The following is a 144,179-nucleotide window of genomic DNA, read 5'->3' as shown; positions in this document are numbered from 1 at the left end:
TGTCAAACATTCTGAAGTATGTTCGTAAAAATAGTAAACAGGTGGAGAAACCACCTTCAATTCTGTCCATTTGAAAGCCAATGTATAAGAGAGACCGCTTGCTGCCGTAGGGAAATTGAATGCTTATAGGCGGACTTAAGTCGTTTGACTCGTGCATGCAAAACCTCTCTAAACCCAAACAATTAAACATCGCCAATCGAATATAAATTTGAAGAATTTTGTTTGAGTGTAAGCCTGCTCATTCATATAGAAAAAGATATTTAGGAAGCTCCTATAAGACTACCCTACGGCATCACTGGAATTTCACTGGAATTTAGTATAACAATTATGGAGTGTAATCAAGCTTAGAGGTTTTTAAAATATAGAACTTTTGCGTTTCATTACACATTTCCGCAGCTCAATAAGACAGCCTGCAACTCCAGCAGATATGTCACGAGGATGTAAGCAACAATTATAGGTTGCAGTCCAAGTTTACAAATCTTGTATGTTTTATTGCAAATGGATGTAGGTGTTAGCTTGAAGATGATTATTTGAGCCATTTTCTACTGCAGAGTCATACGCATTTCAAGTAAAGGAACGACCAGTAAAAGAAACCTCTTCAAATATCAATTACACCATTATTGATATCAACACCTTAGACGTCTGAGTTTCTACCTGTTGTCGAAGAACAACTTGCTGCAACATAATCCTGCACAAAAGACAATTTTCTGATTCTATAGAAATATATCCTTGCACGAAACTTGTGCGAATTCAATCTTCGAAAAAAGCAACGAGAACGACAATCAAATTCTACTGTTCTTAAAAGCAAAGACTCAATTTGAAACGGAAAAGGATTGATCCGTGTTGTTTGTATTTTTTACTAGAACTTCATCTCTTATCTCATTACTGGTACCTTATATACCATTTTTTTTTAAACTTCGTCAGGAAATATCATTTTAAAGGTATTTGATGTAAAGAATTCATGGCATTAGAATATCAATTTAGATTGGTCAATAAATGTTTTCACACTCTTTTTATTAGCTACTTATTTAGTATAACATATTAAAAATTATTTACCTAATATCTAATAAAACGAAATTTTCAAGCAAATGCAATTGGGTGTATTGGGTGTTAGGTTAAATTTGTAGCCAAATACTAGTAACAACTTGACTTATCTTAGAAGTAGTGGGAATGGTAACAATACTTCCCATTTCAATTCTAGTTTCTAATGTTTTCAATTTAGTGGAAAATTAGTGAAGCTTTTGCTAACAAGAGTTGTGTTACACTTGGAGTCCCATTTAATGCTAAAACAAGAAGTAAGATTGAGATGAGCATAACCCCAAGAGTTTTCAAATTCAAGTTACAAAGATTATTTAGGATTTTGTAACTATGAAATACTAGTTCTAAAGAGTAAACACTCGATATTCAGATAAACTAGTTTCTTCCTCTATTTTATATTTGTAAATGGGGTCAAGAGTTCCTCTCAAATAACCACAAATGATGTAACTATGAATAGTTACAATTAACAAGGAAACATGCAACTAATATTGATAATATTTTTGACCAGATGATCAAAACATGGTTAATGATGATCCAGAGGAGGCTAGTAGAAGTAGAAATGGGAAAATATCAAAATCTGATTTTTTGGTACTTTCTATGTTCCAATAATTGGCATTTTTTGCAGGTCTTTGGGGCATTTATAAGCCTTGAAAGCTTCCAGGAGTCTAAAAATTTCTATCCTAGCTATACAACCTAATTAGACATCGTGCTTGGATTAGGAGAAGGACAAAGCAACGAAGCTCATTAATAGAACTCAACATTTGCAACAACAGTTTCATGAGATTTTGGAGCAGACCACTAAGAAGTATAAACAAAGGCATAATGAGCATCGGACTCCTCATAATTTTCAAGTTGCGGATAAGGTATGGTTGCATTTTCAAAAAGAGTGATTGCAAGGTCCTTACAAAAAGCTTCATCCCCTTCATTATGGTCCATACAAGATCGTCAAACAAGTTGGTGAAAATGCATTTGAACATAATTTACCACCATTCATGGGTATTCACCCTGTCTTCAATGTCAAATTGTTGAAGCCTTATTTCCCTCCATTATTAGACATTGTAGATGCTACTGAGGAGATCAAGCATACAAAATTAAATCCAGAAGTGGCTAATCCACTACAAACTGATCAAGTTGGGGAGAAGTGTGTGAAGAACTTGAAGAACCAGACTATTTACCTATATTGTGTGGTGCAAGTTGGGTAGTTTTCTCATCAAGGGGAAGTGGCTTACAAGTGAACAAATTCATATTCATTTTTTGCACCTAATGTAGAGTCTGGATGCAATAGGGCCCTTTGACTCTCAAGGGGGGAGGAATAATCAAAACATCATTCATGATGATCCTGAGAAGGCTAGCAAAAGTGGAAATGGGAAAATATCAAAATCTAATTGATTGGTATTTTCTATGTTCTGGCAATTGGCATTTTTAGAGGTCTTTGGGGCATTTTTAGGCCTTGAAAGACTTCATGAGTTGTGGCTCCTAAATATGGAGACAGATAATTTGATTATCCTTTCAAAGGTGTAAGTGACATGCTTTTTTTAGCAATGAGTAGAAAGTTATTTTATTTTGCAATAAACATCATGTAGATTGTTCATTTCTTTTCAAAGGGATATTGGTGACCCTTTAGATTCATCATAATTTTTATAAACTTGATTTTTTAATGAAATGGATTACTTTTGGCTTGCGTAATCTATTTTTCATAAATTGTTCTATTTGCATTAGAATTAACAATACCCCAAGTATCAAACTAGGCGTTGTAATCTAGAATCATAATTCGAATCACTAGATATGCAAAATATTATTCAAGAATCTATGTTGCCAAATACGTGAAATTTGTTTGAGGAATCTATGTTGTCTTGGTCAATGGAGAACCAAATTAAAGGAATTTTGGAGTATGTAGTCAAAAAGTCTCAAAGCAAAGGGTTTGATGTTATTGAAACTCTAAATATCTCTAAGCATAGATACCTATTAAATTTTAACTTCCAAGGATGAAAATCAAGGGTAATATGACTAGTAGATTAGAGCATGTAAGATTTCTTTTTAATAATAGGTGGTTGTAGTATTCAGGTGTCGTTGGTATAAATTAATGGTTTTTCTATGTATGAAATTGGTGACGTGAATAAAGGAATGAAATTTCATTTCAAAAATTAGAAATTTTGATTGCACTATATATGACACCATGTAGAATATAATCTTCACGTAAATTCCATAAAATTCTTAGGCAATGGTTTGGATCAAAATTAGTAAAACATAAATAACGCCAACGTAAAGATAAAATAGCAATCAAAAAAATGAAAAGAACAATATTGATTGCAACCACTGAATGTAAATCATGCTTCATGATTGTTAAAACCTTGGCCTTGAATGAATAATACTTGTAGCACTAATAATCTTGTGCATGAAAATAATTCATATCAAAAGTCTCATTCACAAGTGATGAAGTTGTATACTAGTATGTTGTGAGCAAGAGCTCGATAATTTGCCCCATCTAGACTGAACCAAGACAAAGAAGTTAGCAATTAGCAGGCCTAATCACCCTAGGGATTTGTATCATCGATGCAACAAATAAAAATTCTAAGATCTTAACCTAAAATAAATATTTCCTATACCAACTTGAACAGGGACAAATTAATGTGATCAAACCTTGCTATGGGAAGGTATTAGATCTCATAGTTGAGAGCCTAAATTAGAAGAAAATCAACTCCTCATATACTTTAACTAGAGTTTTGTGCTACCCACACACAAATGCCACCATTATTTTAAACTTATCTAGACTTAGTTGATGACAAAATTGACACCCAAATTGGGGGATTTGATGAGCTTGGAGTCGCTTCACCTCAACAACAATTCTCTATCTAGAACATCATTTTGGAGTTGGGCAACTGCAACAGATTATCAAGGTGTAGTATGTGCTTGCAAAAATTTCATTTATGATCATTTAGGTGGTTGCAATTAATTAGCACAAAAGTGAATTGAAAATCAGGCAAAATCATCACTAAATTTTGCTTCCATCAATCTAATGGATGTATTTGCAAACAATTAGATTGGACCCCAATAAAACACGTACAAAAAAATGTGATAGAGAGATGTGCACTATGACATGTGATGTAAACAAACAATGAAAGATGTTAATAGAAGACAACTCTAAGATGAATTTGAAGAAAAGTTGGTTATATTCTTCCAATTCCATTAGACGCATAAAAGAAAAGAATATGGGTTTCTCCAATTTTAGTTGGGCTTCAAAATTGTCTAAAATGTCATGAAAATAGAGAGAAAACATTGGAGTACAAACACGAAGCACACCTGAAATTCGATGGTTGTATTGGTCCTTTTTTCACATTTGAAACTATTGAAACTTATCGATTGATAGGTCAAGCATTTATAAAATTGTAAATATAACACTTAGTTTTATTAACAAACCATCAAACATTGTTATATGAAATATATTAATTTTATAAATATGTGTAAATTTTAAAAAATTATATTTTGATTTTTATTATTATATATTCATATTAATTTAGAATCTTTTTAAAAGAAAAATATATAAATTTGAGAAAAATTATTTTGCTATTTTTCAATATTACTAATTTATAATATTATTTTACTGAAACAAAAAAGCTTATATGAACCCTCTTAACATGTTCGTAATTGTCTTTCCAACACTTTTTCACAAAATCTAGTTATATTCCCTTCATAAAATTATAAGTAATTATTTCTTGCTCATTAAAAATATGAGGTTCTTGTGGTCACTTTTTTTATTCAACTTTTTAAAATTTGTTGTTCAAACTTCAATATTTTTTAAATTATGTATTTAATATTATGAGATAATAATATAACCAAGCCAAATTCTAACCTCATGACTACTCTTAACACCTATATTGAAAGAGTAAGCATTTATGGAATTGTGATAACGATATACTAACCTTCCAAAAACAAAATTGAGGAATTAATACGTATGAATAAAATATGCATGTCTTATGTTAAGGAAAAATATTGATTTTGGATAACAACAATAGATAAAATGTAATGAAGGAAAAATAAGGGATAAATAATATAGAACAATTAAAGTGTAAACTCAACTAATCGATATAGAGGTTCAACTCTTTCCATAATGTATTTAAAAAATCTATACACTAAAAAATTGTAATAATTTTCCTTGGGGCAAAATGACACCAAGATCAAGAAGCTCAAGAACAAAGCACAATATGGACCAAATGATGTATGATCATAATAACAATATGAGAATGAAAATTCATTTACATGTACACTAGAAGTGCTTGTATATAAAGGCCTTTAAAATGACTAGGAATTAGCAAAGTGATAAGCCTCACAACTAAGCACATGTCCACCAAAAGTGGATTATTCTCCATTGAGCACATAAGTTTGTGCAATGATGAGAGGATAATCTTACATAGGTGTATCACATAAAAGATGTTGTAGACACCATGTGCTTGATTAGAGTGTGAACAACGATGTTGTCTACATGACAACTCAATTGAATATGAAAACTCTTGTGTTGTAGACAACATGTGCTAAAATAAGTTGCTAACTCCTATGTTGTCACAAGACAACTCATATGAGTACACATACTCCTAAGTGTCTACATGACAACTAATTAAATAATGCATTCAACCTAAGTAAACTTAAGTAAAGTGTAAATAATAATTAATTATTTACGCTAACAACACCTCCCCCTTAAGTGCAACTTAGGGGAATGCACTTAAGCTCACAAAAGCTATGATGAAAATGCATAATGAGCCTCGGCTACTAGGCCATGTTAGGTACCCATGTACAGATGTAATGCTCTACATATAATGCGATGCAAGGCAATGCAATCTCTCTAAAAACAAAGAAAGAGGGAAAACCTCATGGGAAAAACCCTCCCCCAAAAAGAGAGATAAATACAATAAAGAAGAGAAGAGTCATGTGACCCCCCGTAGTGAAAAATCCTTCACCCCCAAGAGATCTCACAATTGAAGATACTTGACCTTAGTGAAGGGCTTTGTGAAGATGTCTACAATTTGTTGCTCTATAGGACAATACTACAATGCAATGACCTGCTCATGAATTAGCTCTCTGATATAGTGCATATGAACCTCAATGTGTTGTGTGCATTGATGTTGCAGTAGATGTTTTGAGATTTCAATGGAACTCTAATTATCATAATGTATGACTGTGGGTCTAGGTAGATCAAACCAAACTCTTTCAGAATTTGTTGTAGCCAAATAGCTTATGTAGCCGCATTGATAACTCCTCAATACTCAGCCTTAGTTGATGAAAGAGCAATAGTGTTTTTCTTTTTACTCTACCAACAAATGGGGCCAGAACCAAGATGAAACTTTTATCCTAAAGTGCATTTGCAAGAATCAATATCTCCTGCATAGTCTAAGTCTGTATAACCCAATAGTTGTAGTGCAGTACCAGCTATATAGCACATCCCATATGTATGTGTACCCTAGATATAGTGTAAGATGCATTTGGCTGCCTTCCAATGAAGTTCATGTGGCTCTTGCATGAAGCAAGAAACTATGCCATCTACAAAGGATATGTCAAGGCATATATGTGTCAAGTATCGATGAGACTTCCAACCAACTGTCTATACAAAGTAGCATCAACAAGTGGAGTGGAACACTTTGCTTCTAACTTAACACTTGAAATAAATGGAGTAGATGCAGCCTTACAGTCACTCATGTGAAACCAAGCAAGTAGATCAAGAGCATACTTGGGTTGTGATAATGCGATCCCTAATGAAGACTGATGTATCTCAATACCAAGGAAATAATGAAGTAGACCCAAATCTGTCCTACAAAGCAGCCTTGACACTATCAATGATGGATGATGTACTCTCTATAATGATCAAGTCATCAACATAAAGCACAAGTAGCAAGTGAGAATCATCCCATTAAAGAATGTAGACATTAAGATCAGAATGACATCTTGTGAACCCTACAGAGAGAAGGAAAGAATCCATCTTGGCATACCAAGCTCTTGGAGTTTGTTTTAGTACATAGATGGACTTTTTCAATTTGCAAACCAAGGTAGAATCCTAAATGAATCCATGTGGCTGCTCCATATAAATTTCCTCATGAAGATCACCATTCAAGAATGTGCTCTTCACATCCATCTAATAAACAACCCATCTCAAAGCTACTGCTATAGCTAGTGTCAAACGAATGGAGTTCATTTTTGCAACTGGTGCAAAGGTCTCAGTGTATTCAATGCTAGGTACCCAAGAGAAATCTTTTGCAACAAGTCTAGCCTTATGCTTATCCACACTTCCATCCGTTGCAAACTTGGTCTAATAGATCCACTTACACTGAACCAATTCCCATTCTAGAATACCTGAAGCTTTTTTGAATGATTGGGGATTGGAAATGACTACTATATAAGCATGAGGGAGTGAGTTGTGTTGTGATCTTGTCCTCCTAGTATCTAAAGGATTCCCTACCAATGATCATGCTGCATCCAAAGTGTACTGAGCCCATCTAGGCCTAGTGGAAGAAGATGTAGAAGGGATATCCTCAACCTCATCTAGTTGATGTCTCTATTTGGGTCATGGACAAACATCTTCCAAGTCACTATCATCACTGTCACTCTCTTCAATGAAGGAGGAAGAAGGAGGAGTTGAAGAAGTAAAGTTGGGTCAACTTTCTTCAAAGTGTACACTCCTCTCATAGAAAATGTCACGTGTCTCTAGATCCATCAATTTGTAGGCTTTATGAGAGTCTGCATAACCAACAAAGAGGTAAGGTTTACTTTGAGGTTCCAATGTCTTGCATTTCTATGGAGGTATTTGTGCCCATGCTAGACAACCAAAGACTCTAAAGTGCTTTACAGAAGGTTCCTTGCTAGTCCAAGCTTCAAAAGGAGTTACACCATCCAAAGCTTTATGAGGACTCCTATTCTAGATGTAGTTAGCACAATTCATTGCTTCAACCAAAAAGACTTGATCAAGAGACTTATGTAGTAGCATGCAAGTGGTCATCTCCTTGAGGGTTCTATTCTTCCTTTTGGCAACACCATTTTGTTGTGGCATATATGGTACTGAATGCTAAAGGTCAATCCCCTCTTGAGTACAAAAGTCTATAAGTCTTGAGTTCACATACTCCCCTCCATTATCTATCTGAAAGATTTTGATGGCTTTCTCTAACTACTTTTCCACTTGAGCCTTGAAGTTGAGAAATCATTCAAACACTTCACTCTTATGAGCCATGAAAAATACCCAAGTATAGCGAGGGTAGTCATTAATGAAGGTGAGTGCATAGTGAGACTTTCCAAATGATGGCACTGGAAATGGGCCCGCTACATCACTATGAACTAGTTCAAGAACACATTGTGCTCTCCAAGACTTTCCCTTGTCAAACATTTTTTTTGGATGCTTCCCAAGTGTGCAACGTAAACAAACACCATCTAAAAATTGAACTTGAGGTAGACCATGAACCATGTTCTTGTTTCTAAGCTATTGAAGATACCCATAGTTGAGATGTCCAAACCTCTCATGCCATAGTTTTCTTTCTGTATTTGAATACATTAATAAGGCTTGTGCATTAGTTTTAGGCACAAAGGAAGAGAAAGTGTAAAGCCTTGAATCATGATTGGCTTCACCTATTGCAACCATAGAATCATCTTTGATACTTTTCACTACCACTGAATTTGGAAGAAATTCAACCTTATTTCTACCTCCATAATGAGTGATTTGGTAGACTAAAAGAAGGTTAGAGGTAAGATTAGGAACATAGAGAACACCCTTGAACACTCCACTTTCCATCTCAGCTTCACATTTTCCTTCACCTTTCACTTTAGTATCATCTCCTACAAAGATGTGTGGTACCTCTGAAGGTGTCATTGAAGAAAAGTCTCTCTTTGAAGCACCCATGTGATGTGTGGCACCTGAGTCAATAATCCATTCTCCCTGACTAATAATGTTTGTTAGTAAAGCTTGCCCTTTGCTCTTAGAATCTGAAGATGAAGACTCCTTTTCCTTATAAGCATTAGACAATGGAACATTGTGTTTTTTCATGATTTTTTTCAATTCATCAATCTTTTTGTGATAACACTAATTTTCATCATGACCAGTTCTTTTGCAATAGGCACACTTCTTCTTTTCTTGATTATTGTCCCCCTTTTTGTTGGTATTAGGAGAAGACTTTTCTATATCCCCTTGTTTGTTATCTTTCCACTTTCTTTTTTTTCCCCTTTCTTTTGTTTGAACTTTCACTAGCTAAATTTTTAGAACTCTCATTGTTAGCCACCAATGCCTTAGACTTCGAAGACTTGAGAATCCCCATTGTTATCAACTTAGCTTCTTCATCCTCTAACAACTAAGCATAGTCATCAAAAGTGAGTTTCTTATAAGAATCCCCTAAGATAGCCTTTGAGGTGTTCAAAGAAGAGACAAATGTGGAGTAGTTTGATGGCAGCTTATTCTGAATTAGATAAATCAACGTGTCATCCTTAATAGGACTATCGCAATCATTAAGTTTTGTTCTCAACTCATTCACCTTAATGATAAAATTCTAAATGGAATCAAAGTTCTTAGGATCTAGGGAGAGAAGCTCATCTTCAATCTTGTAGACATCCTCTTTAGTCACTTTTCCATATAGGTTTTTAAGAGCATCCCAAGTTTCCTTGGATTTATTATATTTTATGATCTGACAGAGAATCTTGTCATCAACCCCTAACCTAATGATTCCTAGGGCTTTCCTATTTGTTGTTTCCCAAGAATTGATATCACTTTGAGATACTTGATCACCTATTGGTTTAGGAAAAGATCCATCTGCATATTGAGAAACTTCTTTATTCATCAATTCACACCATTTTTAACTGACCTTGTGGCATAGTTATGTGGTGTTAATTTTGGAATTTTAAGATTTCCCATAATGCAAGGAAAGAAAGATAACAACAAGAAGAGAGGAACACAACACCAAGAGATACCCCGTCCTATTTTCACTCAATCAAAAAACTCCCCCAAATGAATGATTTTGGCACTTTATACTTAGTGTATTTACAATAGCCACTTGCCAATTTAGGCCTAAGTGGACTTCTAATTTGTTGCTTACAACCTCCTATTGGAGTTCAAATATGGTACTTAGCAATGTAGCTCAGATATACAATAATTTTAAAGTTTTATCAAAGCAATACAATGCAAAAAAAGACCTATTTCTGAAAGTGGTATTTCTATCCACACAAGCCTATAGTCAGATCTAGAAAGTAGACCAAAAATTATGCATGTTCAAAAAAAAATGGAACTTGAAAATGTGTCTAGATGAGCTCGTACAAAGTATTTGAAGTTGCAAAATGTAGGATTAGACAAGTATAGTCACCAAAAAACTAAATTTGCTAACAAATCCATGCACCAAAACTAAAAAATAATGTCACCACTGGAAACTTTAGGAAATTCTAGCCAAAATATTAAAAATTGCACTTGATTTGGTGTCTAGATGACTGAGATATGGTCTCTTGAAGTTGGACTATCAAATCAAAACTACATATGGTGAGAGATCTACTTAGGAAAACACTAGGTTAAATTTGACATCCAAATGGTTACCATGGCAGTGTAATTTGGCCTACTTGTGACAATTAGATGGCCGCCAATTTAGGACTGTAAAATCATGATGTCAATGAAAAAGGCTAGCCAACTGACATGATAGCACATCTATACTGAATGACTTGGCTGATGATGTTAGCAGCATATGGATTGATGATTGGGTAGGTATGAGTAGCTGACATGTCACTAATTAGGCATGGAATGTGTCACTGACATGGCAGTTGAGTTGGTGTTGATGTGGCGCTTGTTGCGCCTGCTGTCGTGGCAGGGTGTGACGTGGTGTTGATTGTGTGGCACCACATGGAAGCATCATGTGGAGCCACATGGAAAAGGAGGCAGAGTTATTGGATAGCATGTGGAGGGAGCTAGGAACACCATGTGGAGGCATGTGGTAGAGGAGGTAGAGTCATTGGATGATGCGTGGAGGAAGCTGGGAACAACACGTGGAGGAGTGACAACAGCACCGGGAAACGGTCGTCGGCAGAGTTATTAGCATTGGCAGGGGAAAAAATGTTAGGTGACCTATGGGATTAATCCCACATGCACCATGCTTGGGTAGTAAGGGTTGTTTAAAAACAAGATGTCACAGAAACGAGATCGGCTTGGAAGCTATAGTATGTGTTCCATCATGTGTTGTTGGATCTGCCAAAGTGTTGAATGTTGTCAGTTATTGAGATGTATGTCGGTTTATGTGAAGTTCATCGATTATAAAAAAATTTAGATCTAAAAATTAATTGCAGAGATCTAATGAGATCATACCAATTTCACAAATCAAGCCTTCAGGTTCTGGTTTGCAAAAAAAAATTGCCTCAAATTTGACTATGGCCTAGGGTAGGCAAATTTGTAGTCAAAATGCACTGAATCAACACTCTACATGCAATGGTGAGGTCTACTTTGCCTCTACATGCTCCCAATAACTATAGATACTTCAAATCTAAATTGACGTCATCTAAGAGGTGAAGCAAAAATGGTCCCCAATGACTATGAAATGACGCTCCTATGGCTTTGATACCATATAAGAATTTTCCTAGGGCAAAATGACACCAAGATCAAGAAGCTCAAGAACAAAGTACAATATGGACCAAATGATGTATGATCATAATAACAATATGAGAATAAAAATTCATGTACATGTACACTAGAAGTGCTTGTATATAAAGGCCTCTAGAATGAGTAGGAGTTAGCACAGTGATAAGCCTCACAACTAAGCACATGTCTACTAAAAGTGTATTATCCTCCACTGAGCAAAGAAGTTTTTGCGATGATGAGAGGATAAGCTTACATAAGTGTATCACATAAAAAGATGTTATAGACACCATGTGCTTAATTCGAGTGTGAACAACTGTGTTGTCTACATGACAACTTAGTTGAATATGCAAACTCCAATGTTGTAGACACCATGTGCTAAAATGAGTTGCTAACTCTTGTGTTGTCAACAACACAACTCATATGAGTACGCATACTCCTAGGTGTCTAAATGAAAACTAATAAAATAATGTATTTAACCTAATTAAACTTAAGTAAAGTGTAAATAATAATTAATTATTTACACTAACAAAAATAGACAAAACAATGATGAATAGTGACTAATAATAATAATTCATTAAAATAATAAAGCACATATTATCATTGCAAGAACACTTGAAGTTGTGATATGCAATAGAGCACACATTATAGACTCGATCACTTCTCCACTTCTTCATATTTATGATGCCATATATTGCCTTCTCTCATTCAGCATCTCATGTCAATGGTGTATTAAATAAATAGTGTCATTATTTAAAATTTAAAACTTCACTCAAGTTGGTTATTATAGAATGGTTTGAATAGAAGAACAAATAGAACTCTTGATAAATTAATTAGTTTTATCATCTTGCTCATGGATGAAATCACTAAGTCTAATCTATATTTTATTCATGAAATCTACTACATTGCCTTAAAAATCTTATTAAATATGTTTTATTGAAAAAAAAGGTATTAAAAGTTGATACCCAAGTTAATTTTCCAAATGTTAGGACCTCTTGATTGGTTGCAACATCTATTGCATAAAGAAAAGTATCACCATCTACATACTCTAATTTTTGTATTGATATGAGTGCTACATTATGGGGTATGAAAGAGAAGGTGAGGTTGATGTGATTTGTAATGCCTACCCCTAGTTAACTTTTCTGTTGTATTGTCAGATTCTTTTAGGCCAGTTGTCTGATTATGTTTTATGATTAACAGTACTTGGTTACCGAATTTGATTAGATGTTATTTCATACTTAGTTAATTTATGTGTTGAGTTAATTAGTTATTTCATGTGTTCAAGATTATTTCTATGATGATACATGTGTGTTCATATAGTGATTTTAGTTATCTCATGATGTTAGATATGCAGTTCTATGGTTACTTACCCCATACTTGCATGTGTATGGTGTACTTGTTTGTTTTACTTTATGATTGGCATTCATAATGTGGTTGAGAGAGGGAGTTACAGTCACCTACTAGTCTGGATCTACATGATGCACCACTCCCCATCATTGCCTGTTTAGTTTAGAATATATGAGTATGTACACGCATGGATTTATGCAGATTGTAGGTAGTAGGTATTGATTTCCCTGCATTGCCAAGATGAGTATACCCTATCGCAGTATCTCAATGGTATAAGTGGGGAGATAATTCTTGAGTCCAAACCCTAACCCAAATCAATTATCCTAGAAAGTAGGACAACTATCTGAGTTGTTTACCTGTCTAAATTCATAAAGTGACGTGAATTTGTGATTTTGACCCTAGAGTTTGATTATATTTTTTGTCTTCAGTTGAGATGTCGTATTTAATCTTGTGGGTCTATTGTGATTTTTAGTTCTAATTAAATCAAATTAAAAGATAATTTAATGATTTAATTTAGTAGAAATTTTATAAAGAAAATTCAATATTTAATTATATTTAATTAATTGAGAAATTAATTAAATAAAGAATTAATTAAAGTTTGAAATTTGGCATATTTATATTTATTTAATTTGATAATAATTTATTTAGGAGTTTCATTTTAATAATAAACTCTAAATAATATTAATAGTTGAAATAATATATATTTTATTAAAAAAGTCTCATGATTTAATAAGAGTGAAAGAAATTGATTTAATAAAGATGTTTTAAATAAATTGCAAAAAGCTTGCACATGAAAATTAAAATATAATAAAGTAATTAAGAAAAAAGGGTTTGTGTGTGACTGCACAATCGAAGCCCTAATTTGGGGAAATCTCTTTATTAAGGAATCAGAGCTCATTTCTCCACACATGGGTTTGGAGGAGTCAATTTTCGAGAAGAGGGTTTTTGAAAGAAAAGGAAAATTCTTGCGAGTTTCATGCATTCGCTATTTCGCATCAAATCAAGATAGGATCTCATGAGTTTTGCACAATAGTTCTTGCATTGAAAATATATTTCTTCTCTGTGTTTCTGGATCTGTATTCAAATTTTCATTAAGGTGGATTTGTCTTCTTCCATACTTCATCTGATAAACTTGCAAACCCACAAAAAATTTGATTTCTCCAAACATAAACATTTCAAATTCTTGTTTCATCTGATTTGCAAGATCCTCACACAAAGCATCTTGACCTCCAAATATGATATCATCAACAAATATTTCAGATAGTAAAATGCCTTTGCCTTTCTCTGTCTTTATGTATAAATTGTTGTTATCATCAGTCCTTTCAAATCCAATCTTCACAAGATAAGTATAAAGTCTCTCATACCATGCTCTTGGTGCTTGTTTCAAGCCATATAGAGCTTTATGCAATCTACATGCCATGTTCCTATTGTTACCATCAACAAAACCTTCTAGCCATTCTATGTAAACTTCTTCTTCTAGCATGTCATTCAAAAATGCAAATTTAACATCCATCTAATAAACTTTGAAACTTTTGTATGCAACATAAGCAAGTAAAGTTCTTACTCCTTTTATTCTAGCAATAGGAGTGAATGTCTCCCCATAGTTAATTCCTTCTTCTTATGCATATCCCTTGCAAACTAATCTTGCTTTGTTTCTTGTGACTTCACCATTCTCATCTAGCTTGATTCTAAATACCCACTTGGTGCCAATCACATTCTTGTCTTCTGGTCTAGAAACTAGACTCCATGTTTTATTCTTCTCTATCTATTCAATATCTTCTTCCATGGCTTTATACCAATCCACATCTTCTAATGCATCTTTCACTATTCTAGGCTCCTTCATGCTTAGCAAACATGATTCACTTCTCAATCTATTTCTTCTCATTGGCCTAGCATTTTTATCTCCAATGATTTGATTCGTAGGATGGTATCTTTTGACATATTTAGGCAATCTTAGCTCAGCTCTTGTTTCTTCATTTTACCTTCCAGCTTCATAATCATTGTGTACATCTCTGTTAGGTATCTCAACATCTCTTTTATGTGCACTAATCTCAGAATCAAAATATGCATCCACTTCATTCTATAACTTAGCATCTGAACGCAGCTCGATTCCTAAATGCAACTCGACATTCGTAGTATGTGACTTGATAGTCACTAAAACTTGTTGTTGATTTGTAACTTGATTTGCAACATCTTCTACAGTAGGCATTCCTTTATAAAAGTATACAAATGATTTATATTCTTCTGGTTCTTTCATAGGTTCAGCCTCATGTACCTCTGTAAATTCATCAAAATTCACATTTGCACTTTCCACAATTTTGTTAGTGTTAGTATTTAAACACTTATAAGCTTTACTTCTTGTGGGGCATCCAAGGAAAATACCTTCTTCACTATTTGCATCAAGCTTTCCATTCCTAGCATCTTTAAGAATATAGAACTTTTAAATACCTTAAAGTATTTTACATTGGGTGGATATCCATACCATAGTTTAAAAGGTGTTGACTGAGTACCTTTCTTGATTTGCACACAGTTCAGGGTATATACAACAATACTTACATCTCTCTAGTATTTTAGAGTGACATTCTTCTCCATGATAAGTGTTCTGGCATAGTCCATTATAGACATGTTTCTCCTTTTAGCGATTCCATTTTATGGAGGGGTCCTAGGAGCAGATGGCTGGCTTTTGATTCCTCTGTCATTATAGAACATCTCAAACTCATTTGATGTGAATTATCCTCCTCTATTTGATCTCAAGCATTTTCATATTTTTACCTATTTCTTTCTCAACTCTTGTCTAGTACCATTTAAACATTTGAAAAGCATCAAATTTCTATTTCAAAAACATAACTGTCATCATCCTAGAATAATCATCAACAAATAGCATTATGTACTTATCTCCTCTGTAACTTTGTATTTCAATTGGTCCACACAAATTAGTATGAACAATCTCTAGTATTTCTTAACAAGTATAAGCTTTACTCTTAAAGCTTGACTTTGTCATTTTTCCTAGCTAACATTGTTTGCAAACTATATTATTAGTTTTCTTTAACTTAGGAAAACCTCTAACTTTCTTCATTGTAGTGATACTAACCAAGTTATCAAAATTAACATGACATAATCTCTTGTGCCAAAGCCATACATCATCAAATTTTACAACAAAATAAGTAGCATCCTCTATATCCAGATAGAATAGATTAGTTCTAGTTTGATCATTTTTTCCAATCAATTTCTCGTTTGTGTCATATATTTTAGTAGTCTTGTTTCTAAATTCAATCTTGCATCCCAAATTATTGAATTGTGACACACTCAACAAGTTATAGTTTAGTCCTTCAACATAGTAAGCATTGTCACATGAAATCTTGTCTATGGGTTTGATAAAACCTTTTCCTTTTATCAAGCATAGTGCATCAATACCAAATCTTACACTATTTCCATCATAACAATTCAAGGTAATGAACTTACTTATGTCTCTAGTCATGTGATATGAGAATCCACTATCAATGATCCATTTATCATTTTTAATCACACAAGTCGCAAGTGTAGTTGCCTCATCTTCATCATATTCGTCCTTCATTGCAACATACACCACTTCATCATCATGTTCATTAGAATCATCCTTGTTTGCTTCTTCAGAAAAGTAGCATGACTTCTTGTCTTTGTCTTTGTAATCTTTGTTGTCATCTTCTCTTCTATTTTTATACTTGTTGCCATCGCTGTAGTTCTTTTTCTATATACATCTTGCAACAATATGACCAACCTCATTATAGTTAAAACAAATGATGGGTAACTTACCTTTGAGCTTGCCTTTACCTCTATGAAATCTTCTTGCCAGTAGTGCCTACAATTGTTCAACATCTTCCTCATCTGTATCTTGTTCAACAACTTATTTTATTCTAGCAACATATTGATCAATATTCTCATCTTCTTTCATTCTCATATCATCAAATTTATCTCTAAGACTCTTAGATTTGGCTCTTTGAATACCTTTGTCTCCTCCATAGATGGTGTATAGGGCATACCACATTTTCTTTGCAATATCATAGCCTTTGATATCATCAAATTCAGCATAGTTTAGGGTAGAGGTAATCTCCAACATCGCCTGACTGTGTTCTTTCTTCTTCTTCATATCTTCAGTTGTTAAGACTCCAACTAGATCAACATGTTCCACTATAATGGTAGATTGTGCATGATCTCCAAGTCCTCCAAGGTGTAGCTTCATTAAACTTTTCCATGTAGGAAAGTTATCTCTGTTGATCTTGGGTACTTCTTTTTTAGACATCTCAATCTTTGTGCTTCTAGTACCTTGAGAAATGTAAAGCATGAAACATAACAAATTCATTAGCACACTTGACACAATGATTTACACAGAAACCCAATTTGAGAAAAACCACCAGTAACATGCTACTCCTTTTCACTCTTCTAAAGTGATACCCTATGGAAGGCCAACCCTATTAAAGGTTACAATACACACTGTTAAATGTGAACTAGTTAAGGGATTTCAATCACCCTATTAGAAGTGAGCTTTGTTAGAGGACTTTAGACCATTCACTTGGAATGCCACTCAGTTAAAGGATTTACAAATGACTGTTAGGTCAACTTTAATTTGAAGGATTTATCCTAGACTAATATAATTGTTAGACAGAAATAGTAGAGCTTTGATCTAATACAACTTACAACTTCTCTTGCAAATTATAGATCTCTATTTAGCCTCAATTCTACTTGGCCTTCATACTTTGTAGCTCTAACAGCTTGTTCACCCTTCAAGCATTCATCTCCTTAAGCCTTCTTTCTTGATATGCCATTGTAGACTCTTCTCTTCTTGGGTCACTTGATGAATCAAAACCCTTAACTCCATATTCTTCTTAGGTTCTTGCACATGACAACTTTTCTTCATGACCATACATTCCTATAAATAGGAAATTAGGATATTTCCCTGCTCATTTTCCATTGTCCAAATTAGGGTTTTGGATGGATTAGATAGGATACAATGTATTTACCTCGTATCTTGTCTTTTCTAGAAACTTCTAAAATCCATTTGAATTCACCTAAAAGCAATTTACATCAAATTCTTTGCCACCAACTCATCAACCTTATCTTTCTCCTAGTTTGACTACTTTCAAGAAAATAAAATTGTTGGCTTAGAGTTGGATAAACTTTGATCTTTAACATAATGCAACAGCTTGACATTATCAACCTTCTGATGCTAGACACATACTGCATTGCTCGACATCATCTATAAAATCACTCGGCATCAACTAAAGTTTACTAATGCTTGACATCAACTAAACTTTACTCAGCATCAACTATCTTGCTCGACATCCACTAGAATTTGCTTTCACTTGGCTCCAACTAACTTTTTACTTGGCTTGCACTGACTTTTCTCAGCATCTACACTATCTACTTTGTCAAGCTTAGTAGACAAATTTTTTATAGCTTGTTCTTCTTAACTTTCTAAGTGTAGCCAACATTTTGTAAACTTAAGTAGATTATCAATACATAATGTCATCACTATCTTAACTAATCCTTGTACTTCATTACATAATCATAACTCAACCTTTTCTCTAAGTGCTATTGTTACCTCTTATTGATCAAATCCTCTTCATCAATCAACTAAGTGATGGTACTTGAATCTTATAAGTAGTTGTCTTACTAGTAAATAATAGGTTTGACGTCAGTGACAAAACAACGATTGAAACATGTAGTCTTCTTCAGAAATCTCCCTCTTTCAATAATCTCACTTAACAACGATCTTTTCAATTAGATTTCAACAATATCCCTCTTTGGCATTGATGACAAACCAAACTAATCAACCAAGTCAATCAAATGATGAACATCTTGTTCAACCACTTAGATTGGGTTAAAACATTAACACAATACCAAAAAAAAAAAAGTGTATTAAAATTTCTCCCTCTACCAAGAACTTCCATCTTCTGATTAGGTTAAAATAATCTTTCTTATAACCCCCTCTGAGTTCCTTCTTATATCTCCCTCTAGAAAAGGATTTCTCCCTCTGTGATTACACTTTCTTACTTTGATATAATTTCTCTCTTTCTGATCAACAAATTGGTTTAATGTACTTTCTCCCTCTTTGTTTTGGTGGTTCTTGATTAGTAAATCTCTCCCTCTTTGACAACAATATCAAAAACATATACGAAAAATTTGTCATCTTAAAATATGCAAATATAAGCTTTTGTAGTTTTTTTAGTTTCTCCCTTTGTCACCTTGCTTGTGACTAATTTGAAGTTTCAGCTCTATGATTACTTTAGGTAGCTCCTAAAGTAAGATCCACTACATCAATTTGTATTATATGAACATCAACTCATTTGATGTCGGGCACTCCTTCTGTTACTTAGATAGCCTCTGATAGGGATATCACCCCTACTTTACCTCTTAGATACTCATAAGCATCCTTAGGTAATGGTTTTGTGAAGATATCAACAATTTGCTCCTTTGAGTTAACATATTCCATCTTCACTTCTTTGTCTTGAACTAACTCTCTCAAGTAATTATACTTGATTGCAATGTGCTTTGTCTTTGTGTACATCACTAGATTTTTTGATATATTATAGAACTTGTATTAGCACAATAAAGTATCATTGGTTCTATGATTTCTTCCTTCATTCCTTTGAGTAACTGTTTGCTCCATACAATATTTGTGCAATTGACAATAGTAACAACATATTCAACTTCAGTAGTAGATTGTGAAGTACAACTATGTTTCTTGCTTATCCATGTAACTAGTCTCTTGCCTAAGAAAAATGCTCCTCCACTGGTGCTCTTTTTTTCATCAATATTTTCAGCCCAATCAACATCAGTGTAGGCTCTCAATTCAAACTTTTCATTCTTCTTGTAGTATAGACCAAACTCTTCTATTCCTTTCAGATATCTCATTGTTCTCTTTACAACCATTAAATGATTCTCTATGGAATTTGCAGAGAATCTTGCAACTATCCCTATTAGATAATGCAATATCAAGTCTACTATGTACTACATATTTCAATTTTCCAATCATAGACCTATATAATGTTTGATTCACCTTAGCTAAATCATCATTCTTTGCCAACTTGTGTCCTGTCACCATAGGTGTACTCATAGGTTTGGAATCCTCTAATCCAAAAGTTTTCAAAATTTCTTTGACATACTTTGATTGAGTAATGTATGTTCCATAATTCATCTAATAAACTTGCAAACCCACAAAAAATTTGATTTCTCCTAACATAGACATTTCAAATTCTTACTTCATCTAATTTGCAAAATCCTAACACAAAGCATCTTGACCTCCAAATATGATATCATCAACAAATATTTTAGATAGTAAAATACCTTTTCCTTTCTCTATCTTTATGTATAAATTGTTGTTATCATCAATCCTTTCAAATCCAATCTTCACAAGATAAGTATGAAGTCTCTCATACCAAGCTCTTAGTGCTTTTTTTAAGCCATATAGAGCTTTGTGTAGTCTACATACCACGTTCCTATTGTTATCATCAACAAAACATTCTAGCTATTCTATATAAACTTCTTCTTCTAGTATGCCATTAAGAAATGAAAATTTAACATCCATCTAATAAACTTTGAAACCTTTGGATGTAGTATAATAAAGTAGAGTTCTTACTCCTTCCATTCTAGCAATAGGAGTGAATGTCTCCCCATAGTCAATTCATTCTTCTTGTGCATATCCCTTGTAAACTAATCTTTCTTGTTTTCTTGTGACTAAACCATTCTCATCTAGCTTGTTTTTGAATACACACTTGGTACCAATCACATTCTTGTCTTCTAGTCTAGAGACCAAACTCCATGTTTTATTCTTCCTTATCTGTTCAATCCCTTCTTCCATGGCTTTGTACCAGTCCACATCTTCTAATGCATCTTTTACTATTCTAGGCTCCTTCATGCCTCGCAAACATGATTCACTTCTCAATTTGTTTCTTGTCCTTGGCGAGGCATTTTTATCTCCAATGATTTGATCAATAGGATGGTGTCTTTTAACATATTTAGACAATCTTGGCTCAGCTTTTGTTTCTTCATTTTTTCTTCCAACTTCAAAATCACTGTGTACATCTTTGTTAGGTATCTCAACATCCTTTTTATGTGTACTAATCATAGAATTAGAATGTGCATCTACTTCATTCTATAACTTGACATCTGAATGTAGCTCAATTCCTGAATGTAACTCGACATTCATAGGATGTGAGTTGATAGTCACTAAAACTTGTTGTTGACTTGTATCTTGATTTGTAGCATCTTCTTTAGTAGACATTCATTTATAAAAGTATATATAAATGATTTGTATTCTTTTGGTTCTTTCATAGTTTTAGCCTCATGTACGTCTGTAAATTTATCAAAATTCACATTTGTACTTTCCACAAATTTGTTAGTGTTAGTATTTAAAAACTTATAAGCTTTACTTCTTGTGGATTATCTAAAGAATATACCTTCTTAACTTTTTGCATCAAGCTTTTCGTTCCTAACATCTTTAAGAATGTAACACTTACTTCCAATCAATATATTTGACAAAATCAAGGAGAAGTGGAAGAAATATCTAGAATGACTGAAACATAGTTTTCCAGAGTATTTTTCCAGGATTACAAGTTGATCAATGTAAGGCCACACAATTTTTGTGTACAATTTTGACACATTTTCCATTGATGTCAAAGGGGGAGGAGTATATGTAAGGAAAATTTTATATGTATATGTAAGGGGGAGTACACCTATATACTATTGTAAGGAGTAATAAGGAATGTAATGACCATCAAAACATGAATAAAATTTTTATTTTTTTGAAGGCAATTTTTGTGTAGTTACTTTTATATTCATTTTTTTATGACATCATTTTGGGACTTAGCCATTTTTCCCAAATGTTGCCATCAATGCCAAAGGGGGAAATTCTTGGAAATGTGGTTAGTTAGTTGTCTAGAGTGTTGTCATTTATGGCAACATATATTCAGTATTTTATTTATGTATTTAGAGTTAGAAATTTGTCTAAGTGTTAGACAGTTTGTAGCAGTACAGAGACATATGTGATGTGTATGGATGACACACTTTGAATTAGCTCATGCACACTTGAGGATCAATAGATGATAATTTAGTGATGATGTATGTCAGTGCATTGACCTGTATTGACTATACAATGCAAGTTATAATCGATTTACAAGTTTTTGTATTTAACAGAACAAAACAGAGCATATCAAAGAATTGGATTGTAGTACTTAAGGAATTATTTTGGTGACAAAATAATTACTAATTCATAATGGACTAACATCCTAGATGTTTACCCTAAGTCATTTTTATATTAAGTCAAGCGTTTGAAGACATGAAGGCCAACCAAGCAATTTTTAATCAATTTTTGAGATATAAGTAAAGATCTTATCTTGCATCGATAACAAATGTAGTGAACAAGTGATGCAAACTATTATTAAGAAATCTTATATGATATGTGAGCCTTATGTGATGCCAAATTTAATGTATGATCAAAACAAGTGTGAGATACAATAGTAAGACATTATTGTATACATATACCTACTCTTGTGAAGAACTTAATTGTATAATTTTATGTTAGGGTAGTAGGATCTCCTTGCATACATTGTACTTGGTCTACCAACTCCTAACAAGCTTAAAGAAACCCCTAACAGAGTTGAGGCTTTTGAAAGGGCCTAGTCCTCTAACAAGGACTTGAGACACTATATATATTTCATATACTCCTAAAAGGGTCAATATCCTTAACAAGATTCTTTTTTTTAGTTGATCATCTTGTGGGTATCATCCCCACGAGGTTTTTGGTTGGTCAAGGTTTCCCTAGTTAACAAATAATGGTGTTATGAGTTCTCTTTGTGCATGGTTATATTTACTATTCAGAGAGAGTGGGTAGATCAGAGGGAGAAAAAAAACCACCAAATAGGACCTAGGCACCTCCTCCTTGGTCACATCCAACCCAAGAGGGAGGGAATCAAACATAGATCTAGGTGTAGGACTTTGTGCCATTGTGGCATTTTGATGTATCATTTTGAGATATTGATCTTGATATTGTACTCATGTTGGATGTATACTTGATATTTCACCGTGTGTGTGTGTGTGCGTGCGTGTTTTTGTGTGTAAGATTGTAGATTTTGAGCTTTGCATTGTGTACCTATCTCTTTCATGATTATGTGATGGATGTATCTTTATGATTTAGGACTTGTGTTTATGCTTCCATATGATGTCGATATGTATGATATTTTGATATCTAATCTCTCTCATATTTCTAGCTCTATATTATGATATGGACTCATGATGTTAAATTTTAACACTTGGATAGATTAGATATGATTATAGGATTAACCCCTTGTGATGACAAGAAAATAAGAGAAGCAGTGAGATGAAAAGATCAAAAGGAGCTAAAGACATGGTTGAGAAGAACCAAGGATGTGAACATAGTTAACTGATACATCTATGAAAGATAAAGGAGACTCTCTCAACATTTCAAATGTAGGCTAACCTATAGTGAACCCTAAAAATGCAAACTAGCATACAAAGGTACAATTTTCAAGGGTTATATAAGTAGGTTCTAGTTTTTATCATCAAGCCTTATTAGGGACATTGGAAAATCATACAATCAATACTAGTATAACTATGATTATATGGATATGATCTATGTCATATATGTATGTATGAACCCAACCTATGCACAGAGGCATAAAGGCCAAGATGAAAGTATAACTAGATTTCCTACGTTTAGTGTATCAAGATTATGCTCACATCATGAGACAAAATATCAAGATGACCATAAGTAAAATCTTTCCAAAATAGATAAGGACATAACGTTGTAGATCCTAAGTGTCAAATGGGTCAAGAAAAATCCTTAAGATTCCTAAGATCTACAAAGAACACCCATAAACAAAAACCAAAGGCAAACATATCTCATACCCCTAGTCTCCTAGTCTATGTTGTCCTTGAGAGAATATTAGGTATGGAACACCCAGTAAAAAAATCATCATAGACAACATAGAAAGAAAAATAAGTCAACAAGTATCATCCACTTTATAGTGTAAGTATGTTTATGAAATTTGCATGAGCATCTTCCTAGGACTTAAGCCTATAGGTGAGAAATATTACAACATCCTCGACTGTAGCCAAAGTATCCAATAAGTGTTGAGAAAGACTCAATGTCAAGGAGAAAAAGTGTTGAAAAAGATTTTTTTAGAGCTACCAAAGAAAATCTAATGCAATCATGAGAACCTAATAAGATTAAATGGTTTGTGCCCCCTAGACCTAGAAAAGTATTAGTTCTAAGATAGGCAAGGAAAAATAATGTGAGATGAGTGGTTTAGAGCACAAAGTGGGATGCTAATAGACATAAGTGCAAGGGCCTCAAGTAGCACCCATTTATAGGTTTTCACCACTTGTTAGAATTTTTTTCCAAGAGTTTTAATATATATTTTTGGTATTTTTGAGATATTTGATTTTTTTTTTTGGGTGATACATCTAAGAGCATATTGCTAGGTTTTCACTAAAATGATCATTTTTAGGACATTTTCTACTTTTAAGGATTTGTTTCACCTCATATATGATTATTTTGGATTTTTTCAAGATCATAAACTATGTACAATCTCTAAGAAATGAGAGCACTAAGCATAGACTTCCTCGAATGTAGTATATTGATAGGCTTAGGGAATTGTTCCCCTTCAAGTGTTGAGAGCTTATAAGCACTGTATCTAAAAGCAGTAGTAACAATATAAGAACCCAACTAGTTAGGTTTGAACTTACCTTTTTGTTCTCTATTTTGTTGATTCTTTGGATTCTCTCTAAGGACAAGGTCACCAACTTGAAACTTAGGGATGAAATTTATTGTTATAGCTAGTAGACATATATTTTGATATGCTCTTATGTGATTAAAAGTAGCCTTGTGGTATTCATCTAGGATTTCAAGCTCTTGTTTTCTCATGGCTCTATAATCCTCATCTGTAATCAGCCCTTTTAGCAAGACTCACAAGAAAGGAATGTCAACCTCTAATAGTAGAAAAACCTTAGAACCATAGACTAGAGAAAAATGTGTAGCCCCAATAGGCATGTGTATGCTAGTCTTATAAGCCCATACCATAGTATTAATCTATAGGTGCTAATCTCTTCCAGACTTATGTATAGTTCTATGCAAGATTTTGAGCAATGGCTTATTTGAAACTTCAAATTGACCATTCCCTTGGGGATAGTAAATAAAGGACCTATGTTGTTTGATCTTGAATTTCTTACAAAGTTGCATAAGATCCTTATTCTTAAATTTTCCTCCATTATCAGTGACTATAGAGGAGGGAATGACATAGTGACAAATAATGTGATTTAGGATGAAGAGAGCAACATGCTTCCCTTTATTAGCAAAGAGGGGGACGACTTCAACTCATTTAGTGAAATAATCAGTAGCACTAATGATAAATGTGTGTCTACTAGAAGAGATAAGGTGTATCTTTCCAACCAAGTCAAATTCCCACTACTGAAAAGGCTAATGTGTGATAGAGGGAATCAACATACATCTAGGAGCATGAATTAGGTTACCACGGAGTTGAAATTTCTTACAAGAATTAGCATACTATGTGACATCGACTTGCATAGAAGGCCAATAATAACCAACCCTAAGTAGAAATCAAGAAAGTGTAAGGCCATTAGAGTGGGACCCACAAATGTAGTCAAGCATTTCAGCTGATGCTCATTCAGACTCATCCCTCTCTAGGTATCTATGTAGCATTTTGTCAACACCATTCCTATACAAGTCACTGGATATGAGGGTATAGTGAGAGGCATTGTGAATGTGTTAGAATTTTTCATTATGTGTTAGATTGTCAAGAACAATTTGGTTACACAAGTGAGAATAGATAGTGGTGTAGCAAGAGATGTCATGTCCAAAAATAGTACAAATGAATCAATTATGAGGGGAATCCTAGGCAAGGTAACATAGCTCTTCCACCAAGAATTCAAACCAAGACTCATGTTTTTCAATTGTAGAATAGATGTGAAGGTATCCATAGCATCAAAACTCATATTTTTAGCCCAAAGAATTTGTTGTGAAGTAACATATGTGAAATAGTTCCTCAAAGAATCAATCAAATTCTTGTAGAGAATCAACTTGTCATACTTGGTTTGATAATTGTTGCTGATTTGGTTGATAACAAGTCATGATTCTCCATAGATGTGTAGCTCGATGATGCTCCATTCAATAGCCAACTTGATCCTATTTGTGAGAGCCTCATAATCCTTTATGTTATTTGTGCAAGGGAACAATAACTTGTAGGGATTGGAAATAGTGTATCCATGAGCTGTAATGAACAAAATGCCATCACTAATACCATTCTAATTATGAGATCCATCAAATAACATATTCCAAATCCTTTTAGTAACATACATTATTGATAAATCTAGAAATTCTATTTACATAGGAGTGTTATCTTGAAGCAAGAAATCAACAAGTTGGTTTGAAATAGCTTGTCCTTTTATGGCTTTATGTTCAATGTACTGAATGCCAAATTCAAAAAGAATCATCATCCAATTAGAAACTCGACTAGTGAGAACAACCTTACTTAGGAGGATCAATTTTTGCAACCAAGTGTGTAGTATGAGCTAGCATATAGTGTTGAATATTTTGGGATGCAAACACTACAGTGAGACAAGATTTCACAATGTTATTGTAATTTACCTCATAATCAACTAGAATTTTTATTTTATAATAAATAACTCACTTCTTTCCATTTTCATCATGTTGTACTATTAATGTCCCTAGGGAAGTAGCTTGAATAGAGATTTACAAAATTAAACGCTTTCCTAGAATAGGAGGCTTGGCCAAATATTCCTTGATCTTATTAAGGCTCTTATCACATTCTTCAATCCAAACACATTTAGACCCCTTATGCAAGTTTTTTTTGAAGGTTGTGGTCTATCAGCCTAATGAGAAATAAACCTCCTTATATATTGAAGATATCATTGAAGACATCTTAATTGACTATTATTGCAAGAAGGTGACATTTCCATAATTTCTCATACCTTTTCAGGATCAAATTAAATGCTCTTACAAGATATAATATAGCCTAGTAGTTTACCATAAGTGACACCAAAATTATATTTCTTAGGATTGAGCCTAAGTTGAAATTTTTCCATATGACCCAATATCAACTTAATATCCTTGACTTTGCTGATGACATCTTTCTAAAGATGCCCAAGGAGAGGATGAAACTTGTCAAGAAAAAAGGTATTACATACTTTCAGCCCAATTGCTTAAGGAAATTTTGGAGGCTCATTTCGAGGGAAAATGATTTATGTGTCATCCTAGATGGGAGATTTATTAAGGTTTACTCATACTATTTTTTGTCTTTCTTAATCATTTTAGATACAATGTGAAAATCTCCATTCCTTTCTATCTTTACTTCTCTCTACATAATAGAATCAATGGAGTGAGAGACCATAGTATCACCAACCCCCACTTCACGATGGCCTTATGCTCCTAATTTATGAGGATATCAAAGCTAATTCATTGGGGAAGTTCATAGAGATTAAGAATGTTGAGGGTGAATGGGATGAGTCTAAAGAAGAAGAGGATTCTTTAGAAAGAGGGAGGACAATGATGGTCTTCATTCTGATGAGAATTTGGAGCCCATCAAGAGCAAAAGGAAAAATGCCAATGGGAAAGTTCATAGAGCCCAGATACAAAAAGAGGTTTCCAAAGCTTCACCAAGTAAACATAGATCAAAGATCCTTTGTGGGTTCAAGGAAAAGTTCAAAGAAAGTGATGAGGACATGGACATAGATATTAAGGAGGTGGAGGTTGTAGGGAATAAGGGCTCTATTCAAAATAAGAGGAAATTGACAAATCCAAGCAGCCCTTGAAGAAAAGGAGGGTGTCTTCCTCTTAGGATGCAAATGAGGAAGGAGAGGAAATGGACATGGATTTGGAGGCTAAAGTTGCTGACAAGAGGAAGGGTCCTAAACATAAGGATAAGAGGCTTTGTTAGGAAGAGGAAGCTAGAAATGTGGGGGGTAGGGAGAAAAGCCCAACCAAAGAGATGGGTCTAGAGGATTAGTAGGGGAATGATAGCCTTATTAATCCCATGGCTGACCCGATGAAAGACTAGATAGGTACTTTCATGACCTCTTCTAAAGGAAGGCTTACTACCTAGAAAAATATGAATATGGAGAGTATTTGGCTGGGGATAGCTAGAGAAAAAATTAATCTACAAATTTATGAAGACATACATGGGAAAATTGATCATCAAAAGCTCTTTGGTCCAACAATAATCATTATGAGTGATTTTAGTAAAGAAGATAACATGAATATCCTCAATAATGCAAAGAATAGTATGATGGACAACTTTAGATCCATAAAATGGATGTACCATTAGATTAATGGGTTGAATGAAAGAATCTAACAAATAGAAGGAAATATAAGAAGGTTATAAGGGATGGGGAGATTGATGATTCCAACTAGTTTCTAGATTTGGTTGCCTTATACAGGTTGGAAGTAAAGGTGTCAGACCTTAACAAAAAAGTGGAATGCATTCTCTCTACTCTAAGGGACATATCTAAACAAAGCTATCAATTTTTTAAGGTACCCAAAAAGAACCTCAATACTCTTATAAATAGGCTAGAGGGCCCTAGAGGGGAAAAGGTGTTGGTTATTGTAGAGGAATGTGGTGTTGGTGTAGAGAACACTAGAGGACCTAGAAAAAGGACTAGATCTAGCAAGAAGAAGAAAGCCTTGGAGGGTAACAACAAAACTACTAAGATCAAAGAGGCTACTAAGAAAATGGACTTATTGGAAAAGGAGGCTACCAACCTCCTTCTTAAAATGGGTTCCTGTTTTCTTTCTATTGTTTTACTTAGTGTTTTGTCTCTATGGTTGTCCCTTTGTTGATGGCCTTTTTTTTTGAACTTTTTGTTCACTATCCCTTTGTTGGTTTAGGCTTTTAACACTTATGTTTCTTTCTTATGTAAATGGTTTTAGGGGCCCTTCAAAACCTATTTTCCATATCAAAATCTCAAGTCATCTAAGTGAGTGTTTCTTTTATTAGACTTAGCCAAAGTGTCATCTACATAGTCCTACATTTTTTTGTACATCATGTCATGGAAAATTATTGTCATAGCCATTTGATATGTAGCACTAACATTTTTACTTCCAAATGCCATGACATTATAGAAAAAGGTACCCCATGAACAAGTGAAAACAATCTTTTCCTAGTATTCAACAACTATTTTTATTTGGTTATATCCCTAGAAACCATCCATTAAGGAGTACATCTCATAGTTCACAATCATGTCCACTATCATATCAATATTGAGTGGAAAATCATCCTTAGGGAAAGCTTTATTTGAGTCTTGGAAGTTGGCGTACACTCAAATGGAATTATCATGCTTTGAAACATGTACACTATTAGACATTCATTCTATGTAGTCTATAACTATTATGAATTTGGAACTTAATAGCTTTTCTAATTCAACTTTCACCAAAAGGGCAACATGAGAATGCATTTTTCTCAATTTTTTTTTGACAAGCTTGACACTTAGAGCTATAGAAAGATGATGCATGATAAGGTCAGTGTAGATAACTTGAATGTCTATAAATTTCCAACCAAAGTTTATCTTCTTCTCATGGAAGAATTGCATGAATTTTTCCTTTTCTTTAGCTAACAAAGATTGAGCAAGCTATCAAGATTGATAGGCTACATTGACTTAATCAAAACTCATAATATGTATTGAAGTTATGTAGGAAGACTACCAATTACCTCATCCTCATGTGCCTCAAAGATATTTTTACCCTTGGACACATCTTTATTTTTCCTATTTTAAGGCCCTTACACCACCACAAAGTGGTTTTCACCATTAGAGTCCCTATTTATCATTTATTTATTTATTTTGTGACAAATTTACTTGATATTTTTTTATGTCATTTTGATAGTCATCTCATTGTTGGAAGAGGCTAGAGGATCAATGACATCAAACTAGCAAGCGATCTCATAGTCATTTTGGAAGGATAGTAGCTCAGGTGGTTGACTTTGTATAGACCAATCAATAAGATTGAGGTGCATGAGTGATAGCAAGGTAGAGGATTCTAGGTTGTTAATGTGGAGGGAATGATCTCCAATGACAATAGAGTTAGAGTCTATAATGAATTCATCAAAGTTATCTAAATCAAGGTAAGCCCTAGGAGAATCAACATGGTCCACTAAAGGAAGGTTAAATTTGAACTCATCAAACCTTTTGAATGACTCATCAACTACATTGGTTTGGTTAGCATAGGCATGTATAAAATTTATCCCCAACTTATGAGATGCAACTAAAAGATAATTCCACTCATATTCATTAAGGTCAGTGCTTTACTCATGTGTTATAAGGAGAGAAATATTCCCTCTAATTCTATCTATATTTAGATCTTCCACATTGAACTCATCAAACTCTAGTTGTCTATAAGTGGAAGCCTCAGTGCTATGATCATTGTTTGGTTCATCTTTGCCCCAAAGAATTGAGGTAGAAGGTACAAAATCCTTATCTTCAAGATTAGTGGTAGCAATAGGTTGAATTCCATCTTATGAGTCCCTAGTTGTGAGAGGTTCTTGATCATAGATAGGTGGACTATCATCAAGATCATAACCCAAACTAGTAGTGTCTTTTGTTTTGTGTCCCTTGGTGTGACTCATGTGTTTAGCAAGAGCATATTTACAATCAATTAAAGGTACATAACTGAATAACCCATCTTTCTAAAGTACTCATAGCCTTTTCCACATCTCTTAGAAGAAATAGAATTTATGAGTGTGTTACCCATGTATGGTTCACCTATATGTATTCGTAATCATGCTAATTTTAAGCTTGTTTCTTAGGAAAGAGACTCTGATTGAAATCTTCAGTTTAAGCACTAGCTAGTACACTACTTTTGATTTTATGTTTTCAGTCTAACAAACTCTAGAACATGAACATTGAATAACTTGTTCAAGGTTCAAGGTTCATAAGTTTGAGAGTCTTTTTCTGTTAGGTCAGTTCAAGTTGGAGAGTCTTTTGTTCTCATGGATATTTTGATCATTGTCAAAGTTGAAAAATAAACTTTCTTTTTCAAAGTTCATAGGTTCACTCGTATTTATAATTTTTTTCCAACATTTCTTGACTTTTGAACTTAAATCTTGAATTTTTCTTGTAGTTCAAAGTTCCATGTTCGCTTGGTCAAAAAAGATTATATCAATAGTGGCATATGTCCAAGAAAGTGGTGGTACAAAGAATATCTTTTCTTTATCAAGATATATGAGAAAGATACATATTAATTGGGTGTTAATGGTAATAATGGTAAGACATGTTTTGGTACTTGTAAAGTCTGAGTGATTCTTTAATGATGAAAAGTACTAGTCCCTTCACTGTTCTTATCAGTCATTCACATGCTTTTGATCTAGGTCTTATGTTTTAAAAGAAGTTACCTTACTCTCACTCCTTTTTCCATTGTTGTTTTAAGTAAATATTTGTCTTGTCTTGTCTAGAGATACATGAAGATAGCTTAAGCATTTCTTTCAGCAAAGCTTGCACGCACCCAAGACAGTGAGTTTCTAACCTTTCTTTGGTAGGTGTTTTTTCTTTTCTTGCATTTTTTTAAGGGTTGTGAATTCTTTTGTTCTTTCTTTGTTCTAGTTAACCCTTCCATCTATGCCTATGTTTAATCCTAAATTACCTAATAAGGTTAAGGAATCTACCAGAAGTAGTGTCTTGCCTAATATTGAAGACACCTTCCTTGCAAAGAAAGACATGGATAAGTTATTAGCTAGATTTTCAAACCCAAAGCCTAGGTAGTTATCCTAGAAGGTTTCTAAGAGTGGGTCATTACAAGAACCTACCTATCATGAAGTCTTTCCTTACCCAGAATTAGTCCTAGCATGTAGAGATAGGTATGATGTAGTTGAAAAATGTATATGTGCCTTTGATAGTGAGGTCTTGGTATATGTCAATTTAGTTGTTATAATGGGTGTGTTGAGGATCCCTTTGCATGAGGTCTATGAAGGTTGGACTATCAACTCTTCCTACACATAGTTCTCTATGAATGTCACAAAGTTTAATAATATAATTACTAAAGGTTGGATTTTCAAATCTGAGAGAGGAGGTTCCCACCTTTTGCAACCATTAACCAAAGAGCATATGATTCTTGAGATTAAAGATGTCATAACACTGTTGAACAGAGTGAAAGGAACCATCAAAATTTTCACTAGGAGAATTGAATGTACTTTTTCATTCAAACTATTTTGAGGGGGAAGATAAGTTTATTGATTGGGTAGATATTATAGCAACTAGGCTTCAAGAGAAACTTTCACAAGTTTTTGGAACTTCTGGCTTTTATATGTCCTCCTATTTGTTTTATATCTTGGCTTGTGGCAAAGAATGGAAGGGTTTACCTCACTTGAACTAGAATCAAATCATTTCAATTTATGAATACTATCCCATTTTACAAAATAGCAAGAACCTAGAAGGCTTCAAAATAATTCAGGATACCTTCTTGGCTAAACTGGTGTTTAAGCTTCAGGGAGAAGAGCACACAAGAATAACAGAGAAAGTCACTCAATTGATTGACATATATGGTAGTTTCTTTACTCAATTCCCAAAGTTCACTAACCTAAGAACTAGAGGATACAAAGGAAAACCCCTAAGATTTCGTCAACACTGCTTGGATCATTTTGTATTGATTAAAATATGTAGACAATTGGATGAAGTAGAAAAGGGTTGTAAAACTCAAAAAGACTCTAGCTACACATTCCTTGTTTAGCTCAGGCATCATAGGTGCAAGACAATTCATGATGCCCTGAAGCTTAAGGTAGAAATTAAATCCATGAATCTATTGACCTATTTTTCCAAACCTAACTTTGATAACCAGGAATTACCCTAAAATATTCCAAGTTAGGTTCATATGCTCTTCATGTCCCTCATCTAGAAGACTTTTGGGCTGACTGTCGAGATGATTTTGAGATTAGGAGAAGGTTGTGGTCTAGATTTTCACTAGCCTAGATCAAAGATTTTAATCTTTTTCTAGATATTTCTAGAGTAGTTGAAGTAGAAAATGAAGAAACTATTGGCTCAACTTAAATTGAACAAGTGGAGGCTTACTCTTTATCAGAATTTGACTAGACCATACCAGAAGAAGATGATATCGGTGCCCAAATTAACATATTAGGTTTACTCTAGAATGATAATCTAATTATGGAGATTCCTAATATCAATTTTCCAATTTACAAGTTCCACTCTAACTGAATGTGAACCTCTACAATAATGGCTCTATAGAGCCAAGGTTGGTAGGCCTATACCTCACATCCTAGAGGCTTTTTAGAGTAAATAATTTGGGGAATTGGGTGCCTAGAAAATTGATTATGAAGTGGATAAATACTTTGTAAGGGGTAATATATAAATGTATAATGAATTTTATGACCTTTGTCACTTGGATGTATGTCCTTTATGCAATCAACATGAATACACAAAACAACAATCAATAGACCAATGCCTTAACCAATGGATTCTTTATCATTATTCTATCAATCATTCATAATATTTAAATAAACCTTTAGAGAAAAACAATAAATCCCTTTGAGGTAAAGTTATTATCACTTTAATGATGTATGAATTGTTGACTGCTTAAGTAAATTTCAGTTCTAAGTCTTACTAAATTTAACTCCCCTGAAGAGCCCAATAAGATAGCAATGGTTGTGATTTATCAATACAATATTATTATTTTCCAAACACTAAAATTACTTATTACATCCAATCAACTAAACAATAAATTAAAGAAAATTTGAAACTTGATATGAGCAAACACAGTGTATGAGACAAAAATGATATCACCAAATGATCAATCGAGCACATGAATCCTTGTATCGAATTTAAATTGCTTTCACCACAAATCCATGTGTTTCTAGTGCATATAGATAACACAATCCGAAATAGAATAAAAGGATCAACCTACTATAAAATGTATATGAAAATATATGGTAATGATTATGATCTCTATTTCCAAATTCAGTCCTTATAATTATAGACATCGAATTGGTTACAAAATGAAAGGGTATGACCCTTTATTTACAAAAATTAAACCAATCCACTAACTAATAACAACTGTCAATTAAGTAAAACAAGTTTATAAAGGGAAAAAATCATTGTGTCAAATCTAATGATGATTCCTTAGTAAATTCATTTCATTTTTTCATATGTTCTTGGTATTTCTCATCATCAAGCAGGTCAACATCGACAATCACCTCACAAACTTTAATCCCCAATTCAATCATCTTCTCAATCTATTTGCTTGTTCTTATCATCTCCAAGTCATCATTCTTTGTCACTTCCAAGGCTTCATCCTACATCACATGACACATCCCCATCCAAGTCCCCTAATCAATTATCTCTCCATCTGCATCATGCCAAGATAAGACTCCATGCTTTCTTACCAATTCTTCAAACAACTAAAAAGTGGTCTTAAATTCTTAAGTGTATATGTTGTGATTGTCGATCAATTTATCTTCTTCTTAGATGTCTTCATCCTCTATGATTTCATTTTTTTTCTTGACCAATTTTCTATACACCTCATTAAGCTAGAGGGCCAATGGCTTGTATGCATTATAAAAATCCCAAACCTGTCCTAACCTAGTTAATAACATCTTGAAATGATTCCTCAATATGGAGCCATATATCTCCCTTTGTTTCAAAGAAACATCCTTCAACCTTGCATTTTCTTCATGTAGCTTCTTCAATTCTCTTCTCAAGGAATCATTTAATGATTGAATCATGGGTTGCATCTATGGCTTTCCTTCTTTAAGAAAGCTTTGATAGATTTCTCTCCAATTGTCTCTTTCAAATATTACTTGTGTCATTTGAGCTTGGTTAAATAGGGCCATGACAACTTGCATTATTTTTGACTTATTAGGGTCTATCACCCCTACTTTTAATTGCATCAAATGTCCAAAATCTTGATCAAAATCAATGATCTATGGCATTTTGTGTGGAGGGCATAGAGCCCATAATAGCATAGATTTTTCATCTTCAACAAACCAAGAAACAATGATTACATCTTTCACACCCTGTATATCTAACTTCATATCCTTCTTCCCATATTTTATTAGGCTATCAAAGATATAAGATGCACTTAAATCTCATTTTGGTAGAACAATGATTCTTGCCTCATTGAGTAATTGTCTCCCTCTTGTTGGAGTCATGTTTTCTACTTCCTTTTAATATCTTCCTTTAAATTGGCCATCTACTCATGTTTATTCTTTGGAGTGATGTTTTGGATACTCTACCTCAACACCTTGCCTTTGAAATTATACAATATAGAAATAAATTCCATGGATTTGAAAAAGTCATCATCATTTACAAACCTACTAGATTCAAGATCTCTTTCATTCTTTTTAGCATTTACTCTGTCTAGTATCTGAACATCATGTTCCAATACTTGACGTACTAGCCTATCCAAGGTCATAGTCACTAGAACAAGGGAGTCTAGTATATTTTGAATGTCATCTTTAAATTATTCTAGTACTTCTTGCTTTTCTCTTCTAGTTCTCTATTTTGATCCTACAACTTTTTTTGAACCTCCTATCATTCCATATTTTTGAAACTTTCTTCATATTCGATGCCTTTATGTATATAGTCACCCAGTTCTTGTGATTTTCTATAGAAATGAATGTATCCTTTAGGATCATAATGGGTCTATGGATCCATAGTATACATGTAATACTCATTTTGCAACTTCTCCCCAATCTTATCATAAGACTTAGTGGCATATATTGTAAAATCTCCAAAAGATAGAGTGGTAGAGAGAAATGTTTGTTTTCTTTGCTTCCCTCCAAAATGTTGTTTTTGGACTCTGACATCTACCTTAAGATCTCCAAGTAAGAAATTTTATCAAGTACTAAGGCTAGTAGTCTGTATGGTTTACCCTCAAATCTGAGAACTCTAAAACAAGTGAAATATTCATAAGAATATTGTTACCCACCTTTTTTTTCTAACTGGTTAGCAAAAGCGAGTTCTTGTGTATAGGTGAAAGAGCATAGTTTTAGTCTCGTTTGAGTCTAGGTCTAAGTCCCTTTAATTTAGACAAGTCTCTATTAGATTTCCCATTTTCTCCCTCTCCTTATTCATATCCAGGTGGGTTTCCATTTTGCCAAGTGATCTTATGGGTAGGCTAGTTCCTAGTCCAATAGAGATTCATTTTACTCATTCAAAGATCAACTATATTCTATATATGTTTATGTAGACACCTAAATCCTTTAGAAAATAAAGTATTTTTATTTTCTGAAAAAATTTTATTAATTAATTAATTATTTAATTAATTTATTTATTTTTATGCCATTAAATCCCTTTATCTTAATTAAAAATATTTAATTAAGGAATCCCTCCCAAAAATGTTTAAATCTTATTTAAACATGATTTCCTTATTTATTAATTATTTAATTAATAAATTGACCAAAAAACTCAAAATAAATAAATAAATTTATTTTTTGCCCAAAACTTGGCCAATTTCCTTAAGACCACTAACCTCTTTCAAAATCTTCTAATCCCATCATTTCTTACCCCTAATCCCAACTCAAAATATTTAATTAAGATTAAATATTAATCCTCATGTTTATTAAAAAAGTTTTAATAAATATCTCCTCCACCCAAACCCTTGAAATAAATAAAACTTTATTTATTTCCTAAAATCTAATTTATCCTCATCCTAAGAAGTTGTAGACTCTTCTAGAAAGTCTTCATCCTCATCCTAGGAAGTTCTAGACTATTCTAGAATGTCTTTATCCTCATCCAAAGTCTAGACTCTTCTAGAAGATGTCTTTAAACCTAATCCTAATCACCTCCTAACCTTGTCACATTCCCTAAACATGGGTTAAGACTTACTAACCCAAGCCAAAGTTAACAAATATCTCCTCCTTCACCCACCCTCATTAAATGCCATCCACTTGCCTATCCCTAAGCTAATCGTAAACCATCCTAATCCATCCTTTAATCATTTGCACAATACTAAGCAAGCTTAAAACCTTCCTAATCAAGCCCAAGTCGAAATTCCTCTCATCTCCCTCAAAATATTCCAACCATAAAACTTTATGAAGCCCACTAGGCCATAAATGACTTTTCCAAGCCCTTTCATTGCTCTTACAAGCCATTATGAGGGTCTTTATGAAAATTTTATCCCTTGAGCCTCCTTTGTTGACTCATCCTTCCCCTTTCCTCCATCCTCTCACCCTGTGACATGTGTCACTCCCTGATTTGCTGTAAGGAAGCACAATCCATGTGCTCTCCTCTCATGCAATATGAGCCTTCCATAAGCTTTTTCCCATCCTTGCATCCTAGCCCTTGATCCCTCAAGCCCTTTTTCTATTTAAAGAATCCTCTCCCAAGCCATTTTAACACAATCCATGAAGTAAATTCATAATGCCATTTTAAGAAGCCATTTTACATCAAAACCATACACTCACACCCATATTCCAACTCCATTTGAAGCCCTTTTTGAAGCAGAAGCTTGAGCATACATCCTATCTATTTAGACAAAGCCACTCAACAAGAGAGCTTCTTATTGAGAGAGCCCATTAAGGCTCATATTCTCAATTGAGAGCTCATCTTAGTCTATCTTGAAGTTTATAAATTTGGTTTAGTTTGTAGAAGCTTTATTTAAATTTGGTTTCTATTAGCATACTAACATTGCTCATATACATTTTGGCACGCCCGGTGGGACTCTGCATGGGTCATCTTCATTAGCTTTTTTAGTCAATTTTTGTATGTCATTTGCTAATTTTGGCTAATTTTTCTTGTTTTTGTGATTGTTAGGATTGTATAAATTGGTTTTGTAGGTCCACATGAGCATGAAGAAGACAAAGGAACTCATAGTCTATCTCATAGTGTTTGCAGATTTTTCAAGCTTATAGGTGGACAAAGCACTTGGAATTCTTCTTCCTCTTCTTGTCTATATTCTTCTTATTCCATCTAATTCTTCTTCTTCTTCTTGTGGGAGATCTTGGCCATTTTTTTCAAGGAAGAAAAATCATACACACTTTTTTTAATGCTTAAAATGAACCCCCAAATCATACTTAGATCCATTAAAAACTAAAAAATTGCAAAAAAAAAAAAAAAACTTTTAACAAGTGAAACTAAACCAATCCAACCATTTGCATCCTTGCAACATCAAGTTTTTAGATGCATTCATGCAAAGTTAAGAACATTTCATTTTTGGGAATTTAAAAAGAACTTCAAGTTTCCATTTCAAAAGGTTCAAAATCAACACTAAGTGCACACTAAAATCTAAATCAAACTCAAAGCATCAATCAAGGATAAAATGAACCTCATTTGCAAATATTTTAAAGTTCTTTTAAAAATCTCATGAAAACTAAGAGTCCTAAATGGTTGCCAAAATTGTCCTAAAAGCTTTGTTATTTGTTCCAAACAAATGTCTTGTTGCAAAATCTTGAATGTTTCTTAAGTTTTTCATGCATCAAAACAATCTAGGAATATCATTTTTGGGCTTAAAACATGCAAACTAGAACACAAAATCTTAAATGAAAACCAAAGTCCAAAGAAGTCATTTTCACTTTTGAGTCCAAAACAATCTTGAATGATCTAAGGTTAAAACAAAGCACTTCAAAGTTCTTAAAACAACACACAAAATCTCAATCTTGAATGCTCAAAGGAAAAAACTTGAATGTTTAACCACTTGTCTTTGAATACATGTTGCTAAAATCACTCTCGAGTGCCATGGATTAAAATAAAGTTTGGTTTTTTTATGAATGCATGATTAAAACAAAAAATCCAATCTTGAATGCAAAAGGTCAATTAATCATTACAATATCTCACACTTCATCTTTTGGGGCATAAAAAGAATCTACATTTTAGAAACTTTCTAAGTTATAAAAACAAATAAAGACACTTTGAGTAAATTTGTTGTTGGACTCACCCTCTTTAATCACCCATCATTCTAACCATTGGTTGCAATATCAGCACCATATATGGGGATGGGTCTACCTAAGAAGGTGTTAAGTGCTCCACAAAAATCAAATTCCACTCACATGAGTTTTTATTGGTTTTTCTAAGATTGAAATTTTTTTTAATGCACATTAGTCTCACTAACACTTCATTTGGGCATAAAAATTGAACAAATCTTGACATGGAGGGCCTTCGGGCACGCGCTTGAAATTGAATTTCACACATCTTTGTTTTAGGCTTAAAACAAACTCACACTCAATCTTGAATGCCTTAAAGAAAAATCAATCGATACTTGATGTGGAGGGCCTCCGGATGCGCGAGTTTACTTTTGTTGACCCTAAATCTTCTTGGTCTATTCATTCTTTGATCAATTTTACTTTTGTTAATGCTTCAAGTTGGAATTGAACATTTGCATCCGAAACATGTGTGTTTGCAAGGTCTAGATTAGAAAACATAAATGTCAATTGGAAAAAAATTCTGTCTTTTAGCCCAAGATCATCCAAGTCTTCTCTCCCCTTGTAGTCTTTCGAGGCCATCTTGGATGCACAAGATTAGGATCCAAAATCTTGTTTGAGTTTAAGGAGGCCTGCTTGGAGATTTCATCACCCCTTGGGACAACCTCAACTCCAACATTTTGGAGGAGTATAAAGATCGAGAGGTGAATCCAAAGACACCTCTCTTGGAATCAAGATTTTGTCACTCAAGCTAAGCCTCAAGGAACTTTATACCCTTGAGAAGTGAAAGAGGAGAAGTGGGTTACCGCTCCTCTCGAATGTGTGACATTGTTTTGTTTTCGTCTATGGATTCGAGCCTCACGTACCTTGGGTATATCGAGGACTCCCTAGCTAAACCAACTGTCAGCCTTGTAGACAACCATTTAAGATGTTAATGTGTTTGAAGTGACTGATCAAAACATTTGTAGAACATACACACTCCATGGCACAAGTATCACATTCTGAGAATCACAAACTTCTATCTAGTTGTTCCTATCTATTGCTTGATTTTTTACTTGTTGAATGAATGTTTTCCAAACTTGGTCAATCCTAGCTTAGGGCACACTTAGCGTAGTCACTGCCTGTTCCAAAAGTTGAACGAGTTGAAGAAAAACAACAAAAATCTCTCTAAGCCAAGCACATTTAGGAATTTATGTTAGAACAACCCAAACCCAAACCCAAACAGAAGTTCCACAAAGTCAAACTCAAGCCATCTCAGGCATACCAAGAACTTTCAACCAAGAGAAAGGAAATAACACCAAGCCCTCAAATTACCAAACTCCACAAATCAGAGGACAAAGCTGCCAATGAAGCCCTTCAAGATGCCTAGTTAGATCGCACTATCCAACTTAACCAACTTCCAGGAGTTAACCCTGTTTATGCATTACCAACTAGGCATGATTTCTATGATTAGACCCCCTTGTTTCTCCACATCTTCTTGCATAAGCTTTACTTTAGAATCATCCTTGTAGGTAAGCCAGCCATCTTTAGTCCTCCCCTTAAGAATTTTAGCTCATCCATCTCATTTAGAACCAAACCATCTAGCCAGCAATCCAAAAACTTCACATCCAAGCCTTCAAAATTGTTGTCACCTTGCCAAAAGTTTTCCATTCCTAACATCTTCCAAATCCACCAATCTCACCTAGGTTATCCCTTTGATAGAGATTTTTCTAGGGTAATCTAGCTTTGTCACTTGTTATCCCTCATCACCTTGAGCTAAAAGTTGGGATGCACAAGTGGTCAATCTCATGTTCTTCCTAAAGCATCATCAGTCTATCCTTAAGTTGACACAATCACCACCAAGGTTGCACATAGGAAAGCAAACCTTTCATAAATTGGCAACATATCTTTGAAGTTAGAATCCCCAACCCAATCCTCCTTAGGTTTTTTCATATAGCTTTGCCTCAACCTAGGAAATCATTTGCATAGAAAAGCCTTCCTCTTTTGCATCCATCAGCATTGTTGCATCTCATCCCTAGGAAACATTTTGCATTTTCATGCCACCTGTCACTCGCTTAGGCAAGAAGAAGAAGGAAACAATGGAGCCCTATCATTTGGATCAAACAACTTCAATCCCCTTGAGCACTCAACCATCCTTTAGCCCAGAGAACACTATACCATCACCTACTGACATTGAAGCTTTCATGAATCAACCAAGAAATGTAGTATTGGTGAATGCCATTATAGACAAGAATAAAGAAACAATCATGGCTAACTTTCGAAGGGACAACATAGGAGCCTTTGACTTTGGAAGACCTCCTCCCTTATCAAATCCATCTCACCCATTGTTTGGACATCTCCCACCACCCATAGGCTCTTATGATTCAAATTATCCTCAATATGTGCCTAAAGAAGAGCCTCAACCCACCCCATATGATCCAACAGACCCAAACATACCAGCCTCCACTCAAGTTGAAATCTCCCTTCCACAAGCCAATTTAGCCACCACCACTCCACCATTGGTCCATACCACTCCATCCCAAACCCCCTTTGCCCAAAATACCTCATCATTCACTCTCTTCACTATTGCTATTGCTGCTCTCCAACCCAGCCTTCCAAATCCACCCATCTCCCAAATCAGTGCTAGCATCTTTGGCCAACCTCAACAATATACAACCGGGATGCCACCCATGGGGTCAAGTAATCAACATTTTATCACCCCCAACTTGTTTACCTCAGCTCGGAGCACAATTCCATCATTTCCACTAGGTCCTTGGAGCTCAGTGCCATCATCCACAAATCCACAAGCTACTACCCTCACTCCACAAACCTATCAAACCCCACAAGCTACTACCAATGTTTTTCCAAGCTCTTAAGTGACCCAAGCTCTTGGCACCCCTCTACCAAGCTTTCAAATCCATCCACCAAGCTATCAAACCCCATCAATTCCATTTCCAAGCTTTCAATTCCCACCACCTCCACCACCAACTAATCCATTACCTCCTATTACCAACTATTTTTCTATGCCACATCTAGGAGGAAATCCACCACCACCAACTACCAATTACTTGGCCTCTTTTGCCACGCAGATACCTTCCCAAATGGGCGCACAACCCACATATATTGGTCAAACTCCTCAAATCCAAAGTCAAGTTCCACAAGCTCCCTAATCCTTTCCCCAAGCTTCACAACCATCTTATACCTTACCTCCACAAAGCAATCTATTTATCCCATAGCTATCTTATGTTCCTCAATCCCAACCTCAAATTCAATATCAACAACAAGCCTCACAACACATGCAGCAATATGTGCCACCTCCACCACAGCAACCCATCATCCACCATTCAGTTGACCAAGCCATGGACAATCCCTACCAGCCCATACCTCAAAGCCATCCATATTCCATTGCCCCATCTAGCACATACCTACCTCAAGGCACTCCTACATTAGGGGCACCCCAGCCATCACCCATTAATTCAGAATGGGAAGCCATGAAGATAGCTTTGAAGAACATCCAAGAGGGAAATGATCCAAAAACCTTCAAATTTGAGAATGTGTGTCCTTACCCATTTGATAGAGCCATTACTATGACTCCATTCCCCAAGCATTTTGAGACACCCAAGTTTGACAAATTCAAAGGAAAAGGAGACCCTGTCACACATATCAAAGAATTTTACATGCACTGCCAAGAAGTGGCATACGATGACATCTTCCTCTTGCATCTCTTTCCCAAAAGCTTGGCTGGACCAGCTCTTGAATGGTTTTATAGAATACCATATGGCACAATTAAAAACTTTGCTGAATTATTTGAGGCATTTGTAGCCCAATATGCCCATCTTGTTGAAACGGAGCTATCAGTAGTGGATGTTGCCCACACTAAACAAAAAGGTGGAGAAAGCCTTCTCGAATATTTGCAAAGATGGCAAACCCTTACCACCCACATATCTTGCACCTTGCCAGAGCGCCATTTGGTGAAAATGTTTATTGATAATGCCCATCCTAGCTTGGCTCACCACATGACCACGAACTATTTGCAGACCTACAAAGATATCAAAGAGAAAGGAATGATCCTTGAGCAAGGACTCATTAAAGATGGTGTGGTCAAGATTTACAAAGAAGCCAACCAAAATCAAACACATTCAAATGACAAGTCTAGGTATTGGAACAAAAAAAGCACGTTGCAATAGATGGCGTCACTGACACCAGACATGTGAATATTGTTGGTCCTTCTCAAAACCACTCCAACCCACCATATCAACCAAACAATCAACAAGCTATCAACTACCAACAGCAAAATAACCAAAGCTATCAAAACCATAATCCAAGACCCAACTTCCAAGAGGTCTAGCAATCAAGCTGATGCCATCAACGTAGCTACAGGGCAAAAGCCCAGATTCCAACCTAAACCAAGAAATTATACACCCCTTGGTGAGCCATTGGATGTCATTTTTGAGAAATTGACTAAGGAAAACCTCATCAAATTTCCTCCTACCCAGCAAATTGACCTAGGCCAATCCAAAGCTACATGGTACAAAGATAATGAGTACTGCAAATTTCATAGGGTAAAAGGTCACACTACCCTCAGATGCATGAAACTAAAAGATTGTGGGCAGGACCTCATTGATCAGAAAGAAATCACCATTGGTGCCCAAACCTCTCCCAATGCAAGCTTACAGATCTATCAAAATGCTTTTCCTCCTCACAACAACCAAAATCCTAGAAAAGCACCTATCCAAACCAACAACAACAACACCAACAACCACCAACCAAACCAACAGCATGGGAAGAACAATGACCACACTTCATCCTACATAGACTATGGTAGCCTCATCGGTTGTATATCTGAAATAGAGCCTTCTATCAATGTTATCAATATCCAAGGCCCAAATAATGAGTGTGTAGTCACCACTAGAAGAGCGTGATTTAACATCACAGGTCCACCAGTGTCACTAGCACCATCAGCTCCATCAAAAAGTGAGTACAATATCTTGGAACACTTTGGAAACATGCCAGCCCAAATCTCCATTTTAGACCTTCTCCGCACTAGTCTTGTGTACAAAAGCATCCTTGACAATGCTCTCATAGAATCCCATGTCCCTTCAGATATCAACGCTACTAATTTTTGTAATCTTGTTGGACACCTTTCATCCGAATGTGCCCTATCATTCAAACCCACTGACATACCCGTGGTCGAGCCAGATCACACCCTTCCACTTCGCATAGCCATCATGGTATCGAATTTTTCCATTAAAAGAGTAATGATAGATAATGGATCAGCCTTGAATATTTTCTCCCTAAAATTCATAAAACAAGCTGGGTATACTGAGGCAAATATCATCAGTGAAGTTATCACCATCAAAGCTTATGACAACTTGGAAAGAACCACAGAAGGAACTATTTTGCTACCAATCAAGGTTGGGCCAATCATCCAAGAAACACTCTGCCATGTTATTGATCTAAACCTACCATTCAACATCCTCCTTGGTCGCCCATGGATTCATGCCATAAAATCCGTTCCATCCACTTACCATCAGTGCGTCAAATTTCCACATCAGGGCATTGAGGTAACCATCCATGACGATCCAGAACCCTTTGCTTACTGCAATGTGGTTGAAGCCTCATATACAAACCGTTTCCCTAGAATTGATATCAGCACAGCCATCGCCAGCTCATCCCACACTTGTAATGACCCAGAAACCATCCTCCCCTCCACCCTATCTACCGTGAAGATCAATAAAAAAGGCTATGGAGAGTATAGTCTGTCAGATGCATTTGCTGTGGGGGCACTCCCACTTGATCCACACGCTCATGGATGACTAACATATCACAAAACTAAGGAGATTCCACCTCCTTGATACAAACAGTTTGTCCCAACAACCTTTGTATCCTCAAAAATACCTCTTCATGAGGAGCTCACTCTAGATATCAACAATTGGTTACATAAGGATGCACCTCCAAGAAATCAAGCACACCTTGATCACTTCAGCTAGAAGTATAGATGCACACAAGTGGGAATCGAAGTCAGGTCTTGGCTTTGGCATACCCACAACTAGGGGCACCAATACGAATGGTCACACTTTTTCAAACATTCACCGTGACCTTGTCAAAATTGAAGACATTCCTGAGGAAGTTGAAAAGAGAGCCTACGATGATATCCCAGACCAAATCTTCCTCAAAGACTCTGTTCTCCAAGACCTATCCATCCATTTCATTGACCTACCACTTGCCCATCCACAACTCATAGATTGGGACCAACCAAGTGTCATACACATTGATGAGTTCACATCAGAGGAAGCACTTCTGAGATTCATGGGAGCTGAAACTCCTCACAAGAAAACAAAGCCAGATTTTGCCTATACCTATAAGCTAGATCCCGAGGGGTATTTTGGAGAAAATCCCCAACCTAGTTTTGATACACCCAAAACTGGAACTAAGGTGAATCTGAGACTAGCTAAGGTAGTGAAGAAAACCCCTTAGTAAGAAAATCCAAAGCCACAAGTAGAACATGAGTATTTAGCATTGCCTCCTCAAGATAATCAACCAAAGGTGTCTTCTATTCTAATTGAGGATACTAGAGAAGTCAACATCGGTTCTTTAGAGATCTCCAAACTTGTTCACATTGCTACATACCTATCACAAGACTAAGCTGACCTCCTATTTGAGGTCTTAAGAGAGAACATTCGCCAATTTGCATGGTCATATCAAGACATGCCAGGACTTGATCCAAAGCTTGTAGTTCATCATCCTGCAGTCGATCCAAAGATCAAGCCCGTCAGACAAAAGCTTAGAAAAATGCACCCCAAGGTGGCATTACTGGTCAAAGCTAAATTAGAAAGAATGTTAGCTGCTAAGGTTATTCGGCCTGTCGACTACTCAGAGTGGATCTCCAACATGGTCCCCATCACTAAACCTTCCGGTGACATCAAAATCTGCACTGATTTCAAAGATCTTAACAAAGCTTGTCCAAAAGATGATTTTCCCTTGCCCAACATAGATATGATTGTAGATCTTACAGTTGGACATGAAATTTTGTCCCTCATGGATGGATTTTTTGGGTATAATCAAATCAAGATTGTAGAAGAGGATCAACATAAGACAACATTCACTACCCCTTGGGGAACCTTTTGCTACAATATGATGTCTTTTGGCCTAAAGAATGTAAGGGCTACCTATCAAAGAGCTATGACAGCCATTTTCCATGATCTTATCCATAGAATTTTGGAGGATTATGTGGATGATATCTTGGTTAAATCTCACACCTTCATGGATCATCTTGCTGACCTGGAGAAAGTCTTTGATAGGTTAGCCAAATATCATCTCATGCTGAATACCAAGAAATGTGTCTTTGGGGTCACATCTGGCAAGCTTCTAGGCTTTATAGTTTCTAAATGAGGTATAGAGATTGACCCCAAGAAGGTCAAAGCTATCTTTGACATGCCTCCTCCCTAGACACTGCAAAAACTTCACACTCTTCAGGGAAAGCTTCAATCCATTTGGTGCTTCATCTCTCAGCTTGTAGATAACTGTACGCCATTTGCAAATTTACTAAAGAAAGATGAAAACTTCAAGTGGGATCCTTTATGTCAACGTAGCTTTGATCATCTCAAGTAGTATCTCATCAATCCCCTTATCTTGGTTCCACCAGTTCCTAGTCATCCCTTGATCTTGTACATATTAGCAATGCCTACTGCTCTAGGGGCACTTCTAGCATAGCTCGATGACTACGATAGAGAAAGAGCCATCTACTACATCAGGAGAACCCTAGTTTGTTATGAACTCAATTATACTCCTATGGAAAAAGCTTGTTTGGCAGTTGTTTTCTCAACTCAAAAGCTTTGCCACTACATGCTAAGTCATACCATCCAACTAGTCTCCAAGATCAACCCTCTCAAGTATATGCTCTCCAGAATAGTACTTACAAGTCGTTTGGCCAAATGGGTTATGCTCCTTAGTGAATTTGACATCCATTATGTGGACAGAAAGGCAATCAAAGGGCAAACTATAGTAGATCACCTAGCTGATGTGCCTCTAGTAGATACATATCCTTTGATCATAGAATTTCCAGATGAACATGTCTATCTAATTGAAGAACAGCCCCCATGGAAACTTTATTTTGATGGCTCACACACATCTCATGGATCAAGGGCAGGAATATTGTTGGTCACACCTCAAGGAGATTACATTCCAAAAGCCTTCAAGCTGCAATTCCCTAGCACCAACAATATAGGTGAATATGAGGCTCTCATAGCAGGATTAAAGGTAGCTGTAGAATGGAACATCATTGAGTTACAAATCTTTGGTGATTCTCAGCTCATCATCAAGCAAGCCCTAAATAAATGTCAAACCAAAGATGAAAAGCTATTACCCTACAAAGAGCCAGTTGATCAGCTAACCCAACATTTTACAAGGCTTCAGTTTACACAAGTGCCTCGAATATAGAACAAAGTAGCAGATGCTATGGCTACTATAGGCTCGCTCTTGGAAATTCCCCAAGCAGCTACACAGTATGAGTTTTTAGTCGAGCAGCTCCTCACACCCGCCTATGCGAATGAGGATTCAAATCGTGTTTGTATCTTGGTTGGTCCCCAATTGCCTTGGTACCATGAGATTCATGCTTACGTTAATGATGGTATCATATCCCCTCACCTCACACGTACCCAATGCTAGAACCTCATCCAAAAATCATCCTGCTATGCTATCATAGCCAATACCCTATATCGTCGGGGTTATCATGATACTCTCTCTCAATGTTTAGATGAAAATGAGGCCATGATGGTGTTAAAAGAAGTACATTCTAGACTTTGTGGTACCCACACAAGTGGTATTGTCCTCACTCAACAAATACTTAGAGTAGGCTACTATTGGCCTACCATTGAAGAAGACTCCTGTGACTTTTTCAAAAAGTGTCTCTGATGTCAGCAGCACACAAATCTCGTGCACGCTCCAGCACAGGATCTACAGCCTATTGCACCACCTTGGCCTTTTGCTTGTTGGGGCCTTGATCTAGTTGGAACTATCACACCTCTCTCATCTAATGGACATAAATGGATAATAACAGCTATAGACTATTTCACTAAGTGGGTGGAAGTAGTCCCCCTAGTCTTAGCTACAGGAGTTCAGGTCTCCAAGTTCATTTTGTACCACATTGTTTTCCGCTTCGACATCCAATCCACCATCTTCATCGACCACAGAGGTAACTTTGAAAATCTCAACATGGAAGAATTATGTACTTCCCTTTGCATCCATAACCACTTTTCTAGCCCATATTTCCCACAGGATAATGGCCAGGCAGAGGCAACTAACAAAACCCTCCACAAAATCTTAAAGAAAGTTGTCAATGATTTCGGCTGTGATTGGCACCTACAAATAAATCCAGCCCTATGGGCCTATCGAACCTCCTTCTGTACATCCACAGGAACAACTCCATACTCCCTAATCTATGGTGTCGAAGTGGTACTACCCATAGAGGTTAAACTTCCCTCCTTGCACATATCTTTGCAAGGGAAAATATCAGATGAAGAATACAGAGTAGCTCAGCTCACCCAGCTAGATCTCTTAGATGAGAAGTGACAACAAGCTTATGATCATCTCACAGTCTATCAAACTCATCTCAAAAGGAATTTCAACAAGAAGGTGCTCCCACGACACTTTCAGCCAGGTGACATGGTCCTCAAAGAAAATATGAAAGTCCAAGCTGATCGAGAAAAGAAAGGCAAGTTTGAACCTACATGGCTTGGTCCTTATGTTGTCACTACATTCTTTGGCTCCAAAGCCTATCAGCTATCTACACCAGAAGGAGAACTCTTGAATGATCCTACTAACATCATTCATCTCAAGAAGTTCTATGCTTGAAGATCATTGGTATACCCAGCTTTTGAAAAATACAAAAAAATACTAAAGAGAAATAAGCATCCAATGGTGAAAACTTGACAATTCAAGCGCCTTGGATAGGTACCTTGGTGAAAACCTGGTAATTCAAGTGCCTTGTGTACTAAGACTAATCCATTATCTATCGCTATCCTATCCCTCATCCATTCACCCACCATCCCATAACACACCTACTTATTCCATTGGTGTTCCAACCAAATATCCAAAATCTAATGAAGCTTGTAAATACCTCCTGTACAGCTTGTAAATCTTGTACCTCAACTTGTAAATCTTGTAACCCAGTGTGTAAATTTTCTATCATCCCTTGTATCATAGCTTGTATATCCACATCTTGTCCAAAGCTTGTACCATATTCCAGCTTGTAAATAATCTTGTGTCCTAGCTTGTATCCTATCACATGCACACAAAGAACCCCATTTTCACTTTAGCTTTTCGCAAACCATCTACCTATCTGCCAATCAACTATTACAGACATCCCACCCTTCACCAACATTTCCATCTCACAAAACCAAAACATGAACAACCTTGTACATTTGTAACATATCTTGGTCTGTCATCTTGTACATCCTCTTTAGCTTAGTACCATTGTATCTATCCAGCTTTCGTGTCAGTTTCTCCTCGATCAGCATCTTACACACATTGCACAACCCTTGGTTAGCTATTCCAATGCATCCTTTGGCTAGATCTCCTATCACCAAAGTGTTATCCTTCTTAGTTTAGCTTGCCAGATGCATCACTCATCCAAAATCCATCAGCTTAGGTACTCTTTGATAGATCCTTGCAGGATATAGCTTTCCTCATGTCTGATCTTGGTCTGTTAGTACCTTGTCCTACCCATCTCATTGGCAAACAGTTCTCTTTTGGATTTTTGCTTTCTTTTGATTTGGAATCTTCCCTTTGGGTCTTGAGTTATCTTTTCCAAGAAATCTTTTTGTTCCCTCCTCAAGGTTTCCACGATCTTCCATATTATGGTATACTGTGAAATGGGCAATCTAAGCGTAAGGTTTTGATCAAGTCTTTTGTTTGTTTTTCTTTTCTGCTTGTGGGTTACCTAGTGTTGGTTCCACGCTGCTTCCTTCGAGAATCATGTGTGATGTTGGGGCAATCTTTGCGTGTTTGTTTTGAGTCAGTCCATCAGTCCTCTGGACAATTGGTGAAAAGGCCTTGATGTTCTTGGTAACCTTGGCAATTAACCAACAATCCTATAGCAAATCTAGTGCTCAACTACATGGTGGTACTTCTCTTTGAAGTACCCCACTGCTCAAAAAGCTTCAATGGATTCCCTTCATCTCCATTATCCCCCATCCATATCTAGCATCTGTCTGTCCTACCCCAGCTTGTGCAACCGTATCTCTTTGAATCAATCTTCACTTTTAGCTTTAGGGATCCACAATCCTAGTCTTAGGGATCCACCAATCCAATCAATCCATCAAGTCTCCTCTTTCGAGCTCCACAATCCTAGTCCTAGGGATCTCCGAAGACCATCTTCTGCCAATTTGACTATTTGAAATCCTATTGCATCAGCTTTATCATCCTATCATCCATCTCCCTATCCTGGATTCCTTTTTATAGCACTCTGCTCCTTCATCCTCTGCAATCCCTGAGATCTTAAGCTTGCTTCCTCTTGTGCCTCTGATTCTCCCTTTATCATTCTCCCGTAGTGAGATTTTGAGCTAACTAAACCTCTTCTCTTAAGCCAATTTGAGTCTCCTTGCTCATCTCAGATTCTTGTACTTTTCAAGAAGCCGTCGAGCCTCGCTTTCTCTCCCTGCTGCATTCTTGAGGGGGCATTTTTCAGTCCATTCTCTCCTCTTCTGGTCTAGCCTTGGGCATCTTATTTTCTTATCTTTGATGCCACGCCACTTGCGGCATCACATCAAAGAGGGACAAAATGTAGACACCTAAATCCTTTAGAAAATAAAGTATTTTTATTTTCTGAAAAATTTCCTGATTACATCATCACTTATTAATTAATTATTTATTTAATTTATTTATTTATTTGTATGCCATTAAATCCTTTTATCTTAATTAAAAATATTTAATTAAGGAATCCCTCCCAAAAATGTTTAAATCTTATTTAAACATTATTTCCTTATTTATTAATTATTTAATTAATAAATTGACCAAAAAACCCAAAATAAATATTGAAAAAAAAAATTTCCCAAAACTTGGCCAATTTCCTTAAGACCACTAACCTCTTCCAAAATCTTCTAATCCTTCTTTAATTTTGATTAAAGGCTAATCCCATCATTTCTTACCCCTAATCCCAACTCAAAATATTTAATTAAGATTAAATATTAATCCTCATGTTTATTAAAAAAGATTTAATAAATATCTCCTCAACCCAAACCCTTGAAATAAATAAAACTTTATTTATTTCTTAAAATCTAATTTATCCTCATCCTAAGAAGTTGTAGACTCTTCTAGAAAGTCTTCATCCTCATCCTAGGAAGTTCTAGACTATTCTAGAAAGTCTTTATCCTCATCCAAAGTCTAGACTCTTCTAGAAGATGTCTTTAAACCTAATCCTAATCCCCTCCTAACCTTGTCACATTCCCTAAACATGGGTTAAGACTTTCTAACCCAAGCCAAAGTTAACAAATATCTCCTCCATCACCCACCCTCATTAAATGCCATCCACTTGCCTATCCCTAAGCTAATCCTAAACCATCCTAATCCATCCTCTAATCATTTGCACAATCCTAAGCAAGCTTAAAACCTTCCTAATCAAGCCCAAGTCGAAATTCCTCTCATCTCCCTCAAAATATCCCAACCATAAAACTTTATAAAGCCCACTAGGCCATAAATGACTCTTCCAAGCCCTTTCATTGCTCTTACAAGCCATTATGAGGGTCTTTATGAAGATTTTATCCCTTGAGCCTCCTTTGTTGACTCATCCTTCCCTTTTCCTCCATCCTCTCACCCTATGACATGTGTCACTCTCTGATTGGCTGTAAGGAAGCACAATCCATGTGCTCTCCTCTCATGCAATCTGAGCCTTCCATAAGCTTTTTTCCATCCTTGCATCCTAGCCCTTGATCTCTCAAGCCCTTTGCCTATTTAAGGAATCCTCTCCCAAGCCATTTTAACACAATCCATGAAGTAAAGTCATAATGCCATTTTAAGAAGCCATTTTACATCAAAACCATACACTCACACCCAAATTCCAACTCCATTTGAAGCCCTTTTTGAAGCATAAGCTTAGCATACATCCTACCTATTTAGACAAAGCCACTCAATAAGAGAGCTTCTTATTGAGAGAGCCCATTAATGGCTCATATTCTCAATTGAGAGCTCATCTTAGTATATCTTGAAGTTTATGAATTTTGTTTAGTTTATAGAAGCTTTATTTAAATTTGGTTTCTATTAGCATACTAACATTGCTCATATACAGTTTATAGTGTATTGTTGTTTGAAATACTAATGCTAGCAAAAATTTGGAAATCATCTTTTCCTTAGTGGGTTTCCTACCCATGAGGATGATTGCCCGCAAAGGGCACTAAATGATGCAAGCACATCAAAAACATGCAAGTAACAAGATATCATGTAGATAATCAATGTTTCACTTATGATTCTGAATCCCAAATATGGTTCAGATTTTTTGTGGCCCACATTATCGTTCTCAATGGAAAACTCAAAACTAACTTCTCCTCAGCAATTTTTCAACCCACAAAGTTATTTTTCCGAAAAGGCAGTTTGGACTGGAAAGAGATGTTAATTGGTCCTTGGAAAGGTCTTTGCACCTTATTTAAACATTTCTAACTTTAAGAATTGGGATTGTCCAAAATCCAACTGAAAATGGAAACATTATTAGAGAAATAGAAAATGTCTTCTCCTCAGAGGATTTTTAACCCATGAGGACAATTTCGCAAATTTTAAAGGAAAATCAAGTTAGTGATCAAGTTAGATTCGCAAGTCATATTTAGAACATCTCAAAATGATACTAAAGAAAATCAAACCATTATGGAAAAGAAATGATATTCAGGATCTCAATTGGAGGATTTTCTCTCACAAGGTACCCTGATGGTAACTTTCTAAAATTTAAGAGAAACGAAAAAGTAAGAAACATGTTTATTGAAGGTTACCATTGAGTTCAACAGGAAAATAAAAAGACCTCTAAAAGGTTTATTGAGCCTTCATATTTACTACTCAATGGCTATTCTCTTAAATTCCATTTGTGTGGCACAAATTTTGAAGAACAACAGATGAATCGAGGCCCTCATATATAGAAGCATAAACAGTTGAATGAGTTGTCACTTTTTCTTTGAACTATTATTTTATTAATGCACATATCTTTTTGAAAAACTATTGACTATTGCATTCATTATTCCTTTCATCTCTTCAATTCAAATCTTGTTCTCAAAATTATGGCAACTAGGTTTGTGGGTTTCGATGGATTGACTGGAATCAAATCCCAATTGTAGAATTTCACAGACACTTCTCTTCACTTCTACAACATGGAGGATTTTCAAAAGAGGGTAAAGTCTAAATGGATTTACCCCATCACCAAGAAACTCCAAGGATGTCAGATAGTTGAAGCTATTGGTTTTCCAATTGTAGTTCAAGCCCCAGAGCCAATTTACAAGTTCATACATCATTACAACTCAGAGACAAGGTAGATTGTGTTGCCTAATGACACAATGTTAATTTTAGTTGACAAGAAAAACTATGGTAAATTGCCTCCACGTGCCAAAGCAAGAAGAATTCTTAGACTTGACCTTTGGAGGAGTTGTTTCTAAGTTCTGTGCAAAGAAGATGATCTGGAGGAAAGAAAACATGCAGATATGGTTCCAAAAGCCATGGGGTGCTAAGAGTAAAGTTCTTAAGACCTTGTTTGGGACCAACCTCAAACCAAAGATTATTAACATTTTGGTTCTCCTATATAGGTTGAAAGGTGAAGTAGATGCCTTGAATTTTGTTGAGCAATATTTCTTTTTAGTACAAGTTATTTGATGTGACACTCAATACATTGATTGGGCTCAAGAAGTAAGCAAAATTATCTCCAATGCTCCAAGTGGCCAAATTTTATAATATGTTCTATATGTCTTCTTTCCTAATTTATATATTGGCCTTGTTGCAACTATGCCTAGGCCTCCCAAGACTACAGAGTTTTCCTGATGATGTGAAATCTTTTGAGTTTTATACATGCTTATAGTTACAAAATAGTTATGTAGAGTATGTGAAAGTAAATGATGAATTTACTATGAGGATTTACAGGAAGATACATGGATTCCTAGAGAGGAGATCCAATCCTAGAACCATGGCCACTATCAACCAGTTTGGGAGTTATTCCATTCAATACTTATCTTTCTCTTAGTTGCATCTTGCAGCCTTCGATGGATTCCCCTTGAAGCAACCAAGGTATCCCAGTGACATGTTCATGGTGATCGAGGTTGTGTGGCAAGCCCTTCAAGTGAACATTTTGAGTTGGAGCTTGAAGAAGAATTGATACAAAATTCCCATGAAGGTGGGTACTTTCAGCTATGACACCCACTTTGATGCTAAGAACATGTTTAAATCATTTGAGAATAAGTATAAATTGGACATGTACAAAGTCTTGAGGCCCATGTTTGACCCAAATGAGTATGCTAGGGATGTTTTGTAGATAGGAAGTGTGATAAAACATATCACCACTAGTGAAGATTATTGGGTTGATTGCAAGGATGAGTTAGCGAGTCACGATTGAACCTTTGCTAGACTAACAATTGATTAGATGAAGATATAAAAAGTTAACATTGATGTAGAAGGGGTGGAAGACAATGGCCAAAATATGTATAGCAACACTTACCTAACTAAGCTCAGAAGCACTCCCATAAGCTTGGAGACTTATGAAGGCATTAGGGAGGAGCTAGATGTAATGATGTCATGAATCTACAAGAGGACCATAAAGTGGGTCAAATGGACCATGACATGATGAAGCAGGAGCAAAGGTACAGCTGCCCAAGTATCACCAAATGTAGTTGCAGCCCCTACTTCCCAAAGTGGTGCCTCAAGCACAATCTTTCCTATCACTCACGGGCCTGCTCAACAAGTTGGTGGAGGTGACAAACCTCCTAACAAGAACATCCCCATTAATAAAACTTGTTAGGATGGTTCAATACCAGTAATCAGAATTGAAATAGAGGTTGAGAAGAAGAAGGTAGAAGAATTGAGAGACATCATAGTCACAGTAGCTCTCTCATCCCATAGCGATTTGATCCCATATTTAAATGTTGCACTACTCCTGCCAAGTAGTCCCCAAGTACAAGTGGTGGATCTTGGAGATGGTGGAAGAAATGAAAGCAAGTCTACTGAGTTTGACAAAGCCACAAAGAAAACTACAAAAGTAGAGAGAGCATCCAAAGCTTCAAAAATCATTTCACAGGCCTCGAAGAATCCTTTCTCTTTAGCTACAAAGACATTGACCCTAGTCAAAAGAAACATGTTCAGTATAGACGTACTCAAGATTGTACCCAAGCTGATCGGCACAAAATCATGGTTAGAAGACACCTTGGATGAAAGAGGAAGAGGAAAGGAAAGAAGAGGGAGTTCTCAATAAAGAAACTTTATTCATGGCTATCCACTCTAGATTAACATTGAGTAAAGTCAAGAAAATGAAGAGCCTATTAATTCTTGGACAAGATCTTGACAAAGGAAATCTAACTATGGATATTACTAAGCCCACTAACGAAGGAAGTGTTGGCATTACGTTATTATTTCCATTAGTGACAAAACTTATCTACATCAGTATAGCCACCAAGCATTCTAGTGTTAACTGAGCTTCACAGTTTACACCGAGCATTCTAGTGTTAACCAAGCTTCGTAGTCTACACTGAGCATCTATAGTGTAGATCGAGCATTCAGTGGTTACCTTGTAGGTTCATCACTTATTGAGCATTCATGAAGCTACCGAGTGAACGAGCAATCCAGCAATGTCTACTGAGTTTACAGTATTCACCAAGCTTCACATTGTTTACCGAGTGATGAGAGTATAGTATTTACGGAGTGATGAAAGTATAGTGTTTACCGAGTGAAATCAAGGTAAATGAAGGATCCAATTTTTACTGAGTGACACTATATCTACCGAGTCTCCAATGGTTACTGAGTTCCAAGCTACATTGTGTGGTTAGTATGGACCGAGCCTCTACTTCTACCGAGTGCATGATGATGTCGAGTAATGCAGTGGATGCTGAGTATCAGAAGGTCACCAAGTCAGCTTGAAGAACCTGAGTTTTCTACTGTTTGGCCAACTCAGTAATATTTTGTTCACTTATGTTTTAGTCAACCTTAATTATTGGAATGGTATATATGTAATGTATTATATCATTTACAATGTGTACATTAGAATATAAAAGAGATACATGTAATGTTTTGAGAAGTGTAAATGCACAGAAGAGCAATGTATTCAACAAGGTCTATAAGGAGCAAAGATTCATTAGTCACAAGAGGTGATCTATCTTTCAAGGATCTAATCAACAATCAATTTGTAAGTAGATCCATTATTTCATTCTAACAAGTGAATCAATTTTGTAAATCCTTTAACAGGGTAGACTTAATAGTCTTTTGTATAAATCTCCTAACAAAGTGCATACTTTAGTGTATGTTTGTAAATCCTCTAACAAGGTGGACCTAGCAGTCCTTTGTGCTTCTAACAGGGCAGATCACCAGAAGTGATCAATGTAAGCCTTAACAGGCCAACTTCATACTGTAGTAATGAAGTTTTGTGGGTATCATCCCCAACCTTTTTATTTTTTTCTATTTGGAAGGTTTCTCAGTCACCAAATCACTGTGTACATGTTTTATAAATTTTTGTTCTCTCATACATGCAGTAGATTAGATGAATGAATGATGAATAGTATATATGATTAAAGTGTTGAATTACTTTAAAGTTTTTGATGTTACTGATTCACCCCTCCCCTCTCAGTAACCTATCATATCTTGAATATTTCCAACAATTGGTATCAGAGATGTTTGGTTCTCAGGACAAAGCTTGATATCTTGAGCAAAGATTAAGGACAATGGAGATATTCAAACTTGAAAAAGCTATTGAAAATGAAAAGCTAGATCTAGAAATGGTCATGGCTCAACTCAAAGAAGCTAAGGAGCACCTTTCTCAATCCTTGAAGAGAAGGAAGAAACTTGCAAGACAAATGAATGACCATCAATATGTTGATGAGAAGATTGAAGACCTTTTACCATCAAGTAGCTCAATTGAAGCAAATGAGGCTCTCAAGGAACTCCTAGCAAAGAATGGCTCTCTGCAGGAAGAGGTAAGAAATCTTAAAAGAGAACAAGAACTGCAATCAATTAGGCTATGTGAAGTTTTGGAATAGAGAAACAAGGAAAATGAAGACTTAGAAGTAAGAAATAATCAATCCCTTCAGCATGAAGATCTTGTAGATCAACTATCTAATGCAAATGAAGAAGTTATGAATCTGAGATCTGAGAATGAAAGCCTGAGGAATGATTTAATCATTGAAATAAAAATCAATGAAAGCTTACAAAGTGACTTAAGATCTTAAAGAAAAATCAATGAAAGTTTGGAAAATGACCTAAATGCTGAAAAAAAAATCAATGAGAGAATGATGGAATCTCAAGCTAACATTAATTGATTAAATCAACAAAGTGAGCAAAATCTTCATAGACAAAAAGGTAAAGCTGGAATTGGTTATAAGGAAGAAGGTGAAACCTCCAAACAAGGTGCCCAAAGGAATCAAAGACCTACTTGTAATCATTGTGGTAAGTTAGGTCATACATCAAACAAATTTTGGAGTAATGGAAAAGCTAAATTCAATGATAAATGCTACAATTGCAGTCAACATGGTCATAAAGCTAATGGATGCAAGGAGAAACTAAAATTTGAAGGCAATTGTCACAAATGCAAGAATCATGGTCACAAGGCATTCCAATCAAGATCAAAATCATTCAATCCATCTAAACATCTTGTTAAAGCAATATTTCAATGGGACTAAAATGCCTGGTGCAGATGTCATTATTGTGGAGAATATGGACATATTGGTATGAACTGTGCAAGACATCACCTAAGGAAGAAGGACACTACTGTAAGGTGCTATACATGCACAAAACTCGGTCATATAGCTAAAAATTGCATAAACATAGGAAGAGTTGAAGATGAAAAGAAAACTAAAGCTTAAAACATTCGAAAGTAGATGAGGCAACAGTGGATTCCAAAATCTACCGAGCAAGATAGTTCAAATGATGGCAATGTCACTCAAGAAGTGGGTGACTCCACCATTTCCAATTAGATTCATAAAGGAGAATATGGAACTACATTTTCTAGTGATATCTCAAGCAATTCCAAAATAAAAGAAAGAAAAATGCTCAAATTAGTATTCCAAATACACAAGGATCAAAGAAAGTGTATCTTTTGTCCAGTTGCAACTACCGAGGAAAGTTGGTTGAAGACTTTATCGAGCTAGGTCGGGAGCAACAAAAGTTTTATTCAATCACCGAGTTGCAAGCTTCTACTGAGCAAGTGAATGATATCTTGTCAATCACTATGTCATCTTAGCTACCTTCATACCAAGCATTTATGGAAAAATTTTCATCAAAAGGGCATAATTTGATTTCATTTTTCACCACGATTACAGAGCTAAGAAATTTCCAGCAATTCCAAGAAAATTCCAAAGTGATTTCAAGCGATTTTTAAGTGAATAATTTGTTCAAAATTTTCTTACACCTACCGAGCAGCAATGGCATCTGGGAGTAGTAGCAGCACCAAGGCAAAACGAGGTTCAAAAATGCTAGTTAAAGGTGTAGAGTGGAAGGCGTCGAATTTCAAACTAGTTTCGACAATAGCAAAATCACTCGACCCCAATGGAACTCAATCACAAACTCTACCAAAGGTACTTCTTATAAATGAAATTCATACTCATTTCAAATTTTTTGTTCAAGAGATTGGAAACCTAGAGATAGATAATTCCCTAGGAGAAATGAGTGTTGATGGTTCTTTGAAACCTGAGCATAAACATCTGGAGACCAAAGGGTTAACCCACATTTTGCATATACCAAGAAGTTTTCAAACTAAGTGCATCAGTTACATACTTATTCGTGTTCACAATGGGCAACTATGGTTAGAGCAACTAGTGTTAATCACCAAGAAGATGATTCATAAGATTACTAATCTCCCCATACTCAACAAAGCAAAAACCATCAAAACCCTAGGTTGGGAGGAGTTGTAGAAGAAAACCCTAGTTGAGTGGGATGGGAGAGGTTTAAAGGTTAGCACTATTTCTGACGTTGAATTAAGGTTTGGAATTCATGTCATTGCCCACAAAATTTATAGCTCCAGTCATCTAAATAGTGTGCCCTGTGAGGTTGTGGATTTGGCTTTCAAAATTGTGAAAAAGAACATTGAATTTGACATGTCAGAATTATTGTTAAAATAATTGAACAAAAACATGGACAACATAAGGACTTCAAAGAATAATCCCTGCAAATTTCGTTCCTTATTGACTTGTTTATTTTTCTATGGTCAAAAATTCTTTCCATCAAAATCAACTGTAGTATGGAGAAAAGACATTCCTATTCTATATCAAATAAATGAGTTTGTGGCAGAAATGGGTGAAAACTTTGATAGCATCATGGCCAATTATTTAGAATATTTCAAGGAAAGAATGAATAATAGGTTCCAAATTCCACCAAAATTGGTTGAAGACTACAAATATGATGTATGCTTTATGATTGATTGTGATAAAGTATACATTCAGGCAGTCAGGCCCCGAGTTGCATGGGTGAAACCTCTTCCTTATGAGGTTAATATTGACAAAGCTAGGGATATCATTGAAGCACTGTTTAATGAGCTAGTAGACCCAAAGTAGCCAATTTTTGGAACATATGATGAGGCAAAGGCCAGAATTGAGCTTGAAGTCAAGCTACCCCAGGCCATAAGAAAAGGGAAGAGGAAGATAGCCAAGTTGAAAACTGAAACCGACCCTCTTATGCTTACCAAAGGAAAAGGTGAAGATGAAGAAGAGAAGCAAGAACTAGAAGATAGAGAGGAAGAAATAGAGAAGGAGGTAGAGCCAGTCAGAAAGAAAGGCAAGGTAATCATTACCAAGCCACCCAAAGCCTCCACAACTATTTTCACTAGGCGAGAAAAAGGTAAGAGCAAAGGTGAAGTAGTGTTCAACAAGCCCCAACTGACCTTCCAAGAAAGACTGAAACAATTGGAAGAATGAGCTAGCATCACAAATTTCAAGGCATTGAAATTTGAAACAAGGATAGATGCAGAGAAAATGAAAATTGAGGAACTGGTACTCAATAAGATGGGAAAATGGAAATACTCCCTAGACCAGCTTGCCCCTCAAATCTCCAAAGAACTGTTGGAGAGATTGCAACCTAGGTAGGAGTTAGCCACCCAAATGGCCAAAGATATATATGAGAAATCCTTAAAGAATCTTCTACTGAGTCTTACTAGACCAGACATCAAGGTAGCAATGAAGAACCATGAAGGTAAAATGATGATTAGATTTCACACATGTTTGATTTTAACTAAGGACATTGAGCATGTTGTAAGTGATGCAACAAACATGTGGAAGAACATCTATCGTCTGTACAAGCCCAGTAATGACCCTATTGAAATCAAGGATGATGACAATAGTGATAGTGATGATTTTGATAGCACTCCATCCATCACAGTTACTCTAGGAGAGCTACATGCACTAATGGAAGAAAAAGAGGAAGAAGACAAGGAGGAAGAAGCACATGAGGAAGAAATAGATGAAGAAGATCCAGTAAAAATTGCAATAGAAGTTATTGCATCCCTTCCTTACTCTCCACCAAAGAAAGTTACATCTACTTTGGAGATAGCTTTTGCAACTGAGATTGTGAGCACAACAGTCACATCAATTGATCAATCTTCACCAACCTCCTCCTAGCTCCAAGTATCTAAACCAAATGTGCCAAGCACTTCATCTACCGAGTTGTCTGTCACTTCTTCAACCACAGAGTCAGCCTCATTAACTCTTTCATCATCAGCAAGTGTAACAATAAGTTCTACAATTTTGTCTCCATCAATTCCAATAAGTTCTATAGTTTTGTTTCCATTAGCATCATTTTTATCCACTTCCACTACAATCAGTTCATACTCTACTATGGGTACTCTACTGAGTGTGATTCCATTTTTGGGAAGTGTTTCAGTTCTTGATCCAATTAGTACTTCTATTGGCATTCAATCCTTGATTCCTATCCCAGTTCCTATTGCTAGCCCTTCTATCTCCACTATTGTGTCTATACCTAAGGTCAAAGTAGTCATCACAGAAGTCAAACAAAAGCATCCATTAAAACTTTTTATCACTGGAAAAGAAATTGCAGAAGACATTGACTTAGACACAGAGATAGTGATTCCAAAGATTGACTATGATAATGCTACCATTGAAGAGATGAGGTTAGCCAGTCAACTCATAGAGATGAAAGCTACGCAGAAACAGTTAAGATTAGAAAGGGATAAGGAATATAGAATAATTGAAAATGCCAAGAATATAATTACAGATGCTATAAATGTTGAAGTAGATTCTATTCAACACATTTTGATTCAGTTAGAAGAGGTTGTATAGAAATTTAATGAAGATTCTTTCGGACAAGAGAAACTTATTGAGAAAGCTGAAAATAAATTTGATAATAAGGTGCTAGAGCATATTTCTCAAAAGATAGCAATCAAGCAAGTTGAATTGTCAACATTTTTGGGAAATTTTGAAAATTCTTTTAATAATGTAGCATCACTTTTTGCCAAACTTTGTGATGTTTCTAGTTTTACAAAAGAAATAAAGGATAAGTTAAATAAGATTGACATTGATATGCAATCAAGCACTTCCAAGCTAAAGGTGGACTCCTCCACCACAACCTCCCATCACACCAAAATTAGATATTTGGCAGGTGTACAGGCAAAACTATTGAGAGAGGAAGCAAGGATCCAGTCTACACTCATAGACATCCAAAACATGATCCTTCCTATCTTGTACACAATGCAGAAACATATTACTCATTGCAAAATATTGGTCCAAGATCAAAACTTCTCAGTGGCTGATCACTTGATCCAATTATCAGTAGAAGTTCAAATTTCTCTCTCCACCTATCAAATCTTGCAGCAGACTTGGGATAGTATGTTTGTCACCATCCTCAATGTACATCAAGAATTTCTATCTCACTTTGATGTAGTCATTTAAACTATATATATGTAGTCCTTTGGCATTATTGTCAAAAAGGGGTAGATATTCAGCATAATAAGTGAGAAGAGTTATCACTATGAGTGATAAGGGGAGTTAGCACAATATTTACATATACATTATAAGTCATCAAGAAGATATATAGAAATGTATATGCAGCAGTTCTACAAAGATCAATTTTGAAAAACCAAAATTCATTGAATCATGTACATATGGTCTGGCTTATAAGTGTTTTGTCACTAATGCCAAAGGGGGATATTTTTGGCATTAAGTTATTATTGTCATTAGTGACAACACTTATCTACATCAGTATAGCCACCAAGCATTCTAGTGTTAATCGAGCTTCGCAGTTCACACCGTGCATTCTAGTGTTAACTGAGCTTCGCAGTTTACACCGAGCATCTACAGTGTATACCAAGCATTTAGTGGTTACCTTGTAGGTTCATCACTTACCGAGCATTCATGAAGCTACTAAGTGAATGAGAAATCTAGCAGTGTCTACTGAGTTTATAGTATTCATCGAGCTTCACAGCATTTATCGAGTGATGAGAGTACAGTATTTACCGAGTGGTGAAAGTCTAGTGTTTACCGAGTGAAATCAAGGTAAACAAATGATCCAGTTTTTATCAAGTGACACTATATCTACTGAGTCTCCAATGGTTACCGAGTTCCAAGCTACATTGTGTGGTTAGTATGAATTGAGCCTCTACTTCTACTAAGTGCATGATGATGCCAAGTAATGCAGTGGATGCTAAGTATCAGAAGGTCACCAAGTCAGCTTGAAGAGCCCAAGTTTTCTACTGTTTGGTTGACTCAATAATGTTTTGTTCACTTATGTTTTAACCAACCTTGCAATTGTAATTATTGGAATGGTATATATGTAATGTATTATATCATTTACAATGTGTGCATTAGAATATAAAAGAGAGACATGTAATGTTTTGAGAAGTGTAAATGCGAATCAGCAGAAGAGCAATGTATTCAGCAAGGTCTACAAGGAGTAGTAAAGATTCATCAGTCACAAGAGGTGATCTATCTTTCAAGGATCTAATCAACAATCAAGTTGTAAGTAGATCCACTATTTCATTCTAACAGGTGAATCAATTTTGTAAATCCTTTAACAAGGTAGACTTAATAGTCTTTTGTATAAATTTCCTAACAGAGTGCATACTTCAGTGTATGTTTGTAAATCCTCTAACAAGGTGGACCTAGCAGTCCTTTGTGCTCCTAATAGGGTAGATCACCAAAAGTGATCAATGTAAGCCTTAATAGGCCAACTTCATACTACAATAATGAAGTTTTCTGGGTATCATCCCCACCCCAATTTTACTTTCTATTTGGAATGTTTTTGGGTCACCAAATCACTATATACATGTGTTATAAATGTTTGTTCTCTCATATATGCAGTAGATTAGATGAATGAATGGTGAATACTATATATGATTAAAGTGTTGAATTACTTTAAAGTTTTTGATGTTATTGATTCACCCCTCCCCTCTCAGTAACCTATCATATCTTGAATATTTCCAATAGGAAGAATTGAAGACATGTCCGTAGAGGACTTTGCCTTACATTCTGTGGACCTCAAAGAAATTAGACATGACACTAAGGTGGGCTTGTGGAAGTCAAAAAATGATGTGATAGAAGGAAAACTCAAAAGTATTAAGCTAGCTAAAGTCAAAATAAAGGTGTAGATTCATGAACTTAATTGCTTCATCAGGCAATTAATCACCCCACTAAAAAGCATCTTACGAATGTCAACCACCAATAATCCTACAGCGTCTAACATTCAAGCTATCATCTCTGAATTATAAGAAGACAAGCACTTTGGACAAATTGGTAGAGAATGGAGTGAAAAACTCAAGTCTAAGGGACTTGCAATCATAGAGAAAGTTTGAAATGTAGTATTGAGGCTCAAAATAGAGAAGGATAACATCTCAACTAACTAAACTACCCTGACAACAGAGAAAGCCAAGAGTGAAGATCGTATTTCCTTGTTGAAGATGATCATTCACATGAAGACTAGGGAAGTTGTAGAGACAAATATTTGTTTTAGGGGAGATGAGCTCTTATTTGAATGGCTACAGAGCATGCAATTCAAATCTGAGATGATCTTGGTGGCAGAAGAAGGATTGAAGGAAATGGAAGCTGAAGTTAAAAAGGATCAAGACAGAGACTATGAATTATTAAGAGGTTTACATATAGATTCCCAGGATAGTGGACAAGGAAAAGGGATAATAGAATTTCTCCAATTGTCTAGATAGCTTAATGGAGCTAGATAGCTTAATGGAGAAATCTTCTTATCACTGGAACAGAGTGTCTGAGCTCCAAAATCTTAGTGACTGTATACACATAGCTATGGTGGAAATACAAGAGCAGTTCAATGTCGTCAAAGATCTAGCCAGAGAGCATTCCAAGTGGCTTTTGAGATACACTATTGTTCATGTTCATAGACATGAGGAGTTGATCCCAATCATTGTTTCTACCAAATCCTATAGGGCAAAGTCAGAAAAAGGAAAGCAGGCAAAGTGATTCTTATCCTGCCCTTTCACATTTTGATGTAATGATTATAACTGACAATTGGCTCCTTGCCATTTTTCAATTTTGAGGAGATGAACTAATTTGAATCCCATTTGATAATGGTGATCTTAGAATCCTATATGTACTGAAATGTAATAATAATAAAAGGTCAGCTAATTTTTGGTGTGAAATACTTGATGTTGCAAAGATAATTTAAGGGTATTTTGTATCAATAATTTTTTGTTCCATTCATTTTGGTATTAGTTTGATTCTTTCTCTTTTGGTCTCAATTGAATCAAGGAATGAACAAAGTTTTATTCCCCTATTTTGAAATGGCGAGCCAAAGATAATAGTATTGTTATTGAAAGTTCAAGAGAGATTATTTTCAGTGTTTTTCTTTCAAGTTAGTCTTTTCCATTCCTAGAACTAGAATCTTATTGATATCAGTTTAGTTGTAGATAGCACTCATTTCTGAATCATTAAACTTTGTGGGTTTATAAGATGTGTGAATCCACAAATTTGACTAGTCATAAAACTAAAATCCTTGCCTGGGTTAGTTCATGTTTAGGCTTAACTTGGTTCACCTTTACTATTCTGGGTTAAGAACATACCCCATTTAAAGTTAGGAGAAAACATAATTCATTCCAAATTACAAATACAAAAGGGAGTTGTACCTAATACTTCAGAGGGAGGTTAGTCACTTAGTAGCAACTTCCCAATTGTTGTAATAAGTTGTTGTTCACAAATATTGGGCATCCAGAGAGTAAAAGAAAAAGAACAATATGTTTACCAACACATACCAATCACCCCAATTGTGCTTAATCTTTTCTCCTAGTCCATTATCTTTAGGTCTCAAAAACCTCTTGATATCAGGGTTAATAGATGGAAAATCTTGATGCCCAAATAAAGTATACAGGGGTTGGACAAAGTGATCCTCAAATAAGGTAGTAGGACACAGCGTATCTATAGTTCCATATTGATGTCCACATTTGAATGGACCTTTCCTCTCCATTAGTTTCCTACAAGTTTAGTTTCAAATTTTCATGCCATAAATTTCTTAGTTGACCATAATACAAAATCATATGCATAAGAAAAAATTAATTCTTGAAAGTTGGATATTTAACTTCATTGAAATTAACAAAAGAAGTATGAATGTTATCAACAACATACTCTACATAATCATAGGGTCTAGGCTCCAACATTTTAATGTTTGATGCTAACACCATAGGTCCTATCTGTTGACAATTGGCTATATGCAGTGATGTAATTTTTGTCACTAATGGCAACACATGATGTATATACTTGTAGTAAACCTCAAAAATAAAGATACTTAGCTTTTGGTACTCAAAAAATTTATCTAAGTATGAAATTGGTTTATAGCATTACATTTTTTTATATGTAAAATGTTTCTAACATCATACTATGACTAGTGAAGTTAGATGGAAATAGTATACATGTTGATGATGATGTGTATAACCTTGGACACCATTCTAGATAGTACAAAAAAGAGATATTCACAATTTACCCAGTGAACCAAAAAATTGGAATTAAAGGTAAAGGAATTATTTTGTTTACAAAATAATTACTTGACCAATTAAGGCCAAAATCCTAGATGTTTACTCTTAAGTTAAAAAAGTATATTATGGTCTTAGTCAACCTAGCAGTAATTTGTGGAAAGGCATGGTATTTATGCAAAGGACAACTTGCAAAAAGAAGTGTGGAATTGTATTGTAATAAGTGATATGCGAACCTTTTGTGAAGTAGTATATACGAAGTTTTTCAGAACCTGATTTTGTGATCTGAGATTGAGCTAAGGTCAGGGATCAATCAAGAAAGAAGATACAACACCTATATATCTGAAGACTTATTACTTGTTTGGGTAGTGAGCTCTTCTTGTAATTGGAAGGGCGTGTTTGAACAGTGAGCTCTTGTAGTGCCTATCCCTAGTTCACATTTCTATCATCATTGTTGAACTCTTTTAGGCCAGTTTCATGCTTGATTACTAGTAGGATTGTTTTGATATCATCAGATATTGTTTCATATGCAGTTGATTTTATAATGAGATTACTTGATACTCTATACTTCATGTATGTATGATGATTAGTACAATGTTTTCAGATATTGATGATGATTAGCTTGATGGTTTATTATCCTATGTGTTTTCTTATGGATACTTACCCCATACTGCATGTGATGGTGTGTGTGTTTGTTTTCTTTATGTATGGTGTTTCTAATGTGGTTAAGGAAGAGAGTCGTAGTCACCTACTAGTTGGGATCTACACGATGCACCACTTCCTACCATTGCTTGTTTAGCTTAGAATATTGTGTTTGTACATGCTTGAATTTTATGTAGGTTGTAGGTACCAAGTATCAACTTCCCTGAATTGCCAAGATGAGTGTACCCTATCGCATTATCTCAATGGTAAGAGAGGGGAGATAAATTCTTAAGTCCAAATCTTAAACCTTTAAGCCATTTGTCCTAATTGAAATTAGGACAAGTATCTGAGTTTTGTACCCTTCGAATGCGCGGATGACGTAATTCATGATTATTACCCTTTAGTTTGATTTAATATGTGTTTTTATATGATGGGTTTTTGTATTTTTACTTTATGAGTCTTTGGTGTATTTTCTATTAATTAAGTCTAATTAAAAGATTAATTAATGATTTAATTAATGAAAAATTATTATGACTTTTTAATATTTAAATATATTTAATCAATTGAGAAATTAATTAAATAAAAGAATTAAATTTGAAGATAAAAGTTATAAGTTTAAATTTAGAATGTGATAATATTAATTTAATTTAATAATAATATATTTAGAGTTCATTTTTAAATAAATGCTAAATATTATTGTTATTTAAGGTAATAAATATCTATCAAATTAAACGTTCAAACATAAATTAAAAAGTGAAAAGATATCAATTTATTAAAAGTATTGAGTTTGCATGATGTGTGCATGAGATGAAAATAATAAGAAATTAATTAAAAGATAAAACTAGTTAATTTAATAAGAGTTGCATATGCGTGCATGTGAGAAAATTTAATAAATTAATTAGAGACATCAAGTGAAAATTAAATAAAGTAATTCAATAATTCATAAACATGCATGAAAAATATTACTGCAAGATAAAGAAATGATTAAGAAAGATAAATAAAAGTTAATATCGAGTTAAGGATTGTGAGCAAGGAGTTCTCCGGGTGAATGCATAATCAGTGCTCCAATTTAAGGAGAGAACTCTTTATCACAATTAGGGAGTTCATTATTGAGGGACAAGAATTTTGGAGACAAATTTGAATGCGAATTTTTGGAAGCAAATTTGGAAGGGAAATTTTGGGAAAATTGTTAGAGAAAAGTTCTTGGATAGAAGCAAATCCTCTCACAAATCTTCTGGGCATTGCGAGTTAGCATCAGAATCCAGATAGATTCTTATGTTTTAAATTGCACAGTTAGTAACGTTATTTAAATAATTTTGTCTTCTTCATGACTATGAATCTGAGTGCTTGTATATCATTGCAACAAATCCTTTAATCTTGTAATTTTTGGAAAATCTGATATGCATGTTGACTCCTTTTGTGTGCAAAGAGATCAAGGGAAAAGTCAATTTGAAATCCTCGTTCTGTAGATGAAAGAAAATTAGGATTTAATCGGGGAAGGGTTTGAATTTAAAAATGGAAGAAAAATTTTAGATTGAAAATTCAGATGGTTAATAATATTTTCTCTATCATATTAAGGTTGAAAACAATTATTTTAAAAAAAAAAATTAATTAATTAATTAATTAATATGTTTAGATTTAATTTTATTAACTTTTAATAAAATTTAAATTTAAATATATTAAACAATTTAATTATGCTAAAACTTAATTATATTAAATTTGATTGAGGGGTTGTTTAATAAAATTTATATATTTATAAATTTTATAAAACAAATAAATTTATTTATTTTTTAAAAAGTTTTTTTTAAACAAAATGTAATAGCTAAAAATGTTTTATTCATTAATTTAAAAAAAAAAAAAATTAAAAATACAATTATATGTGGGAGGGTTTTACCTCCACCCCACTTCCCTTATACCGTTGGCGGCTCTGACATTTTCCTACAGCTCGTAAAATGCATGTACCTACAATGGGCGGGAAAGTGGGGCCGCACGGTCCTTTATTATTAAGGCAGCAACTGTTTTAAACCAACGCCCAATATGTGTAAAAGCGGAAGCCCATTAATATGTATGATTATGTTTAAAGTTTTTATATATATAATTATTATTATTATTAATTATTAATGATTTTGTAATAGATGTTGATTATTAATTGTTTCATTATTATTTTAATTTATAATATTTATTAACTAGTTTAATATTATAGTTAATTATTATAAATAATGTTATAATAAGATTTTAACATTACTTATTATTATTTGATAATAATTATTAATACATTTTATTAATTTAAACATTAATGTAATTAAATTTAGTAAAATTTTAATTAATGAAATTATGGTTAATTTTATTAATTATTAATGATGGATAATTATTGGGATATTAATATAGTTTTGTATTTAAAATTAATAATTAACTTAATTAAATTTAGTTTAATTAAGGTTAATTAATAAAGAATGATATAAAGTGAAGTTTTGAATTTATTTAATTATTTTTATCGATAATATTGATTTTATAAAAATTGTAAATTGATTTCAATAAATAATTTAAATAAATGATTTTTCTTAGAGTATTTTAAAAATTGATTAAAATGGAATAGAAGTTATTATGCAATCATTTAAATATAAGAATGGGTTAATTGTAAGGGTTAATTTGGAAACTTATTTACTCGAAAACATTTATTAAACTAGATCTTAAGCCTTACTATTTAACTCTACTACGTATTTGTTCAAATTAAACCCAATCTATGAAACTGTACTATACCGCTTCTATTTTCAGGCTTTGGGGTTTTCAGAGTTTGTCCTAGCGTTGACTAGTTTAGGACGTTTACTAGAGGCTTGGGAGGTTTGTGAATGTGATGTTATGATGATTTGATCTCGATCTTTTTAACCCAACCATGGTAATGCGATGGCATGCTCTATGATGTGTGTGGATTATTGATTGTTATTGCTTTCCTGTCTTCTTGTGTGAAGCTGAGATGTATGTATATGAGATGCCTGACTTAACCATTTTTTTTAGTCATCGATCAGTTATACTTGATTTGCTTTCTAGTCGCTTTGAGAGGACTGAAGTGTTTTCTATGTTCTCGATGATGTAATATTGTGACATGTTTGACTTCACCATTTTGGAGTCCTCGATCAGTATTATTTTGGGATGCTTTTCAATTTCTCGTTGAGAACCGATGGTTATTGTGATTTGTCTTTGATGCTTTCTGGTTGCTCATTGAGAACTAATGGATATTGTGATTTATCATTTGATGCTTTCCAGTTGCTCATGGAGAACTGATGTGAATATTGTGGATTATCTTTTGATTTTTTTCAGTTGCTTGTATAGGGTTGAAGTGGTTTTTATATGATTCCTTGATTTGTGATTTCATGAGCTTAGGGTAGGTTATCTATATGTAGTGTCGAGAAGTGGCTTGCAATGGGGGACAGAGGCCCTGAGTGGCTCTGGGAATAACTCATTGTAAGTTGTTTTAACAAGTGAAAACATTACACTAAAATGGGATTAAAATGAACATAATAAGATAATTGTATGTTCTCGCCCATGCCTCGAGTGCTAGTACAAACTAGGATGGGAGTAGAGAGAAATCTTGGTTATGACCTTGCATTCCGTAGTATGTCTTGTCAGTATGAGAGGATACTAGTGGCCGCATGGGGATCACTAGGGACCCTGGAGTCCTAAGCTAACTGCCAGGGTAACTTCTACATGATTCATGTGATGACACTTGTCCACTTACATAGTAGGTTTCCTACATGTCTTTGTGTGCCTCTAGTTATAGATGTCGATCTATGTTGGAACCTTTGAGTTAGCATACTTTTAGGATTTCTTGGACCTAGAGAGTATTTTGATGTTTGGATTGATATCCTATTTGGGACTTGAGACTATCTCCTCAATGCGGTGGGAGTGGGCTATTTAGGTTCCATGCAGTCAGGTGGTAGTGCTTTGTTTACTCTTACCATTGAGATATGTCCGTAGTCACTATGGCTGGAGCTTCTTGGGATGCTTGTTATCATGTTTAGATGATGTTATTTAGTGACGCATTTCCTTATATTGATGATTATGTTAGATTTCTTTATGTGTTTGTAGTAGCATGTTTTAGGAGTGACATCCCTATTACGATAGTATCAACAATCTATTCGATAGCTTGGGATGTTACATGTGGGGGATGGCTAGGGCCCATGATGGTCTAATGATGCTATTGAAGATTAGGAGGAATCATGTATTTAGTTAGTTGTGTTTATGTTGGATGTTTATATCTTTTATGATGGATGGATGTATCATGCATGGTAGATGGTTTCATTTATATTATTTTACTTTGCATCATGGTTTTGAGGAGGATGATGTATCTTTATTTCTATATATGTATATTCTTTTAGCCTTTCATACCCTATAACATGTACAGTGGATGATTAAGCATTCTGAATTAATTTGCTAAGAGGCACTCGAAACAAATGTATATTAAATGGACATTGGACTTTATTATTGTTCTTTCATGTGGATGTGGTAGTTGATAGACTTAGGGTTAATTAAATTTAAATGTGATTCAATGTCATGGGATCCTTAAGAAATGTAACCTGTTATGTATGCTTTTAGTTGATTGTATGTTACTGCTTCTGCTTCTATGTGTATTTTATCTTTCTTGTTAAAAAAAAAGATGTTGGAAAACTTAGTAAAACTTTATGTTAATTCTTTTGGATCCCTTGGTAGGGTGTTACAGCTCTTCTTGCATCTATTGTACTACAACTCCTAACAAGGTTGGAATTTCCTAATAGGGACTCTCTATATTGAATTTTTCATTGACTCCTAATAGGATCCATCCTCTAACAAGAAGCGTATATATCAATATATCATCTAGTTGGTATCATCCCCACTGGGGTTTTCCCTTGGCCAAGATTTCCCTAGTTAACAAAATATGGTGTTATGAGTTATCTTTATGCGTAGTTATTATTTATGTTCAACATTACTTGTTTACTTTGTTATGCATGGTTCAAAATAATTAATAATATCCAGTTGGTGACAAAAGTTTGTAGAATATTAATTGACCCCCCTCCCCTCAGTATTCCCTATTTCTAAAATTATCTCCATTAAATCAAGAACTCCCATTCCTCCCACTTGCCCTAAGACTAGTATATCATATCAAGGTAAGTTTTGAACTTGTTAATATTGAATCGAGGTCCATCTGTTTCAGTCAAAGGCTCTCTAAAAATCTTGTGCAACATCTACTTCCACTGCATATATGAAATATATGACCTCTCATATTTGTTTTTCAACTCAGCGAATGATAATTTCTTGGTGAGACCATCTGTTAATTTGAAATCTTCATTCAAAAAATCAATTGATATCTCCAAAAACTTCTACCTAGCATTAGCATAGACACATCTAACATTAGAATTATATTTAATGATGATAACCTTAAGCAATTCCATGTTCACAAATACATTAGACACTGTCACTTTTCCTAAATTCATCTCCCATGGATGACGGATAGGTGCTTTATGGTTCCTTCTGACATAGTGGTATAGTAAAATCTCATATCCCCTTGTCCTTGTCCATATATCTCCAACCTCATTGTATATGTCTTCTAATTTGTCAAGAGACGCAAACTTGCTTCTTCTAGATTTCAGCCTAGTAAAATTCATTTGCTCAATCAAATCTTCATTCAGTTTTATGGGAGGGGCTTCATCCTTCATTTTATGCTTCTTCTCTCCCTTACTATTTTTCACTTTCTCAAATTTCCTCTTCTGTGTTGAGATAGAACCCTCCATACTTCTCTAAAAAATTCTCCTTAAATATTATCAGTGTAGACTAACGAAAAACTTATAGCTTCTTTTGAAATTCTTTGTGTTCAGAACAAGGAATTATCACTTCTTTAATAACAGACACCTTGTGCTTGTGCATTTATTTGCCCACATGAATCAAAGTCATAAAGTTTTTGATCATTTTAATACAACACATACTTTCAATGGTCACTCTCTACCATTACTTCTTTATCTCCTAAGGTATTTTTTCAAATATTTGATCATTGTAACTCTTGGAAAAAAAATGCACGTGTACCCCTGATCGTTATGTCTCAATCCTTATAATAACGTTCTATTTCATTTTCATTTTATCACTATAGAAAATAGTGATAACTCCATCACTCATTGCTATGTGGAAAATCCTTTATCTGTGATCTTCGATGGATGTTCTCTCTATAGGGTGTATCGATCTAGAATATAGTCTTTGATGCAGGTTTTTATCCTTTCATTTTAACTCTTAGTGATATGCAAAAGCTCATTGTTTATCCCTATGTGTTCATTACTCCAAGTGTAATCCATGATCATTCCCAATTTATTGCTATAGTACATAGAAAACCCTTTGAAAATCTTATTACTTTATTGATGTAGAACATGGTAATCACCTCCTTCATCATTGATCGCTACAGCACAAAATGCCTTCCTTCGGCCATCAAAAACATCAATCACTATATGATATAATGATATCATCCTTTTCATTGCTAATCACCAAAACCCAAATCTTATTTCTTTGACATCTAATGATCGTTGAAGGTCGTAGTGATATGCTTCTTTTTATCACTCATTGCTATGTCACTATTATGTCTTCCCCACATAGCAATGAACTTTGATCGATATATGTTATAATGATGTCTCACCAAACTTTGAAGCTAACCCTGTTGTTATCACTATAGCATATAGCGATACTTGATGCTTCACCACTGTAGCTATAGTGATATGTGCAAAAATTAAATATCTCATAGAATTTCAAGAAAATCAAAACTAGGATTGATTGATAGGGATTTCCATGGGATGAGTAAGCCCAAGGAATGCAATTTGAAATAGGATCCTTTGACATTAGATGATAAATTTTTATTTTTGGCCAACATAGAGAAATGTAGTAAGTGATTCTTTTATTTGATCACAACCATACAATCAACCTAAGCTATGTAAATGATAAGTAATTTGCAACACTAGTAGTAAATCAAAATATGCATAATAATCAAAGAAAATAAAAGGTGGAAAATATTTATAAAATATTAAGCTCCACCAGTGGCTCTAATTGGGGACATCTACCCCCTATGGGTGCAGTGAGAATTTAATTACCTTTGGGAGAAGTAGAGCAATAGTTAGATCTAGAAAGGAAAAAATACAACGTGAGAAAATAAAACAAAAACAAAAAAGGGAAAGAAAGATTAGGAGTACACCTATTTCTTAGTTTTGAAAGAAAAAACTTTTTAAGTATTGACTGTGGCTAGAGAATTCTTAATCATATCCATCAATATCCTACAAGCAATAAGAATCTTCTCCATTCTCACTAGTGATAACATATGCCCCAAGCCACAAAGCTTCAAATTTTCCATGTTTCCCTTTGTCTTGGTCCTTTGAATTCCATTTTAAAACCTAATCTCCTTCTTGCAATTTCCTGCATTCAGCTCTTTTGTCATGTAGTATCTTTACTTTCTTCTAATGTCTCATATTTTGCTCATGAGATGCCCTCCTATTATCTTCAAGCTCAACTAATGCATTTAGTCTATCATCCAATGGATCTAAATCTTCTGAACCTTCTTCATTTATGAAATTATAAATAGGCAATAAATTATGTATTGGTATTATTGCTTATTTTTCATTTACTAATTCAAAAGGAGAGAAACCAATGGATATTTTAACTTTTATTCTATCGGCCCATATAGCCAGATTCAACTTAGAATCCCATGCCTTTTTATTCTTATCCAAAAGTCCCTTGATGATTTTAAGTATGTTCTTATTGCTAGATTTTCCTTGTCCATTCCCTTGTGGATGGTATGGGCCAGTGTAAGATATAGTGATGCCATTAGTTTTATAGAATTCAAGTTCTTTTTCTCTAAAATGCATAGCATTATCAAGAATAATATTGTGAGGGACTCCAAATCTACAAATAATATTCTCTATCAAAAAATTTATGACTACCTTATAAATAGATTGTCTTACTAGAATAGCTTCAACCCATTTTGAAAAATAATCTATTGCAACTAAAATCCATCTATGGTCTCCACTTGATTTTTCTATAATTTCACCTATAAAATCAATTCCCTGCATTTGAAATGGTTCTTGATTGCATAGGTCTCATGGGTAAGAAACCATTGAATTTCAATTTTCCAGAGAATTTTTGAGACTCCTCACATCTTTTGACAAAATCATAACTGTCCTTAAAAACTATTGGCCAAAAGTAACAAACCGTTAGAATTTTATGTGTAGTAGTTTTAGCAGAAAAATGGCCTCCACATCTTCCTCTATGCATCTCTAAAAATATTTTTTTTGAATGATAGAGATACACACAAAAAAGTAATATACCATCTCTATTTTTCTAGTAAAGATCACCTTTAATAAGAGTGTATTTTTTAGACTGCAATTTTATAGTTATTTTCTTACTATCCATTTTTTCTTCTTTAAAACCCATAGTTCTTAGGAAGATCACAATATCAATATAGCAAGGAAATCTTTCAATGCTTTCTTCACTATGATCTCCCTCTGCTTGATTGACTTTATTGACCTCCAAGTTTAATTCTTCCATCAATTTAGCCAATCCCTATGCTTTAACCAATTTGGTAATTTGTATGTTAAATTCTTGCACCTAGTTAATCCACTTGCATCTTTTACCTGTAACTTCTGATTGCCTAAAAATATCTTTAATAGCAGCATTAGGACCATATGCTACTATTTGCACACCTACCAAGAATGGCCTCAAAGACTTCACTACCTTTACTAGGGCATAAACTTATTTTTAGTAATATCATAGTTTAACTGTCATGCCCAAACTACGAGGGCAAAAACACACAATTTTTTTTTAATAATAATAATAAATGCTCTAAGTTCTAATCCGATCATAGTTTAAGAAAGGTTCACTACAACTCATCTTAAGTTACATATCTTGAGAAGGAATAAATCGTTAAACTGAAGCTCTCGTTATTAAAATAATATCAATGTCTATTTTGTTTCATATTAATCTTAAAACAATAGGTTTAAATTTGCTCTAAAACAATATATGAAAATTATTTAAATAACATTTTAAGTGAGTTTGTTCCAAGTTATTTTGAAAATATCAGATCAAGAACTCATTAAGGATGGAAATATTACATCTACCCATACACCTATATGAGCTATTAAGTTATGATCAATTATTAACCTATTAAGGTAAAACTAAATAATATTCAAAGACTAAATTAACATTAATATAAAAGAAAAACAAACCAAACTAACTATATACTAACTTTGTTACTAAAAATACTAGCTCCCCCTAAATTTGAAACTAAAACTTACTTCTAACATTACTAACTATCAATAACTTTTAAGAACATACTAATTATTATAAAGAATTTTTATTAATTCACTAATCGAATTAAAACTTAACAAATTTACATTTAACTATGTGACCATTTAATTACTAAGCATTAATTTCAACTAATAAAGAAAACTTTATTAATTTTAAACTAACATTACATAATTTAACATAAGTTTAAACTTAATTAAAATTAAACTATTTATATCCACACTAACTATACAACTTTATAACATACTAACTTAATTACTTACTCAAATTAATACCAAATCTAAATTAATATCTAAACACATTTACTTATTACAAAACTCTAAAACAACAACTACAAAAAAAACATTATAATATTTAAAACATAAATTTATTATAAACATAAACTAAAAAAAAACCAAAACTTAACTATACTAACATTTTATACCAATAAACTTAATAACTTTAAACTATTACTAACCTATTACTAACTTTTTCCCTAGCCCCTACAACTCCTACTCCCCACCCTATATCCCCTCTACCCTTTTTCCATGGGCAACGCTTCCCAAGGAGCACTTCCCAAGCGCTGTCCTTGGGACAGCGCTCTGCCCCATACAAACCTGCGCAGACCCATAAAAGAGGTGGAAAACAAGGCATGCAAGGGGGGTAAGTTCATTAACAATATAATCCTCCTTAATACATTACAACAGGTTTTTTTTGGATGATGCGAAAACCATGGAGGGGACAGGGTGATGTCACCCTCCAAAAAAAATTTGACTTTTAAGTGTTCTTTTTTAAAAAAATGCAAGTCCTATCAAATCCCATAGACAGGGCTGCGCTCAAGGGGAAATGGGTAGCATTTAAGGCATAAAGTTATATGGGTGGATTTAGGATATTAAGGAGAGTAAGATAGATAGTTATTAATTTATGCAATTTATATAATCATATATATATATTTTATTATTTATTCTTTATAAACAAATTTCAAATCTAGGAATATGCTCTATTGCCATAAAGTCATAAATTTCAAGCCCATACAAAAGGCAAAGAGTTTTTACTCTCTTGAAGCACATTTTTGCTTGTCTTAAAATTTTCTAAGTATAAAATTTTCATTAACCAAGGGGGGGGAATTATATTTTTTCTTTAAACATTGAATAGATCTACTTGCAAATAGATAAACTAAGAGATTAAGATAATCATTTAAACCACCATGCAAGTATTGATTGAATTCCAATAATCATGAAAACTGAACCTTCATATATAATTATAAATCTTCATTTTCAACATATAAGAAAAACTCAAAATTTTGCCAATTTGAACATCCACATTTTCATTCTATTTTTGGTGTGCATCTATATAATTGATGAGTAAAATTTAAATTTCATAAGACACAATATTTCTCAATCATCATTTTATTGGCAAACCTGATTCAAAGGCTCAGCCGGGAAAGAATCAGGAAGAAAACCTGGCTTCATTGCCAATTACAACAAAGTTTAAAATACAAATTACATAGGATATCAATCCCAAATTTCAACAATTTAAATGAATTTTCTTCATGATCCCCATCAAAGGATTTATAATATTGTCTGCAACATATTTCTAGAACCATGGATGGAACAGAATCCTAATCAGGTGACTACAAGCATGACCAAGAAACATTCAACCATGCATATTCACACAAGGTTTTCACAAAAGGATTCACAATGAATCAAAACTAGGGAAAGGTGGATTCTTCCAACCAGGAGAAGTCAAGCACAACACCAAACAGATGCCCAATCAGGGCGATAAACCAAGAACTTCCATTCTTCCATTTCAACATACCATAATCATACAAGGTTTGTGCTGACAGGTAGGGGCCCATAACACCCTACCCTTTCTTCCTCTTCTCATCCTGAGAAGAGACTCTACACTGGTTGGAGTCTGACTAAATAGACCTTTCCCAAAATTGGTCACTTCTGCCCTCTCCAAGGGTGAGTAATACCAAAACACCCATGTAAGAAAAATCTCAAAATTTCAAACATAAACATGAAAGGAAATCATCCAAAAATAACATGGTTTTCAAAGCTTCCCAACATACCCACAAACATACAATCATTGAAACAACAACAAGGTAGCATAAGCATGAAACAAACATGAAAACTGAACAAGGGAGATGAGAATTTCCTACCTTCACAAGAGGTAATGGCAATGAACAAGTTTGAGTAGAGTTTCCCTTTCCTTCCTTCAATCTTCAAGAACTCCTCTCTAAATGTAGAGATTGGGTAACAACCTCAACTAGACCAAGAAGGGCCTCTAAATAAGCCTTAAACTCAACCACCCAAAAGGATCAATAACTTCTCCCACCCACTTACAATTCTAGAAACTCCTAACTCAACCCATACTATGGTTAAACACTAAGTGGAGGTGAGGTGAGGTAACTCAAGATAACCACTTGCAATTTTCGCACAAAGGTAAAATGAGACTTTTTGAGTGATCTCCAAAGTCAACAAAAGGGGCTTAGGGGTTGGAAAAGACCCCCAACCCATACCCATATCCCTTGGGTATAATTATTCCATGTTTTAAAGCCTTAGGAATAGGTTTAGAGCCAAACAAAAGCTAAGAATTAATTAGGACCAACTAACAACTCTAAAAAAGTAGATTAGGCACTAATCTGGATTAGGGATGACTAACCTCGATTAAGAACCAAATTAGCAAATTGACACTAACTTAAACCAACTTAGGTCCAGAGGGTACACAACTAACCCTAATCAGCACGCTGAAGGGCATACACAAATCACGAGTGTCAAGTGACACTATAAGAACATAGTTTACGAACATTAACATTTACTGATCACATAAGGATTCATACATACATCTCAATTTAATTATGAACAACAAGGTTTCCAAAATTAGCACATAGAGATCAGTTATGTTCCTCCGTCGATTTTCTCAGCTAAAATATATGCACACTCATTGCACACATCAGTAGTCCCAAAAAATCACATGTACATATATGTATACGTATCAAAATTTCACATAAATTGAAACATACATCAATTAGGGTTTCTTTCATCCTACTTAATTCTTAACCATTTGAAATCTCTTAAATCGAAGTATCAATCCTATATTCAATGATTTCATCAACATACATATACATAATACATTAAATGACAAACATCAAATATCTGAAAGTGACATCACACAACATGAAATAATATAATATATTCTAAGCATCAGATAATGTCTCGACATCTTGAGTCGTGAGTATCAAAATGATAAAGTAACATCTAAGGCTATGAAGGGTCGGGGTGAGGCCTCACATTAATTCAAATGCTTGCAAACTTTTGCTAAAAAATGCAATGGGTTTCTCATGACCATCCTCATTTTTCTATAATAAGATAGTTGCTATAGTATGAAATGATGCAAAAGAAAATAACTACAAAGGTTTAGAAAATTTTGGAGATCTTAATGCCAAAGCCTCTTTAATAGCCTTTTTTATATCTCCAAATGCTTTCAATGTTTCATCATTCCAAGAAATTTTTGCATTATTTTTCATCATTTTAGAAATAGGTTTTACTAATTCTAAAAATTTGAAATAAACCTTCTTACGAAGTTAATTTGTCCAAAGAATGATTGAATTGCCTAATAGGTTTTTGGAACCTGTATCTTATCTATAGCATCAACTCTCTTTGGGAAAATCCTTACCCCTTCCTTGGATATAGTATGACCAAGTAGGTTTCCTTCTGTAACAACAAAATGACATTTTTTAGGGTTCAAAGACACTCCATATTCCAAATCTCTTTTAAAGATTTTTTTCCAGATCTTTACAATGATCCTCTGCTTTCTTTGAAAAAGATGTGAGATCATTTTGGTATACTACCATGATAAAATGAATCAAACCACCAAAAGATACATCCATATCTCTTTTGAAAGTAGCCCCTACATTTGTTAACCCAAAAGGCATTCTTTCATATACATAAGTTCCTCACAATGTGGTAAATGTTGTCTTGTATTGTTCTTCCTCTTTCACCTTGACCTTATTATATCCTGAAAATCCATCCATCATGGATAACAATTCATTCCCTCTAACCTCCTATAATAATACTTCTGTGTTAGGGAAATCATAGTTGTCTTTGAGAGATGAGATGTTCAAATTTCTAAAATCTACACACAATCTAATATCTCTATTCTTTTTTCTTACTAGGACCAGGTTAGAAACCCACATTGAGTGTCTAATTGGTTTAATAGTTCTAGCATCCCTCATTTTGATTGGCTCCTCTTTCATATTAGGAGCAAGATTAGTTTTTATAGGCCTTCGTCTTTTCCTAAAATGTTTAGCATCAAGTTTTAATGGTACTTCATGTTGGAATAGGTCTTCTCTATAAGCTTTGAGGTCATCATATGACCATGCAAACACATATCTATATTTCCTTAATAAATTAATGCTATCTTGTCTGATTTTAGAGGTCAACTTCTTCCCTATAAACACTTCTTTATGCGAGCATTTAGTCCCTAGATTTATCCTTTCAACATCATTTCCATCCTTAACAATAATCTTATCCCTTTCTTTGGCATCCTTGTTGTCAAATACTTTTTCTAGTGCTACAAATCCTTTAGGAATTTTATCAATTTTTAACTAAATGACTCCTTTACCAAATAACATCTCTTTCCCATCAACCTCTTCTACAAGATTATTAAAGTCTATAGTTTTTCTTTCGTACCTTCCTTCACATGAAAGAAAATTGATAATGTTCCTGTCATCTTCAAAAACTTGTCTATTGTACACATTATCAGGAACTATGGGCCTATTTTTTATTTATATTTGTGTGATATATGTGTAAGGAATACTACCTTGCCTGACTGCCAAATTAGCCAAAAAATATCCCATAACATTTTCATATCTATCTATCCAATTTATGTTAAATGTATCAAAAAGTTCAATAGTATCCCATACCTCATTCTTGTATTGTTTCATCTTGTCCTTTTGGTAGCAAATTTATTTCTAACTTGGGATACAATTAGGTCAGAATCACTGAAAATATTTAAAAATTTAATACCATGTTTATTTGCTATCCTTAATCCTAACAACAAGGCTTCATATTCAGATATGTTATTAGTACACTCAAAAGGTAACATGAATGAGTACTTGAAAAGTTTTAACTTTAGGAGAAACAAATACTACACCTGCACTATTTCCTTCTTTAGAACATAAGCCATAAAAGTTCATCCTCTATACTTTATCATGATCTATGGTAATGCATTTATAAATAGGATCCACCTTTTTTAAGGCTTCCTTGGCGATACTTGAAAATTGTCTATATTTGTATGGTAAAAACAAGTCATTTGATCTAGATTGATATCTTCTACCAAATATGTTGACTTGGGTTCTCTATCTATCTTGATATTCCTTCCATTTACTGGGATAGTTGCATAAGATCAATCTATTGAATATTGCCTCTTACTAAATTAGACCATTGTCTAGACAAAAGCATACCATACATAGCAAGAACCTCCACTACTATAATATTAATTTTATAAACCTTTTCAGGATAAGAAGGAAATCTAAAATCAATATCTTTTATAACTCTCACATAAAGGGACATATCTATTACCCATGGTATAATATTTACCATAAGGAATATCAACATCTAGATTTAAACTTTTCATCACATCAATAGGCATAATATTTACAATTTCTCCTAAATCAATCATGCAATTTTTTTACCAAATTATCATTTATGAGCAGAGTTAAATAAAACAGATTAAATTGAGTAGGATCCTTATTAACAATAGTACCTAGATATGTTTAAGGTATCTTTTGAGCATCTTCTTTTTCTTCTTTATGACTTTCTACTTCAGATATCAATTTTAATGCCTCTTTTCTATAATGTGGGAGTTTCATAATTTCCATTAGGGGAACAACAAATTTTACCTAAGATAAAGCTTGAGCTATGAAAGAATTATACTCATGAAAATTCTTATCAATAGGCTACTTGTCATTTGTTGTCTTTTGAAATTTTGGTTGCTCTGCCTATTTATTAATATTTTGGTCCTTACCTTTTCTTTGTTTAGCCCCCATCTTGGCAAACATCCCCACCCCTTTTCCCTGTTCTTCATTTATTTCTCGATTTGTCAACTTGTAATTACTTCTCACTTGCTCCATTGATGTAATAGTATAAGCTTCTTTCTCTTCCTAAGACAACTTTCTGATTAATGGGAGTTCTTCTTCATCTAAAAATACCTCTTGATTCATTTGATATCTTCTAGATCTATATAATTTGTTGTTTAGTCATCCTCTAATGATTACTCACCCCAACATGGTCCACTCAATAGTGCATTACATCTAGGTTTTTCATCATTGTCATTATTTTTCTCAACCCAAATATTTTGAGTGATTAGACATTGATCTGCCTTGTGAGGTAGTAGGCAAACATCACATCAAGGCTTGTTATTAGCAAACTGATTAATTCTTTTGAGAGAATCTAGAGTCTCCTTGGTGTCCACTGGTTTACCATCTTTCCAATTAGTATTATAGAGCATTTCTTGCAACTATATCTGTCATTCTTGATAAAAGAGTGATTATTTCTCTTTGGAGGGAAATTGTTTCTCCCACTTCCCATATTCATCTCTTTCATCATGTTAAGAATTTTTTCAATCTTATCTTCTTCTTTTTTCTTGGGAGCCTTAGGATTGAACAACTTAGGATCATCCCTTTCCAATCCTTTTCCTACTGCCTTTCTAATTTTTTCCAAAGATAAAGCAATCTTGAAAGCTTACTACAAGGTGGTTGGATTTACCCTCCTAGTCTCAAAGTTCATTTTATGATTCAAAGAATCTATGTAGAAATCCATAAGAAACATGTCAAGTGGCCTAATGTCTCTTGGCACCTTATTTAGCACCTTATTGAATATCCTACTAAATTTGAGTTTGATTTCATTTTGATTTTTCTTGATACTAGTTAATTCATGTGAAGCAAAAGAAGGAACATTATGGTCACCAAAATGTTCAATGAGTTGACCAACACATTCTTGCCAACTTCCCAAAGACCCATCAGGAAAAATTTTGTACCATTCTATTGCATCTTTAGTTAAGGATTGGACAAATAACTTCATTAGGACATCCTCCAGGTAAAGAGCAAGCCTAGGCCACTAGATTCCTTAGGCAAACATCAAAGTATTTGAGAGGTACTATTACTTGTGCATTATATTTTGAATTTTCTCGTTATACTCTGTATAAATATGTTGATTCAAATATGACAAATAATATTGATATCAATAGGACAATCATCGAGTATGAGTTTAATGTAGTAGTTTGAAAAATAGTTAGATTTCATGATTGAAAAATGTTGGTGTACTTTCAACAACAAGAGTGGGGTTTTTTCTACTATAGAGGCTAGTAAAGAAATGCTTTAGTTATAAAGGTTTATGAAGTAATTAAGAAAGAAAATAGGAAATAACAAGTTGCATAGTCAAAGTTAAAGTATTACTTATCTCACAAATAACTCAACCCATAATTCTAAGAGTAAACATTTACAAGTAAGAAGCAAATTCATATAATCAATTTTGGAAGATGATAAGTTGAAGCTAGAAAAAATATACATTGGCTATAATTCTATTAATATCTTATTAAAGGAAGTAAGTTGGGAGAATCTAATTTCATGATCTGGTATTATTGAACTTTAAGAATGATAATGGTGGAAATGAGAAACAACACAAGGCTATGTCCATAAACATAGTGGGGGCTATAGGATTAGGAGTGTTAGTACAAGACCAATTTCCAAGTCGGAGCTAGAGGAGTAGGAGTATTAGTACAAGACCAATTTTCAAGGGGGAGATTATTTATCTTGGAGATGATTAGTCCTAAGTGGGATATTATTGGTATATAGTGATTGACCATGTTATCAAGCTTATATTCTGGTGCTTTTTTTATAGTGTTCTAAAGGGAGTGAGAGGAGGGGGGAGGGGTTCACAAAAACCCTTTTGTGGGCCTTGAAGGGTTCACCCCATGGAATAGACCCAAGGGTACAAACCATATAAGGGGTCTCAAGGAAACACCTATAATGGGAGTTTCTAGTAGTAACACCCTCAAGTAAATTAAAAGAATGTACATTCTTTGATAAAGGAGTTTGTTGTTATTTTAGTATGTAAATTGACCTTTGTAAACTTCCAAGAAGAGCTAGATAAATAAGTAGATGTAGACTAAGGAAAGTATTGAGGATGTAATTTTCTCTTTGCTAGATAATAAAAAAAGGTTATTGTGGTTATTTATTTTTATTCTATCTTGGCATTGGGTGAACCATGTTAAATCTATGTTATCTTGTTGAACACATGTATGGACTAGGGGGCGAATCACTCTAGAACTTCTAGTATCAACATTAATTCCAATATTGATAATACTTAGATTAGCTTAAGTGATTACCATAGGTGAAACAAAAAAATTGAAAAAAAGGGTCAACATAATCCCATCAAATTGACTCAGAAGACCCAATGGTGGAAACACTTGGTGAGAATATAATTCAGTATATAAATTATAGTTTGTATTACAATGATTAGGCTCACTACCTTAAGGAAAGAACAAAATTCGTGTATAATTGAAACTCGTTGTCTCAACAAAAGATACAAAAATATATTTTTCCAAAAACTACATTATCATCTAGTAGTATGAATCTCATAATAGATTTGAGAAGAATCTTCTTAATGAGAATCAACAAAACTCGATCTTCTAGATATATATCTTTTAGGCTCATACTTATGATTAACAACACACTATCCCTAAATATATATTTATGTAGGCTCAAACTTCTCACTAGCAACGCACAATTCTCTTCTTTTGCACATCCATACCACAATCCCACACTCAATCCTTCTATCCTTGACTTAAGTCCTTAAATATGAGATTGATTAAGTTAAAAACTTCATTGTAGATCGACCTCAACTGAGATAAACAATGTTACATAAAATAGGGCACTTGGAACCAAGTATATGAAGCAGTCCACCCTGGAAGAAGGAGAGGACCCAAATATATTTCAAGTAACTCTTCTAAAATAGAACCAATAGTTTGCACATTAGCCAAGCCTACCACTAAAATGTAGTGTGTGAATAGGAAACTAAGTCTTGTAGAAAAAGTTAGACAAGAACATATTTGAGCCAATTTTGAAGCATATAGACCCCCATGTACTAAGGTGAGGCTCAAATTAACATTATGTCCTCAATTAAGAAGTATACCCAATCAGAAAGAATGGTCCCAAATGAGGTATCATGTTTAGATATAAATGTTAATGTTGTAGCTTATCAGATTGATTTAACCATGAGATACATTTTTATGATCACTAGTTAATCATTTTGATTAGTAATCATTAGACTATATATATATATATATATATATATATATATATATATATATATATATACATATGTACATATATATATACATATATATATGTACATACATATATATATATATATGTACATATATATATATATGTACATATATATATATATGTATATGTACATATATATACATATGTATATATACATATATATATATGTACATATACATATGTATATATATGTACATATACATATATATATATATGTACATATATATATATATATGTACATATATATATATATATATATGTATGTACATATATATATATATGTATGTACATATATATATATATGTATGTACATATATATATATATGTATGTACATATATATATATATGTACATATATATATATATGTATATGTACATATATATACATATGTATATGTACATATATATATATGTATATATATATATATATGTATATATATATGTATATATATGTATATATATATATGTATATATATGTATATGTATATATATGTATATGTATATATATGTATATATATGTATATGTATATATATGTATATATATGTATATGTATATATATGTATATATATGTATATATATATATATATATATATATATATATAACAACTGTCTAATAATTAATAATCATAAATAATGAAACAATATGTATTAATGAATAAACAATATAAATACAAGAGAGATCGCTACCCTAGACACATACAAAAATTATAAGCAGTGTTATTACATTTGGAGTGGTCATACTTTATTATGGACGCGGCTATCCTCCCTACAAATTGCACCATTGACTAAATTTTTATTTTTTTTAAATCACGATGAATTTTTTTGAAATTTTCAGTATTTGATCTTTGACTGAAAACAACAACAATTTTGAGAAAAATTCGTTGAGTTTTCGTGAATTTAAAATAAAATCATGTTTGATTTAATTTTGTCTTTAGTACATTTTATCTGTAAATTAGACAGCCTCTTTATTATGACATAGAGAAGGTTGCTAAAGTTTAGTAGGTCAATATTGTGAAGTCTCCTTGACTCGAAATAAATTTGATGAAACAAAATGTTTGCAGGAGTTTAGCATTTGAGAGTGGGCTCGATTCAGATATCTGGAACATTACGTATTTATAATTAAATTGTCATGAATATAAATAAAATATTGGCTCTGAAATATTCTTGAATGCATTTAAAATGAGGCATTAATATCATTAATGGTATTGTTTGCTGAAGATACATACGGGACCTTAATTAGCGTTCATTTGATTTATATCATATTATAGATGATATATATCTGTCACAGAGTGTAGAGTGTATTTTGTTAATTATTGTTAGTTGGACAGCTGTTATTTCTAACCCGAAAATAGCAGTAGTATTTATGGGTAGCTTGGACAACTGTTCGTCCTTATCTATGAATAGCTGTTGTATTTATGGGTTGTTTTGATAGATGTTTGTCCACTTGCCAAGAATTAGTAAATGGTTGTTGCAAGGATAATTATTTACTAATTTTAGAGATTCCCTTTTGGACACCTTGCAATCAATTCTATTATTGGCTGTCGAGTTGTCTTAATCTCAGTCGTTGGTTTGATTTGATCTCGGTCGTTGGTTTACCAATAGGAGTAGTATAAAAAGGGGTCATTGGGTCATTTGGATGAAGAAGTTTTGGAGAAATGTTTGCAGTGTTAGCAAACAGTCTTGCAGTGTTAGCAAGGGCGCAGTGTTAGCATGGAGATAGCAGTGGGGAATATCAGCGGGAGAAATTAGGAGGTTGTCAGAATTCTGCCAGTGAGAGGCAAGGAATTTTGTATCTCTTGATTTGCTGAAGTTTAATATAATTCCTCATCTGTAGAACTGGTTTTCCCTTAGGGGCTTTTCTAAGGACAATTTGTCCGAAAATATTGTGTTCATTGTGTTGTTCATTTCTTTCTGTATTATAAGTGAAATTGCAGTTGTGTTATTTTTCAATATTAGCTGGGAATTTGTTTTTAGCAGTTTAATAATCATTATGATAGGAGATTAATAATTAGTGACTGCAATAGTTTGATTTTTCACATATTTGACAATACAAATCAAAGTTAAAATACTTGCAGTGATTGGTTACAAGATTTCATAGATTCAGTCAAATTGATTCATCTCTGGATATCAAAATTTATTCAAATAGATCGATAGAGACTGCACAAGATTTCAATGCATCCATTTGTAATAACAAACTCATTGGAATGGTAATTTACATAGTGAGGGACACAACACTGCATTGACTACCAAGGGGAGCTCTGTTTCAAATATGGGAATCTTAATATGTCTAGAGAAATTTAGTGATTTATTGACCTTGAAGACTTAGGAATTATATACTCTGAAACGTTGTGGATACATGTTCAATAATCTGAAGGTTGTATTAGCTACTGATATGATTGATTTGTTTGCATGCCAAAGAATTCATCTTTCCATAGAAGACTGGGGCTTTGATTCCTTCATGTATGTAGAATTTGGTTATGGACATGTCAGTTTACAATATATTGAACAGCAAATTAGATCCTATTTCAATCAACTACCAAAGAAATGGATATATCTATGATACTTCATGAGAATCATCCTTCACGTGGATTGGGTCTGCAATAATAGCTCTGTTATTAGAATCCCTTTGGCATCTGTGTTTCTCTTTCTAAAATCATGTCCGGACTGCGACCTTCATATTATTTAGGGAATATCTCGATAAACGGAGTTATCAACAATTATTTCATGGGATAATGACTCCCCGTTCATCATGTTTCTATGACATAATCCATCTTTATGGACTGATTGATGTGGAGAGAGTTCACAATAATGAAAATAAAATAATAAATGACACAATTTACAAGAGAACCATATGGCAGACTCCTCCTAGCACTTCTTACTCTTGAACTAGGGCTTTCATTTGATTACACACACTTCCAATCCCAACTAACAATGAATTCACCTTCACATGTACATTGTTTAATGTCTCCAATCAGCAAATAAACCCCTTGTTTGGGTAGAATCTCTATCTTGTTTAATTCTGCACATGCTTGGTTAGTAATATATCATACATGTTAGAATAACTCTTTCTATGAGTATCAGGCCTTCATCCTCATGGAAAGATGCTCATTTCCTTTAAAACCTACTGCAACAAATAAATAATTAAAAGAAATCTATTGGTTATGCAACAGGCATAACAGCAAACCTATAATAACATGAAACTTATCAACAAAGTACTTGGAATGATGAAGGAAGCTTTATTAATGCATTTGTAGAGCCAACCAATCGGTTTGTGGACCAAAATATGGAATTTGAGTTGCAAAATATCTAAGTTTTAATATTGTTGTTCATCAATCCGTACATACCAGTCTTTCAATATATTCTCTCCTCTTTACATCAGAGACTCTTTCCAATTTATAAGACACCCTATAATAACTGACTCCAACCAACTATCATCGTTGAGTTGGGTATTTTAAAATTATTACAACCTAAACTTCCCTCTAAACCAGTCGTTACCTTTTTTTATTTAATATTTGAACTTGAAAAGCCATACAATGGTTTTATTAAACATTAAACTCTTTTTTATACCTAAACCTATCTTGAAGACCTGATATTATTTTAGCATCATTATAGGTTCCAAGAATGTCCAATTGATTTGATGACCTTGTTTATACATTCCTTCCTTTTGATTTGTTTTGAGGATCTTTGTGATCTTTATAATCTTCAACTGTGGCTTGAATATTTGAAGTGCTCCTGCACCACTGATGATAGAAATAACAGAAGTGGTAATTGTGTTTCTCACTAGGATAGAGACACTGCCAAAATTGTGGTAGAAGACATTATCATGGTATCCATAGAAATACATTTTGTTCTCTGTCGAACTATTGTTCAGAGATATTACGTGGAAGCCAATCCTCCAAACCAGTGCAAGGTCTAATGTTTATGCAACATGATTCTGTAAGAAATCTGGCAGTAAAATCCTCCAAAGATAAATTATTACTTTATATATGTAAATGATTAGAGCTACATTAAATTTCTCTCTATCATATATGTAAATGATTAGAGCTGCATTAAATTGCTCCCTGCCATGTTTTGTAGACAACTGTCCGAACAGAAAATGTGATATTTTATTTCTGGAACTAATCAACTTTGTATTATTGAGGCTCTGAAATAGAACTCTTCTCCTTAAAACATGATTACATCATAATTCGCTTTCATTAATTTATCGTTTTGGCACCATATCCTCCATATGTCTGCCTGTACTGTATTGAGTTGAGACTTTCCTTGTCATGGCCTTTGAATATCTCATGCTAAAGCAATTACTATGCAATATAAACTGAAATTTTGATATTAGTAAAATAAATATACTGGGAATCACATACATGTTCTTATTTCTTCAATCTGGGTATTTCAATACTTCGTGTTTATTATCAGACTAAAAGTCTGAAGCTTCTAATGAACTATATCTCTCCATGAATTTAGTTTTTTATTTTTATATTACTTTCCATCTTTTGCATATTTGATCATTTCCATTTATGAAAAGTTAATAGGGACTAAAGAGATGAAACCTGATGAGCTTGTAATATGATTGCTATGGTATCCCACCTCCTTTTGTTTCCATTATTGACATTGTTTTTCTTGGCTTACATAGCAAAAATTTCATTTGGCTTTTCAAAGACATAATTGGATGATCCCTCTAAAAATGTTTGTTTTAATTGCATTATAAAATTGAGCTGCTCCTCCGTACTGTGAAGGTCTGCAGCCACCGATGAAATCTGAAAATTTATTTGTAGCAAAATGTAATTCAATCTGCTCTTTTATCGGTATTCTTTTTTGGATGAAATGTTACTCTCAACTCAGTTAATATTGTATATTTATCCTTGATTTGTATGAATGTTCCTTTCCACTTTTCAACATCCAAGAATATCTATAGAGCTCTGGCACATGCACTATTTATCAGTGAATGAATGGTTTTGGACAAACTTTAGGGGCCATAGATTGTGATTTGAAGAATACATTGTATCAGCAATGTTACTTGCAACTCACTAGCATAATAAAGCTCATTCCTTTTGGAAGCTAAATGGATGTAATCATAAGGATACAATTATAAATATTATTTTTATTCAAGTGCATATGAAAGGGGAAATAGATTCATTCCATAAATAGGCACATCGAATACTATTTGCATCAAAACTTTTTAGTCATATATGTTTATGTAATTATTGGTAATTCTGCACATTGCTAGGACATGGTGAAAATCTCCAATGGGATAATCCATGTTACTGAATATAGAAACTGATAAATGATATCGGCTACAACCTCGTACCATTTGGTATAAGTGCTAGTTAAATTTTGGACAACACGAGTTTAGATTTCTTGGACATGACATGAACATTTCACATGAGATGCATTGATTATGTTTTATTCCTATTGATTAATGTTCAAATACTTCTATAGAGTTATTTTTTTGTGTTGATGCATATGGATCTTTGTTGGAGCAACTTGTATCAAGGATGTTGATGTGAAAGTAAGCATTTATTATTGTATTATACTTATATATTCATTGTAGTTTCTCTCTTATTTGTATTTATAGTACTACAAGAGCTATTTGCCTTGATCTTTTCATTTGTCTCTTAGGATGTTCTTGAAGGAAAAGAAGAATAGTACGTTAGGCATGCCACCAAATATTGTGCAAGACTCGATCTTATGAGAATACCTACAAAGAAGTTTTAATGTAGGATTCATTAGTCATCTAATATTCATGCTAGATAAGGTGAGGCTATCGAAACAAGATATCTTATATGATCATAATTATGAGTATCCTTTTATAACAAGAGGGTGTCAGGCACATCATTTAGAGGTAAACTTGGAAGTCGAGAGCTTGATGAATGCACTTGGACCTTCAGAGGGATTCACATTAGCATGGATGCCTAGCATATCCAAAGGAAGAATCCACAATTTAGTACATTTACTCATGTTACTATGAATCAAGGTATGCTTTAGTGACATAGTGATAGGGAGACTCTACGATTCAATATTCTTTTGCCTTTCCTTTCCAAACCTTGAGTTTCATTTCTATTGTATTTGGACAACAATCATGCATCATCTAGGTTTCAAGTGGAAACATACTCCTTTAGACTTAATCTTAGAGTTTCCTCATCAATTTATGTAAGGTTACACTACTTCCCAAGTCATTATTTCCACACAATCCTAAGACTTTCTCAAAGGACATCATGGCTCAACTAGGAGTGGATTGAGTCCAAACATGTCTTTACACACTAGTTCTAACTCAATCTGATAAGTTCTTGAGCCCAATGTTCACTAATTGCAAGGATACAGAAAACATACGTACTAGGATAGAGCACCAATTGGGCCTCTCTCATTTTTTTTTGGAGATTTTCTCTAAAAAATTCCAAATGACCTTCCCAAACAATGAGTATCTTTAATACCCATTTGAAAACCCAAAATATTTTATAGGTTTTAGGGTTCCAAACTCTCTAGAATGCCCTAGTCTAGTTTTGGGCCTATTTTGGTTGTAAAGGACAAAGTATTGAAGTTTCTTGCAAACATGTAGCAAGGTGTATTCAATGGATTATTTTTCCTAGAGAGATGGTTTCCCCTGACCTTTTCTCCACCATTTTCTTATTTAGTTCAATCTACTCATACATATATGATTTCAACTGTTATGCCTAAAACCTAGTTGGGCTCACTGGTAGCTAGATAGGGCTTGATGGAAAAATTCACCAAAGAAACCTTTCCACAAACTACCAATTGGAAAAAGAAGAACATAGCCCCTATTAATAGTTCCCCATTGGCCATAAATTTCACATGGTGTAATATGGAGTTAGGGTCTTATTTATCAACCAAACCCTCGCACTGCCAGTGATAGGGCACTTTCAAACTAAGCTTTATTTAGTACTCCAAAAATTCACACAAATATAGAACAACTATAAAAAAAGAAAGAGCTAACTTAAATATAAATAAATTACCCAAAAAGAACTTCAAATAAATCCAAAACACTATAGTTGCATGAGTTGTAAGGAAATTATACAATAATTGTAGAAAATTATCACTTGTTTGTAATGCCAAAATGAACAAAATTTCTTCCAACCTATTTCCAATTGATCCAAGAGCCATTTATAAGCCTTCTAGTCATTTTGCAACCTGGAGTCTCTTGTTGTCTATATACTAAGAGGAAAATCATGAATCCTTATGATCTCCTTAGAGAACATGATAGAATTTTGAGAAGCATCATTTGTGACCTTGTAGGGGATATAATTGATCATCATACTAAACCTATCAACCATAACATAAACACTTTCATACCCACTCTTTTTTCAGGCTAGTTGGTTCTACAAAATCCATGCTGACACATTCCCATGATCTATTAGGAATGGGTAAAGTTTTATATAACCTTCCCTTTATAGATGTCCCTTTTTAATTTTTCAAATAGGGTAACTTTCAACATACTTTCTACATATCATTTTGCATCCTAGGCCAATAAGAGTACCTCTGCAGTAACTCCAAAGTTTTATCAAGACCAAAATATCCCCCTGAGATACTATTGTGTTTTCTTGAATCAAGTTCTCTCTCATAAACCATTTAGGTACACATAATTGTCCTCCTCCAAATAGAAATCCATTCTGTAAGGTGTAATAAAAATCACTATCAAAATAATTTTCAAAGGAATCACATACCTTGTATGCCTCAAAGAAATCTCACCCTCCTTATACAAATCCTTGAAGTTGTCAATTCCAATGCTTTGCAACCAGACTTCTTGGACAATCAACACTCTTTTTCTTAAGGCATTAGCAACCATATTGTTATACCCCTTTTATGCTTAATGGTGAAGGTATAAGCCTATAAATACTGCACCCATTTCATGTGCCTATGGTTAAACTTGACTTATGAATTCAAGAAGCTAAGGGCATGGTTGTTAGTATAGATCACAAATTCTTTTGGTAACATATAGCACCTTCATTTTCTTAATGCATAAAAAAGAGCATACAACTCTAAATCATAGGAGGAATACTTCTCTTTACCTCATTTAGTTTTTCATTGAAAAATTTTGTTGGTCTATCTTCATGGCTTAGAATTGCTCCTATTAAAATATTGCTTGGGTCATATTCAATGTTGAATAATTTATCAAAACTTGGCAATACTAGGACTAGTTGAGTGGATACCTTGTGTTTCATGGTTCTTAACTCCTTATCAGCTACCTCTATCAACTAAAACTTTGTCTTTGCATCACCTTTAATTATGTCCAAGATATGTGAGTAGATTCCACTAAAGTTCCTTACATGAACTTAATGTAAAATTGAGCCAATCCATAGAATCTTCTAACTTCACTAGTAGATTTAGGAGGGGGACAATTTAAGATTGCCTCCACTTTAGAGTGATCCATCTTCTAGTTTCCTTTTGATATCACAAAACTATAATGTACCCATCCTCTAAGCAATTATAAAGTAATGGTGTGTGTGTCATGTGCGGGCCTGTACAATCTAAGTAACGGTGAGTTTAAATTTAGGAAGTCCATACGGAGGCCACTGGAGGCCATATAGCTGCCTAAGAGGTCATACGGATACCAAGATAGCTAAAGGTTATAAAACAATGGCCATACGATGGATAATTTTAACAATACGATGCTTAGGAAGGTTATCAGAGCCATATGATGGAAATAGCTATCATACGGAGGAGCTTGAAGGTCGTACAATTGTTCTAGAAGCCCTACAATGGTATGTCATACAATGATGAGTATAAGTCGTACAATGATGGGAATGGCAGAAAGATGGAAGTCATACAATGAGGGAAAGTGTCTAAACAGAGATAGGAGTGAAGGTGTATGGAAAGGAAAGAGCAGAGGGATTTTTTTATTTTTTATTTTGACAGTGAGATGTAATGAGCCAAAAATAGACAAACTTGCACTAAGTAATGACAATAATAGGCAATATTAGATAGTATCAAAAACCATAATATGAATAGCATGTGTTGAAAGATGATGCTTCGATTTTTTAGACCTGAGCAAAGTGTTACATGCACCAATAGAATAGGGTGAGGTTTGAATCCCACTGAAACCGTACAAGCCAAATAGGGAAGATCTTTCACTTTCGAAATGGTGAACAAGCCTAAAATCCAACAAGAATCTATAGTACAAAGAAATATAATCCAAAGAATACCTATAGACTTCCTACAAGTCGTGCTTAAATACCCATTGGGAGAACCTTTTCGAGGGTGTACAAAGATAGCCGACAGTGACACAAACTACGAAAACAAAAATAAAAATGAGTTCGAGATAAAATAAATCAATCATCCCATTACAAATATTAATTTATTATTTGTTTTATAATGGAAACATTACAGTCCTCCCGTCCCAAAATTTGCTTGTCCTCAAGCAAGTGCAATGCTAGGTGCTGCAGGATGTGCTCACCTTCCCACATTGCATCGTCCAGTGGTAAGTGTCGCCAGCATACCAAATATTCCTTCACAGTGTGGTTCCATAGGGTCTTTTCACATACTTCAAGGATCTTGGTAGGTTCCAAAATGAGTTTTCCTTCTTCGTTGAGTGGCAGAAGGTCGGTAGCAACCGTGGCATTTTTCCCTATGGCTTTCTTCAGACTCAAAACATGGAAGACATTATGAATGCAGCTCCCTTCCAAAAGTTCTAGTTTGTACACTACCTCACCAATGCGGTGGACCATGGGATAGGGACCATAAAATTGTGGCTTCAATTTCTCCTTCTCTGTTCCCTTTAATGAAGACTGTCGGTATGGCTAGAGCCGAAGATAGACCAGATCCCCCACTTCAAAACTCCTCTCTATCTGGTGTCTGTCAGCATACATCTTATGTTGATTTTGTGCCTGTTGTAGGTTTTCTTTCAAACTCCTTAGTATGTCCTACCCCTCCTAAAGCTAGTCCCTCACCCTTGGTATGTGACTGTCACCTAGAACTATGTCGATGAAGGAGAGTGGTTCATACCCATATAGAGCTTTGAATGGCCCCATCACAATAGACATGTGATACGTGGTATTGTAGCAATACTCCCCCAGATGGATCCATTTTACCCATGCTCGTTGTTGTGCTGAGACATAGTTTCGAAGGTACCCTTCGAGTCACTTGTTCAAAATCTCAATTTGACCATCTAACTATGAGTGGTAACTCGTGCTTGGTGATAATTCTATTCCTTCCATCCCAAACAATTATGTCCAGAAGATACTAACAAATCATTCATCCTAGTCATTGACGATGTTTAAGGGTAACCTATGCAGATGAAAGACTTCTTTGAAAAATAGATCGACAACTTGTGCAACTTGATGGTTCGAGGGAATGGTGCAGAAATGTACATACTTCATCAATTTTTCAACCACCATGAAGATACAGTCTTTTTTGTTCACCTTGGGAAGACCTATTATGAAGTCCATTGATATACTTTCCCACTTATGTTCAGGAATTGGCAATGGTTGTAGTAGCCTGGCAGGCAGAGTGTGTTCGAACTTTTTCTATTGGCAAATCGTACATTCTCTTACATGCTGCAACACATCCCCTTTTAGTCCCTTCCATGAAAACCTCTTTCGAAGACTTCTATAACTTTTAAGGAAAATGAGGTGTCTAGCCAGAGGTGAGTCATGTACTTCCTTCAAGATCTTATGCCTCAATTTGAATTGTGACACCAAGTATATCCAGTCTTTATAGTAGATGATATCATCTGCCACTCTGTACCAATCATTGTGGGTGTGGCCATCCATTATTTCATAGGAAAATTTATTCTTGGAATATTCCACTAATAGTTGTGCCTTCCAGTCAGCTGAAATATGGTCTAGTGAGCAGATGGTGGGTTTTCTAGATAAGGCATCTGCAACAACATTGTTCTTCCCTTGTACATATTCAATGTTGAAATCAAAAGACTGAACTTTTCTTACTCATTTTTGTTGCTGCTTGTTCAAGTCCCACTGCTCTGGGAAATATCTCAGATAGTTGTGATCAGGTATGGACAACAAATTTGGCACCTACTAGATACTACCAAAACTTGGTTAGTGCATGTACGATGGCCAACATTTCTTTGTCGTAGATGGAATACAGGTGTTCTTCTAGTGTAAGCTTCCTACTCTCATAGGTGATGGGATGTCTATCCTGCATCAAAACTGCTCCAGTTCCTTCCCCAGATGCATCGCACTCCAAAATCAACGGTCAGATGAAATTAGGTAGTGCAAGTATGGGACAAGTGCTCATGGCCCTTTTTAGCTTATCAAAGGTGAGTTGTGCCTCTTCGCTTCACTGGAATGACCCTTTCTTTGTTAGATCCATTAAAGGTGCACTGAGTTGAGAGAATCCTTTAAAAAAACTCTTGTAGTAACTGTATAGTCTGAAAAATCCTCGTAAGTCCGTGAGTGATTTTGGGGGAGGCCAATCGAGGATACCTAAATCTTCTCCTGATGCACTTAAACCTTGTAATTACTGACATGTCCCAAGTACAATATCTTGATCATACCAAACTCACATTTGGACTACTTGGTGAATAAGGATTGTTCCTCCATGATACTCAGAACTTCATTCAGATGCTCCTCCCATGTCCTCCTATAAATAAGAAGATCGTCAAAGAATACCAATAGATACATACACAATTATTTGCTGAAGATGCAGTTCATGCAAGATTGAAATGTAGTAGGTACATTGGTCAATCTGAATGGCATGACCAGGAACTCATAATGTTTGTAATGGCAGTGAAAATCTATTTTCTCCACATCTTTTTCTCTCATTCAGATCTGATGGTATCCAGAACAAAGTTCTATTTTTGAAAAATAGATCGCTCCATGCAGTTCATCCACCAGCTCATCTATCCTTGGAATGGGATACCTATTCTTTATTATTTTCTTGTTCAACATGTAGTAGTCCACACACATGCGCATCTCCCATCCTTCTTTTGGACCAATAGTACAAATGACACGAATGGGTTGGAACTGGGACGGATTCATCCTTTCTCTAGCAATTCCTGAATTGTCCTTTTGATCTCATCTTTGAATTTCTTGGGGTGGTGGTATAGTGTGGTTATGACCAACTTTTCTCCTGATTCTAACTCGATAGTGTGTTCAAACCCTTAGTGTGGTGGTATTCCTGGAGGAATATCCATGAAAACCTTTTCATGTCTACTTAAAATATCTTGGAGCTCATCATCCTATGGAGGTGTTCTTTTCCCTTTTATAGGTTTTCATTGAGATGAAACAATGTGCAGCCCACACAACATCATCGTGTCAAAAGATTACCTCCATCCAATGCGCAAAAACTTCCTTCGAACCTTCATTTGCAATTCCTTGGAGGACAACCTTCTTTCTGTCAACCACAAAAGTGAAGTCCATCCGCTTGAAACTATGAGTGCATTCATCAAGGGTCTCCATCCACTATATGCCAAGAATGACTTCCATGTCAACAAGGTCCACTATGAAAAAGTCCTTTGTCACTATGTGATTTTCCATTGTGATCCTTAGCTGAGGAACAAGGTGCATGCAAGGTAGGAAAGTCCCTCCAGCTACCTTGACCTAAAAGCTTGCATGTGCCTCCGTAGGGAGACTTCATTGTCTTACCAAGGATGAGTTGATGAAATTTAGAGTAGCACCGCTATCCAACATCACTGTAACCCTTTGTCCTTGAAGGGTACCCTGTACACAAAAAATTGTGCACCTCGGGTTGCCAGCCGATGCAATGGCTCCTCCGCACTGTACCGAAGTGACAATTCTCTCCATACGGTTTAGACTGATGTTGGTGTCATGGTGGGGTTGGTTATCTTCAGTTGACATTTATTCTTGTTCATCCTCATCATTGGACACAACCTCAATGTAGTGGATCTTCCCCTTCCTGAGGCATCCATGACCTAGCTCCCAAGGTCCCTTGCAATTGAAACACAATTTCTTCTTTTGAAGTTCCTATCTAGTAGCTTCATCCAACCATGGCTTCTTGGGCGGAGTTTTGTCCCTCACAAATGTCGGCAGTTTAGGATGTGAGTAACTTTGAGAGGATGAGGATGATGTCAACAATGATACCATACTTTGTGCTTTACTGATTGGTTCCAACAAGGTAGATGGATTGAATCCCTTCACCCAACCTTTGAGCAGTTCTACCAATCTGTCCATGAAGAGCACGGCCCGCCTTCTTTTTAAAATGTTTGTGACCAACATAGAAAGTTTTTGAAATTCTACAATGAACTAATCTATGGATCCAATTTGCCTCAATTGTGCCAAATCTTTGAAATTGAGCTCAAGATCTTTCCCATGAAATTATTCTATCAATCTCTCCATGAATTATGCATAAATCTTTATTTGATCATGCCCTAATGTGATGGTGTCATGGTGCCACCATTCATGCACAACTCCCTCCAAGTGCAATCCAGCAAATTTGATTGCTTCTTCTTCTGGCATAGGATTCAACTAGAAGTAGGTATCGGCTTTCATTACCCATGCTTGCACTGATATGGAACCTAATATATCAAAAGGAGACAAATTCACCTTACTCAACTTTCTCCTAAGATCATCATTAAAGTATCCTCCTCTGCTTCCACCCCCCGAGTATCTCATTCTCAAATCTACGTAATCTTTGTAGGAAATGTCTTCTTCAAGGTTTGCATTCTTCCAGTCTTCTTTCATTTCTTCGAAAGTTGGTTGTCTCTCTTTGTGATATGCCTCTATTCGTGGTGGGAAAATTGGCATTGAAGGTTGAGAGCATGCTAGCTGAGGGTGTGATTTACCCAACACTAAGTCTGCACTATGACCATTTTGTTTTTCGCCAACTTCTTGTGAGTTTCTTCCATGAGTCATTATGTATTAGTGATTTGTCCCTGATTCTAGGTAAGTTCCCTCAAAAGTGCCACAAGTTTGACAGCGGTCAGTTCCCATTCGTCCGCCATTTGATCAATAAAATGTGTCCTTCTTCTCTTCTGACTATAAACTCTCATTCACCATCCACAAGCTAGCAGGATCAAAGTGCTCTAATACCACTATAATGTACCCATCCTCCAAGCAATGATAAAGTAATGGCATGTGTGTCATGTACGGACCCATACAGTCTAAGTAACGATGAGTGTAGACACAAGAAGTCTGTACAAAGGCCACTAGAGGTCGTATGGCTGCCCAAAAGGTTGTACGGATACAAGATAGTTGAAGGTTATAACACAATGGTTGTACGGTGGATAAGTTTAATTGTACAATGCTTAGGAAGGTTATCTGAATCATATAGTGGATATATCTACTGTACAAAGGAGCTTGAAGGCTATACGATTGTTCTAGAAGCTATATGGTGGTATGTTGTACAATGATGAGCATAAGCCATACAGTGATGGGGATGGGAAAAAAATGGAAGTCGTATGGTGAGGGCAAGTGTCCAAAAAGAGACAGGAGTGAGGGTGTACTGCAAGGAAAGAGTAGAGGAGTTTTTTTTTTTTTTTAATAGTGAGATGTAATGAGTTAGAAATAGACAAACTTGTGCTAAGTAATGATGATAACATGCAATATTAGATAGTATCAAAAACCATAATATGAATAGCATGTGCCAAAAGATGATGCTCCAATTTGCTAGACCTGAGCGAAGTGTTACATGCACCAATGGAATAAGATGAGGGTTAAATCCCACCAAAATCATACAAGCCAAATACGAAAGATCTTTCACTTCCAAAATGACGAACAAGCCCAAACTCCAACAAGAATCCATAGTGCAGAGAAATATAATCCAAAGCACACCTACAAACTTCCTACAAGTTGTGCTTAAATACCCATCGGGAGAAGCTTTTTGAGGGTGTACAAAGATAGCCGATGGTGACACAAACTACGAAAACAAAAATAAAAATGGGTCCAAGATAAAATAGATCAATCGGCTTGTTACAAAGACTAATTTATTATTTGTTTTATAATGGAAACATTATAGCAAAACCAAGGTATACAAGTTCCTGCTTCATAAACTAACACTTGCAAAATTTATGGTTATATTTTCATCATGAAAATTTCCTAACACAATTTCTAGGTGCTTAAGATGATCTTCCTTAGTTTTGATTAAAAAAATTATATGTTCAACATTATCAGATTTCCATAATCCTTTGAAATGTATGAACTATTTTTGGATTTGATTGTGTATGTTATCTAGAAATACACAATCAAATCCAAAAATAGTTCATACAAATAATTTTTTATCTAAATACACTACCACAAGCTTACCAATATAATTCTTCAAGACTTCATTCATACACCTCATAAATGCACCCAACACATTCATCAGCCCAAGTGGCATAAAAATCCATTCCAAGAGTCGCTCTGTGGTTTGAATGTTGTCTTCCACTCATCTCCTTCCTTGATCCTAATTTTTTGGTAACCAATTTTGAGATTAATTTTAGTGAAATATTGTGTGTACCTCCTAAAAAGTTCATTAGCTCTTCAATTCTAGGTATTGGAAACCTAGCTCTTATGGTGACCCTATTGGTTTCTTTTGAATTAGTACATAATCTCCAAGTTCCTCCCTTCTTGGGTATGATATCCATTCTTTCAAAGTATTTACAAACTCCTTTTCTCCTACTAGTAGCACACTAAAATCAATGGGTTTGTGTTCTTCCCCATCTACTATAGACTAGATTTTATAGGTGACACCACCCTTTTGGAATGAATAAGAATTTTTCTCTACATCATGGAATTATTTTCTATCATATTTTCATCTCCTATCTAACAAAAAGTGGTAAGCATCCATGGGAAACACATAAAATAGTATCTTATCCTTCTATCCACCTATGGTAAACTCTACCAAGGTTTTTTCATTCACCAATACATGTTGACCTTTATGTAACCAAGTCACCTTATATGGGTTACTATACAAAACCCTATTTAAGTTCATATTTTTAGTAACTTTCTCAAATACAATATTGTTAGTTGAACTAGAGTCTTTCACTACTTTACATACCTTGACAACCATTTTTTTGTTGAACCTAAATTATGACCTTCTTTGGGTTGTCTCTTATTTGATTGGTTCCTTGGGAAATATCCTCCTTAGAACCTCTAAATCTAATTGTACTATAGGTGACTTCACACTAGAAGTATCCTCTTGCACATAATGTACTTCCTTATCCCCTTCTTAGAATAGAGAAGCCTTCTTAGGGATTATAAAGGCAAGATGTCCTATTTGATTACAATTGTAACATTTCATGGTTGTGAAGTAGCATTCTCTCCTCAATTCTCCTTACCTTCCTCTACTACAATTAGATCCCCTACCTCTATAGCTTCCTCTACTACTAGAGTTCCCATTCTACTTTGGTGGTTTATACTCTCATTGGGATCTCAAGCTTGCATTTCATCCTCCATAGCCACCTTTGTGACCTCTGTAATATTTGCCTCTACCTCTATGGCTTTTTTATTGCCTATTCTTTTTTTCCTCCTCCACTTTAAGTGCCAACTAATAGCACCTTTTAACTATGGTCGTAATTAATAAGATAATCTGATCATGAATTTTCCATCTTAAACCATTCAAGTATCTAGACACCTTAATGCTTTCATCTTCTACCACACTTGACCTCAAACATATCTTTTGGAACTCCTCTGTATAGATACTAATATCAAGGTTTTTCTCCCTTAAATTTTTCTTTTTCTTGTGCAATTGGCTTTCATAATCCTCTAGCACATAGGTTTCTCTAATATTAGAAAAGACACCCTTCCATGTCGCTATTAGATTCTTTCCTTCTTTATATCTTTATGCTTGAATACACTTCCACCAAGTTAGGGAAGCTCCTCTTAACTAGGATTTTCAAGGCCTTCAACCCGTTCCATCACCAAGTCTAGTTCCATATTCCCACTAAAGAAGGGTAACCCTTACAAGGCATTTTCACCCATAGTTTTTAGGGCTTTAAGGAATTTATCTTCAAGTAGAACTAAATCAGGTTTAGGGGCATCATAATCCTTTGTAATTTCCTTTCATTTTCCCTCCTTCTTAGTAACCTTCACACTCACCTATTTAATCTTTATTTTGACTTCCTCGGTCTTACTTTCTAGGAGATCCAACTTTTCCTTTAGAAACCTATTCTCCTCCTCTTTCTCTTACACTTTCTTGGAAATCTCTACATTGGTTACCATATTATATTCACCACCTAATTCTACAATTGACATGAATTTATAACTTGCCCAAATCTTTAGGCCCTAATACCACTTTGATAGGGAGACTCTACGATTCAATGTTCTTTTGACTTTATTTACCAGATTTTTAGTTTCCTTTCTATTGTATTTGGACTATAGTCAAGAATCCTCTTAATTGAGAGTGGAAACATACTCCTTTAGACTTGATCTTAGAGTTTCCTCATCAATTTAGGTATAGTTATATTGCTTTCCAAGTCATTATTTCCACACATCCCAAATAATTGATCAAAGGAAATCATAGCTTGACTAGGAGAGGATTAAATCCAAACATGTTTTTCATGCTAGTTCCAACTCAATCTGATAGGTTCTTAAACCCAATGTTCATGGATTGCATGGATAGGTAAAACATACCCACAAGATTGACCACCAATCAGTCCTCTACTTTTTTATTTTTTGAGTTTTTATCTTAAAATTTCCAAATTACCTTCTTAATCAATTACCATTTCTAATGCCCATTTGGAAAACCTAAAGGATTTTTTAGGTTACAAGGTTCCAACCTCCATATCCTATTCCAAATTATGGAATATTTTTCTTTTAAAAGTTAAATAATTGAAGTTTCTTGCAAACATGTAGCAAGATGGATTCACTGGACTATTTTTCTCACACATGTGGTTTAATCTAACCTCATTCAATATCTCTCCACCACTTTCTTGATCAATTCAATCCACTCCTGCATATAATTTCAACTATTATGCCAAAAGTTTAGTAGAACTTGCTATCAACACTCCTAAGGCTTGATGAAAAAATTCACCAAAGTGAGTTTTTGACAAAATAACAATTGGAAAATGAATAAAATATCCCTACTAATACTTTCCCAATGGCCATTAATTTCCCATGCTGGAATCTAGAGTTTGAGGATATTTACCAACCAAACTCTCACTCTTCTAGCTATAGTGCACTTTCAAACTAAATTCTATTTAATCACAAAAACACAAAATAATTGTATAGAAGGAAATAATTGACTTAAATATACCTATAGGGTCCAAAAATAACTTCAAAAGAATCCAAAACACTATAGTTGCAGGAGTTGCAAGAATTGCAAAAAACTATCACTTGTTTGTATTATCAAAATGTACAAAATATCTTTCAACCTTCTTCCAATTGATCTAGGAGCCATTTATAACCCTCTTATTTTTTATCCAATTTATTCTAGTTAGATCCATAAGTTATTATTCTTGAAATGTCAAAAATTCATGAATAACATTTTCAATGTTGCAAAGTTGTAATACAACTTTTGCACATTGTTTGCAACTTTTAGACATCTACCAACTTCCACCACCTTTTGGCATAGAATAGAGTATTATGTATCCTTAGACTTATCCAAACTCAAAATTTGACTCCACACCCCCTAGTACACCAATATACATAATTGACACCTAAATTGTAACTTTGACTATATAAGCAATTTGTTAATATTTGGGATCAAAATGATCAAACTAGTGTCAAATGAATTTCAACTTAACAAAAAAAAACTACTGGGCTACGAACTACCTTTACTACATTTAAGGACCTTCCAAGGGCTCACAAACAAAAACTTGAAGGTTTCAGTATCCAAACCCTAAGTGCATGTACACTATAGAGGGGCCAAATAGAGGATATGCTTCAGTCAACTTTTGATGATCTTGGTCATATTGATTCAGAGGGAGTAGACCATGTAGAAATGGATCTCCAAATTGTAGTTATTAGAGGAGTATGATTAATGAGATAAATATCCATATGTGCAAACTATAAGGCCTTCATGGAAATGCCTAAACCATAGATTGATGCATGGAATACTATTAATTTAAAGTATACTATTATTGAAGATCTGACAACTAATATTTTCTCCAATTCTTTTTCCAAAGTTAAGTTTGTACATTATTGAAGACAATTCAAGAGTTATGGATCTGAGCATTTAGTGAGATGGTGCCTCAACATCAGTGATTACATGAAATGTACTATAATTCATCATTCTCTGTGAGACAGAAGTTTGAGTTAAAAGCCGTTGTTCCACCCTTTGGAAATGTTCATGGTGGATGTCATGTGAGTTATTACATGAATCTATGAAAATATCATGGAAGGTGTCAATCTTTTATTGATGTTTGTTAATGGTTACTATAGTAAGGTGATGATATTTTAGTAGCCTAACCTTCTATCATGATGGATGGCATATTATCTAAGTAGATCATGATAGATTATATCTTGTAAATCAATACCGACTCAGAGATAAATATCATCACATGGATATCTATGAGTTGTATTCTATAGAAATATAGTAGTGGATTTAATATCTATAGATAGGTCATGATTTTGATGTCCCTATGATAAGTATGACATGGGTGATATGAGTGAACATGCCTTATGGACATATTCAGTACTTGGTGGATATCATGAGACTTGATATCTATAGGCCATTACCGTAAGTACTTGGTAAATATCATGAAACTTTATATTTTTAGTCCATTACTCTTGATATCATGAGATGATATCATTATGGCGGATATATCTCCAAATCATGATATCTATGAAAAGTCCATACAATCCAATAGTGCATATCTCACATATAACTTTTAAATTTGTCATACTGAGATATGACATGGTGTATACTATGAGACATAGTATTGGAGACACCATCTATAGATATTTTATATTGATAGACATCATGGGAATTGATGCCAATGCACATACCAAGATAGTATAAGTATGATGAATATATATGGTTGATATTCCTTGTTAAATCATACTTCTAATAAAATTGAAAGATAACATCTAATTTGGTGGGTATATGTTGCTCTTCCTAAATATGTCATTTTTTGAGAAAATCATATTGAGATGATATCTCTTTGTATTGCTTGGGTAAGGTGTGTTAATTCTATAACAATCCTCCCTAGCTAAGAGAGAGTGCTAATGTTGTAGCTTTAGTTGGATTGATTTAACCATGAGATACATTATTATGATTACTATTTAGTCATTCTGATTAGTAATCATTAGATAATACATTATATATATATACATACATATATATACATATATATACATATATATACACATATATATACATATATATACACATATAGATACATATATATATACATATAGATACATATATATATCTATATGTATATATATATATATTTATATGTATGTATATATATATATATGTATATACATATATATGTATATATGTATATACATATATATGTATATATGTATATACATATATATGTATATATGTATATACATATATATATATATGTATATATGTATATATACATATATATATATATGTATATGTATATATACATATATATATATGTATATATACATATACATATATATATATATATATACATATATATATATATATATATGTATATACATATATATATATATGTATATATACATATATACATATATATGTATATATATATATATGTATATATGTATACATATACATATATGTACATGTATACATATACATATATGTATATGTAGATATATATGTATATATATACATATATAATATATATACATATACATATATATATACATATATATATATATTAGATAATACATATATACACTCACTCACACACACACACACACACACACACATATATCAGATAATACATTACTAATCATAAATAATGAAACAATATTTGTTAATGAATAGAATTTTCCCATGTAGGGAATTGTCTCTCCTTGTCTCATCCACAATATAAACATGAGAGAGATAGATTCCTTTAGAACATCCATAAATTACAAGTAGTTCTATTATATTTGCAATGATCATACCTTAACAACAAAGAAACATAACATGACAAAACATATTGAGTATGCGGGTGAATGTACGAAGTTGGTATACAAAAAAAGTGGACATCCAACAACAACAAAAACAAAAAATCTTAATAACCTTATTGGGTTATTTAAAAGTCAAATTTGAGCTAGGCTTGGTATCCAAGCCTAGCCATTATAATTTTAAAAAACCAATCAGATTTTATTAAATTATGTTTCTTAAAACCTAATCATGTTTCTTAAAACCTGATAGGATTTTAAGAAACATAAATTATTTCTATTGCTCATGTTTAAGGGAATTTTTATACCCTCAAACGACAACAACAACATGGATTGGAGAGGAAGAAGACAAAACATGATTGAGTTTGTAAGGAAAAGATATTTTTTTTGCATTTTGATCCATGGTGCCTCACAAACAAGGTATGTCTTCATTCTCCTCGTCATTTATGTATTTTTCCATCATAGTTTGTAATGTGGTTTTATAATTTATCAGTTTTATAAAAAAATTCATAATTTGTCATTATTTAAAAATAATAATTAATATCAGATGATTCAATGAATCCAAGAAAACAAGGAAGAGGCGAAAGACTACCTCTTGCACAATCAAACCCTCCAGCCATAGTGACACTACCACAAAATACTCTACCCATTGTTACACAAACACAAAACCCTCCCCCCATAGTGACACAACCACAAAACCCTCCACTCAATGTTCCCAATCAAAAAACACTACCACCTATAAACCCTCCACTCATACCATTACATCATTTAAATACTACATAAGAGGAGTTCATAAACTGTCTTACACAAAATAGTACTAACATTACCCAATTTTTCAAGAGGTTGTAGTCATCTACACTTTCTCACCACTCATCCCTAATGAATACACTTGAACAAATGGCCCAAAAAGTGAATGAGGTGTCTAGGGAGGTTATGAAATGGAGTTCATGCAGGGATAGCTGTTGTGCATTTTATGTCAATGGGTTATCATATCAATAAGTGAAAGATAAGGACATAAAGAAAGGTACTATATGTTCTTTTTTCACTGATCCTATATCTAGAAATTCCCTAGTACACAAAATTAAAAAAATTCTTATTCATTGGTGCACTCATACTAGGATGAGATCATGTTTTTGGGATAGGTGGTATATGGTATTTGACCTACCACCATGTAATAATTATGAGGTGCCTCTATATTTTTTGAGAAAGCTATATTGTGAGTTCATCCTTGGTGAGAAGCCAAATTATTTTGACATCCATGAATTCCAAGGTAGAGGGAGAGGCTTTACATAGGATAGACCGAGGGCTCATAGGGTGGTACCACAACATGAGAGGAGACATATAGAATGAAAAACCATGCCTCATGTTGTGCTCCCATCAATTGTAAATTAAGGAGTATATTGATTTATAGACTCTTCATGCAACTACATCATTGAAAAATGTTATCATTGAGCATGACTCATAGTTAGGTGGTTTTCCTTCACCTACAACACCTCAACCATCATCAAATACACTTTGAGGGTCATCACAACCTACAAAATCTCCATCATCATCATGTATGGCACCTCGACCATCATCAAATGTGCCTTTAGGATTATCACAACCTATGGAAGCTCCATTAGCATCACCTGTACCACTAGTGTAATCCCCACTCCTGTCACCTACACCACCAGTGTCATCCTTGCTTGTGCCACCTGTATCATCATCACATGCACCATTATAGTCTTTAGGGACCAATCAACATTTTTGTTTTAGTTATCAACACATCTGTGATGGGATGGATATTGAGGCATCTCAGGATGGAATATCATCTCATCCATGTGTATATTAGAGGCATATTTGTTATTCATAAAGAGGTTGAGATTTCACACTCACAAATGATTTGATGATGATGGTCTTCAATGGATAGGAGACATAGGTTTCTTTGTTTGAGCTTTTACATGATATTACTTAATCAACTAAATATCATAAATGTAAATATATTTATAGAGAGAGAGAGAGAGAGAGAGAGAGAGAGAGAGAGAGAGAGAGAGAGAGAGAGCACTCTAGATTGATATGTGAACAATATGCAATGCAGGGTGTAGCAAGTGATATGAAAACACCACAAAGTACTCATTCTGCTAGAGGTGTGATGCTAGGAGCAAGAATATTCAAGGTAAAAAATTTTAAATAGTCTTAAAAGTACAATTATACATTAGCTTTAAAATATTCTTTCTTAATTGGTATGAAACTAACAACACAAAGTTCCCTAAATGTTGTTTCCTAATTTTTTTACAATGAACACCCAATCTCTAAGAATTATTACAATAAATCCAATAGAATATTCATTTCCAAGTTAAGTTGACAAGGACATCTCATCTAATTACATCATGTGAAGTTTCTAGCATGTCAAAACATTTGCATCTCCTGCACTCATCATTCCTCTTCCATGTCTTATAACTATCATCCCTCTTTCATCCAACCCATTTATAGATCCTACTCCATTTCCTACCATTATTTAAACCCCTCTTATAAATCCTCTTCCATCTCTTACCATCATTGAAACCCTCCCATTCATCAAATCCATCCAATTCCCATCCATGTCTCTTGCTCCTAGCATTACCCAAACCCCATCTAATGAACCTCATGAGTTTTGATATGATATTATTTAATTACCTAAATATCATAAAATTAATTTTATTTTATTTGGTAAAGCACATTAGATTGATATGTGAACAATATGCAATGCAAGGTGCAGCAAGCGGTATGAGAACATCACATAATACTCGTTCTGCTAGAGGTGTGAGGCTAGGAGAAATAACACGAGGTAAAGTTTTTTTAATATTCTTAAAAGTATAATAATAAATTGGCTTTGAAGTATTGTTTCTTAATTTTTATGACACTAACAACATAAAGTTCCCTAACTATTATTTCTTAATTGTTTTACAACAAACACCTAGTCTCTAAGAAGTCTTACAAGGAGGCCAATAGAATATCCATGTCCAAGTTAAGTTGATGAGGACATCTCATCTAAATACATCATGTGAAGTTGCTAGCATGCTGAAACCTTTCCATCTCTTACACTCATCATTCCTCTTCCATGTCCCATAACTATCATCCCTCTTTCATCCAACCCACTTATAGATCCTCCTCCATTTCCTATCATTATTTAAACCCCTCTTATAAATTCTCTTCCATCTCCTACAATCATCAAAACCCTCCCAAATTCATCAAATCCATCCACATCTCTTGCTCCTAGTATACTTGAACTCCATCTAATTAACCTTATGAGTTCATCCTCCATATGCCCATCTGCATTGAATCACCTCCATATCACATAGGGTGTCTTTTAGGAGTGTGGAGATCATGAATTTTCACTTGTATTTCTTGACAAGGTGCCAAAACTTCATTCACATCTCTCTTTTCCTTCCCAGTCTCTTTGTTTTCAATTTAGGCCTTGTATCCTTTTTGAGCCCCAAATTTTCCTAGCTTTCAACTATCCTTCCAATCTCATCCTTCAAGTCCTTATTGTGTCTTCTTGCCCTCCTATGATATTATTTTTGTTATTGTGGCTTCTTTCCATTTACAAAATTATCTCATATTTATAACAATACTCTTTACTATTTTATAGGACTTGTTGGGCATTGGAATTTCTCAAGTTGATGATGTCACATTTTTCCCCATTAACTTTGACCTTGATAGCTATGCAGTATCATAGCTTGCACACCTATCAAGTTTACAAAGTGAGTTGAAGGCATGATGTGTCGTATTCATTCCTCTTATGTTATATTTGTTTCTTCTTTAGGGTAATCCACATAGCTCAAGGCCTCGAGGAAAGGGAAGGAAATCAGCAAGAACATGCAAAAAATAGGTATTAAATACAAGTCAAGTTTGTAGTTTGAAATTTATTATGAATCAATGTATACATGTACTCAATATTGATGAATACATGCTAACTTGTTTGTTGAATATTGTAGAAACAATTGAGTTTTCTAGACTTGATGAATGCACCTGACACTACCAATGTTGAGGCAATGGAAGAGGTAAAATTTCATATTTCATAAATTTTAGGTTATAGTATGCATTTTTTCTATGTACATATTAAGCAGTTGCATTTACAAATGAGTACATGTTTTTTTTTTCGTTTTTATAGTAATTATCAATAATTTGGCTTATTAACATGTGTTAATTATCTTTTACCTATTACAACACTCTTTGAGACTTCATGCAAATCCTTTCCCATTTCATTTTTTTAGGAGTCCTAAGCATCAAAGACAAGGTCAAACACAATAGAGGCCAAATGTATGTATGTAGATTCTTAGTCGAATCCCTCTTGTGATATTAATTTGGATTGCTTGTGTGTGTGATAGAAATCCCTAATGACTACTCTACAATTCTAACATTTTAACACTTACAATATAGGTTGTACCTCATACCAGCATTGATTCATTAGTGGTTGTGCCTCCTGCTAGCATGAGAGATCCACCTCAAGCAGTAGTGCATTTTTGTTTTTCTTACTCTATTTGGAATCCCTAATGCCACTCTATAGTTCTAAAATTTTATTGCTTACCTTATAGGTTGTGCCTCATATCAACATTGATTCATCGATGGTTGTGCCTCCCATGAGCATTGATTCATTGGTAGTTATGTCTTCCATCATCACTCTACCTCATCATGTTGTTAGGAGTCCCACCCATCGATGAAGGAGCTCGTTACTATTATCATTCAGTCCAACTATGGGACAAAGGGATGAGATAATAAATAACTCAACTATATACAATTTAGAACCCAATTTCTATTTATTTTCATATTACTTATAGATAAGATATTTAATATAGTATTTTAATTTTTCTTCTGTAGACACCTGACGAGCCACATATTGCATCAAAGAGGCTCAATTTTGATGATATTGCATAGTCATAGATATTAATAGTGATATACATATGTATTTGTGGTCATTACATGACATTGGCATATATTCAACTTTTGTATTATATATATTCGAGATTTGTATTGTGCACATTCAACATTTCTATTGTACACATTTAACATTTATCGGGTATTCAACTTTTGTATTGTAATAATGAGAAATAACATCTTTTTGTAACTATATGATTGATATGGCATATAATATTTTTCATTTTGATATCCTTTAAACTTGGATTTCTATACACCTTGTTCAGTGTGTCACACAAACTTGTATTTCATCTTACTTTCTTGTAATTAATCAAACACATGAATGTTCATTATTTTATACAAAAAAATGTAACTTATTTATAAAATTAATTATAACATGTAATAAAACACATATGACACTTATTTGGATGTAATAAGACATGAAAATTAAAAATATGTCATGATTTTTGTATTTGTGTCAAAGATCGCATCCGAATAATGCTTAGAGACTCTTAGGGATGCTTCTGCTTAGTATGATCAATACTATTAGAGGGATAGTGTGGTTGAAATGAGGTTGGTCCTAGCCTAAACCCAATCAACTAGAGCTAATGAAGTAGACAATTCAAACCTAGGACCAATGATTTGAAATATACACAACCTTGCTCACTTGAATTGAGCAACATTACAACTTTTGGCATTAGGTGAGAAAGGGATGCCAAATCCAAAGAAGTTGAATCTCTAAAAAATGAGATAGGTTGTTGTATGCCTAGACAACACAATTCTATAGCACCTAATAGTTTTTCAACACCTCACACAAGCTCAAAGAAATGCATGATCAAAGATCACAACTCGATGGTGCTTAGAGACCCTTAGGGATGCTTCCGTTCAGTGTGGTTGATAACATCCTAGGGACATTATGGTTGAAATGAGGTTGGTCCTATCATAAAACCAACCAACCAGAGCTAACAGAGTTGACAATTTGATCCTAGGAACAATGGTTTGAAATATACACAACTTGCTCATTTAAACTTAGCAACATTGCAACTTTTGGCATTAGCTAAGAAAGGGATGCCAAATCCAAACAAAATCGAATCATTAAAAAATGAGATAGGTTATTGTAGGCCTAGACAGCATGATCCTATCACACCTGACAATTTTTCAATAGCTTACACAAGCTTAGATAAATGCTTGCTCAAATATTTTAGCCCAATGGTACTTAGAGACCCTTAGGGATGCTTCTATTCAATGTGGTCAATAGTGTCCTAGGGATGTTTTGGATGAAATAAGGTTGGTTCAAGCCTAAACCCAACCAACAAGAGGTAACAAATTAGATAATTTGATCCTAGGACCAACGGTTTGAAATATACACAACCTTGCTCATTTGAACTTGGAAACATTGGAATTTTTGACATAAGGCAAGAAAGGGATGCCAAATCCAAACAAAGTCAAATCACTAAAAACTGAGATAGGTTATTGTAGGCCTAGACAACATGATCCTATAGCACCTAACAGTTTGTTAATACCTTACATAAGCTAAGATAAATGCCTACCCAAATATCATAACCTAATGGTACTTAGAGACCTTTACGAGCGCTTTCATTCAATTTGGTCGATAGTGTCCTAGGGATGTTGTTGATGAAGTGAGGTTGGTACAAGCCTAAACCCAACCAATGGGAGTAAATAGACTAGATGATTTGATCCTAGGACCAATGGTTTGAAAAATACATAACCTTGCTCATTTGAAATGAGCAACATTGCAACTTTTGGCATTAGTTAAGAAAGGGATGCCAAATCCAAATAAATTTGAATCACTAAAAATTGAGATAGTTTGTTGTAGGACTAGACAATTTGATCGTGTAGCACCTAATAGTTTGTCAATATCTTGCACAAGCTCAGAGAAATGCCTGCTCAAAGATTGTAGCCCGATTGTACTTAGAGACCCTTAAGGACGCTTCTATTCAATGTGGTCAATAGTGTCTAAGGTTGTGGCTAAAATGAGCTTAGTCCTAGCCTAAACCTGACTAACCAAAGCTAATGGAACAAATGATTCAATTCTAGGGCCGATGGTTTGAAATATACACAACCTTTCTCATTTGAACTGAGCAACATTGTAACTTTTGGCATTAGGTGAGAAATGGATGCCAAATCCAAACGAATTTGAATCTATAAAAATTGAGATAGGTTGTTGCAAGCCTAGACAATATGATCCTATAGCACTTCATATTTTATCAATACCTCACATGAGCTCAGAGATATCTTTGAAAGAAGGATTGAGGGGTGTATACTATGAGAAAGCGTTGTTGGATGGTACAAAGTTGATGCAACGATATACCAAAAATTGTATGCTTTAACAAGGGGTACATTTTTTAGTTGATTTTGATTATATATGTTGAGTTGAAGGTGTACATTGAAATAATTAGTTTTGAAAGTGATTGTAAATTGAATTTGTAGAAGGCCTTGGTTTTTAGGAGCAAGTGGTGAGGATTTGATGGTTGGGAATGTAAAAAAGACCAAGGGGACTTTAAACATACTAAATATATAGTTTTGAAACCTAAGTAGGTATTGTACAAAGTTGGGGACTGAGGGGTTAAGGATAAAGAGTAGTTTCTTTGTAAAAGTGGCCTATGTTAAGCCTAAAAAGGGTTGTCTTAGTGTGATAGCAAGGACATGGTACAAAAAAAACCCTATCCAAGATTTGCATATGTTGTAGAGAAGCCAGATGGGTATCCAAATATATAATTTATTTTCCTAATGTTTTGGGAAAGTTGGGAGAAAATGCAAGAGGAAAGCCATCTAAATCCATATAAGTTGAGGATAATTTTGAATATTTTTTAAGGAAAAATTATCATCAAACCCACGAAAAAGAATTCAAGAGCCAAATTTATGAGCATAATAGTAAATTCAATGCACAAATTTATAATAATAACGTACAATATTTATATCTCTTATCAATGTTTTATACAAAATTTGGCATCTACATATACACATGTGACATATCTTATCAGATTTTTATACAAAATATGGCATATCAATATGCATATGTTACATGTCTTCTCTTTTTTATATACAAAATTCGTGATCTAATAACCAATCTTTCTTCCTCCCCAAGCATTCTAAAGGTCTCATTAGGTCATACACTTGACCCAACTAGGGCTTCTATCCACCTAGGCTCTATGGATTCTAATCACTAGATCCTAACCATTTAGTTGGTTTACATCAATTAGGTAGAACACACTTGCTTACCAACTCTCCAACCACATAGGAAAACCCAAGCTTGAAAATGACTCCCAAAAGGATGGTTGGACTCCTTAGAGCTCTTTTGACTTCCCTCAAGATCCAAAAATAAGATCAAGACTAAAACCCTAATCGAGTTCCAACCTACAAGCAAAAAATGCATTAAAGTTTTTGTAAAAAGGATACAAGAATTAGCCCTCCAAATGCACTAAAACCAAGATAACTTGAAAAACTCCTTAACAAGGGGTCAAAAAAACCACCATTATGAGTACCCTTTTTAGAGACCTTAAAAATTTTGAGGGTCTAGGGTTTCCAAATTGTCTGTACTATATGGGCACAATTTAAGCCTAAAATCAAGAGTTTTGAGGGTTTTATTGTTTGTCAAAAAATAAGAAGAATTTTCTCCTCACATACCCCATTCCAAAGGCTACCATATAACTCAAGGCTTCACTACTCACTCCTTCAACACCTCCCATGCTTAGGTTAAAGTAACCATATGTTCAACCACTCCTACTAGCTCTGCAATAGATTGTGATCCCTAACCAAGTTGTTATGACTTGCCTAGGGCATCATTGCATTAATAGCTCTTTTGCATTCCAGGGCCCCATCTCCACTATACAAAATGTACATGGACTCATGTTCCAAATCCCAAGAGACCATATTGTACCTATGGTGGGAAATGGCCTTATGACTCCATTTGTGCAATCAGTCTGGCTTAGGACAACAAATGGGTGAAAACCAAAATATTTAATACAAACACACAAAATATTCCAAAAGAAAAAGACTAACTATATACAAAACCTTAAATCATTTACTGCTAACACTTCCAATACAAAAATTCTTGAATCTAATCCATACACATGCCAAGAACATAAGTCAAAACTATAAACTATTATTAGAATATTTCCTGCTCACTCAATACAATGAAAAAAGTATTTTCTCCAGCCCAATGATAGGTTGAGAATGGCCTTATAAAGGCTTCCCATGAGTGCTCCCAACTATTTCAGATAGTTGAAAATCTCTAACTGAAAAGTTATCAAAAAGTTGTGTGACAATTTTTGCAATTTTTAACATCTGACTCTAAAAATTGCTCTCATTGATGCCAAACCATGCCAAAGGCCTAAAATGATTATAGAATGCATAATAAGTTCCCTCAAATATGTATTTTACCTTTATAGCCTTCAAAATTCAAAAATTTTCTATATAGCCAAATTAGCAATTTTGGATAACTCTAAACAACTCAGCCTACACAAACTCACCTTAGGACTAAACTAAGCCCTATTATTGATCTAGTGGTGTAGCTAGCACCACTACAATCAAAAACCTCCTAGAGAACCCTAGGTCTTCCTTAGCCCATCTAGGTACCCCTACACCAATTTAGCATTTACGTATGCACATCACTACGAAGTTGAAACATTTCACATAACATTGTTGGTGTAAATAAGTATTCACTATTTACACTTTACTTAAGTTTACTTAGGTTAATGTATTATTTTATTATTTAATAGGTTAGACACCTAGGAGTTTGCATACTCATATGAATTGTCATGTTGACAACATAGAAGTAAGCAACTCTAATTTAGGACATGGTGTCTACTACACTAGTTCGCATAATTAACTAAGTTGTCATGTTGACAACACAGTTATTCACACTCTTAATTAAGCACATAGTGCCTACAACATAATTTTGTGTGTCACACCTTTGTAGGCTTATCCTCTCACCATTGCACTAACTTCTGTGCTTAATGGAGGATAATCCACTCTCAGTGGACATGTGTTTAGTTGTGCTTTGTAGGCTTATCCTCTCAGCATCGCACTAACTCCTATGCTTAATAGAGGATACTCCACTCTTGGTGGACATGTACTTAGTTGTGAGGCTTATCATATTGCTAACTCCTAAACATTCTAGAAGCGTTCTAGAGGCCTTTATATTTAGGCACTCCTAGTGTGTATGTACATCAATTCAATTTCATATTGTTATTCTGATCATACTTTATTGGTCCATATTGTGCTAGTGCTTGAGCTTCTTGATCTTGGGTGATTTTTCCCTAAGGAAAATTCTTACATGGTATCAGAGCTGAGGGAATTTCTCTTCACATAGCCATTGGAGACCATTTTCTTGCTTCACCTCTCGAAGGACCTCGACTTAGATTTGGAGTATCGCAATCATTGGGAGCATCTAGAGCCAAAGCAGACCTCACTATTGCATCCAGAGCATCAATTTGGTGAAATTTGACTATAAATTTGCCTACCCTAGGCCATAGTCAAAATTGAGGCAATTTTTTTTTGCAAACTAGCACCTAAAGGCCCAATTTGTAAATTTAGTATGATCATTTTTAAATCTATTTAATTTATTTTTCAGATTTGTTCTCTGCAATTTCTGGAGCATTTTGTTCAAAAAAAATTTGCCCTGTAGAGAAATATTTTTTGTAGGAACTGGGTGGTGAAATCCTAACCCTTGCAAGTGGAATATTCTATGTGAATTTTGGCATATCCCATATCGGGTGGCAACACCTCAAATTTTGACCTCACCACACGAAAAACTAGTACCAACAAGAAGCAATCACATATCACACTAGCCCACAAATCTCTGGCGACCTTCTTTCATGTCAAGCTCAGCAGCTTTGTGTTTTTAAATACGTATAAGTTCTAAAGCCTAGCGCATGTGGGATTAAACCCACTATGCACCGACCACCATATTTACTTTCTCGCCAGTTGATAACAAACTTCCTAACGCCATTTTTCTTTTGCTCACATCAGCACACATAATCTAGCATCACCCCCCCACTGTACCTATTGCCAGCCTTTTTAATCTCCCTGATGCTCTCTATCCACACCACATGACATTCTCTACACCACGCCATCTGACATGTGGCCACACAATAGCAGCCCCACATGACATTCTCCACTGGCAACCCCAAATCCAATATGGCCAGGACATACCTATCCTAGTCAGTGCTAGCCCTACCACATTGTCTGCACACTCAGCAAGATGTAGGGCCATGTCACCAAGCTAATGCACACTACCATGTCAGGTCCACATCAGCCTTCTGAACTTTCATATTGCTAACATCACTAGTGACGCCATCTGCCATGTCAGCCAGGTAGACTTTTTTGCTAATGTCAGTCAGTCACTATCTTAATATTGACAGCCATCTGACTATCATCAGTAGGCCAATTTGCACTATAGCGATGATCATTTGGACATCAAATTTAGCATATTATTTTGTTGCTCAGACCCCTCTTCATATTCAATTTTGATTTGAACATTTGACTTTGGGAGGCCATATCTCAGTCATCCAGACTCCAAATCAAGCGCCATTTTTTTTTTGGTAGAATTTCCTAAAAAATTTAGTGGTGCTATTATTTGTTGGTTTTGGTGCATGGATTTGTCAAAAATTGTGTCTTTTGGTGACTACACTATCCAGTCCTACTTTTTGCAACTTCAAACACTTCGTACGGGCTCATTTGGACACATTTTTAAGTTCCATTTTTTTTGAAAGCGCTTAATTTTTTTCTACTTTCTAGATCTACAATCAAATTATAGGCTTGTGTGGACAAAAATATCACTTTCAGAATTAGGTCCTTTTTTTGCATTGTATAGCTATGATTACACTTCAAAATTATTGTACATCTAAGCTACATTGCAAAGTACCAGATTTGAACTCCAAAAGGAGGTTTTAAATAGCAAAATCAGAAGCCCACTTTTATCCATTTTGACAAGTGGCCTACTGTAAATGCACTACATACAAAGTGCCAAAAGCATCATTTTTTTCCTTGGGGGGGGAGGGGGGGGGGGTCTTTGATTGAGTGAATAGGTGGGAGGGGGGTGGGGGTCATGTGTTCTTGTGTCTCTCTTTCTCTCTTTTGCTCTTTTAATTCTTTGCATCATGGGTTCACCTAAAACTCCACTTTTAACTTTACACAATTATACTACATGGAAAGATATTGTATGGAGTAGACTAATGGAAAAAGGTTTAAATATATATGTTGATGGTAATATTGTAAAACCCATTGATGTTGTTGCACAAGTTGATTAGCAAGTTAAAGACAACTGGGCTTTACGAATTATTATGATTTGTGTTCATAGAGATCTCTTCTTCCACATTTCAAGCTTTAAGGATGCAAAGGGTGCTTGGGAGACATTTGAAGGGTTGTTTGGTAAGGTGGATGAAGAAAAGGGATTCCAAATTGAGGATGATCTACTTCTATTGGATCCAAAGAATTCTGACACAATTCAAGATTATGTCAACAAAGCCAATGAATTGAGAGCACTACTTAAGGATTGTGGTAATCCCATGAAGGATGATAGATTGATTCATCACATCTTGAAGGGACTACCTCTAGAGTATTCATCTTTTGTTTTGAGTTACAAAACTCACAGGTTGACCATGGGAAGTGCCTTCACTAAGCCTTCATTTGATGCATTTGCAGAAATGTTGATGTTGGAACAATCCAAGTTGATAGATATGTGTGATGTCCCCATTTTGACATATAATTTAAATAATAAATAAGTATTATATATAAAGTAATATTAATAATAATATTATGAGTGCTCTAATACCAGTTGTAATGTCTTGTTTTAGGACATTTACTGATTTTCTCTAATTTGTATAAATTTAATTATATTTTCCTCTGATATCTTTTCATTGTTTGATATTTGATATATATATGTATTTTTCAAAAGGGTCACCTCCTTTCATAATAATTATATTAATTATATGTTAATAAGATTAATTATATTAATTAATATCATAAGGTGTATTATATTAATAATTATATTATTAAAAACACAATTTAATAATATTTCAAATATTATTATATAATAATGCATTTATTCATATAAATTTTTTATATTAAAATATATCTTTATCATAATATTATTATCTATTATATTAGATTATTATTTCATTCGTTTCATACTTTCATATTGCTATAATAATGTGATATATATAATATGATATTATTATATGATTATAACTTAATATTATCTATAAAATATTATCATTTTAATATTATTATTAATATTACTTTATATATAATACTTATTTATCATTTAAATTATATGTCAAAACAGGGACATCACAATATGAGAATTCTCAAGTTATCCAAGTCACCAACATTGGCGGCTAGTAATGAGAACCAATCAAATCAAGGTGGAAAAAGTTTCACCAAAAACAAGAAAAAGTAGTGGAAGCAAAAATCACAATCAGAGACACAACAATCCTCCTTCTCACAACAAGGCAATTCTTCTTCTAATAATAAGGGAAACAACAACAAGAAGGATAAACTTTTTTGTGCATATTGCAAGAAACCAAATCATGACAAGCATCATTGCAAGACTAAGAGAATAGATGAGTTGGAAATCTTACTTAAGAAGAACAAAATCAATGTGATTCAAATCCATCCACTTCAAAGAGAAAAGGGCAAGCAATTATGACAAGTTCAAGTTCTTCAGGGGAATGGATTCTTGATTCAGGTGCCTCATATCATATGGGTTCTTCAAAAGGACACTTTTCTTCATTGAAGTAGTCTAAGGTACCTCACATCTTTGTAGGGAATGATACACAAGTGGAAGTTGAAGGGAAAGGACAAGTTGAGATGGAGAATGGAGAGTTCAAAGATGTTCTCTATGTTGCTATGTTCTCTATTTTCCTAACCTTAGCACTAATCTCCTTTCAATTTAGCAAATCACTCACTATGGAGGTGGCAATAAAGTTGAGTTCCTTCCTAATTTAGTAATGGTGCACAATCTTAAGGATGATTCATTGGTTGCAGTGGGTAAAGTCAATCATGACACAAGGCTTTATTCTTTCTCCCACTTTGTGCCTAAGTTTCCTTCACATGCCTTCTTGACACATTCACAATCATAGAGTAAATTATGGCATGAGCAGTATGGACATCTTGCCTTCTGCTATCTTCATCAACTTAGCTCAAAAAATATGGTCAAAGGTCTACCTACAATCAACTTTTCTACAGGTGAATGTTCAACTTGTTCAATGAATATGCATCTAGAAGAAAATTATGACAAAGGGAAGTCTTGGAGAGCATCATTTGTTCTTGAGTTGGTTCACACGGTTCTAGCAGGCCCCTTTTTTAGTAACATCAGTTAGCAAGGGTCACTATGTCCTCACTTTCATTGATGACTTTTCATGCTACACATGGGTCTACTTTCTTAATCACAAGAATGAAGTGTTTGATAAGTTTCTAGCCTTTGAGAGTCACGTTGACAAGCAATCAAGTAAAGCCATTGAGGTTCTTCATATGGACAATGAAAGTAGATATGTGAACTCAAGACTTAGAGACTTTTGTAAACTTGAGGGTATTGATCTTCAGAATCTTGTACCATTTAGTGTACAAAAGACAAATTTTGTAGCAATGAAGATTAGAACTCTTAAGACAATGGCAAGTTGCATGACTCAAGCTAATTCTCTTGATCCATCACTTGAAGTCAAAGTAATAATTAGTGCCAATCACATTCTTAATAGGTCTCCTCATAATGTCTTAGATGGAATGACTCCTTTTGAGGCATGGTGTGGAAGAAGACCGGTTGTGAAGCACTTTAGAGTTTTTGGTTATCCAGAATGGGCACACATATCTTTAAGGAAATGCAAGGCATCACCACTCCAGCCTTGTACTTTCATTGGATATGATGAAAGTGTTAAGGCATATAGACTTATGGATCCTAAGACTCATGATATATTCTTAGAGAGGAATGTTCACTTTGAGGAAAGTTCACCTAACTTATCCTCTAATCCTCTCCATACTTCATACATTGTGGAAACTGACAGTGACAACAGTGATAGTGATTCAACAGGTTCAGATATGGGGGATCCTATTGATAGATACAGGATGTGGTCACAACATCAGCAAATTCCACATGCATACATTGCTACAGTGATAGGTCCATGTAACTCATTACAACTGGGTACACCTTGTCTTCTAATTCCAGAATCAGGGGATGACTACATAACAAATATTTCGGTTTGTTTGTGGCATCCTATGTAGTAGATTTGGGAGACATTAGTGATGATATACATCTTCTCTTTGATGAAGAAGATCCTTCTTTAGTTGTTGCGAGGGAACACTCTGACCCTCCTATCCATTCTCTACATGATCAGTCTTATCAAGTTGATATGATTGTGGATCCTTATGTACAACAGTTGCAGGAGGTCTCTTTATCATTTGAGGAGATAGTTGGTTCTTTGGGATATGTTCTACATCCATCCTTGCTAGATCTGAACTTGTTCTTTTTAGTAGTGTTGGAAGGGGCAACTGTGAGTATTGACACAAGGACAGTTGAGCAGGTTTTAGAGACACCATTCATCTTCAGGATTCTTTCTACACATTGGGTAAGCATCTCATATGTACCTATGATATTGTTTCTTCCTAAAGGGAGGAACATTATTCAGTAGTCATGGATCAGCTTCTACATTAGAGCAGCTATCACTGATTGACATTCTACATTGGTGGGGGGTGGGGGGGGGGGATGGGACTACCTTGTCTCCTTTCTTCTTCTCTCTTATGGGGGGGGCCTTTTCCTCTTTTGGGATTATGTTCTTCTCATACTTCTCTATTGTATATGCTTGATGTATGTCGTAATGGGGGGGTCTTGATTACTCCATCCATCCATGCATCTTTCTTTTTCATCTCTCCTTTTGGGGGAGGGTTTTGCCCGTGAGGTTTTCCCTCTTTCTTTGCTTTATGAGAGATTTCATTGCATTTTGTACATGGGTATCTAACATGGCCTAGTAGCTAGGAGCCATCTTGCATTTTCATCCTAGCTTTTGTGAGCTTAAGTGCATTCCCCTAAGTTGCACTTAAGGGGGGGGGGGTATTGGTGTAAATAAGTATTCACTATTTACACTGTACATAATTTTACTTAGGTTAATGCATTATTTTATTATTTAATAGGTTAGACACCTAGGAGTTTGTGTACTCGCATGAGTTGTCATGTTGACAACACAAAAGTAAGCAACTCTAATTTAGCACATGGTGTCTACAACATTGGAGTTTGCATAATTAACTAAGTTTTCATGTTGACAACATAATTATTTGCACTCTTAATTAAGCACATGGTGTCTACAACATAATTTTACATGTCACGCCTTTGTTTTTCCAATTCATCTTTTGACAACATCTTTATGGTTTGGTGAAGCCCTTGTGTTCTCACACCAAACATTTTTTATTATTGTTCTTAGTGCATCAATAATAACTCTATCCTTATGCGGGAGTCTACCTTAGAATGATCAAAAATAAGTCTCGTTAGAATTCTCAATTTTCTCTCACCTCACTATGGCTTTGAGTAATGTTGTTCTACTTATCCTTAAGGATTCACTCATTTTTCTTACCATACAAGACTTTACCATTTCCTTTCCCATTATGGTTGATGTGAGGACTTGTTTGTTGATCTTAGATTGGTTGTGAGAAGTGAGTATCGATACACTTAATTCATTTACTTAGTTCATGATAAACAAGTAGTATATGCTGAGAAAAACATGTATAAGTTAGAGCATGCTAAGTTAATAGTGAGTGTCAAGTCACTCATGTGTTGAGCCACTCAAGTGCCGAGCAGATAATATATGCCAAGTGATTCAAGATTTGAGAAAGAAGTGCATGCCAAGTCATTTAGATGTCGAGTCATAGTATTGAAATTAGTTTATGTTGAGCATCAGGGACTTCATATGTTGAGTAACACAGTTTTGTCATAGTTATTTCTATTGGCACAAACTACTATGTAAACCATTTTTGAGCTGGCTTATAGATTGAATTACAATATTTTGGTGACAAGGACAAATCTTAAGTTGGAATTCCTTTGCATTACATGCATCCAATCAGGTAAAGGGAAGGTTTAATCGACAAAATAGATGAATCACAACCGTTGATTCATACCTAACCCTAAGTCACCTAGGTCTTCTTAAGGAGGACAAACCCAAAACTTTTTATGTGTGTGGAAGGAGAAAAGAGAGAAGTTTGCATGCACAAATAGAGTATTCATGGTGGCTAAGAAATTGTGAATTGAAATTGCATTACAAAATCAATTAAAGGAGAAGAAAGGAAGGAAATAGTGAACAATAGAGAGACATCTAATCAAGAAGGATCAAGAGTACATTAGTTTAGAGTGATCTGTTATCAAGCAACAAAGTGCTAATCGCAGGATCAATGCTGAGATATTCTAACTGGTGAATCAATTAAATCTCTTAACAGAGTAGTCCTAATAGGTTGTATTGAAATCCTCTAACAAGGTGCTTACTTAATTATGAATTGAAGTCCTTTAACAAGGAACACTTCAAATAGTGTGTTGAAATCCTATAAATAGGGTAAGACCTAACAGTCTTTGTGTAAGAATTTGCCTTAGGAAAAGATCACCCAAGACCAAGGAACTCAAGCACAAGCACAATATGATATTCATTCAATGTATGAAAGTACACTAGACAAAAAGAGTATGATCAAAATGACAATATGATATGCATTCAATGTATGAAAGTACACTAGGAGTGCCTATATAGGAATTAGCAACATGATAAGTCATACAACTAGGCACATGTCCACCAGGTGTGGGTTAACCTCCATTAAGCATAAGAATAAGTGTGATGATGAGAGGATAAACCAAATTATGTTGTAGACACCATGTGTTAAATTAAGAGTGCTAATAATTGTGTTGTCTACATAACAACTTAGTTAATTATGCAAACTCTAGTGTTCTAGACACCATGTGCTGAATTAGAGTTTCTTACTCCAATGTTGTCAACATGACAACTCATAAGAGTACACAAACCCCTAAGTGTCTCGCTTAAGAAATAATAAAATAATGCAAAATAATAAAATAACGCATTAACCTAAGTAAACTTAAGTAAAGTGTAATAAGTAAATACTTATTTACACCAACACCCCCATTAAGTGCAACTTAGGGGAATGCACTTAAGCTTACGAAAGCTAGGATGAAAATGCAAGATGGGTCCCAGCTACTAGGCCATGTTAGGTACCCATGTACATAATGAAATGCAATCTCTCATAAAGCAGAGAAAGTTGGAAAACCTAATGGGAAAAATCCTCCCTCAAAAAGAGAGATGAAAAGAAAATATGCATGGATGGATGAAGTAATCAAGACCCCCCCCATTACGACATACATCAAGTATATACAACAGAGAAATGTGAGAAGGAGAAGGACAAAACCCCATAAGAGGAAAAAGTCTCCCCATAAAAGAGAAGAAGAAGGAGACAAGATAGTTCCCCCCTAAATGTAGTGTGTTGATTAGTGATAGTTGCTCCAATATAGAATCTGATCCATGAGCATTGAATAATGTTCCTCCCCTTTGGAAGAATGAATAGAAGCAGTACAGGTGAGATGCTTTGCCTATGTGTAGAAAGAATCTCAATGATGAATGGTGCCTCTAAAACTTGCTCAACTGTCCATGTGTTGATGTTGATATTCACCCCTTCCATTACTACTAAAAAGAACAAGTGTAGATCTAGCAAGGATGGATGTAGAACATGCTCCAAAGAACCAATTGTCTTCTCGAATGATAAAGAGACCTCCTAAAATTGTTGTACATAAAAATCCATAATCACATCAACCTGATAAGACTGATCATGTAGATAATGGATACGAGGGTCAAAGTGAGCCCTCATGACAACTAAAGAAGGTTCTACTTCATCAAACAGAAGATGTAGATCATCAATGAAGTCTCCCAAATCTTTTATGTGTGACTCCAAAAAAAAACCTGAAATATCTATCAAGAATTCATCCATTGATGCTAAAGTTGGAAGACAAGGTGTACCTTGTTGTGTTGGATCTATCACTGTGGTAATCGATGAAGTATTCTCCTCAACAAAGAGAAGAAAAATATCATCAATAATGTCTCCCACATCTTCAATGTGAGACTCCACAAATAGACCTACAATATCTAGAAGGAAGTCATCCCATGAAGCTAAAGTAGGAAGACATAATGTTTCCTTCTACACTGAATCAGGAGCATTTGTGGTTGGAACTGGATTAGTAGTATCAACAAGAGCATCAGGAGGTGTGATCTCATCTGGAGTTGAAGGAACCAATACTGAAGCTGCTAAAGATAGAATGTCCTTTGGAAATGGAGGAACTTTTTAATGACATTCCAAGGATCATAACTCATATTCATTATAATAATATCTAAGAGTCTGTTAACAGGTGGTTGTCTTTCAATGTCAAAGATCAGTTTGTTGGAACATAAATAAGGAAATACTTCCTTATGTTCACTTCTTAGATGATTAATGACTAAAGCACTCTATTTTTTATAGTTCTTTTTTGTCAATGGGTGTCTAATCCCAAACTAACATGTAAAAAAAAACTCCTCCATGAGATCAATGAATGTATGCACCCCCCAAAATGCAAAAATATTCAATCAACCCCCCCTAATATATGATTTGACACTTAGTGTGATAGCCACATGCCAATTTAGGGTCTATTTCTAAAAGTAGTATTTCTATCCATAGAGCCTATAATCTGATTGCAGATCTGGAAAGTAGACAAAAAATTATAAACTTTCAAAAAAAAATAGAACCTAATTATGTGTCCAAATGAGCTCCTACTAAGCATTTGAAGTTGCAAAAGTCAGGATTTGTGAGTTGCAAAAAAATTTAGGAACAGAGATCTCAAACCACCTGCACCAATGTGTAGATCACAAAATTCTACCCCAAAACAAAAAAAAATTGCTCACAAAAAGGAAATTGTATGAGGGAGATATCGCTATTTGAAAATCGTTGCTATAATTATATTTCTTGAATCGATGTCATTGCGCCTCCAAAAATCAAATGGCTCTAGATTTTGCCTCAGATGTCTAATTTGGATTAAACAAAATCTAATTTTGGGGTTTTTTGACCTTTTGAATGTGATGCAAATATCTAATTTGCACCAGCAAGCTTCAATCTTTGCCTACAATAAATCTCTCCTACTAGCGTGATGGCCAAAAATTTTCCAGAAAATAATGTAGATCCAAAAAAATTGTAGAAATGCAAATCTAAAAATTAAATGTATAGATCTGAAATGATCATATCAATTCTGCAAATTGGACCTTTGGGTTGTCGGTTTGCCAAAAAAAATGTTGTCTCAATTTTGACTATGGCCTAGCATAGGTGAATTTATAGTCAATTTTCACCAAATCAATTTTCCAGACACAATCACAAGGTCCTCTTTGGCTCTAGATGCTCCCAATTTTTGTGGATTCTTTGGATCTAGGTGAAGGTGCTAAAGCAAGAATGGTCTCAAATGGCTATGTGAAGAGAATCTCCCTCAGCTTTGATACCATGTAAGAATTTTATTTAGGGAAAAATCACCCAAGACCAAGGAACTCAAGCACAAGCACAAGAGGAGACCAAAAGAGTATGATCAGAATGATGATATGATATTCATTCAATGTATGAAAGTGCACTAGGATTTCCTGTATATAAAGGCCTCTGGAATGCTTCTAGAATGCATAGGAATTAGCAACATGATAAGCCATACAACTAGGCACATGTCCGCTAGGTGTGGGTTATCCTCCATTAAGCACAGAAGTAAGTGCGATGATGAGAGGATAAGCCTACAAAGGTGTACCATGCAAAATTATGTTGTAGACACCATGTACTAAATTAAGAGTGCTAATAATTGTGTTGTCTACATGAGAACTTAGTTAATTATGTAAACTCTAGTTTTGTAGACATCATGTGTTGAATTAGAGTTGCTTACTCTAGTGTTGTCAATATGACAACTCATAAGAGTATGCAAACTCCTAAGTGTCTCACCTAAGAAATAATAAAATAATGCATTAAATTAAGTAAACTTAAGTAAAGTGTAAGTTTATTTTAGTTATTTTTATTTATTTTTACTGAATTTGCTCTGCTACAATGGCAAAAAAAGAAAAATTAAATCCCAAATTCTATCGCCCCTTCTCGAAATTTGTTGTGTTCTAGCAAAAGACTACTCCCCAACCTCCTTTGGTGACCAAAAATAAATTTGAAGCCCTTACGTAGGTAAAATCAAGGCAAGGAGATACTGGCAAAGCAAATAATCATAGCTTTGAATCATATGTTTGACAAAACACTAGTCAAATATTGAAAATTCATGGCAATCATCCTCACACAAAGGAAGATGGCTGGCAATCAGTGTAGAGAAGGAGAAATTGGCTCTGAACACGACAAAAACCAGATGTCATAGAAGAGAAAATCTCAAAACAAAAATCATTTTATTGTCAAACTAAATTTGTGACAAAATTTGAGCCCAACCCTAGCTTCAAGTTGAAGGAGAACTTCAATCACAAGGAGCACCCTAAAAAGCCCCGATTGATTTCAGAAGTGAATGCTATCCCTCTTGGAAAGCATCAAGAAAATTCTTCCATAAACTCAATGGCTCCACCAAAGCAATATTATGAGAGTAACTGGCAAATTAATTACACTGACAGAAGAAAATCAGTATACATACCTCTGCATCGAAAGACATATCAACTAGCTCACAAGGAAAGAACTATAGCAGGCTCAAAAAAAATCTTCTTTGGCTAGTATTTGTCAGGTGAAGAAATAATCATAAGCAACTCCTATAATGAAAGAAGATGGAAGGATTGTGAAGATGAAGGCATCTATATGTACCGGAATGGTTCGCCAAAGAAGCGACACAAGCTGGTACGTATCATTTCCATGATTTGGGGTGACAAGGTATGTACCCTTAACTCTTTTGCAGATAAATTTTGGTTCATTTTATGTAGAAATATTCAGGACAAGGAGGAAATTTTGAAATTAGATTCATTATATTATAAAGGACACCATATTAATTTTCTAAAATGGCAACCAAACTTCAACAAAACTCATATTGAAAATATGGAAATGATCAAATGGATGGAAAGCAAAGAAATACCATCAGAATTAATGGAAGAATTGACCATAAAAAAATTTGCAATTCACTAGGAAATGTAATAGGATTTTAAGATAACCTAAATAAATCCAACAGGATTAGGGTTTTGGTTAAATTTGATCAAAATCAACCTGTAAATAGGAAGATCATCACAAATAGATCTATATACAAGTTAACTTTTGAGAAATATTTAGGAGAAATTTATAAATTATTAGATGCCAACCTTGCTAAATCTCAAATCATTAATAACATCAAAGATCATTTAAGAACTAAAAGGAACACAGGCAAGATATTAGGGAGAAAGGAAATGGCTATCGCAAAAACTACATCTCTTCAAGAAGTAGAAAAAATTTATTTAAAAAATTCTCAAATAGTAGAACTGCACCAATAACAAGTAAAGAAGATGTGGATAAATCAAGGGAAACAGAAGGGGAAGAGAAAATTAGTTATGAGCATTCACTTAATAAATTCAAGAAATTCAAGGATTGCCAAATAGAAAAAGAGGCCATTGAAGAAATGGAATTAAATATTGTTAGATTAAATCAGCTTCACCATGAAACCCTGCTGATACAAAATGACTTAATAGACCAGAGTCTATTAGCAGAAGAGTTACATAAGAAGCATAAAGGGAAAGAGATTCAAGTTACTGAATCAAAAGACACATCAGGAACAAGTGCAAATTAGATTAAGAACAAGAAGGTGGAGGAAGAATTGATTCACATTGGATCAATTGAACTTGGACTAAAGAGCAAAGGTCAAAAAATAGAGAAAAGCAAGTTCCAGAAACATTGCAAGAAATGACTAATTCAAAAGATGATATTGAACAAGAAGTTATCATTCCACCAACAGATTCAACCCAATGGAGCAATATAACTATCAGAAAGAAAGGAAAGAAGAAAAGTTACAAGTTTTAGCAAACTCCCAGTAATGGGAAAGATATGTTTGCATTAGAAAAAGAGGATAATGGATCAGTCTCAAGAGAAACTCCACATTCTGTAGTTACAGAATCCATTTGGGGTTATGAAGAACTAAATAGTCATACCATCAAAGAATGTCGCAAAGAGAATAAAGCATTAAAGCTCAACCAAACTGTATCAGGCGAGAATAAGAAAATGAGTAATTTGTTAATCATAGAAATAATCTCAGAGGAATTTCAGGAGGGGGAGGTCTCTTCTATAGCAAATAAGGTATTAGAAGAGAAAAACCTTGACAAAATAGGTATTGCTATGAATCAAGAAGGATTGAAAACACCAATTTTTGGAAAATCTAAGTAGAAACGTGGAAGGAAATAACTTAAAGAACTTAGAGAGGCAGCAAGGTAGGTTAACAATCAAGCAAAAATCTCTGATATATTGAACAATGGGAAGGGGAAGTTCCTTCCCAAGGAGCAATGAAGATAACAACCTAGAATGCTAGGGGTCTTAATGCCCCTAGCAAAAAATGCTTGTTAAAGCGTAACCTCACCTTATTTGACTCAGATATCTTATTATTACAAGAAACTAAACTTAGCAAAGAGGAAGGATTAAAACTAAATCAGAAATTGGGAAAATGGAAATCAAAATTTTAGTAGTCACAGGGAGCTTCAAGAGGACTAGGTATAATCTAGAACCCACGGCAAATCAATATTGAACTACTCTCCCTTCAAGTTAATTGGATGGGAATAAGAGTTGTTAGCCCAAAATCAAACTTGCAAATAGTAATAATCAATGTGTATGGGCCAACATCTATAGATGATAAGCTAGTAGTTTGGAATGAGATTAGTTCATTCCTTAATTCAATGCCACAGGAAATAGCTATTCTAGGCGGAGACTTCAATGTTGTCTTAAGCATGGAGGAAAAACAGGGTGGGAATAGTCAAACAAATAGAGCTATGGAAGGATTCAAAAATTGGATTCAGAGGAACTCTCTCTTGGATATCAAAACTAAGAATGGAATCTACACTTGGAATAATCAAAGGAATGGATTCTACTACATTGCTAAAAGGCTAGACAGATTTCTTCTAAAAGGCGAATTAAGTATGGATAATCTGATCTTTGTAGGAATATTACCTATGGCAGGATCTGACCATTTCCTAATGAAAATGGAAATCAAAGAACAGAATAAACCTAGTAGAAATCCTTTCAAATGTGAGAAAATGTGGTTTTTGGATAAAGGTTTTATGGATCAAATTAAAGAGTGGTGGCAGGAGGATCGGTTTAAAGGATCAAAAATGTTTTGCCTGATCTCCAAACTAAAAGGTTTAAAATAGAAAATTTTAAATTGGAACAGGTGACATTTTAAAAATATTTTTAAAGAAAAGTTAGATATTGAAGATAAAATGAGTAAATTAAATAAGGAAATTATAATGAAAGGAATGAATAACAAATCTTATCAATTAGAGAAAGAATACCTCTCAAAACATGAAGAAATTTTAGCTAAAGAAGAGATATTCTAGAGGCAAAAATCCAGAGAAAAATGGCTCCTAGAAGGAAATCGTAACACAAATTTTTTTCATAATAGTACCATTCACAATAGAAATTATATTAATATAACCAAAATTAGAAACCTAGAGGGGGAGCAAACTGAAAATTTGGTAGAAATTGCTAAAACTTTTACAAGATACTTTTATGACACGCTTAATAGCTTTGGCTCATCAAATAAAGTAGCCCAAGATGAAATGTTGAAACACATTTGTAAGTTGATCATTGAGGAGGATAATAAATTCCTTAATGAACCTTTTACTCTTATCAAGGTTAAAACTGCACTCTTTAGTATCAACCCGGATAAATCCCCTGGTCCAAATGGCTTCCAAGCCTTCTTATTTCAAAATTGTTGGGATCTTCTAGGTGTGGATTTGTGGAAAGCCTTAGAAGCAACTCGTAATGGTGGATCTATTTTAACTAAAATTAATCATACATTCTTAACTCTTATTCCTAAAAAGCATGAAAGTGTAGCACCTGGAGATTTTAGGCCTATTGCATTATGTAATACTATCTATAAAGTATTCTCTAAAATTCTAGCTAATCGACTCAAAAACTTTCTACCCAAACTCATTTTGAAAGAACAAATAGGATTTATCCCTGGCAGATCTATTCTAGATGGTATCTCAATCATACAGGAAACTATCCATTCAATATTAAAAAATAAAGAAATTTGTATGTTACTAAAACTTGATATACAGAAGGCATATGACAAGGTAGATTGGAGATTTCTTTGTAAAATTGTAGAGGTCTTTGGCTTCTCCAAACTATGGATTAACATTATTTTTCAATGTATTTCAACCCCCAGAATCTTGATTCTTATTAATGGTATCCTAGAAGGTTTCTTTAATATCTCTAGGGGTATCAGACAAGGATATCCTATATCTCCTTTCCTGTTTATTATTATGGTAGAGGCATTTGGAAGGGAAATTAAAGCAGCGCAAGAAGAGAGCAAGATTATTGGGGTGAAAGTCACGAATGGAGTTGAAAATACCACCCACCAAAAATTTGCTGATGACACAATTCTTGCTGGAATGAGTACTATGGAAGAGGCTGATCATATGCAATATATTCTAAGAACATACACAAAGGGTTCTAAGCAAATGATCAATGCCGAGAAATCATAAATTTTCTTTCTAAATATTGATATTGAAGTTGAAGACCAAATCTGTCAAAAATTAGGATTTAAAAAAGGTAAATTTCCATTTAGATATTTAGGGATTTATCTTGATAAGAACAACCAAACTAATCTTGGTTGGGAGCATATACTCAGAAAAATTGATAATCAAACTGAATCTTGAAAAGGTAGATAGTTAACAAAGGTGGGGAGAGCTACAAAGATTAAAGCAGTTCTAACAGCTATCCCCTCCTACCAAATGTCATTTTCTTATCTACCAAAACACATCAACTCTAAATTGGAAAGTAAACTACGCAATTCCCTTTGGAAAGGACTAGAGGATAAGAAAAGAGGAGGGTTAATTAGCTCGAATAAAATTTGCAAACCAAAAGAATATGGTGGACTAGGAATCAAGAACCTAGAATGGCAGAACAAAGCTTTAGGAGCCAAACAAGTTTGGAGACTTTATCAAGAAAGAGACTGGTAATGGGCAAAAATCTTATTCAATAAATATCTTAATCCTTTAGATAAAACTTCGTTATTCAGAATTAAGTCTCCCCCCAAAGGATCAATAGGTTGGAACTTTTTGTTGAATAACCGTAGCTTGATTTCCAAATATCTTACATGGGACATAGGGAATGGAGATGAAGCTTTATTCTGGGAAGATTCTTGGAATGGAAACCCTCCCTTGATAAATTCCAATTTTTCTCTTGAAACTATATCACAACTTAAAACTATATGGGGTACAAAAGTAAAAGATTATTTAGAGGAATCTGAATCAAATTTAGGTAAGGTATGGATATGGAAATCACTCACTGAATGTGAAATCAATCAAGAGGATAAGGATAAAATGAAATCATTATTAAAAACTTGGACTATTACAATTAAAGGCAAGTAGGATAAGCTAATTTGGGCTGCATCAAAGGATGGAACCTATAAAGTTAAAGAAGGATACAGGATGATCACAAACTCTCAGTAATGGGAAGTCAATACACTTCCTTTGAGCCTATGTTGGGATCCAGCAGGTCTTCCTAAAGTAGGAATGTTCCTTTAGACAGCCATACACAACAAAATTTTAACAGAAAATAGGATTAGGAAAATAGGATTTGAAGGGCCATCTAGATGTACCCTTTGTAAAGAGGATGAAGAAAATGCAAAACACCTCTCATTCTCATGCAAATTTTCTCAAGAATGTTGGAGATGGCTTCAAAGTAAATTCAATTGGTCTTCCCTATTAGCAGGTAATTGGGAAGATCACTTGATGGGTTGGCCTAAAGAGCACCCAAAGAAAATCTATGGTAAACTTTGGAACATATCTTCGGCTATAGCTCTTTGGGAAATTTGGAAAGAGCGCAATCGCTGAATCTTCTCAGATCAATATTTTTTAGAACAAGCCCTATTTTCGAAAATAGAAGTAGCAATCTCAAAAGTAATGAATAGCGATCTTAGAAAGAGAGCTAGAGAAGAGGGATCCTTCTTTGATTGGGATGCTGAAATTTAAAAACATTGGCCTTTATTAATCAACCCCCCCCCCCCCCCCCCCCTTTTACTACAAAAAAAAAAGAATGACCTTGCTAGACTTTCTTGCAAATGGGAGCCTCCTCCACTTGGATGGAAGAAATTGAATTTTGACAGGGCTTCAAGAGGAAATCCAGGTAAAGCAGGAATTGGATGTATCATAAGGGATGAATCAGGTGAATAGATCGTTAAAATATCAAAGTCATTAGATATGGCATCTAATAATATTACTGAACTTGAAGCTGTAGAAGAAGGAATTAACCTATGCATTAAACTCAATATTAAAAAACTTATAATATAAGGGGACTCCCAAATCATCATTAATGCTCTCTGAAAAGGGGTTACCCTAAATTGGGTGTTAAATTATAAATTAGAAGCTATTATTAAATCTTTGTTGGCATTTGAAGATATTAGATATGCACACAATTTTAGAGAAGGTAACAAGGAGGCCGACACATTAGCCAATCTTGGTACTGATGGTTTTAATACTAAATAACATTCAATCATTTCAATTAACCCCTAACTTTGCTGATTTAATCATTTTATTTCCAACTCTGACACAATGTAGTGATCTCACACGTTCTAGGTAGAGTACCATCTTGTGGAAATATTTTACTTAAGTTAGGGTATCCTTTCAATATGATAATTTTGTGAGGAGCAACATTAATCATTCGAATGTCTTCTTCATTATTCGGCATCTAGAATTTTTTACTCCAACTATTTATCAGTAATTTTGCAGCCGATTACTTAGGAGTGATGGAATAGAATTTTGAGGGTCGTAGATGATATGAGTCGTATAGTAGTCAGTTGGGCTTTAGGAGAAGGAGTTTTTAATTATGACTACTCATGGAGGACTAATAGTGACATAGTAGGGCTCTGGGTAGGTTGTTTGGCTCAGGCGGGGACTGAAAAATGGGACATTATTAGGATTACCTACAATATTTTTTATCCTTGCTGGTTAGTGGGGTTGGAAATTACAGTCGCAAACATTGATGCTCAGCTTCACATTCCTCTCCTAGAGGCATATATGGAATTTGAAGTTAATAGTCCAAAAATGGTAAGGAGTCTGAGATGCCCTTGCATGGTAATTAGGGATAATATCCAATTTTTTAATGAGTGACCGCGAATGGAATTGAGCATCAATTTTCTATTGAGATGGAGGGGAATTATTGAAGATCTAGGAAGGGACTAGTTAACCAACTATTTGAGGGTGTATGATGCCTATATCCATCCGGATGTGGACTTCAACAATATGGAGGATGTGAAATTTTGTCTTCCAATTATGACAAAACCAGTAGGGCTAGGTCAACCTACAAATTCCCCCCAGGATCCAAGGCAACTTCTCTGTATGAAGCTTCAGAAATCATTATGGTTTTCAAAAAAGTATGACTAAAATAGTTCTTGGGTCATTTTGTATAATATTCAAACCCAAAATTTTGGCTTGTAGTGCTCTATTTTTAGTAAGGATGCCTTTTGTAGATAAGTCATTCTAACTATAATTTTGAAAGAAGCAGTTTACTAGACATCTTTTATTCAGTGTCCTTTTCATACAAACCTAGATACGGCTATTACTGTAAATATAAATATATATGAATGAAAATCATTTTTTAGTTATTGTTCAGCCCCTTTATTTGGTTATGGTTTTGCCTCGTACTTTTTGGCACTACAGATCAAGTTTCAGTATTTATTTTGGCATAGATCCACCTCCTTTTCAGGGCTTTATGCTATTCTATATCATAACCAGAGCTTAAAGTTTATCAGTATTGATAATGTGAGATTTGACATTTCTCTGTTGATGCCTTCAATTAGTTTTTGGTTTGCTCGCCCTGGGAATCTGCTAATTATCTTAACTTTGATATTTTAACTTGGATAAAATTATCTCTTAAATCGAGCATTGAAATCAATTATGTTTAGAAAAAAGGATTTTGTCCCCATCTGCACTTTAATCATTATGTTCACAATATGTAAATATAATTGAGCTAATTACTAATAAATATAGTTGAGCTAATGGCAGATCAATTAATAATTATAATAGAATTAGTTAATTAACCCATCTTTATTATCTTCAAAATGACTTCATATATTATTTTGAGATAGCTCCCCTTGGTTCCATTATGCAATTTGTTGTTTTTGGTTTATCCTTAACCCGTAACATTTGTCGGTTGTGGTGAATTTAGACAAATGTTGATTATCTTTTCTCCAATTTAGAACCTTATCAAAAGGCAATAATACTATTTTGAACACTAGTTAGATGTAATCACTGGGGTATGCCCCTTTTATTAATGTATAATATAGGACTAAGGTCCCAGGCAAGACAGGAGGTTTTCTTTCCCCATTCTTTCCTACCTGTACCCATCAGAATGGGGGTACTATCTATAATTTTTTTTTCAATTTAATAAAATTAATCATGGCTTTGGTCGTTTACCGAGAGAGGGAAAAAAAAAAAAACTTAAGTAAAGTGTAATAAATAAATACTTATTTACACCAACACTTTGTAAGCTTTTAACAAGGCAGACCGTTCATAGAGTAGATCATGGTTCATGATCAAACATTGTAACCTTCATTGGATACACTTAATTACTGTAGTAGTGAAGATTTTTGGGTGTCACCCTCACCTCAGTTTTATCTTCTCATTGGAGGGTTTTTGGGTAATCATATCTTGTGTCATATATATGTGAATGCTTACTTATGTCATATATGTATTGAAATCCTCTAACAAGGTGCTTACTTAATTGTGAGTTGAAGTCCTTTAACAAGGCGCGCTTCTAATAGGGTGTTGAAATCCTTTAACAGGGTAAGACCTAACAATCTTTGTAAGCTTTTAATAGGGAATACCTTTCATAGAGTAGATAATGGTTCATGATCAAACATTGTAACCTTCATTGGATACACTTTATTACTATGGTAGTGAAGATTTGTGGGTGGCATCCCCACCCTAGTTTTACCTTCTCATTGGAGGGTTTTTGGGTAATCATATCTTGTGTCATATATGTGTGAATGCTTACTTATTTACATACTTTAGATTTATATGCTTTACATGGTATTTTAGTTTACTTATTGAATATGTGAGATGGATGTGTGGTGAATATTTTTATGGGTCAAAGTTTGAAGCATTGATTCACCCCCCCTTCCCCCCCCCCCCCCCTCAAAAAAAGTTTACATTTTCTATTATAAATTCTAGCAATTGGTATCAGAGCTTTGGTTCTCTGAAAAAGAAGCTTCGCAGCTTTGAGGAAAGATCTTGAAATAGAAGTCTACAAGTTGGGAAAGATCATTGAGAATGAAGGAATTAAAATACAACTTATTCTACATTAGCTAAATGAAGCAAGAGACGATCTAAAGAAATCTTTAAAGAGAAGGAAGGAAATCACCATTGAGGAGAATGTCACACAATACAGAGAGATGGACACTACTAAGCTATTTACAAATGGAGACTCTAATGAATTTGATGCAGCGATTATGGATATAATGGAAAAGAATAGAGCTCAAGAAGAAGAAATTAGAAATCTCAAGTCAGAGCAAGAATCACAAGCCATATTGCTATGTAAGGTGACCAAACAGAAAAAGAAAGTAGTGGAAGACAAAGCCATGATTGAAGATGACATGACCAACAAACTGGGAGAAAAATCATCAGAGGCAACTAGGATTGCTATCATGCAATTGGATACTTTGGGTCAAATGATGGATGTTCACTATGAATTGAATGTTAAGGACATTGAGATAACAATGCTGAAGTTAAAAAATGAACAATTGAGTAATGACCTAAAAAGAGAAAAAGAATTTGCTAAAAGTTTCAATAAACCTAGTGAAGCCATCAAGTACTTTGAACAATTGATGAGATCTCCTAGATCTAATAATGATACATCTGGACTGGGATACACAAGTACCGGGGAAGGAAAATCATCCAAAAGTGCTAAAGAAAGGAGCAACAAAGGTAATAATTCCAAACCTACTTGTCATAATTGTGGTAAGAAAGGACATACTACTTATGTGTGTAGGAACAAAACTATAAATCAGAATGATAAGTAGAAGAGCATGGGTCATTGCCATAAATGCAACAAACAAGGTCATCAGGCACATGAATGTAAAACCAAGACCATGCACACTCAAAGATTTGAAGGATACTATCATAACTATCAGAAGTATGGACATCAATCTTTTGAGTGCAGATCTAACTCAATACGGTCATCAAACAAGCATAAAAAGATAAAGAACAATGGCAACTTTTACAATTGGGACTATAATACAAGGTATAGTTTTCACTACTATCAAGATTATGGACATGTTCCTGAGAACTGTATTAGAATACACTTCAAAAGTGACTACAAAAGGTGGTTGAGGCGAACCATATTTTTTAGTTGTTTGAAGACTGGTCACATCAGCCGATATTGCCCAACAAGGTCAAATCACTAAGTTGTGAATTCAATAAAGGGAAAGGCAAGGCAGATATTGAAAATGTCAAAAATGAAATGAACAAAACATGGAAGAGAAAGGAGGGTTACAACACATCAAGTGGAGAAGGGATCACCTCACCCAATCGGTTAGGTGATCACACCTCATCCAACTAGGCTATCAAGAGGTATGTGGGATTGTTATTCAAAAGTTATATCATACATTATCTTAAAAGAATTTAGTTCAATATTACATAAGCATAAATAAAGATGCAAGGTGTTGTCAGGAAGCAAAGAAAAATCTTTAAGTTTTGTCAAATTTTTCATTTTATTATCGTACATGAAAAGTTTCCCATGGATGTCAAGTGAAATTCTAGTGGACACTGAGCTAATAGATTGGCTAGTTGTTATCAAGCTCATAATGGTTGTCAAACAAATGGAAAGAAGAAGTAGATGCTGAGTGAGCCAGAAATTAGTTGATGCTGAGCTTACAGTTGTGTAAGCACTTAACATTAATCGCAGCATTGTAAAGGGGTATTTGATTAATTTCTGCTCATTTAACATCATTCAAGATCGAGAGAAAGCAAGAAGAGCTAAAGGCGATCTATTAATTACATCTGAGGCATTTGCAAGAGATTTGAATAGCTACTCAACATCATTTCATCAAATTTTTCAAGGTATTTATTCTGTGTCAAGCTATGCTATTCAAATTTTGTGAACCCTAGATTTGTAAAATGACATCTAGTTCAAAAGGAGTAGAGGCTAAAGAAGTTTTAAATGTTCATTTGATTAGAAACAAGGTGAAACAACCTATTTTCAAGGCCATTCTAGACATTTCATATCAACAAGATCCCTCTAGTGCACTATCTATGATACCAATGAAAGTTCTAATGATTCAAGAGGTCAAAAAGTGTTACAACTGTAAGATTGGTAGTATTGGTGACATGGAAATAAGAGAATCATATGGAAAACTATGTGAAAATGGTGTGTTAAGGGAAGAATTTAAGATTGTGGAAAAGAAAAGGTTAACTCATGCCCTAGATTTCCCTAATGTTTTCAAAATTGAATGGATCAGGATTATTTTGAGTAGAATTCATGATAGTTCAGCGTGGCTAGATAATGGGCCAATCAAAATTACAAAAAGAATAATCCATAGGGTAATAGGGTATCCAACCCTAGATCGACCAAATATTATGAGGAGTGAGTCCAAAGAAGTCATTGAAAAGAATACGGGAGTCATGTGGAACAATAGTGGAATGACCATAGACACCATCATAGATCCTCTAATAGATTTTGTTGTAAGGGTAATTGCTCATGCATTTCATCAATAAAGTATATTGAATAGTGTACCCTACATTGCAGTAGATATGGGATACAAGATTGTGAAGAAGGATCATACATATGATCTTGCCAAGCCACAACTACAACAATTAATTGAAAACCTAGGAGCAATAGGGAAAACAAAGAGTGCTCAGTGTAAATATGGGTCTATTTTGATATGTGTCTTCTTTTATGTTCAAAACACACTTCCTATATTTGGTATTGTTGCATGGAAGACAAATAGGTTTGTTGTAGTTCAAATAGGAGAGTTCATTGAACAGTTAGGTGAAAATTTTGAGTCAGTAATGACTAGCTACTTTGAGGATTTCAAACAATCCATGAAGAAGAGACTGAGGATACTAGTATCATTAGTTGAAAGATATTATGATGATGTTTTTTTTTTAGTTGATGCTAATCACACATTTGTTCAAGAAGCTATTGCTAGAGTAAGATGGCTAAGGCCATTGAGTTATGAAATTAATGCTGATGAGGCCTCTACAACAATAACAACATTACTTGCAGAAGAAGTAGATAAAGATGCCAAAGCTTTTGGTAACTTTGAGTCAGAAAAATCAAAAAATTATGTAGATTTGAAGATTGTCTCTATCATCAAAAGGAAGTATAAACTAGTAAATAAACTAAAAGAAAAATTTGGTGAAGGTGTCGAGCAGGAAGAGAAGAGGAAGAAAAAGATACTCATATTCAAGTACCACTTGCATTGGCACAAGGTTAGGGTAAGGATCAACAAGAGGAAGAAACAGAGATTGCAAAAGGTGTTGAGGAAGAAGAAGTTGAGGAAGCACCTACTTCTACTGATTAGAAGAAAAGGAAGGCTAAGGCAAAACTAGTAACAAGACCTAAGAAGATTGCTAAACCAAGTCAGCTCAAACAACCTACCACAAGGGCCAACACACGTGTCATTGCACAAAAGGCTAAAGAGAAAGCCAAGCATAGAGAGTAGGAAGGTGGAGCATAAAAAAGACCAAGGAGAAAATATATTGCTCAAGCTAAAACTGATGAGGAAAGAACTAAATTTGATGACAACAACCAATTGCAAGTGGCGAGTCATAATCCATCATTAGATCTAGACAACTTATGTGAGAATGTCAGAAATAATGCAGATTTGTCAAGTTTTTCTCACATTAACTTGAAGAAAATTTGGGAAAAGTCAAAAAGAATCAAGTGGAGGAGGCAATATATGCCATGATGACCAATTTTAAGAAAGCCCCTCTAGAGATCACCAACTATATGCCTAAAAGTTTATATGAAAGAGTTGAGAAAAAATGGCATTATTGTTTGAACTTAGAAAGGCAAATTAGGGAGACATCCCTTGCTCAAGTTATGCCTGAACATAGTAAGGCACAGATAGCTAAAGCCATAAAGAAATATGCTATTATATTTGTTTCTAAATATAGGGTATTTAGCATACTGCAGAACAACATTGATGATGTTGTAAAGAAGACCACACAAATGTGGAAAATTGCATATGGGCTAGCTACAGTCAAAGTAGGTGAGCAAGAGCCTATTGAGGTTAAAGATGATGAAGATAATGATGAAAATGAAGAAGACACAACTAAGGGAGACACTGTTATGCACATAGATGATCAGGAAATAGCTAAGGTAGAGCAACAACAAGAACAAAGTGTACAAGATACACAAATGCCAAATGTTAGTTCTCCATAGATAATAAGTGTAAGTATTGAAACTTTCACAGTAAAGGATATTTCTAATCTCACTATTTAGAACATCAACCCCTTAATAGAGGAAGACTTAAAAAAGATACTTGACCAATCTACACTATAGGCCAAACTATGTGACAACCCTGTATTGGTGACTGTAGATGAACTCCAAAAATCAATGACTAAAACTACAAGGGAGGAGGAGGTGCAAACACAAGAACCACCTACCATCACTTCTCAAGTCACTAGTGTTAGTACACACACAAGTAGCACTCAAATCTCAAAAACTATAACAAAGGATACACTAACTAAGGTTGACACAATTAGAGAAGAGAAGATGGAGACACAGAGTCAAATAGGTCAGATAGATTCATCTACACCTACAACACAAGTTCAAGGTGAATTTCAAAGCAATGAGGTAAAAATGAACAAGCCTGAAGAGACTGAGTTGACACTCAAGCCAAAGGAGCAAGCAACAATTCAAGCATTGGTAATACTACCAATATATGGAACTCCTTCTAGTCACACTCTTCAAAGGCCAAGCATAGATGCAACACCTTTGCGATTCTCAGTGCTGAGTCCAAGTTCATCAAACCTAGATGAAGAAATTGTTTTGCCAAAATATGATTATTCCACAATAACAATTGAGAAGATGGGTATACTTCAAGAAGCCCTGGCTAGAAAAAAACATCAAGAACTGCTCAGAAGGGAGCATAGGTAGAAGAAAGCTTTGCTTGATATCAAAGGCATCTTCTTAGATGCATTCAGTCTACCTATTCCAGATGAAACCAAACCAATTCTGGAACAATTGACCAACATAGTGGAAAGGTAAGTGATGTAGACCTTGACACTAATGTAAAATTATTTGAATGGTCTAAAAAGAAGTTTCAACATAAAGTGAATGAGAAGATATCTAGTGAGATAATACTTACACAAGTTGTATTGGCAACTAAGATAGATAGTATCAAGAAGGTATTTGAGAACATTTTCTCTCTATACACCAAACTATGTAATCCCACACTCTTCACACAAGAAATAAGGAATCACATCTTGAGCTTGGAGAGTCAAATGTAGTCATCTAGAGAAAAATTTCCCATGAATCCAACCCAAAGTGAGAAATACTACAGGACCCTATTGCAAACCCAAAGTAAGTTAGCAACACTATCTGTAGATGAAGCCAACATAAAGGGCCTAACTGATAAGAATTCAGACTACATTGACTCCATACATAGAGATTTTGCACAAGGAGTTAGCCTATGCAGAGACTCTTATGAAGAAATACCCCAATCTTTCTAGATTAGATGGTCTAGTAAACCTTGCTACCAAGCTGGCCAACCAAATTAAATCTTTGGAGGTAGCTTGTGAAAATTGGGATGCCAATCTTAAGATTATTCTTGAGGTCCATAAATCTTTTTTAGACAAATGCAGTATTAGTGTATAACCTGTTGACATCAGTGTCAAAAAGGGAGAGAAAGAGATAAGCTTAGGGGGAGAAGCTAAACTAAGGGAGAGTAAGAGCATGGGGGAGCAAGCATGAAATGAAAGAGTATCAGTTATGAAAGAGTATCAGCTAGCAAAGAACAACAAGCAAGTGAAAGAGTATTAATTGAGGCACATCTACTTAGCAGGAGTAAGATTTTGAGTATAGAAAAAATCAAATGATCAAATAGCTCAGGGGGAGTTATCAATTTTACAAGATTTTGAGGTATAAGTTATTGCAAAAATTTTATATTTTGTAAATTTTTTATAAGGATCTGAATCAAATTTTATGTTATGCTCGTAAGAATAAGGATATTCATGCATGACCAATTGTTTTTGACACGCATGTCAAAGGGGGAGATTGTTTATCTCATATTGGTTTTGACAAGTGAGTGTTTATACACTTAAGTCATTTACTTAGTTCATGCCAAAAAAGTAGTATATGTTGAGAAAAACATGTATAAGTTAGAGCATGCCAAATTAACAGTGAGTGCTGAGTCACTCAAGTACCAAGCAGATAGTGTATGCCAAGTGATTCAGGAGCCAAGCAAGAAATGCATGTTGATCATTCAAATGTTGAGTCATAGTATTGAAATTAGTTTATGCCAAGCATCAGGGACTTCAGATGCTGAGTAACATAGTTTTTTCATAGTTGTTTGTATTAGCACAAACTACTACGTAAACCATTTTTGAGTTTACTTACAGATTGAATTACGATATTTTGGTGATAAGGATGAATCTTAAGTTGGAATTCTTATGAATTACATGCATCCAATCAGGTAAAGGGAAGGTTTAAGCAGCAAATGGATGAATCACAACCATTGATTCATACCTAACCCTAAGTCACCTAGGTCTTCTTAAGGAGGACAAACCCTAAATTTTATATGTGTGTGGAAGGAGCAAAGAGAGAAGTTTGCATGCACAAATAGAGTATTCATGGTGGCTAAGGAGTTGTGAATTGAAATTGCATTGTAGAATCAGTTAAAGGAGAATAGACGAAGGAAATAGTAAATAGTAGAGAGACATATAATCAAGAAGGATCAAGAGTACATTAGTTTATATGTGATCTTTCATCAAGCAACAAAGTGCTAATCGCAGGATCAATGCTAAGACATTTTAATAGGTGAATCGCTTAAATCTCTTAACAGAGTAGTCCTAACAGGCAATATTGAAATCCTCTAACAAGGTGCTTACTTAATTATGAGTTGAAGTCCTTTAACAAGGCACACTTCTAACAAGGTGTTGAAATCCTTTAACAGGGTAAGACCTAACAGTCTATGTAAGCTTTTAACAAGGCAAATATTTCACAGGGTAGATCATGGTTCATGATCAAACATTGTAACCTTCATTGGATACATTTTATTATTGCAGTAATGAAGATTTGTGGGTGTCATCCCTATTGTTTAGTGTGGAGCCCGATCAGTCCCCAAGTGGGAGATTGTTAGATTGTGGTGACTGATCAGGAAAGTACTGTACATACTTCAATATTAGTGGGGTTTAGGGCATCGACCTGAAATTTTTTTTTTGGTACCATTCGTAGATTCGCCACTAAAGCTATGGCTAATTTATGGCTGACATGTTATAACCCTAAAGTGGTTTAATACTTGTATAAAAGGGTTTAGGGTTGAGTATTTTCAATATGTTGTGATGCAAAATTGGTTCTTGCAGTGGTATTGAGCTATAAGGGATTACAAATTGTAATCAGGTTGTAATTACTGGATTGTAATAAGATTGGACTTGTTGTTTGGTGGACGTAGCCCAGGGATTGGGTGAACCATGTTAAATCTTGGTGCCTTGTGTTCATTTTTGTGTGATCTATTATTTTCTGTTATTGGTTATATTTGCATGTAGTTTTTATTTCTATCTGTGGTTTTATCCTAACAAGTGGTATCAGAGCGAGGTTGTCTTTCAATTATCCTCTGCAGGAAAGTCTCATAGTTAAGTGGGAGTCTCACGGTTGAGTGGGAGCGATGGTAGATGACGATAAGCTAAGGGTTGATAGGTTTAATGGGTAGAACTTCTAGTTATGGAAGATGCAAATGGAAAACTATCTATATTAGAAGGATTTATGGAGGTTGTTGGAAGGAAAAGCCAAGAATCAGGGAACTATGTCAGATGTTGAATGGGATCTTTTGGACAGAAAGGCACTTGGAAGCATTCGG

Source organism: Cupressus sempervirens, chromosome 6 (genome assembly GCF_028749045.1).
Source record: "Cupressus sempervirens isolate cs-2001-9-10 chromosome 6, ASM2874904v1, whole genome shotgun sequence".
In the NCBI taxonomy this organism is placed as follows: domain Eukaryota; kingdom Viridiplantae; phylum Streptophyta; class Pinopsida; order Cupressales; family Cupressaceae; genus Cupressus; species Cupressus sempervirens.
Note: the sequence above shows the minus strand (reverse complement) of the source record.